Here is a 144179-nt window from a genome sequence, read left to right on the forward strand (position 1 = left end):
GTGGATCCATGTACCAAGTTTGTTGTAAAGCTGAGAAATTTTCAAGGAGTTATGAGTGTTAATTCACGTAAAAAAAGATCACACTTCTGTCACGGCTCCAGGGTAAACCGAGTATAGAAATATCTTGAAAATAGGTGTGTAGATAGGCTGATCATCGTAGCAGTGCCTTTTGATAATTTGAATAGCAATAGAGTTACAGCGACAAAGTTATAAAGCAAAAACAAAGCAAGTGTAAAATCTCAGGATTGAGATACTCTAATAGAGCAGTCACTGTGGGGTAAAAAAGGTGTGCAAAAAATGTCGAAAAAAACTTACCAGATTTCGAACCAGGGATCTCCATACCTAACACCTGCATCCTTAACCACTGAACCATTGTTATCTTGGCTGATCACCACACTTAACTTCTGCTTTATAAATGAAATTTCTAGTTGAAATCTGCTTATAATCAAACGTTTGTAATTTCATAGATCTACCAATAGAAGTACATGTACTAGATTGTTCTAGAACATTCTATGTATGATGTTCTATTAGAAGTCCTCAAAAAAATGTGCACTCTATTAGAGTATTACAATAATATTATCAAATATTGAATTAATTCATGCAATGAAATACATTTATAAGTTTGTCTTCAATAATCATCGTTGTATCTACATAGAAAAGAAGAAATGTGAGTAAAAACAAACCTCAAAGTCAGTCATAGGCTGGTTTTGGGGCCTTATAAAGTACAAAAGAAGTGAAATTCACACAAAAACAGCCAAGCTGTGAAAAAATGGTGCGGCCTTAACAAGCCTGGGTGAAAAAAGTTGTGAAATCAAAGATGGCGGCCAAGTAATGGCTGCAATGATGTTAATGCTAATAAATTTTAACAATGCACATCTGCACCATATTTCACAGCTTGGCTGTTTTTGTGTGGATAAATATTCATGTAAGAAAGAGCTTTATGCATTAGCAAGAGTATTATAATAAAATTACAAGAGCATTTACTCTTGGTATTAGTTAATGCACTGTTGCAACGTCTATATGAAAAATATAACATTAAAAAGAGTGGGCGAGAGACAAATATAGCATGAGGCAAGCAAGCCAAGTAATATATTTTGTCTTGAGATCTTTCAATACTATATTTTTCAAATAGCACACATCCGATTAACGCTCGAACACTTACAGGAGTCTGCCAGGCGGTCAGGATATTTTCTTCTTACTATTTTCATGTATTTGTATCCATAGGAACCCTAGAGAGTGACTTATTATCTCTAAGTACCCCAAGTGGAACCAAATGGACATTGTTTTATTATGATTAAAGTACCTGGTAAAGGCAGAACCTGTATACCAGAAGGTCTTATAAAGACCTAAGATGTTTATATTAACTGCACTAAGTATGTTTGAAAAGTAGGAGAAAGAAGAAAAAATCCATGAAGTAGGAGAAAGAAGAAAAAATATCTTGTATTGCTGTGTAGCTTTTTATTTAAAGTGCATGACCCTTTTAACTATGTATATCGAAACAATGAACATGCAGGGTTAGTTAAACTACAAGCTTACATGATAGGTGGTGTACATATAGCACAGTTTCAGTTTCTACATGACATTTACATACTGTCAACAAAGAGAAATGACCATACCGTCAACAAAGAGAAATGAACTTGTACATAATTTAAAGCCAACACATGTACAATTTACAATTATAGTTACTGCATGGCATGCAAAAGTTCAGAACTTTCAGTTTAATGTTGTACACCTTCTACGCACTGTAGAAAATGAACAGAAGCATGCATAGACTCATGATAATTATTTGAGAGTAGCTGGATGATGAGTGCTTCATTATCAGCACCGATCTTGTCGATTTGTACTGTTAGCGGTGTGACGGTCAGATGGACAGACAGCTTTTCTACTGTATATACATGCTAATATAACTTAGTAATGTTCTACCTGTTTGTATCATCACTGGATCAGAGAATGGTCCATACCCATCAATTTGAGTACCAGCACTAACTGATACATAATATCTGGTAAATATTTCCAAGTCTTCTATCACATAAGAAGTATCACCACCAAGTGATACAGTAGTCCAGTTGAGTGGCTGAGACACTTCAGTATAGTTGAGTTGATGTTTAGTGATGATGCCATTCCTTACTAGTGGATCAGCAAGTTGCCACCTTACAGCAATAGAAGTAGATGTGGGAGATGATAGTGTAACACTTAATGGTGGACCATCAGGAACTATGTATAGGATATTATCAATTTTTACAAAGACTTGATACACACTCACCATCCTCCATTGTCTGCACTACACACTCCATTGGGTTAGAATATGGTCCAATTCCTACTACAGTATGTGCTGCTAGAACAATAGTATAACTGGTAGCTATTCTCAGATCAGTCACAATAGTGTTAGTATCATTGTTACCAATATTAATACTGACATTTCCATCAGTAGAATAGTCAGCAGTGGACAGTGACTGACCAGGAACATAAGACACATTATAGTCAGTAATAATACCATTAGGCATAACAGGAGGTGACCAAGTGATGTCAATAGAAGTAGAACTATTAGCAATGCCTGAACAGTCAAGAGGAGGAGTTTCAGGAGCTATAGGTATAGAATACATACATTTTAAAAGATCATTTACTAACAATATACTAACCTTCTGGTAGAGTACGATTAATTGTTGATGCTCCTGCTTCCTCCAAATCTCCACATCCCAACTCATTACAAGCTACTACAACAAACTGGTACCTCATAAAAGGTAGAATCTGCTCAGTCACATTATAACTGTTAGTAGTAGTAGTGATAAACATGCTAGTTTGATTCTCTCCCATGTTGGACAATAATATTAGGGTTAAATTAGAATCATTTTCCTCTACAAATCTGATGCATATATTGTATCCCATAATATCACTATTTCCATCATATGGGATATCCCATTGTAGGTATACCCATCGACTACCTTGATCCACAATAGTGACATTTTGTATTGGATCAGTCCTCTCTGAAACATACAGGTATATTAGACACAATATCCAGTTATCTTACCTAGTACAGTAACAGGAGTAGGACCACTCACAACTGATATAGTGTCAGTTTCTGGTAGTGTATTAGTAACATTACAAGTGTAACTTCCATTGTCACTACGTTGAAGTGATCTTATCAACAAATTACTGACCACTACAAGTTCAGTTAAGTTAGACATTCCTAACTCTAAGATATCTTGAGGATCAGTGATAGTATTACCATTAGCAAGATCTACTGTTTGAATTTCTGTACAATTACCTAGACCCAAACCTGACCCCACCATTGAGGTAACATTGTATGAATCAAGAACACAGTCTGGATCAATAGGAACATTATTACCATTAAGTTGTCACATGATAGTTGGTAATGGTACTCCAATAGCAGTACATGTTAAGTTAACTTGTGAACTGATGTTGAATCTGTCACCTCCTAATATTGTGAGATTTGTTGGCTTGACTATAATAAAGTGTTGTACATGAAGTAAGTTAACACCATAACTGATCCTTACCATGTACATTCACCATAGCATCAGCACTAACAGCACCATGTTCATTAGCTGCTACACATGTGTATATACCCCTGTCATCATATTGGAGGTTAGTAATAGTTAGTGTACCAAAATTAGTAGAGTTAACAGTATTATTGATCAGATATTTCATGTTAGTATCTGATGATGATGTACTGATAATATCTCTACCAACATCACTTCTCATCCTCTGGTACATCCAGGTGATGTTGTATTGTGGGAGAGCAATAGCAGTACAGATCAATGTGACATCATTATCATCAATTTCTGCTGTGTCCACTGGAGGATCAATAATTTCTGGTGGACCTATTAATAACACAAAACATATGTGACCCAGTCTGGCAAAACCAGTTTTATTGCCTATGTCAGCAGATTCGATTTTTCACCAAGAACACAAGCCTACATGAATAAACTATTTAAGTTCACAATCAAAATCAGCTAGACTTAAGTGGTCTGCCTTTGCTGGTTGCTTTTCCCAAGCCCAGTGGTGATCCATACGTGCATGCGGTGTGGGGCCTTAATGGAGCTCTGGTCAGCCTGGGGATGGCTGTATGTGGCTGTACAGCTCCATGGTATTGAATAAAGAGCTGTGTTGTAAATTTCCTTTCAGCCAGTTTTGAGACCCGAATGGCCCATAACTTGGCCTAATTCATCCCTATGTCTTCCTTTTCAATTTATAAACAGCCTCTTTCCCTCCTTCTGGGCCCCCACCTCCCTCCCCTTTTGGAGCACGCCTGATACAGCCAACCACTGTTTAAAACTATCTAAAATGGCGGGAAACTTAGCTGTTGGCTACTTGCACAGTGGATGCTCTGGAAGGTAAGGAATTGGTGTAAAATATGTGAAAATTTGATACACATAGCTTCAACCATTGGCAAGCTACAACACACTAAATACAGAATTTCTTGATACTTTTGAATAGTCGATAAGACCCCTTTTCCCAGACTGGTCACATATGTAACTGGATTTAGAAGCTCCATTGCATCTATACAATCAATTGCTAATGATAGCATGCAGGTACTGATATGGACATTTGCACACAATATGCAATAGTTTTTCCCCTAAACTTTCTCTGCACTAATATGTAATAGCTGGCTGTTACAATTTCTATTACTTGAACTGGTTTTTACATTGGAGTGTGTAGGATGGGGCATGGAAGAATGATGATGGTATATATCAAGTCAGATTCTTGAAAGCTACCTTAAAAGCATGTCACACATGCCAGAAGAGAGCCTCTTAATCTAGCTTTGTGTGGTGAAATGTTAAGGCTTTAAGTTAACAGTCTGGTGGTGTTAAGTTAAAAATTAATGGTTTGCAAAAATCTGGTCACACATGTGTAGATAGACATGATGAATAGTAAAAGTTGTACACATATAGCCTTTCTGCTACAAGACATGCACTCACTGACATCATTGTCTATAAGTGACTGGCTCTTCAAGAACCCCAAATATTTGTGCAAGCCTAATATATTATTTTGTAGTACAATACTTACATGCTGTAACAAATTCTGTACATTATTTGAGTAGCTGTTTTGCAATGGCACAATCATCAAAACCTCCGTGGCATCATGTTCACCAAAGCAAGTTTCATATCAGCTCTCCCAATATATGAACACTAGTTTACCTTACAAGGGTCACTATTGTCGCAGTTTTTGTGTACCCTCCAGATATAGGAAGGATCTAAAGACACAACTTATCCAGCAAAGTTTTTATGGGTAACATGATGGTGTAAATCTGTATGAAACTGCATTCATACAGTAGTACAGTTAGTAGTAAGGATCTAGAGGTTTGAACTTTCTTGGCCAAGAATATCACCCCAAAAACCCTCATTGCTTCTTCATTACAGTTTAGCAGTATTGGTTAGACATAACCTAGCCCACAAATGTCTTCAAAGTGACCCCAAACCTTCCAAAAGCTTTCTATGAATTTAGCGTAACTTTATTTTTTGCTAACTGACTGACTGTCCGACATACTGATGCCCCCAACCAAGCATAATTGACTATGCATAAGGCTACAGGCTTGATTTCTTCACCCTTTGATGTTACTTTGGCCCATGACATGCCTTTTCACCAACTGCAGCAGCTACAATTCATGCAAACAACTTGAAAATTGGTCTCTGTATAGGCTAGCTCAAACCTTTTGTGTTTTTCTAACACAGCAGTCACAATTTTTATTTGTTAAAAGTTACTGTAGTGTGCAACACAGTACAAGTTCTAAAATTGTTTCTCAAAGTGTTTATAACTTTAAAGTTGTCCTGGACATGCCAAAATTAGTAGTGTCCTTCACTAGTTTGTTTTTACTGTGCATGCAGACCCACAGAATGTCATACATACATGTTGCATGCTTAAAACTTTAAATGGGTAGCCTGCTACTGATACTATGCCAGCATAATCAGTCTATATCAATCAATTCCTACCATATGTTTAAAATGTCAGCTTTAAAGATTTTTTGGTGAAAATTGTTACCAGATTCAGTGTCAGAATTTACAATTTTCAAAAATTTCCTGGGGGAATGTGTCTTTATTATTAAATGCTATCCCACTAGGGACCTGTGAGAAGGCTAAAGCCTGTGAATACAGAGAGTCTGAAACATGTAACTAAAACGTTGAAGAATGCAGAAAACAAAATCCCAGATGTCCCTAGATTTAAGTGTGTATGCTGCAAAAAAAACTTTAGAAACTTGTTACCAAACTTCCTGGAGCTGCCCTTTGGTACAATTATATAAACAACTAGGTAAATGGCAATCAAAAGTTGAAGTTTAAGACCTTAAACTAAGTGCATCTGCAACTAGTATGGAGCAGTATTATCAGGGATCACATGCATGTGCATGTATTGGAACTCTGCACATGCTCACTGTCAACACAAGCCACGCTGTTAAGTGTCAAGAGTTGGTTGACTTGTAGTCTTGCTTGTGACTTACTTTTGATTGTATTGTCATGCCTCCGTGACTGTCGAAACATCAACGTTCTTCCAGCCAAAACCAACCCCCAGCTTTGTCAGGCCGCACGAAGAAACCAAGGAAGAACAGGAACACCACTTCAGCTCAATCCCAGGATGGTAACCCGTTACAGAATAGCGACTTTTCACGGACTGATAATGCTTCACAGAGTGGTGACCCTTTATGGAGTGAAGATTCTCCTCGACCCAGACCCCCTCCCCCAGACTACTTGACGCGGCAGGACATACCTGGAATAGTAAAACAACTTGCTGATGCCTTTTGGAGGCCCTCTCACTCTACAAGCAGACCCACCCAGGCTGTCAGTACTGGACCCACCCCGGCTGTTAGTACTTGACCCACTCCGGCTGTCAGTACTGGACACACTAGCAACTCGCTACAGATTTCCCCACCTGTTACCTCTACCCCTTCTGTGACTGTAAATGCTACTAGTAGTAATGGAGTTCTCTATCTCCCAGGTATGGTTATATACAATATTAGCTGTGTAAGCTTAGTTGCCATGTTGAGTTGTAATTTAATAATGCAAGATATGTGTTGTTATAATTAATTTGCTGATCTTGCAAGCCATACTAGGAGGGGTAAATGCAGATGACAAGTTTTGTTCATTCTTATTATGTGTTAAATGCCTGGTCAAATTTCACCCTCCCCTTCTGGTTTAGCACCAGTATGCTGGCAATTGAGCTATTGCTACATAGATAATTTGCTACAGGGCTGCAGGCAACATATGCATGTACGTATCTATATAATATACATATTATGTGTTGTACTAAGGGTACTGATAGTTGGTACTGTTCTTGTCATAAATTGTCTATGTAGTATGTAATACCTTTAGTTTTGTCATATTAACGTGACATTTGCAAGTCATTATAACCTTACCACTCCATCTTCCTCTGCTCCTTCCTAATAGCACTAAATGTGATTCCTTCTCCACGTGCTCTACAATAAGTTGCAGTAACTGGGCAACTCATGGATCCTACATCTAGCAGTAGACTACCTCTGATACATCCTGCTCTTCCTGGAACCAGTGATATGGACAGTTTTACGGCATTAAGCTTCTCCCTGGTTCCTCCAGTTCCACAAAAGCTCATAGAAAAAATTGAAGCCGGAAACTTTGTTGATATGTCTGAACTATTCAGTGATCATATAGGAATGAAGACAGTCCGAGACAAAGTGACGTAATGCCACCAATATCTTAGAGTGGGCACACTGTTTTGCACTTTACACATCTATCCTAAGCCAGAAGCAACCCCAGTGAGTACCAGACCTGTTAGGATACCAGTTTTTAATACTCCTAGCACGTATGGCATATGAAGGTGATGGTTGGCAAGGGTACGATAGAGTCTTCCGACAGCATGCAGCTGCAAACTTGCTGGGTACATGGGCCACTATAGATGGCTCCTTGTAGTATGTGGCATTTGGTGGAAAGAGAATGGCTCCTCATTTCAAGCACTGTTTCAGCTTCAGTCACTCCTCAACCAACTGTGCTTGGGCTCCTGACTCCGGTTCATCAATCATTCAACCTGCAGATCAAAGCCCACACAATGGCTCTACCACCTACAGTCCTGACTATGGCCAATGTAAAACGCAGAATTTGTCTGGCATGGAACAATTACCAGTATCCTGGTTGTCCTTTCCCCAATTGTTCATTTGAATATTCCTGTGTATATTGCATCCACAATCCTGGTGTCTTAGATAAAGGACATAAAGCCAGTTTCTGTCCATATCAAACCCAAAATCATCGCAACCGTGGACCGGTTAACCGAAGGCTTTATTAGACTCCGTCTACATCGGCATGGTGACTATGACTACATTGTGATTTAAGTTTAGGCATCATTTGTTTCTCTTATTTTTAGCCTATCAATTGTATTTAGACTCTTAACATGTATGTGCTATCTGTACATGGTTGCATTACTGATTATTAACAAATTATGTTAATGAATTACATGTATGTGCTTCCTGTCTAAGTACTGATCACATAATTTGGTACTCTGGGAGAAGAAATACAACAGACATAGATTTACCAATCTCGTTAATTATTTCACTTATAGAAGCTGAGGCTTGACAACTCTCATTGGAGCCAGATATGACAGCTGTTCCCATGTCCACTCTTAATTATCAGGACTGGTTACCCCACTGGCAAAGTCTGACCAAGCATACATCGACTAATATTGTGTTAGTTCCACCAGAAGCCTGCAGAGTAAAAACTCCCCTCAAGGCACCTGCTTGGTCTATCTACCTGAGGACATACCCACATCAAGAGTTAGTTCAATTCTTTTTGAGGGGAATCACAGAAGGTTTCAGAATAGGGTTCAATTACCACACCCAGCAATTGAAGTCAGCACGGAAAAACCTAGAAGGTGCTCTCTCACACCCGGGCATAGTCCAGGAGTACTTGCAGACTGAGATACACATGGGAAGACTGATAGGACCACTTGACAATTCATTTAAGCTGGTAACACAGATAAGTTGTTTTGGAGTAATACCCAAGTCCCACCAACCAGGCAAATGGAGACTCATTGTTGATCTGTCCCACCCAGTGGGATTCAGCATGAATGACAGCATTCCAAAGAATCTTAGTTCCATCAAATATACAATGCTATCCAGGAGATCCTCAGGCTTGGAAAAGGCACTGTGCTAGCTAAAATAGACATCCAGAGTGCATTCAGACTGATACCCGTTCACCCAATGGATCGCCACCTACTAGGCATGTCTTGGACTGATGGTGTTTATATTGATACATGCCTCCCATTTGGCCTGCACTCAGCACCACGGTTATTCAACATTTTGGCTGACCTACTGGCATGGATACTGAAGCAGCAGGGAGTATCTGAGGTCCTCCATTATCTTGATGATTTTCTGACCATGGGTCCCCCGTCTTCAGGAGTGTGTCAACATAATCTAGACATTATTCAGCAAATCTGTACACAGCTGGGAGTTCCCCTTGCAACAGAGAAGGTGGAAGGACCAACAACATCACTGTGCTTCCTTGGGATTAATATCAACACTGAGAAGATGGAGGCCCGTCTCCCAGATGATAAACTTAATAGAATTTGCCACTCGATATACAACTGGCTCCACAAAAGAAAGGCTAGGAAGAAAGAGATTTTATCACTAGTAGGATTACTGCAGCATGCAACCAAGATTGTTAGAAGTGGGAGGACGTTTGTCTCACGCATGTATGCAGCTGCAGCAAAACTCAAAAGGATGCACTACTTTACGCAACTCAACAGGGATTTCCACTCAGATCTGGCATGGTGGCATGTGTTGGAATGGCCTTAGCTTACTCCGCTGTATCTCAGATACATCTCCTGATTTCACTATTTACACTGATGCATCAGGATTGTGGGGTTGCAGTGTATGCTTTAGTACACAATGGCTTCAGTGGCAGTGACCATCAGAATGATTCCCCATCTCAATCATGGCTATGGAACTAGTGCCCATCGTACTCAGCTGTGCAGTGTGGGGTCCACAACTAGCTGGCCACACGGTTTTGTCTCGATGTGACAATAGTAGAGTTGTGGTTAGTGTCAACAAAGGAACAGCAAAGGAAAGCAATGTGATGCACCTCCTTAGATGCTTATGATTTTTTACAGCATACTACGACATATCACTATTGTGTGAGCACATCAGAATGACATTACAGACCATTTATCCCGTGATAACCTGCAGTCTTTCTTTCATCTAAACCCACAAGCCTCTCCAATTGCAACTCCTGTGCTTCCACCACTCCAACAGCTCCTAGCATTACCAGGACTAGACTGGAGATCAACTAACGTTAGAAAGTTGTTTAAGTTTACCATCCGTAGACATTGAACTCAAAACAGCTTATGTGACACCAAACAAAACACAGTAAACTCTTTACCACATATGTAACAGCTATTAATTAACAATCACAACCTTATATGTATGTTTTGATGTATAATCATAATATATGGATTGTAATGCATTTGTTATTATGTCACATCATTCATTAGTACATTCATCATCCGTTTGTACATTTCCTCACTTACCTATCACATTTCCTCCAGCCATGGCAGAAACCCTCCCACATATAGGCAGCACTCTGTCTACACTAGATATCACCAACTTGCAGAATAGCATTCATAGGTACTACTACCAAGGTCTAGCATTGTCAACACAGAGATTGTACAGCACTGGACAGGCACGTTATCATTCATTCTGCCGCCAGCTCCCTGCCATCGACTAAACACATATTATAGTTATTTGTGGTATACCTGGCCAATGAAGGCCTGGCCCATTCCACAATTAAAGTTTATCTGTCAGCTCTCCGTAACCTCCATATGGCCACAGGGCGTCATCAATTTTTCACCAGTCAATTAATGCCAAGATCAGAACAAGTGCTACATGGTATAAAGTGAACTCAAGCAAGCCAATCCCCACCACGTTCGAGGCTGCCAATCACCATCCACATCAATCACCATCTCTGTGTTGACAATGCTTGTCCTTAGGATTGTAATGGTATTTACAATCCTAAGGACAAGTGTGATTCATGAAAATCAAAATTGATTTGAGCTGAGTTGTGAGACCATGCTATGAATTTATAAGTAAACTGTAGTACATACACATGTTAAAAATATAATAATAAAGCACATGTAAGCTACAAATTAACATGTAACAATGGAAACACAGCTAGTAAAAATAAAGTGTTTACTGCATATCATAAATTGAAATATCTTCATCCAACTAAATGACTCATTTAAAAATAGGATTTTCTTTTCAAGTTAGTTTTGATGCCTGCATCATAGTCATGTATAGTTGGTAAGTAAATAGAAAATTTGTTGATAGAGTTCTAAATTACTGTAAAGCCTGCCAGAGAGAACTAGCATAACTAGCTATGTACATCATTATTTTCTACACACAAAATAGCTTTTTGATTACTTGTTCTAAATTGCATTGATGACAGGATGGTTTTTTTTTTTATGACAAGGAGCACATTCTTTTTTAACATGTTAATTAGCACTCACCTTCAACAATAAAGATAATAAAGTCAGTACTAACTCCAGCAGGATTACTCACAGTAAGATTAAACTGTGATGTATAGTTTGGCTGTATATTACTAATATTTAATGTGTACATTTGTGTTGTCATGTTGTATTGAAAGGTCAATATGTTATTATCAACCGTATCATTGTTGGTGATGTCAGTAGTAATCTTTCGTCTAGTCAGTAACCATCTCACATTATCATCAGTGATCAGTGGAAATGAATTGTTAACAATAAAACTCAACACAGCACTCATATTCTCAACTCCAACCACTACTCGGTCCATTGGCATAACAAGTGGAGGAACTGCAGGACAACATGTGATTCACAATTCAAACAGCAGCATATTATTGTGCAAGTTTACCTTGTACAACTAATTCAGCACCCTCAACATTAACAGCACCAACATTATTAGTCACACCATTAGTAGCAGTACAATTGTACACTCCTTGATCACGGAACCTCTCAGTAGAGTTGATGACCAGAGATGATGTAACAGTGTACATGTCACTATCAACCATTGTAGTAACAGTTATTATATCAGTGTTGTCACTGAGGTCATCATCTCCTACTCTACTCCAAACTATTTGAGGAATAGGATTACCAAATGATGTACAATCAAACTGAACTGAGAATGTTTGGTTGACTGTAACATCTACTGGTGGTTGTGTGATGATGTTAGCTGGATCTATAGAGGAGAAGCATTAAAACACATAAATGTATCATGTATATACGCACATAAATGTATGCCAGAAATATTCATTATAGCTATCCCATTATGATACTTATTCTGATAATCATAATTAAACTCAGTATGTTTTTTGCATCACTTATAATTATAAATGGTAGAGACATACTGTAGTGTCATATGGCCTAGGGAAGCCAGTATGGCTAAGAGAAAGGTAAGTCTATATTTATCAGATCTATGTATCATGAACCACAATAGTGGGCTCATAATACATATTTTTGCAAAATTCTAATAGAATGCACACCTAAAATCTGCCTTGAAAGTATCCTTCATCTCAAAACCATACTCTGGTGGTTCTTTGCAATGAGTATAGGTCCACTAGTAAGTATCACCACTGCTTAAAGGTTCTTAGTTTACTAATTTGTTAAGCTGCTTTACTGTAGTTGTACCCAGTTATACTGATAGTAAAATGTCAGTAACTTTAGTATAATTATGGAATATGTTGTTTTGCTAAATTTTAAAGTCTTAGTAAAACATCAGTGAATGTGGCTTTACTGAAAAGCTACTAAAAGAGTAAATTATTAACTGTTTCATATACTGGGGACTAGTAAACTAAGAAAATTCAAGCAGTGTAAGTGAAAAGGAAACAGTAACTATAGCTAAGTGCATTTTGGACAACACTGAACTTTTCCATTTTGTTCATATCATTATACAATCAAGTACTAGCTAAAGATAATAAGAAATGCAGTTACAATTACATCATAATAAAATGCACAATGAATTAATATTATGGAAAATTGCAAGGCCTAGCACTGTACACTAAATAACTGGGATTATGATATATGTTGATCAAAAGATGCAAGCATATAGTAATTATGACTTCATGCTGGTGAGCAAAATGGTACAGTGATTCTATTTAATGCTGATTAAAACAATGTGACCTGCATTCTGCAGTTTGTTCACTGATCAGAGAGTGATGGTGGATCCTAGAGAGATGATGAGGTAGAAAGCAGATGTAGTGTTTAGTCAGGTTAGGCGTGTTTTATCTCAGCTGGTTGTTTACAGGCGACCTAGTTAATACTGGGTTTTGCCAGCTCATCAGCCTATTAGAGAGAGGGTGCTTGCGAGATAAATGCAAGAAGGCTGAAGTAAGTTTTTTGAAACACTGCACAATTGAAATACTCTAATAGAGCAGTCACTATGGAGCAGTTACTTAGCTGTAGTAATGTGCACACTTACTTACCCACACAGTTCTGTCTTTGGTTAGCTACCTTATATTTCATGAAGTTATAGTATTTACAAGAAATTAAAATCATAACTTAGCTAAGCCCTGTGTGTTCATCTTGCAAATGTGCTTAGATTGATGTGTACTCCAGTAGAGCAGTAACTTACACTAATATACCAGTCATCTTCAAACTTTTAATTTTGAACATGAAAACAATGTATGGTACAGGTAGTTTAGTGAATGGGATGCCTTGGCTGCTAGATGTATCACATGATCACCCAATTTGAGTTGAGAGTTAATGGAAATTTCTAAGTATCTGACTACTGACTTCAGTGGAATCTGTTGGCCACCCAGAAAACAACTACACAAGGGGTGAAGATGCTTGTATAAAATTCAAATTCTTTCACACTTGAGAGGATTCAGCTTCAATAGCCATTTCTTGAACAATTCATAAATCTTAGTAAGGTCATCTTGGAGAAGTTTATGATCATCAAGAGACACAATTTCCTTGTAAAGAGTAATATCATCAGCAAAGAGTTTGATGTTGCTATGTTGGACGGCTCATTAACATACAATAAAACAAAAGGAGGCCTAGAAACTGATCTTTTGGGCACCCCAGATCTGACAGGCAGCCATTCAGAAAAGATGCCATTAACCACAACTCACTGATATCGTTTAGTTAAGAAAGAATGAAACCATGATAACAGACTGCCATGAATTCCTAGACTCCCAAGTCGAAGTAACAGTCGCTGATGTGGGATGGAGTCAAAAGCCTTAGCAAGGTCAAGTAAAAGGCTGTGAACAGAGTTACGTCATAATTATCATTATTATTTTTTTTTGTTTCACAGACATAGCATAATTTACAAGGAGAATTCTGGGATAAAAACTACCAAGGGTTGTCTTATGAGTCATTGTGCAATTTCATGACCTATTCTTAATTTTAATTTTGCATGAAAAAAACAGCCCAAACCAGGCTGTTTCTTCTAGTTAAAATGCTATTACGCCATAAAAGATCATGCTCAAAGTTTAGTTTGCTGGTTCACTGCTTGTTACTCACAAAATCTTCCCTTATTAGAACTCAGTATAGGCCAGAAAGCTTACTCTATGCTGAAGACTTTGTTGCAAAGTGGCTTTTTCATGACATGATTATTGTATGTGGGCAGATTTTCCAAGATTGAAATACTCTAATAGAGCAGTCAAATGTATCTGATAACAACAAAGTCTGCATAGCTTCTATTTCTTCTTCATTTCGCACACTTCGCAAAATCCGCCATAAAACACGAATGCGTGCTCAGATCGGGCTGAAATTTGGCACACTTAAAGGGCTCATTAAGGCGGATCTCTGTACCAACATTGGTAGGAATCCGATGAACATTCACGGAGTTATGACCGATTATTTGCGTAAAATAAGGTCGAAGGTCTGTCACGCCTACAGGGTAAACTCCTTTGAGGAATCAGTTGAACATTGCTATGTAGATGGAGTAACCATCGTAGGAGTGCCTTTCTGTGGTTTGAAAGGAATCGGGATAAAGACCATAGAGATATGACACAAAACCCGACCTGTGTCAAAATTACGCGATCGATTTTTATGAATAAAAAAACTATTAGTTTTCACATCTACCAGGCAAACCGCTTATAGCAATGAGCTGAAAATCAGTGTGTAGCTGGAATAATCATCATAGAAAGTCCTTGCAGTAGTACAGAAGAATCAGATTACAAACCACTGAGTCATGATTCGAAAGGCAACTACGTGTAGCAAATGCGAGATCGAGATACTCTAATAGAACAGTCACCCTAATAGAGCATTCAGCTACGTTTATAACTTACTCCATTACAGAATTATATTACATTGCAGGATATTCTGTACGGAATTCAGCTACAAACAGTTAATCTGATAGACAATTCAGCTACATGCAAGTCACCCTGTAGAGAGTTCATCTAGAAACAAGTCACCCTGTATCAGCTAGAAGAAGTTACCTTGTAGAGAGTTCAGCTACAAAGAAACCACCATGTAGAGAGTTAAGCTGCAAACAAATCACCCAGTAGAAAGTTCAGCTATGAACAGATCACCCTGTTGAGAGTTCAGTTAGAAACAAGTCATCCTGTAGAGAGATCAGCTAGAAGTATCACCTTGTAGAAAGTTCAGCTACAAACAAATCACCTGTAGAGAGTTCAGCTACAAACAAATCACCCTGTAGAGAGATCAGCTAGAAGAAGTCACCTTGTAGAGAGTTCAACTATAAAGAAACCACCATGTAGAGAGTTAAGCTGCAAACAAATCACCCAGTAGAAAGTTCAGCTATGAACAGATCACCCTGTTGAGAGTTCAGTTAGAAACAGGTCATCCTGTAGAGAGATCAGCTAGAAGTATCACCTTGTAGAAAGTTCAGCTACAAACAAATCACCTGTAGAGAGTTCAGCTACAAACAAATCACCCTGTAGAGAGATCAGCTAGAAGAAGTCACCTTGTAGAGAGTTCAGCTATAAAGAAACCACCATGTAGAGAGTTGAGCTGCAAATAAATCCCCTGTAGAGAGTTCAGCTAGAAACAAGTCACCCTGTAGAGAGATCAGCTAGAAACAAGTCACCCTGTAGAGAGTTCAGCTAGAAGAAGTCACTTTGTAGAGAGTTCAGCTACAAAGAAACTACCATGTAGAGAGTTCAGCTGCAAACAAATCACCTGTAGAGAACTCAGCTACAAACAAATCGCCCTGTAGAAAGATCAGCTACCTTGTAGGGAGTTCAGCTACGAACAGATCACCCTGTAGAGAGTTCAGCTACAAACAAATCAATCACTTTGTAGAGAGTTTAGCTGCAAATAAATCACCCTGTAGAGAATTCAGCTACAAACAAATCACCCTGTAGAAAGATCAGCTAGAAGAAGTTACCTTGTAGAGAGTTCAGCTACAAAGAAACCACAATGTAGAGAGTTCAGCTGCAAACAAATCACCTGTAGAGAGTTCAGCTAGAAACAAGTCACCCTGTAGAGAGATCAGCTAGAAACAAGTCACCCTGTAGAGAGTTCAGCTAGAAGAAGTCACATTGTAGAGAGTTCAGCTACAAAGAAACTACCATGTAGAGAGTTCAGCTGCAAACAAACACCCTGTAGAGAACTCAGCTACAAACAAATCGCCCTGTGGATAGATCAGCTAGAAGAAGTTACCTTGTAGGGAGTTTAGCTACAAACAAATCACCCTGTAAAGAGTTAAGTTACAAAGAAATCATCATGTAGAGAGTTCAGCTGCAAAAAAATCATCCTGTAGAGAGTTCAGCTATGAAAAGATCACCCTGTAGAGAGTTCAGCTAGAAGAAGCCACCTTTTAGAGAGTCAGCTACAAAGCAACCACCATGTAGAGAGTTCAGCTGCAAAAAAAATTAATCACCCTGTAGAAAGATCAGCTAGAAGAAGTTACCTTGTAGAGAGTTCAGCTACAAAGAAACCACCATGTAGAGAGTTCAGCTGCAAACAAATCACCTGTAGAGAGTTCAGCTACAAAGAAACCACCATGTAGAGAGTTAAGCTGCAAACAAATCACCCAGTAGAAAGTTCAGCTATGAACAGATCACCCTGTTGAGAGTTCAGTTAGAAACAAGTCATCCTGTAGAGAGATCACCTAGAAGTATCACCTTGTAGAGAGTTCAGCTACAAACAAATCACCTGTAGAGAGTTCAACTACAAACAAATCACCCTGTAGAGAGATCAGCTAGAAGAAGTCACCTTGTAGAGAGTTCAGCTATAAAGAAACCACAATGTAGATAATTCAGCTGCAAACACATCACCCTGTAGAGAATTCAGCTAGAAACAAATCGCCCTGTAGAGAGACCAGCTAGAAACAAGTCGCCCTGTAGACAGATCAGCTAGAAGAAGTTACCTTGTAGAGAGTTCAGCTGCAAACAAATCACCCTGTAGAGAATTCAACTACAAACAGATAACCCTGCAGAGAGTTCAGCTAGAGTCAAGTCACCCTGTAGAGAGAATCCTGTAAAGAGTTCATCTACGTACAAGCAGATCATCCTGTAGAGAGTTCAGCTACATTTCAAGTCACCCAGTAGAGAGATCAGCTGCGAATTATCCTGTGGGGATTAATTGACATGTAATAAATATATGCTCTCCAGGGGCGGATCCAGGAGTTGGCAAGGGGAGGGGCACAAACAGACTTAAGTTGTAGGTGGTTGAGGAGAGCAGATTCTCTTGTAATTTTAATTAGCAATGATCACTCCTTAGTAGGCTGATTTTTTTCATTGTGGCCTTTGCAGATGGTTGTGAAGTCTTAAAATAGGCTATGATTAGTATGAAAGTCTTAACACTAGACTAGCAATACGATAATTATTTTAGAGGCGCTTAATAGGTACGAAGGTGCTGGGTGACACTTTGACAGTTATTTTAAATATGGTTTTAGGTGAGTTTGTAATGAATTCAGATAATATGCAGCTTTCATGAGTTATATAAATTGATTTTGGTCTGACAAAGTGTATAGTATTTCTATCAAAAGAAGTAGTGTTCTTCCACAAAGGGAATTAGGGGGGGGGAGCATTTGCCCCAAATGCCCCATCCTGGATCCACCATTGCTCTCTTTTTATATTATGAACTCTTGATATATGCATTATATATATAATTTGTACATTTGCTGATGAAATCAGAATGAGTTAAAGTATTTATAAAATCTGCTTCATCTTTTTCTTTTTCCTGTGGTAAAGAAAAATATATAGGTTAAAAAGCCCCAAAGCTGGCCATAGGCCAGCTTTGGGGTATACAAATACAAAAAGAAGTGAAATCTAATCAAAAACAGCCAAGCTGTAAAAAAAGGAGTGCGGCCCCCAAAAAGGCTATGGTGAAAAAAGATGTGAAATCCAAGGTGGCGGCCAAGAAATGGCTGTGATGGTAGGTTAGTGGTAAAAATTTTAATAACGACAATTCAGGTGAATTTTGTGCCAATTGACCAAGCGGCACCAAATTCACCTGAATTGTCGTTATTAAAATTGCACATTTTCTGTACTAAGGTGTAGTGTGTTCATGTTTTGCTGGATTTTTAATGTGAATTGCTCATTATAATTAAAAATCTTGAAAATTGTCCTATTTTTTTATGGTGGCATAATGCTTGATGCTTTTGTTAGCCTATTATGCTCATAATTATGCCGGTATAAGAGATACAAGCCTAACTGTAGATATCGTACACTTATAGAAACAATAATATGCCGTAATAAAGTTATGAAGCTTCAAAGTTCAAAATATGAGTTAAATTTTGTGTGTGAAAAACAGATACCTTTCCAGCCACAAATGTGACCATATTTCAATCTTCCACATGTATCATAATTACCAATGCAACTTTGATATAATCTATTGACTTGACATTTGGTCAGTAGTATATAGGAAACAACATAATTCAATGGATGGAAAATTTCAATTTGTGAAACATAGGTACAGTCTTTAAATTCACATAATTGGATGTGTGTGGAAGATCACTTTTTGTAGATCTGCTCACAATTGCAAACAATACATAAATGTACTATTTCTATCACGATATCCATTCTGTGAGCCAATCTACTAAAAAGGATTACTAATACTCCACTCCTTTAACTATAGAACTGATAATCAAACTAACAGGCAATTTACATAATATAACTTTCCATACCTTGCAATTCTGAATTCACCATCTACATCTGATTCGTGTATATCTTCAGTATCGTCAGAACCATTGCTACACATCTGTAAACCTTTATATAATGACAGCATATAGTCACTTGAGATGTGTGTTAGACTGTATACTAGAATAATACCACCAACATGCTGGTGAGGCAACTGCTCAAGTAGAATAGGAGTGATGTATGTTAGAAATTGCTGTAGATATACTACCTCGTATCATGACTCATGCACTGTACGGAGACAAAGCATTATTTTTTTACAGTAAGGGATACTTTGAACCACCATGAATTTTACTTACACGCCACTTGACTTTGATCTCTTTAACACAATTACTGTGCACGATTATGTATAACCAAGAGTTCATTATGGCGAAGAAGAAGAATTAGTACGTATTCTTAGTAAAACCTACATGCATGTCTAGATCTCCACTACAGTCTGCAAAATGTAATAATCACATTGCAGTGCAGTTTATAAAAATATACCTGATGTAGTTTCTGTAGATCCTTCACTGTTTTGAAGTACTTCAAGACTCCCCATTCAACATATGCTTAAGTTGTTTATGAGAGTTAATTTGTTCACTGAACTCTTGCATGACACTTGAACTTACTCAGACACTAATGCAGATAGTTGAGCTATTAATGCTTAGTTTTGTGGAATTTCTGGTGTTGTTAAAGTACTCTCCTTGAAGGCTCTGGTGACTGTTATCTATAACAAAGGATTCTGAAATCATTTAATTTGTATGTAGAATCAACCGTCGACACTTCTGGATAACAATGATGGCTGTACTGTGGGTGCTGTACTCCATTAGTTTATCCAGATATACCTGTGAACACATCATCTACTATTGATGCTATGATACAAATAAAAGCACAATTCAGTTAAGACATTTTTACCTGTAACCATCACATAATTATGTACTGTACAGGATTCAGAAGTATCGATGCATTTCTCCAAATAAATATACCACAATACAATGATACATATAATTATATATTATGTAATATGTGATCCAATTAGTAGAAACCCAACTAGTTCGCATTTTCTCAAACTTCAAAAACCAATGGGCTTGTAAAGTTTCAGCTTTTATATCTGGCAATTTATATTATCTTGGATTTGTAGTGATTGGCAACAGGAAGAACAAAATGCATACTAGAGGTTATGTAGGGGAGTGACAACATCAGAAAGTAAATTACATGCACAAATACATGTGTTTACTCAACCATTAGTCACAATTCATGAATTCCTGCCTACTTCAATCACCGAGATGAACTCATTAAATCAAGATACACGATAGTGTGTCGTGCAGCCCAAGAAGCCGGCGAGCCACACCGTGAGTATATTTACAGGAAGAAAGTAAACGCGAGTTGCACACCTTTGTACAGCGGCGGAGGAAGTAGTTGATATGAGGGGGGGCTCCGCTGAGCTGACCCAGACTTATTTCTATAGTTTGGTAAGGTGAGACCAAAAAAAAAAAAGGTCACAACCAACTCACAAGAACTTTCCACCTCACCAGCTACCATTTCTAGCTGATAAACTACATAAAAATCCTTACATAGCTCGCTACACACTGACTACTTTATTAGAGTGACTGCTCTATTAGAGTATCTCGATCTTTATCACGGTTTTCAGCCCCACTCCAAGAAAGATAATTTCGTGTGATATCATTCTGAGGGGGGGCTAAGCCCCCCCTCAGCAGACCTAGGGGGGGCTTTAGCCCCCTAGCCCCCCCCCTTTCCGCCGCCTATGCCTTTGTACCTCCGTGATTCTTTATCCTATTGAAACCAAAGTTACTACAGAAATGCCGGCTAGGTAGGGGAGTCCACATACCAAATGTGAAGACAATCGCTCCAGCCATTTCCGATATACGAGCGGCCAAAGTTTGGGGTTTTTTTCTTGGTTTTTTCTTCTACTTCTTCTTTTCGCACACTTTGCAAAATCCGCAATAAAACACGAATGCGCGCTTGGATCGGGATGAAATTTAGCACACTTAAAGGGCTCATTAAGACGAATCTCAGTACCAAGTTTGGTAGGAATCCGATGAACATTCACGGAGTTATGACCAATTATTTGCGTAAAATAAGGTCGAAGGTCTGTCACGCCCACAGGGTAAACCTCTTGAAGGAATGAGCTGAAAATTGCTGTGTAGATGGAGTAACTATCGTAGGAGTGCCTTTTTGTGGTTTGAAAGGAATCCAGTTAAAGGCCATCGAGATATGACACAAAACCCAACCTATGTCACAATTACGCGATCGACTTTTATGAATAAAAAAACTATTAGTTTTCACGCCTACCAGGCAAACCGCTTAGAACATTGAGCTGAAAATCGGTGTGTAGCTGGAATAATTAGCATAGAAAGTCCTTGCAGTAGTACAGAAGAATCGGATTACAAACCACTGAGTTATGATTCCAAAGCCAACTACGTGTAGCATATGCGAGATCGAGATACTCTAATAGAACAGTCACCCTAATAAAGCATTCAGCTACGTATAACTTACTCCATTATAGAATTATATGGCATTGCAAGTTATTCTGTAAGGAGTTCAGCTACAAACAGTTAATCTTATAGACAATTCAACTACAAGCAAGTCATCCTGTAGAGAGTTCAGCTACAAATATGTTGCTGTAGAGATTCAGAACATTATAAGTCACACTGAAGAGAATTCAACTATAAACAAGTCACCTTGTAGAGAGTTCAGCTACAACAAGTCACTCTGTAGAGAATTCAGCTACAAACAAGTCACTGCGTAAAGGGTTCAGCTACAAAAAAGCTACCTAGTAGAGAGTTCATCTAGATCAGCTACAAACAAGTTACTTTATGCAATGTTCAGCTACAAGTAAGTCACTCTGTAGAGAGTTCAGCCACAAACAAGTCACCGTGGAGAGAGAGTTCAGCAACCAATCAAAAAACCACCATGTAAAAGAGTTCAGCTATACATACAAGATATAACTCTACAGAGAGATCAGGTAGAAACTTAACAGATCACACTGTAGAGAGTTCAGCTAGAAACAAGTCATCCAGACTGAGTAGAGAGATCAACTAGAAAACATCACCTTGTAGAGAGTTCAAATCACCCTGCAGATAGTTCAGCTACAAACAAATCACCCTATAGAGAGATCAGCTAGAAGCAGTCACCTTGTAAAGAGTTTAGCTACAAAGAAACTACCATGTAGAGAATTCAGCTATGAACAGATCATCCTGTCGAGAGTTCAGCTAGAAACAAGTCATTATGTAGAGAGATCAACTAAAAGAAGTTACCTTGTAGAGAGTTCAGCTACAAAGAAACAACCATGTAGAAAGTTCAGCTGCAAACAAATCAAACTATACAGAGTTCAGCTACAAACAAACCATCATGTAGAGAGTTCAGCTGCAAACAAATCACCCTGTATTGAGTTCAGCTATGAAAGGATCACCCTGTAGAGAGTTCAGCTAGAAACAAGTCATCCTGTAGAGAGATCAGCTAGAAGAAGCTACCTTGTAGAGAGTTCAGCTACAAAGAAAGCACCATGTAGAGAGTTCAGCTGCAAACAAATCGAATTGTAGAGAGTTTAGCTACCGAAATCACCCTGTAGAGAGTTCAGCTAGAAACAAGTTATCCTGAAAGAGATCAGCTAGAAGAGATTACCTTGTAGAATGTTCAACTATGAACAAACCATCATGTAGAAAGTTCAGCTGCAAACGAATCACCCTACAGAGAGTTCAGCTACGAGAAGATCACCCTATAGAGAGTTCAGCTAGAAGAAGTCACCTTGTAGAGAATTCAGCTGCAAAGAAACCACCATGTAGATAGTTCAGCTGTAAACAAATCATCCTATAGAGAGAGTTCAGCTATGAACAGATCACTCGGTAGAGTTCAGCTAGAAACAAGTCACCTTACAGAGAGATCAGCTAGAAACAAGTCATCCTGTAGAGAGACCAGCTAGAACAAATCACTTTGTATGTAGAAAGTTCAGCTACAAAAAAAAATCACCCTGTAGAGAGGTCAGCTACAAACAAATCTCCCTGTAGAGAGATCAGCTAGAAGAAGTTACCTTGTGGAGAGTTCAGCTACAAAGAAACCATCATGTAGAGAGTTCAGCTACAAACAAATCTCTCTGTAGAGAGATCAGCTAGAAGAAATTACATTGTAGAGAGTTCAGCTACAAAGAAACCATCATGTAGAGAGTTCAGCTGCAAACAGATCACCTGTAGAGAGTTCAGCTACAAACAAATCTCCCTGTAGAAAGGTCAGCTAGAAGAAGTCACCTTGTAGAGAGTTCAGCTACAAAGAACCATCATGTAGAGAGTTCAGCTGCAAACAAATCTCTCTGTAGAGAGATCAGCTAGAAGAAATTACCTTGTAGAGAGTTCAGCTACAAAGAAACCATCATGTAGAGAGTTCAGCTACAAACAAATCTCTCTGTAGAGAGATCAGCTAGAAGAAATTACCTTGTAGAGAGTTCAGCTACAAAGAAACCATCATGTAGAGAGTTCAGCTGCAAACAGATCACCTGTAGAGAGTTCAGCTACAAACAAATCTCCCTGTAGAAAGGTCAGCTAGAAGAAGTCACCTTGTAGAGAGTTCAGCTACAAAGAACCATCATGTAGAGAGTTCAGCTGCAAACAAATCACCTGTAGAGAGTTCAGCTACAAAGAAATCTCCCTGTAGAGAGATCAGCTAGAAGAAGTTACCTTGTGGAGAGTTCAGCTACAAAGAAACTATCATGTAGAGAGTTCAGCTGCAAAAAAATCACCTGTAGAGAGTTCAGCTACAAACAAATCTCCCTGTAGAGAGATCAGCTAGAAGAAGTTACCTTGTAGAGAGTTCAGCTACAAAGAAACCATCATGTAGAGAGTTCAGCTGCAAACAAATCACCTGTAGAGAGTTCAGCTACAAAGAAGTCTCCCTGTAGAGAGATCAGCTAGAAGAAGTTACCTTGTAGAGAGTTCAGCTACAAAGAAAACATCGTGTAGAGAGTTCAGCTGCAAACAAATCACCTGTAGAGAGTTCAGCTACAAACAAATCTCCCTGTAGAAAGGTCAGCTAGAAGCAGTCACCTTGTAGAGAGTTCAGCTACAAAGAACCATCATGTAGAGAGTTCAGCTGCAAACAAATCACCTGTATAGAGTTCAGCTGCAAATAAATCTACCTGTAGAGAAATCAGCTAGAAGAAGTTTCCTTGTAGAGAGTTCAGCTACAAACAAATCACCCTGTAGAAAGATCAGCTAGAAGAAGTTACTTTGTGGAGAGTTCAGCTACAAAGAAACCATCATGTAGAGAGTTCAGCTGCAAACAAATCACCTGTAGAGAGTTTAGCTACAAACAAATCTTCCTGTAGAGAGATCAGCTAGAAGAAATTACCTTGTACAGAGTTCAGTTACAAAGAAACCACCATGTAGAGAGTTCAGCTGCGAAGAAATCACCCTGTAGAAAATTCAGCCACAAACAAATTACCCTGTAGAAAGATCAGTTAGAAGAAGTTACCTTGTAGAGAGTTCAGCTACAAAGAAACCATTCTGTAAAGAGCTCAGCTGCAAACAAATCACCTGCACAGAATTCAGCTACAAACAAATCACCCTGTAGAGAGATCAGCTAGAAGAACTTACCTTGTAGATTGTTCAGCTACAAACAATTCACTCTGTAGAGAGAGCAGTCACTTTGTAGAGTGTTCAGTTACAAAGAAACCACCATGGAGATTTCTGTAATAAATATATGTATTAGATGTATAATTTGTACATTTACTGATAAAATCAGAAATATTTAAAGTACATCTGCTTCATCTTTTCTTCTTCCTGTAGTAAAGAAAAAAAGACAGGTTTAAGAAGTCCCAAAGCCGACCTATGGCTGGCTTTGGGGTATACAAATACAAAAAGAAGTGAAATCTAACCCAAAACAGCCAATCTGTAAAAAAAGTGTGCGGCCCTCAAAAAGGCTATGGTGAAAAAAGATGTGAAATCCAAGGTGGCGGCCAAGAAATGGCTGTGATGGCAGGTTAATGGTAAAAAATTTAATAATGACAATTCAGGTGAATTTTGTGCCAAGACCAAGCGGCACCAAAATTCACCTGAATTGTCGTTATGAAAATTTTTACCATTAACCTACCATCACAGCCATTCTTGGCCGTCACCTTGGATTTCACATCTTTTTTCACCATAGCCTTTTTGAGGGCCACACACTTTTTTTACAGCTTGGCTGTTTTGGGTTAGATAGCTTTAATCTAGCTTATTTAAGTCATATTTAGTTAATTGTGTGTATATATGTACCTATATTGTTTTGTACGCTTGTTCAGGGCACAGCTGAAATACAGCTTTTGCTGATGCTGTCTCCCTGTTTAAATAACATTAAAAAAATAATAATAATTAAAAGAAAAATTCAACGGACTGTGGAGTTAAGGTTGTCCCAATGTGTCTACTTGGGAATTTCGTCAAGGTGTATTATATATTATAGAGTTTTTGGCTCATATCCACCCATTCCTTCAAGTAAGAAGTTGTTCAAGCTTAAAAATGACAAAGATAACATAAGATTTTTCTGTTACATAAACAAACACACTGCTCACATAATTACTTAGGTGACCTGTTCATAGAGATATGCCAATAATGATCTTTCAGTTGTACCAATTAATATCTTGTCTGTATGATCTGATATATACATCTTTCATATTCTGATACATCTTTCATATTGAAAGCTACCTATACGTGAGATGTAAGTAAGTGTCAACAGCTTTCTTTTTCAGTTACCCATTAGAACATTAATAAAAGGTATATACGTACACTAGTGGTGTGTCAATCAAACTGATTAGTGTGTATATTCTTATGATTGTTCGTATGCATAGACGTAAAAAACAGAAAAAAAACTACTGTTTGTACCTGGTCTCCTTTGCATGGGGTAACGCAGCTAGGCCTTAGTTAAAATTATACGTGTTGCTATTGTTCCATTGTGGTACGTGGCTCCCAGCTACCCAACTCCCTTAGTTAGGGTCCGCAACGTGAAATTTCGACCTCCGAGAATCAACTACCAAACCACCCACAAATGCTAGGCTAGGTACCACTTAGAAAATTCCAGATTGGCGTTATTTTTCATTAACGTCTTGTCGTGCAAATCGGCGAATATGCTTACAAATTACGAGATTTTTTGCTATATCTTCAAGGAAATGTCTTTTAAAGCTACAAAACTCGCTCTCAACCTTTCTTACTAACTGTACTCTAAACTAAAATCATCAGTGGCTGCATTGTCTGGAGCAATTTCCAGCTGCAGCATCGCGAAAATGAAATTTCGGACTCGAAAAAAGTTTCGATGCCACTGGAGCAAACAGTATCGATGCCAAGCTAACCCTCCCAGGTAAAACTGGTCTGGCATGGGTCCAACTACTACCACACGAAATACCATCGAATTCCAAAATTGTTTGCCATCTGGCTGAGCTCGACGGCTGTCAAAAATGCCGATTTTATTCACTGAGGGGAACTTTTGTTAGCCAGATGTGCTAGTTTACTTCTCAAAAGCTTGCTAAACCCATAACCTGGAGCTTTCATTCGTAGGATTGGTCTGACAGCTCTTCAAGCGATCTCAAAAACCACCAAATGCTGATATCCACGAATTTTGTCGATATCCACGAATTTTGTTGATATCGACCAATTTACAATGCGTTAATGAAATTTTGCACCCCAAACGTGATGCTTTGCCTCTCTAAAGTCATGCTGCATCCTTGTTTAGTTATATTCGTCCATAGGGTGGCAATGGCGACTCTCTTATCGAGACCAAAATCCATCAAAATGCCCATCTCACCATTTGTCATCAGTTTTAGGACGTTTTACAAGTCAAACATGCTGGTTTGCCTCTCTACATCTTTACTGTACGTTTCAATCACCTTCGTCTGTGTAGGCACCTTTCTCAGTTCAGTCTCTTGAAAATTCCAGAGCACGCCAATTGGGCCGCTGCGCAACCATCAACACCACTTACTGCTTATTTTGTTTCATTGATTCCACGAAAATCCAGCAGAAATATTACATAGCCCAACTGGAGTTAGTCTAGTTCTAAATATCCACCTTCGGAACTCTACACGAATGGAAATTTTGATTGTGGTTTTTGATAATCGGCATTTGCATTTCGGTAATCATTTGTATAAACATGTAGAGTACAATATTTAGAGCTAAACTAACTCCATTTTCGCTCTATTACATTTCTGCTGGCTTTCCTGTCACTCTTGCGTGAAACCAATGAAACAAAATAGCTAAGCATTAACTGGTGTTGATGGTTACGCCCAATTGGCATTATTATTATTGACATTATTATTGTTAATTAGCAAAGCCCACTAGGGGCGTGCTCTGGCGTTTTCAAGAGACTGAAGAAAGCTGCCTACACAGACGAAGGTGATTGAATGGTCCAGCAAGGATATAGAGAGGTAAACCAACATGTTTAACATGTAAAACTTCCTAACACTGATGACAAATGGTGAGATGGGCATTTTGATGGATTTTGGCCTCGATTAGAGAGTCTCCAGTGCCACCCCATGGACGAATATAACTAAACAAGGATGCAGCATAACTCTAGAGAGGCAAAGCATCACGTTTGGTGTGCAAGATTTCTTTAACGCATTGTAAATTGGTCAACATCAGCAAAATTCGTGGATATCGGAATTTGGTGGTTTTTGAGGTCGCTAGAAGAGCTGCCAGACCAACCCTATGAATAAAAGCTACTGGTTATGGATCTAGTAAGCTTTTGAGAAGTAAACTAGCACATCTGGCTAACAAAAGTTCCCCTCAGTGAATAAAATCGGCATTTTTGACGAATTTTTGACAGCCGTCGAGCTCAGCCAGATGGCAAACAATTTTGGAATTCGATGGTATTTCGTGTGGTAGTAGTTGGACCCATGCCAGACCAGTTTTACCTGGGAGGGTTAGCTTGGCATCGATACTGTTTGCTCCAGTGGCATCGAAACTTTTTTCGAGTCCGAAATTTCATTTTCGCGATGCTGCAGCTGGAAATTGCTCCAGACAATGCAGCCACTGATGGTTTTAGTTTAGAGTACAGTTAGTAAGAAAGGTTGAGAGCGCGTATTGTAGCTTTAAAAGACATTTCCTTGAAGATATAGCAAAAAATCTCGTAATTTGTAAGCATATTCGCCGATTTGCACGACAAGACGTTAATGAAAAATAACGCCAATCTGGCATTTTCTAAGTGGTACCTAGCCTAGCATTTGTGGGTGGTTTGGTAGTTGTTTCTCGGAGGTCAAAATTTCACGTTGCGGACCCTACCTTAGTTTCTACCTTATATGTCTCCGAGTGGAGTAACTTCTATATAGTATATATTGAAGGTGAAGAAGAAACTAAAGCTGAACCCGATCCTAACCCTAACGCTAGAGCTACTTTTGGCGTCCCCTAAAGTTGAATGCTCGGGGAAACCTACTAGACGCGTTCCCTAAAGTAGAATACTAGGGGCAACCTACTAGACGTGTGCCCTAAAGTCGAATACTCGGGGCATAGCAGGGGCGGATCCAGGAGCCAGCAAGGGGAGGGGCACAAACAGGCTAAGTTGTAGGCGGTTGGGGAGATCTAGATTCTCTTGCTAGTTGCTGCATCTTGAAGCAGCAAATAATCACCTCTTAGTAGTGTCTCACTGATGATTTTTGCCATTTTGGCCTTTGAAGATGGTTGTGAAGTCATAAAAACTGTTAAAAGGCTCCAAAAGTCTTAAACAACAGCAGAAACAACAGTAACACGATAATTAATTTTAGAGGCGCTTAGTACACACGAAGGTGCTGGGGAACAATTTAACAGCTAGTTTAACATTCCCAGGCAAAATGATCCTGCAAGAACTTTAAGCAAGATCTTGCAAGAGAATCCGGTCATTTCTTGCAGGATTTTGCAGGAATCCAGCAAAATCCTGCAAGAGCGTTTCAGGATCTTGCAAGACTCTTGCAAGAGAATCTTCTTGCAAGAGAATCCGGTCATTTCTTGCAGGAACTTGCAGGACTCCTGCAGAATCTTGCAGGATCGTTTTTGCTGGGTTGGTTTGTTTCGGCTTCAGGTGAAATTTTAATAAATGCTAGTTAAATGTACATAATTTTATGAGTTGTATAGCTAAACTGATCTTGGCCTGACATAAAGTTTAGTATTTTAATCACAAGTATGGCTGGCCACTCTTCCACAAGGTGAAAGGGGGGGGGGGGGGGGGGGGGGGGACATTTGCCCCAAATGCCCCATCCTGGATCCGCCATTGCATAGCATACAATAGTGTGCTTGATAGTGAGAAATCTAGTGGACTGCCGGAACAATAGCACTGACAAAATATTTCCGGCTGCCGGAACAGTAGCAACTTCGAAAATTATATTATGTCCATATAAGGGTCTTGTTTATACAAGACGACAATAAAATAATTATCATTAATAGTCCTATTCTTTCACGTGCCAATGAATAATCTTAAAATCATTATAGAATATCCTTTTCTGCTTGTAGTATGAATATTGTAGCTATCCAATGACCAAAAATTGCCAATAAATCTACCATACGTTTGGTAAAAATTATTGAAAATAATTTTATGTTTAAAACTATTACAATTCTATGTGGACTATTCTATGATCACACCAATGTTCTCAATTGCAATTGGTCACTGGACAGTAGAGAACTAGTCCTGAAAATTTCATCATGATTGCTTGATGCATGTAGGAGATATAAAGCAATAATTATGTGTAGTGTAAAATGATTGCACAACACTTGGGAGATTAAGGGGTAAAGGTTACTGGTCCTATAAAAATGTATAATGATTGGAAATGAAGCTGTTAGCATTCATCTAAAAGTAAATATTATGGAGCAAAAACTATTGATGGGAAACAAAGGATAAAGGTCAGCAAAAGTCAATCAAAATGGCCTTTGTTATGCAAATAGCTAAAACTATGTACCAAATGTCATGCATTTATCCAAAAACCCAAATAGGCTTGGGCCAACATAATAGGCCAGCAAAAGTTATGTCAGCATAATTGGACAATTTTATATAATTAAAATGCATGTGTCAAAAAAGATTGTAAAATTAAACACAAGTACAGTATCATTATTACTGCATTTTATATCAGAAGTAGTTATATTTAGTTCACTTTTGTAAGCACACTTTACAGAAATAAGCACACCAACCAGAAACACTGATATACTTTAGCCAGCAAAACAGTCAGTGTAGTTGTAGTTTTGAAAGCATGATTACTTTTGAGAGCAATAAGCTTAGTTTTTAAGTGTTGATTAAAAGCATAATAGGTTAAATGTAATTTCAAAGGTTAATTTGGCTCAAGCCTATACTAAAACCATCATGTAGATTTACTGGTGTACACACTCTGGCTTTGTGTATATTTGTGCCAGAATTAATCTGCACAATATTCCTTCGGTTTTGTGCGGTCAGCTATCCATTACTATATAACCTATAGTAGCTCATTTACACAAAACAGAGTAATAATAATAATAATTAGCAATCTACACACAAAAGTTGGTTGTCTGTTTACATACTGTAATTACTGTATGCAAGTCTGCTATAAGAATATTACTAGCACAATCATTAGCAGTCAGTAGCATGTGTTCAATTGACAGGGTCAGAGTGACTTAATACAAACTGGTGTTGAATGACTCCAATTTCCCATTTTGCATTCTATTAGAAAACTTCCTTTCAGATCATAGCCATCATCACATTTAAAGAAAACATACTTTTCGATACCATTTTCAAAAATGACTGATTTTTCTCCATCATCAGGGGCTTCTGGGGAAGGAGGGCAGACTCCTACTTGTGTAAGAATACATTAACAAAAATACACCATACAGTTACAGCTATACCTTCTATTATTATAGTAATATTCACTGCTGTAGTTCCAATTGTGTTATTTGCAATGCAAGTATATGCAGTAGTGTGTGGGAAGTTGGTAGGAATATCTAAGACTTGCTCTTCTATAGAATTAGCAGGTTGGCTACCTTCATACCACTGTAATGTGGGGTTAGGTAATCCAGTGGCTCTACAATACAATGAAAGTTGATCTCCAACTTTCACCCTTAATAATGACTTAGCTGGTAAAATGCTGACCACTGGAGCATCTGCACAACACAAAAGTTTGTACATTTTAAAGTAAAAATAGTACTTACACTCAACTATCAATAGAGTGCTTGCTTCTGTATAGAAGCCAGGATCATTATAAGCCCTACATATGTAGCGTCCGCCATCAGCGTGTGTCACATTTTCAAACAGTAGTACTGACTGTATAATATGATTGGTTTTCATACTGTCAAAAATTGACACACGATCTTTATCTTCCTTTACCAATACATTCTCTTTGTACCAGTTCACTTTTGGATTGACAGCATCAGCATCATTTGTAATGTTACATATCAAACGTACTTTCCTTCCTTCGATAACCATTGTTTGATTGTGGAGACTGCTGTTAGGAAGGCCTAAACAGCACATATCATTAGCAGACATAGTAGTTAATATGCAAAACACAATAATGATTTAATGTACATAGCACCTACTGTAGTACAAGTTACATGTGTAAAAGCTTTGAGAAAAACCTATTATGTTTTTCAGCAATGCTAAAAATCAAACCTATTACACCCAAACTATGCTTTCAAAATAAAGCATGTGCTCAAAATTTGACTGATTTATCAGAGTGCTTGACTGCATTGTTATGATATTATAGACTGATTGATTTATTAGTATTCTCTTGGTATTCGGCATGAGCTGTTCTTCCTTACCAGAGCTAAAACACATACACACAGCACAAACGGATGCAAAACAAAATTACACACACACACACACACACACACACACACACACACACACACACACACACACACACACACACACACACACACACCAATTACTAAAACACATCATTACTTAACCCTTAAACCCGCAAAATCCAGAAAACTGGATTTGATGAAACATGAACGAAAAACGCACAATATTTTAACCATTTTACATGGATGGTTTTAAATAGGCATATCTTGCAAAGCGTTTATCCAATCTCTTAGAAATAGAGGTTTTCTAACTTGGGAAGGTCTACCCTTTGTAACAGTATACAAGCTATTAGCAAACAACAAGGAACTCACGTGCTACGAAGCGATGAATCAGTTTGTTTCATTTCACATCCGTATAGTTAGTGTTGTTGCTGGCCATTGGGTCAATCATGTGATCATTGTGTATATCAATGGAATCACCATCACGAGACGACCACGATGACACCAAGAAAATGTTTCTACGATGAAGTATGGCCGAGTTATGGCGTTTGGTGTATCGATATGCGAAGAAAGAAGATGAAGAGATAGTTCTTTTGTACTTTAAAGGCACAGAGTGAAGTTCTGGGATGAAAGGATGCGAGACCCATTTAAAGCAAAATTTAACGGTGAGTAACATAGTGTTTGTAGTTTTTAGATAGCTTTAACAGTTCTTGATTTGTTTAAAAGGCTTGCGTATAATCCAGTTTTCTGAATTATGCATTTTCAGTGCTTGCGTTTTGTAAAACGGCTGCGGGTTTAAGGGTTAAATACATAGATTTAACACAATCATCAAGTTCAGGATGAGTCATCATGATATTTTTGAAGTAACATTATTCCACCAAGTGCCAGCACCAGATAGAAAATAGATGATAATTAGATAGGTTGGCAAAATGATCACTACAATGTATAGCATACGACACTGGCAGCCAAAGATTATAGGGGGTCTAAGGATAGTGTCTCTTGTTTAGGCTTGCACCTATTATGCTCACAATTTAACCTATTATTCCTTCCAGAATTTCCCAAAAATTTCACCTATTATTCTTTTTTTATTTTTGTGTCTAGCCTATTATTCCAAACTTATTCTCATTTAGTTTCTGTAGCTAGTCATGATCTAACTGCTCTATTAGAGTATTTAAACGTTCTATTACAGTATATCGGTCTTTTAAAGGCTTTCATCTCCTTTTCAGCCAGCACTCATATCAAGACACACGATAGTGTGTCGTGCGGCCCAAGAAGCCGGCGCGCCACACCGTGAGTATATTAAAAAGAAAGAAAATGCAATTTTCACACCTATGTAGCTCTGTGATCCCTTATCCGATTGGAACCAAATTTGCTAGAGACGTGCCGCCCAGTTAGGTGAGTCTACATACCAAATGTGAAGAAAATCGCTCAAGCCATTTCCGAGATACGAGCGAGCAAAGTTTCATTTTAATTTCTTCGTTTTTTTCTTCTTCATCTTCTTCATTTCGCACACTTCGCAAAATTCGCCATAAAACACGAATGCGTGCTTGGATTGGGCTGAAATTTGGCACACTTAAAGGCCTCATTAAGGCGGATCTCCGTACCAACTTTGGTAGGAATCCGATGAACATTCACGGAGTTATGACCGATTATTTGCGTAAAATAAGGTCGAAGGTCTGTCACGCCTACAGGGTAAACCCCTTGGAGGAATCAGTTGAAAAGTGATATGTAGATGGAGCAACCATCGTAGGAGTGCCTTTTATGGTTTGAAAGGAATCGAGATAAAGACCATGGAGATATGACACAAAACCCAACCTGTGTCAAAATACGCGATCGATTTTTATGAATAAAAAAACTATTAGTTTTCGTGTCTATCAGGCAAACCGCTTAGAGCAACAAGCTGAAAATCAGTATGTAGCTGGAATAATCATCATAGAAAGTTCTTGCAGTAGTACAGAAGAATCGGATTACAAGTCACTGAGTTATGATTCGAAAGGCAACTACGTGCAGCAAATGCGAGATCGAGATACTCTAATAGAACAGTCACCCTAATAAAGCATTCAGCTGCATGTATACATTGCAAGTTATTCTGTAGGGAATTCAGCTACAAACATGTCACCCTGTAGTCAGATCAGCTAGAAGAAGGTACCTAATAGAGAGTTCAGCTACAAAGAAGCCATCATGTAGAGAGTTCGGCTCAAATAAATCACTCTGTAGAAAATTCAGCTACAAACAAATTGCCCTGTAGAGAGATCAGCTAGAAGAAGTTACCTTGTAGAGAGTTCAGTTACAAAGAAACAATCATGCAAAGAGTTTAGCTGCAAACAAATCACCCAGTAGAAAGTTCCGCTATGAACAGATCACACTATAGAGAGTTCAGTTAGAAACAAGTCATCCTGTAGAGAGATCAGCTAGAAGAAGTCACATTGTAGAGAGTTCAGTTACAAAGAAACAATCATGCAAAGAGTTTAGCTGCAAACAAATCACCCAGTAGAAAGTTCCGCTATGAACAGATCACACTGTAGAGAGTTCAGTTAGAAACAAGTCATCCTGTAGAGAGATCAGCTAGAAGAAGTTACCTTGTAGAGAGTTCAGTTACAAAGAAACAATCATGCAAAGAGTTTAGCTGCAAACAAATCACCCAGTAGAAAGTTCCGCTATGAACAGATCACACTGTAGAGAGTTCAGTTAGAAACAAGTCATCCTGTAGATAGATCAGCTAGAAGAAGTCACTTTGTAGAGAGTTCAGCTACAAAGAAACCACCATGTAAGAGAGTTCAGCTGCAAACAAACCACTCTGTACAGAGTTCAGCTACGAACAGATCACCCTGTAGAGAGATCAGCTAGAAACAAGTCATCCTGTAGAGAGTTCAGCTAGAAGAAGTTACATTGTAGAGAGTTCAGCTACAAAGAAACCACCATGTAAGAGAGTACAGCTGCAAGCAAATCACCTGTAGAGAGTTCAGCTAGGAACAAATCACCCTGTACAGAGATCAGCTAGAAACAAGTCATCCTGGAGAGAGTTCAGCTAGAAGAAGTTACATTGTAGAGAGTTCAGCTACAAAGAAACTACCATGTAGAGAGTTCAGCTGCAAACAAATCGCCCTGTAGAGAATTCAGCTACAAACAAATCACCCTGTAGAAAGATCAGCTAGAAGAAGTTACCTTGTAGAGAGTTCAGCTACAAACAAATCACCCTGTAGAGAGTTCAGCTAGAAACAAGTCACCCTGTAGAGAGATCAGTTAGAAACAAGTCACCCGTAGAGAGTTCAGCTAGAAGAAGTTACATTGTAGAGAGTTCAGCTACAAAGAAACTACCATGTAGAAAGTTCAGCAGCAAACAAATTGCCCTGTAGAGAATTCAGCTACAGATAAATCACCTTGTAGAAAGATCAGCTAGAAGAAGTTACCTTGTAGAGAGTTCAGCTACAAACAAATCACCCTGTAGAGAGTTCAGCTAGAAACAAGTCACCCTGTAGAGAGTTCAGCTAGAAGAAGTTACATTGTAGAGAGTTCAGCTACAAAGAAATTACCATGTAGAGAGTTCAGCTACAAAGAAATTACCATGTAGAGAGTTCAGCTGCAAACAAATTGCCCTGTAGAGAATTCAGCTACAAACAAATCACCCTATAGAAAGATCAGCTAGAAGAAGTTACCTAGTAGAGAATTCAGCTACAAACAAATCACCCTGTAGAGAGTTCAGCTAGAAACAAGTTACACTGTAGAGAGATCAGCTAGAAACAAGTCACCCTGTAGAGAGTTCAGCTAGAAGAAGTCACATTGTAGAGAGTTCAGCTAAAAGAAACTACCATGTACAGAGCTCAGCTGCAAACAAATTGCCCTGTAGAGAATTCAGCTACAAACAAATCACCCTGTAGAAAGATCAGCTAGAAGAAGTTACCTTGTAGAGAGTTCAGCTACAAACAAATCACCCTGTAGAGAGTTCAGCTAGAAACAAGTCACCCTGTAGAGAGTTCAACTAGAAGAAGTTACATTGTAGAGAGTTCAGCTACAAAGAAACTACCATGTACAGAGCTCAGCTGCAAACAAATTGCCCTGTAGAGAATTCAGCTACAAACAAATCACCCTGTAGAAAGATCAGCTAGAAGAAGTTACCTTGTAGAGAGTTCAGCTAGAAGAAGTTACATTGTAGAGAGTTCAGCTACAAAGAAACCACCATGTAAGAGAGTACAGCTGCAAGCAAATCACCTGTAGAGAGTTCAGCTAGGAACAAATCACCCTGTACAGAGATCAGCTAGAAACAAGTCATCCTGTAGAGAGTTCAGCTAGAAGAAGTTACATTGTAGAGAGTTCAGCTACAAAGAAACTACCATGTAGAGAGTTCAGCTACAAACAAATCACCCTGTAGAGAGTTCAGCTAGAAACAAGCCACCCGTAGAGAGTTCAGCTAGAAGAAGTTACACTGTAGAGAGTTCAGCTACAAAGAAACTACCATGTAGAGAGTTCAGCTGCAAACAAATCGCCCTGTAGAGAATTCAGCTACAAACAAATTACCCTATAGAAAGATCAGCTAGAAGTTACCTTGTAGAGAGTTCAGCTACAAACAAATCACCCTGTAGAGACTTCAGCTACAAACAAGTCACCCTGTAGAGAGATCAGCTAGAAACAAGCCACCTGTAGAGAGTTCAGCTAGAAGAAGTTACACTGTAGAGAGTTCAGCTACAAAGAAACTACCATGTAGAGAGTTCAGCTGCAAACAAATCTCCCTGTAGAGAATTCAGCTACAAACAAATTACCCTGTAGAAAGATCAGCTAGAAGAAGTTACCTTGTAGAGAGTTCAGCTACAAACAAATCACCCTGTAGAGAGTTCAGCAAGATACAAGTCACCCTGCAGAGAGATCAGCTAGAAACAAGCCACCCGTAGAGAGTTCAGCAAGAAGAAGTTACATTGTACGGAGTTCAGCAGTTTAGCTGCAAACAAATCGCCCTGTAGAGAATTCAGCTACAAACAAATCACCCTGTAGAAAGATCAGCTAGAAGAAGTTACCTGGTAGAGAGTTCAGCTACAAACAAATCACCCTGTAGAGAGTTCAGCTGCAAACAAGTCATCCGGTAGAGAGATAAGCTAGAAGGATCACCTTGCAGAGAGGTCAGCTACAAAGAAATCACCCTGCTTCATCTTTTCTTCTTCCTGTAGTAAAGAAAAAATGACAAGTTAAAAAGCCCAAAAGCCGACCATAGGCCGGCTTTGGGGTATACAAATACAAAAAAGAAGTGAAATCTAATCCAAAACAGCCAAGCTGTAAAAAAAGAGTGCGGCCCTGAGAAAGGTTATGGTGAAAAAAGATGTGAAATCCAAGGTGGCGGCCAAGAAATGGCTGTGATGGTAGGTTAATAGTAAAAATTTTAATAACGACAATTCAGGTGAATTTTGTGCCAAGACCAAGCGGCACCAAATTCACTGAATTGTTGTTATTAAAATTTTTACTATTAACCTACCATCACAGCCATTTCTTGGCCGCCACCTTGGATTTCACATCTTTTTTCACCATAACCTTTCTCAGGGCCGCACTCTTTTTTTACAGCTTGGCTGTTTTGGATTAGATAATAATGTCAGCTATATATCACTCTTAGTAGCTTAACTCTTTCTTCTAGCTAATCAAGAATAGACACGCCCCTTAATTCCACAGATTAATCCTGTGGACATCCGATAATCCTAAAATTATTCCTTTAACCATCCTATTCTTCCGGAATTATTCTCATGAAATTGATGACCTGTTATTCTCAAACTTATTCCAGCATAATAGGCGCAAGCCTACCCTTGTTGTTGGTAATAACATGACATAGCAGCTATAGACTGCAATTGCACCATGTGTGAAACAGGTAGCCAGTTTAATTCCCCATGATGTGAAGTCACATGATCAAACTTATGTAATGACTTGGTGATATGGATGGCAGGATGTTGTAGTAATTGCATATGAGCTATCTGATCTTTTCTTAAAGGTGGACCCCACAAAGCATATGTTAAGATCAATGACTTAGATAACAGTGTCAAGATCGAGAATTTTAAAGATTAGTGTACGATTACTGTAAGATATTATTGTAGTAAGTTGCTGTTCTATTACGGTATCTCAATTTTATTTTTGAATGGTGTAAACAAACAGCCAATATTATTATAACAATTGTTACATGTTTTTAACCATGAATTGCAGTAACAGTATATGGTGCGTTCACTATAATTATGTTAAGCTTTCTTTAGGGTGTGCTTATTCAAATTTTAATTTAAAATCTATAGTTCCTAATTCTGCAGGCACAATGCTTTTAATCTATTATGACTTACAATGATGCCAGCATAATTGGAGCAAGCCTATATAAACAGAACCACTGACATATACTCTATCTAATCCAAAACAGCCAAGCTGTAAAAAAAGAGTGCGGCCCTCAAAAAGGTTATGGTGACAAAAGATGTGAAATCCAAGGTGGCGGCCAAGAAATGGCTGTGATGGTAGGCTATGGTAAAAATTTTAATAACGACAATTCAGGTGAATTTTGTGCCAAGACCAAGCGGCACCAAAATTCACCTGAATTGTCGTTATTAAAATTTTTACCATTAGCCTACCATCACAGCCATTTCTTGGCCGCCACATTGGATTTCACGTCTTTTGTCACCATAGCTTTTTTGAGGGCCGCACTCGTTTCGGATTAGATTTCACTTCTTTTTGTATTTGTATACCCCAAAGCCGGCCTATGGCCAGCTTTAGGTTTTTTTGTTTGTAGCTGAACTCTCTACAGGGTGATTTGTTTGCATCTGAACTATCTACAAGGTAACTTCTTCTAGCTGATCTCTCTACAGGGTGATTTGTTTGTAGCTGATCTCTCTACAGGGTGATTTGGTTGCATCTGAACTATCTACAAGGTAACTTCTTCCTGCTGATCTCTCTACAGGGTGATTTGTTTGTAGCTGAATTTTGTACAGGCGATTTGTTTGCAGCTGAGCTCTTTACAGAATGATTTCTTTGTAGCTGAACTCTCTACAAGGTAACTTCTTCTAGCTGATCTCTCTACAGGGTGACTTGCTTGTAGCTGAACTGTCTACAATATTAACTGGTTGCTGCTGGAGTCCCTACAGCATAACTTGCAATGTAATAGAAATCTATAATGGAGTAAGTCATAAATTAGCTGAATGCTCTATTAGGGTGTTCTATTAGAGTATTTCGATCTCGCATTTGCTACACGGAGTTGGCTTTCGAATCATAACTCAGTGGTTTGTAATCCGATTGTTCTGTACTACTGCAAGGACTTTCTACGGTGACCATTCCAACTATATACCCATTTTCAGCTCACTGCTCTAAGCGGTTTGCTTAGTAGACATGAAAATTATTGGTATTTTTATTCACTAATCCTGATCGCGCAATTGTTACACACCTTAGGTTTCATGTCATATCTTCATGATCTTTATTTTGATTGCTTTTAAACCACTAAAAGACACTCCTACAATGGTTGGTCTATCCACAAAACGATTTTCAACTCATTCCATGAAGCGGTTTACCCTGTAGGCGTGACAACAAATCGATCTTGTTTCACGCGAATAATTGGTCATAAATCCTTAACCATTTATCGGATTTGTACCAAATTTGATACTGGAATTCGCCTTGGACTGCCTTTCTGTGTGCCAAATTGCAAGGCGATCGGAGTACGCATTTGCATTTTATAGCAATTCTTGCAAGTGTACGAAAACACAAAGAAAAAAACCAAAACTTTGGCTGCTCGTAACTCGGAAATGGCTTGAGCAATTCTTTCAAATTTGGAATGTGGACTCCCCTAACTGGCGGGCAGCTCTGCAGCAAATTTGGTTCCAATCGGATAAGGTATCACCGAGATACAAAGGTGTGAAAACGACATTTTCTTTCTTCCTGTCAATATACCCACGGTGTGGCACGCCAGCTACTTGGGCCACACGACACACTATCGTGTGTCTTGATCCCACTATAGGATAAGGTCCCTCAGTGAGGCTGAAAGCATTCGTGAAATAACTAACAAACATAATAATCCTAGACCAGGTGGTGACTTAATTCTCAGGTACTTGCATTGTAAGCAAGTATCCGAGGAGCCACATAGTCTGGAATTCTGTTTATAATCCTATCACTGCTGAACAAAAATCATGTACATGTGTTAAATATAAGTTTGGAATCTACCATACTGTATCTTATTCCTGAGGAACACCTGCATGGTATTCAGATAACATTTCAAGTGATTTAGGGACTGTATCCCAGTCCCTTTTGTCTTTTCAAAGTATTGCTAATAACTGCTAAACTTTTGTAAATGTTGCATTTTGATAATTGAAACAACATAATTATTATACTGTGGTAGCTAAATAGCTTTAAAATTATGTTAATATAAAAAGTATACTCACCATACACATTAATAGTAGCATTGTCAGATGATACACTACCATCATCATTGGTAACAACACAGTGATAAATGCCTTCATCTTCTTCTTCGATCACACTAAATATTAGTTTACGTGATGTGACATCCACAGCTCTGCGGGAAGGTCTCATCCAGCTATCACTAGATGGTTGATATTTTTCCCAGTGATACTGAAGAGCACCTACTCCAGTAGCTTTACAACTCATTGCTACTTTGTTCACATCACCTGCTCTAATAGTAACTGACTTTGGATGTTTGGTGAACTTTGGAAGAACTATAGGCATACAAAAAGCATGTAGAAATGAGACAGTTGTAGTTTATTGTGCTACCATTCACTTACTGTTTACATTCAACCAAGCACATTTAGTGATGGTACCACCTTCACTTTGAGCTATACAACAATACTTTCCTTCATTTGATAGCTGAGTGTTTGAGATTGCTAATTTATAAACAGTTGTATTTCTGCCAATAAAGTTGCTGTAAACAAATGACTTAGTTGCAGTGCTAGGAAAGTCTTTTCCGTCTACTTTCTTCCAGTCGTATACTAGAGATCCATAACTTAAAGCTAAGCAGTAAAAAATTGTGGTCCCTCCTGGCAACACAGTAATGTTCCTTGGAAATCCAATTATTTCTGGAACAGGCTCTAGAATACATACCTTAAGTATCACATGCTGATCATGCTGATAAAACCTACGTACCTTGTACATGAAGTTTAGCGTAACGTGAATCAACAGGTCCAGCTTCATTTTTCACAACACAATAATACTGTCCACTGTAGAATCCAGCAGTTCTGGTAATTTTCAATACACTTGAGATCTTGCCTCTTGATTTGGTAGTTTTTATTGTGGCCATCAATGGAAGCATATGATCAACTTTTCTCCATGTAATTGTGATGTGCCCATAGCCTTCAGCTGTACATTTAAACATCACTGATGCAAATATTTTCACTGTTGCTGACTTGGGGTCATTTAAAATAATTGGAAGAGACACTACATAATGGAATACACAAATACTCACTATATTGTATGCACATAAACCATGCATACCTTGAATTGCCACTTTGAAATACTTTGATTTGAGTGTACCAGTAGAGTTACTCATCAAACAGCGGTACTCCCCAGAATCTTCTGGTATAAGATTAGCTACAGTCATATGTGCTGCGTGTACTCCCTCTGCTCTAGAGGGAAGATCACTATCTTTTCTTTCCCATGTGTAGATAAAGTCTCTTTCATTTGGGATGCAGTTCAGTGACAATTTAGTATCATTCATTTTTAAAATCACCAGAGAAGTAGACAACACTGATGGTATAATGGCCACACCTTAAATAAAATGAAACATCACACATGTATTATATGCATATTTGTACATGTACCTTACCAGAATATAGCAAATGCGCAGATCGAGATTGTGATGCCTTCTTATTAGCCCATGCTTCACAGTAGTACATTCCGCTATCCTTAGAGGACACGTTTAGAATGGTCAGAGTACTGTTAGTGACATTGTTTGAAGATGTTACAGTGATAACAGACTTTTTAGGTATAGATTCATATATTTCACTGCCTTTATACCAGATAAGGTTAAGATGACCAAATACGCAAACAGAACATGTGAATACAGCACTAAATGGCGCAGCTACAGTTGTATCAGTAGGATGAGTGATGATATCAGGAGCAGGAACTATATAGTACATTAAAAAACAAACACCAAAAGACTGTATTTTTGTAGCATTCAAGAACCCACCTTTTGCCACCACCAAAACAGTAGCATAATTTGAAGCAACTCTTCCACCGCTGTTACTAACAAAACATTGGTACTGGCCAGAATCAGATGATTTTACATTATTAATAACCAAATTAGTATCATTAATAATACTATAGTGACTGTTAGAAGCAAGAATATTGCCATTGTGCGTCCACTGATACTTCAGATCATTACCATTGGCATCACATACCAGAGACACATCAAAGTGAAACTCCACTAGTTGACTATGAGGGTGCTGCACAATAACTGGAGGAATATCTATAAGGTCACACATACACCATTCAGTTTAGTAGTACACAGTGGAATGGAAAAGTTGTAATTGTACGCATACATTAGATAGTGGCAGTATATAATACATAGTAATAATATTAGCTATATTATAATAGATAGGTAAAACTTGTGGTATTACTGGTTATGTAAGCCATATTGATGATATTGCATTTATTTTAAACACCTATGCTTCCATTAATACAAATTTGGAATTTTCAACTAGAGTAGGGACTATATAAAACTTCTTATTGTTTTACTGTGATTTAATATCGTCCACTACTCCAGCTTGTTTCAGTACTATTTATCAATGCGTACTCTAGTTGAAAATTCCAAATTTTTCTGTGTACTTGTTTGTTAACTTTTTTTGTAAATAAATTATTATGACTGGTGAACCCACGCATACCGCATCTGAAATGGCACCATGTGCCCAAATTATCGTCTGAAAAGTGAAGTATCCATTACGCTTTGTTGTCAACTATGTTCAACCCGTTACACAGCATTTCAAATCAAGAACTGTTCGAAAAGCACCTCTGCTATCAAAATAGCCACTATGACAAATATGGATAGTTTCCATTACAAAGGGAAGCCACCATGTGCTACTGCCAAATCAACACTTTTTGCTGTCAGCAAAGATGAATGGGAAACAAAGGAGGACACTGGTAAGTCCATGAAGAATGCATTGCACGTACTGCAGTATGCCAAAAGGCACCTCTAGGACCAAAGCGATGTCGAACAGTGAAAAAATCAAGCCTGCAGTCTTAGCCATTATCAAATTATGCTTGTCTGGAGGCATCAGTCAGTCAGTCAGCAGAAAATTCTGTTAAATAAAGTATTTTTAAAATTCTGTAGCAACTTCTTGAAAGCGTTTTGGGTCAATCTGAAAGCTTGTTTGGGCTTAATTTTACCTAACCAATACTGCCTCATCATTGTCAAGGAAAAGTGAAGCTGGTTTTTGGGTGATGCTATTTCATGGACCGTGCCTACTCCTTTGTGGTTCCTACTATACACTACTATTGTAGTGTATGATAATTCTCTGTGGTTAGGACATTTTATTATTTTTATAATGCCCTTTAACACACGAGGTAGTGGTACCGCCAGTTTGTTTTATAAAAGCTTAAACTGAAATCAATTATGAAAATAAATTACTGCTCAAGTGACTATTATCACGAGTTGGAGTTTGACCACAAGAAGCACTCAGATGGAGGCATTCCAGCATTCTTACCAAGGTGGGTAACATTAGTTGAAAATTAGAACTAGTTTTATTGCACATGCACAAGCATTTTGGGATGTTTTTGAATTTGGAGGTTAACAGTTTACTATGCTGTACCAACCAGCCTACTTGTCTCTGTCATAGTAAAATAGATCCATAACCTGATTTCCATTTAGTACTTTTACTTGTGGTCTTCATGATCACCTGTACAACCACTTTATATTTTAAGTTAGAATGAACAAGATATCAGTGCTTCTCTTGCATTCATACATTGTAATAGGGATGGAGTCTTTATATATTCTAAACCATGGAAGCATAAGCAAAGTTTGACCACTGATAGCTAAAGTTGATTTTAAAAACAAGGCGCCCAGTAAATACTATCCTTGAAGTTAATTAAGGGTACTCTGTACAGTTGCGCGTATGGCTTCCGGTAAATTATGTTTTCTGCTATAAGGCCCCTATTCGGTGATTATTAGTTTCTCATTCAACCGTTCTAATTATTATGATGCGGGTGGGAGGGTATTACCATTATGCCATTATCTTATAATATTAACACACTGATGTACAGACCTTGTCCAAATTGTCTTTCTTTCTTACTACAAACATTTCCTTCACCAGCTGATTCTAATTTTCGTGATCGCCAACTGTTTTTCGACAGTCAACTGAAAGCCTGCTTTAATGAAGTCGATAGAGCACGGTTGCAACTGGCACTGCAGCAATCTCCTAAGGAAAACACTCCTGGTGATATATAGCGCATTGTAGCGTTCATCAACATAAAATATAACAGTTTGGTATCACGTGTTCTTCTGAGCATGCGCAGAGTAAATAATGGCTTACCATGCGGTAGCTTAAGAAGGATGTGGGCGGTGGATGAGAAACTAATAATCACCAAATAGGGGCCTAACTTACGAACGGATTAAATTATTCTGCTAAACTCTTTTTATTTGCAATAAGCTATCACTACTGCACAGTTTAGTCCAAATCCCATGTCTTAACTCACTGTAGAAGGCGAGTTATAAATTTTCGCTTCAAACTAGAACTAGTCCCACAGTTTATGCCCTAGAGACTTGATTCTTTAAAAATACATTATTGAAAACTGTACAAACAAACATGCATTTCTATTTTTGTTCTATGGCTTCTCAGTCATCAGATACTCTTCTTCCGCTTTTGTGCTGGCACTAATCAGTCTTCTTTACCTCCACGCCATTCCTCGCCAGAAGGAGCTATCAAAAAACGACAAATGCTCTTTTAATGCATAAATATCATGGTTGCCCATCTGAAATTTTCATGCCTATCGGGTCTAAAATGATGAACTAGTTCTAATTTTAGTATCAAGGTGTAGAAACTGAGGCGCCTGCAGCTGTTCTATGGCCACAGTTATTGTTTCTTAATTGCGTAACCAGAAGATAATCGGTAAATTACGGATCGCTATATTCATCAGACCACGATGAAGAAGATACAACACTTACTTCGCTTCCCTCATGTATATTGCTCTTCTTTCTTCGTTTGTGGCAGGTTATTTCATCATTTAATTAGTCTGTGGCGTGCCACACGTTAAACAAGCCACAGACTAATTAGACAATTACTGGTGACCACGGGAATCCATTAGTAAACCCCAGCTGTGCTAACCTCAGAAGCCATATGCGGAACTGTACAGAGCACCCTTAGCATACACAGCATGCTAATAATATATTTTTTACCATTTTGTAACAATGCAGACAATACATTAAAATAAGTTCACAAAAATTAGAATTTTCAACTACAGTAGGGACCATAGCACCAATAAAAAGTACTGAAACAAGCTGGAGCATTGCACGATATTAAAATCACAGTGAAACAATATGTAATAGTTGTAACATGGGCATGAGGGCTTTGCCTGATATGTATGCCCGACTGCCCGAGGGCCGCAGGCCCAAGGGCAGAGGGCATACGTATTAGGCAAAGCCCAAATGCCCCATGTTACAGCTAATATGTAACACGTATTAGGCTGATAGCCTGTACGGGGCGATCAATCACCAAAGCCAATACAAGTGCAGCCACTGGATGCATTATATATGCTTTTCACTTATGGGTCAGCAGCTAGTACGTTCTGGTTATGTTCGGTTATGATAAATGGATATATCCTAGAGATATGACGGAGAATTTCCATTACACGAGATTAACGTTTTAATCAGTGCTATTGAATCATTTATGGGAAAACTACACAGTTCACTAAAGGCCTAGACAGGTAAGCTTGCTTGTAGAGTGGTTACTCCGTGCAGAGTGGTAGGTTCGTGATGGGGATGTGTCCATATTTGAAAACTTGTGGAAACCATCGAATGAATAAGCTATAGCACTAGTTTTCACCTTAGTCCAACGTTTTTCAACTTGTAGGATGACAAGGACAACAAAATGCTCTCCGTCTGTGTGGTTTTCATGGCAAAATCCAAGTTGTAAATCCTAATCCCATGTGGTATTTTGAGTACAGTAGGGATACAACACTTCTTATTGTTTTACTGTTATTTAATATTGTGCACTACTCCAGCTTGTTTCAGTGCTTTATATTTGATGTGCTATGGTTTCAAATTTTGTAAACTTGTTTGCTAACTTATTTGTAAAATAAAATTATTGTCACTGGTGAACCCACACAGGGGCGGATCTAGGATTTTTTGAAAGGGGGGGGGGGCTAAGGGACAAAGGTAACTAGCCAGACATTAGACATTAGAAGATACCCATCCTTCTCACAAAGCCCTAGTTGTAAGATCATGTAGTATCCATGATCAAATTAGCTATTTGGAATAGTGACTACATTAGTGTGCAAAGCATACTAAGCATGCCAACCTAGGGGGTTTAGGGGCATGCCTCCCAGGAACATTTTGAAAATTAGGCCCTCTAAAGGTGAATCTGAGAGTATTTTAAACAATTTTTCAGTGGAAAATAATGGAATTTCAGTTTATTATATATCATTCAAATTTTACTTTTCCATTGAATCAAGACTGATTGCAATATGCAGAATATAGCTATCATGCATGCGCGATAATCGTTTCATTTGTAGCTACCAAGCATTTAGATATAGCTAGGTATATGCCATAATGCATCAGCTTCTCTTCTAATCAGCTAAATCTGTGAGGCAGAAATCTGTGGTGTTGAATGTCACAATTTTTAGTATGCATGCTCTTTAGCCTAGTGACACTTTGTTAGCCATGTGTACTGAAAAGCAGAATGAAGTGAAGGGTACTAATAGCTATTAGCTAGTCCATTGGTAATCCTTAGCAAAGTGCAACTATATTTACATTTATGGGTTTTCTGAATATGTTGTTGTGATAGTCAACTTATTATATCTGCCGGGTTATGAAGACTGAATTATAGGCTAGCTACAAATGCCAGTACCATAACCAACAGCATAGGGTCATATCAGAAGGTAACTGATACAGATTTTACATTCAAAGACAAAAGTGGATGAATATGCTATAGTATAAAACTGCAAATTACCAAAAGACTATACAGTTTGCTAAATGGCTGAGTTGGTAGCTAGCTACATAATATACTGAAGCTGATATATCTAAACTTACCAATTAAACCAACTAACACTTTTGAATCATGTAATTCATTTTAAAATATAAAAACCACACTAATCACCTCTCATAGCCATAGTGGAAAACACTGCTAATCATCTGAATAAAACAAAACCCACAATTAAAACTTTTGTAACTGGAGATGCAACCCACAATCAAAACTTGTTTTTGAAGAACTTTTGAGGAAAAGGAAACTATAATGAACAATAGGTATAGTTACATAGACATTATTTGTGTTGGTAGTGATGCATAGTTCCTGAAATAAGTCTACTTTTGATGCACATAGAAGATTTATGGTTTTAGGCCACTCCAAATAAATTCTCTGTTTCCCGTCCTGGACTCAAGCATATTTGTGGGCGGGCGGTCCATTTCCATTATTCATTATAAGATTAGCAGCTATTAAAGCCATTATTTGCCTGGCACAACCATAAAAAGCTGCATAAAAGCATGCTTAAGCTTATTCCTCCCTTTAAAAAGTAGCACAAACATGAAGTTTGTGCTGACTTGATAGCACTGCTGACACGTGAGCTGACATGGTTTCAGGTGAGCCTGTCAGTATGCAACAATAACCAGGAAATAATGAAAGAATACAGAATAATCGAATATTTAGAGCTGACAGTAACTAGATGCGGGCGGTGGACGGGAAACAGAGAATTTATTCGGAGTGGCCTTATTGGCCAAGCACCAACTTAGAAAGGAAAGGGGGGCTACAGCCCCCTTAGCCCCCCCCCCCCCCCCCCCTAAATCCGCCCCTGCCACATATACCCCATCAAAATGAAGAAAAAAAAGGGCCATGTGCTCCAACTGTCAGTTATCATCTGACAAATGAGATATCCATTACGCCTCGTTGTCAGCTACAGTATGTACAAACCGTTACACAGCACTACAAATTAAGAATTATTCAAAAAGCACCTTTGCAATCAAAGTGGCCACTGTGAAAAATACGAATGATTTTGGGAAGCCATCAATTGCTACTGCCAAATTGACACCTTTCACTGTCAGCAAAGATGAATGGGACACAAAAGTGGTCACTGGTAAGTCAATGAAGAATGCATTGTACTTACTGTGGTATGCCAAAAGACATGTGCCCGGCTGAAGCATGATGTAGCTGTTATCAAATTATGCTTGTCTGAAGGCATCAGTCAGTCAGTCAGTAGAAAATTCCATTTTATAATTTTTTTAAAAGTTTCATAGCAACATGACGAAAGCGTTTTGGGTCGATTTGAAGGTTTGTTAATAAACCATTCCTGCTTCATCATCATCAGGTAAAAATATGGCTGGTTTTGGGTGATGTTTTCATGGGACACGCCCACACTGGTTCTTGTTCACCTGAGCTCTTGTTTCTTGTCAATAACATGAGCCAGCTGCTGAAACAGTTAGCACTGTGAAGCCCTTAAAATGCCAGAACTGTTTAACAAATCAATGGTCCAGGGAATGGAAGAGTTACATTACAGTGTATATACAGTAGATGTATTACTTGTACCAAGAGATTTTTTTATAATATGAACACTTGCTTGTACCTCAATGCGTGATTTATAGTACTGATAAATGATTTTTCAAAGTATTTTGTATTCACGCTTTAAAGATCAGTAAGGCAAATGCACATGAAAGCGTGGTCAACATGTTTACCTCCTGCGTGAGTATGTGCATAAATTTATGATTTGATCTTCAAAGTGGTCATGAGTATAAAGTAATTTAGTAATTAATTCCAAACATTGAGGTGCAAGTATTGCTTGTATATGGTAAAACTCCTCCATTCCTAAGACCATAATAAAGTGCCCATATTACAGAAACCACAGAAGTACGTATCTTGGTCCAAATGTATGTGTACCATTAGCAGGGGTGGATCCTGGGTTTGGCAAGAGGGGTGCACCATGACTAGCATAGTAGGAAGCTATATAAAGCAGAAGCACAGAATCCTGGAAGCTACAGGTGTTTTATCTATATCATGACTGAAAATTTTGATGTAGGGTAGTTTTAAGCACAGATATCTAATAAATCATGCTTTCTAAGTAGTATACATTGATCAAGAGCTTTAGGGATGATGCAGTGACATGCAATCACGAGTTCAGTTACAAACCCAAAGTAAATTGTTGCATAGAATGACATGCAAAGGGCCGAATGTATTTAAATTTCTAGCAAGTTATATAGTTAAGTGCACATATGTCCATGGATTAGTACTACGGATGCAAGTTGCAGTTACTGTGGAGGTTAGAGTAATTCTACTCTTCGGAGTATTTTGATTTTTTATGTGATTTTTTTAGAAGAAAGGAGGGGGGAAAGGGGGCACATGCCTCTGGATTCGCCACTGACTAGAGTGGGAATATAAACAGGCATCTTGCTTATCAAGGTGTCCAGGTACCCCTTCGAGGAATTTTGATGTGCATGTGCACCTATACAACCACATACACAACTTAAATGGGGCTAAGTGCAGTACAATGGGATACATTCAACTTAATAACATTTCTGAAGAGATGGTACAACATTCACATGATATGTTGAAGGACACATAATAGTCAGGTCCTAACGTGTCTAATAAGGACCATTTTTGGATTTGCTAGTAAAGGATTATGCTATACATTAATATCCAATTAAAGAAGTATACAGTAACTGCAACACATAGGTGGTCTTTCAGTACAGGTGGTCACTAGTACATATTACACTGTACCAAGACACCTCCAGTCTGTAAGACAAACATGGCATAGTCTTGTTGCGAATGGTTATTGGAGGTGTACACTCCCATACAGGAATAATATACTGCAAAATTCCACTACATACCACAACATAATTCATTATATCTCTTGAGCCCATTGTGGTCCCACCACAACCATTTTATCAAACGTAGACCATGACCCAATCATTATTCACAAAAAAATTCAAAGAATTAGAAGCAGAATTTTTTAAAATATAAAGGATTATGGAGTACAATACAGTACTTTCGAACCATAATTAAGTAGATATCCCATAATTTAGGGATCACTAGAAAGGTCAATCAACTGTGTCAATCAGTGAGAATTGTGTTTAAAATATTTACACAACGCAAAGTTACAATCGATTTTGTAACTAGAGATGGAGAAAATTTTCATGAACAATTCAAAATATTTGTGGTTACAAATCAGAAACTATGGGGTGTATGGAGCTAAAATTTGTATGAGTGATAAACACTGCAGATACTACAAACACCAAGTTTCATCAAAATCTGAGAAGTGACCTTAAATTCCTGGTTGATTTGATATGGAATGACCGTAATCGTTGTCTAGTCTTATTGTCTCTGCACTAAACATGAATTATTCAAATACAGTCCTATGTACCAGAAAAACGTTCAGAAATGAAAATGGACAAGCCAAGCAATATAATCACTCATTATGTGCAATTGATATCAAAGAGAAACTGTAAATGGCTAGTAAGGAGATGAAGATAGCAGACTGACATACTGTCGTAATACACACAGTGTCTTTTGAGTCTGCTGTTTAATGTCGTCTATACTGTCTTAGGCTCAAGGCGTACATACATGGATAGCTGAATACATACTATTGTAGCAAGAGGCACTTCTATACTGTACATTATTGACTCTTAGGATACTTTGACCAGGTGATGTTAACAACACATCATACTTCACTGTATTAGTCACATCCACTGGAACATCATTAAAGTACCAACTGATGGTAGGAACTGGTCCACCAGTAGAAGAACAAATATAGAAAGCTATGCCTCCTTCTTTTTCAGTATCACCCATTACTTGGCTAATAAATGTTGGAGCATCTATCACATGTAAAATTAGCAATTTAGTGACAGCTTAATGGAATGTACATTGAAGAAATATAATGCAAACTTATGTTGATAAAACACACATTGCATACACGGAATAAAAAAATGATCTAAAATTAGTTTTTAAAGTGCTCAGCTTACAATTTATGGAGGTAGAAAGCCTGACAGATGAAGGGAAGAAAGAATGTAAATAAGTGTTACCTAATCCAAAACAGCCAAGCTGTAAAAAAACAGTGCGGCCCTCAAAAAAGCTATGGTGAAAAAAGATGTGAAATCCAAGGTGGCGGCCAAGAAATGGCTGTGATGGTAGGTTAATGGTAAAAATTTTAATAACAACAATTCAGGTGAATTTGGTGCCGCTTGGTCTTGGCAAAAAATTCACCTAAATTGTCGTTATTAAAATTTTTACCATTAACCTACCATCACAGCCATTTCTTGGCCGCCACCTTGGATTTCACATCTTTTTTCACCATAGCCTTTTTGAGGGCCGCACTGTTTTTTTACAGCTTGGCTGTTTTAGATTAGATTTCATGTCTTTTTGTATTTGTATACCACAAAGCCGGCTTTGGGACTTTTTTAACCTGTCTTTTTTTTCTTTATCACAGGAAGAAGAAAAGATGAAACAGATGTACTTTAAATATTTCTGATTTTATCAGTAAATGTACAAATTATATATATAATGCATATCAAGACACACGATAGTGTGTCGTGCGGCCCAAGAAGCTGGCGTGCCACACCGTGAGTATATTAACAGGAAGAAAGAAAACGCAATTTTCACACCTATGTAGCTCTGTGATCCCTTATCCGATTGGAACCAAATTTGCTAGAGACGTGCCGCCCAGTTAGGGGAGTCTACATACCAAATTTGAAGAAAATCGGTTCAGCCATTTCCGAGATACGAGTGAACAGAATTTCGTTTTAATTTCTTGGTTATTTTCTTCTTCATCTTCTTCATTTCGCACACTTCACAAATTTCGCCATAAAACACGAATGCGTGCTCGGATTGGGCTGAAATTTAGCACATTTAAAGGGCTCATTAAGGCGGATCTCCGTACCAACTTTGGTAGGAATCCGATGAACATCCATGGAGTTATGACTGATTATTTGCGTAAAATAAGGTCGAAGGTCTGTCACGCCTACAAGGTAAACCCCTTGGAGGAATCAGTTGAAAATTGATATGTAGATGGAGCAACCATCATAGGAGTGCCTTTTTGTGGTTTGAAAGGAATCGGGATAAAGACCATGGAGATATGACACAAAACCCAACCTGTGTCAAAATTACGCGATCGATTTTTATGAATAAAAAACTATTAGTTTTCGTGTCTACCAGGCAAATAGTCTCGTGGCGCCGACCCTAAAAAGAGGGTCTGGTGAAACTGTGTACAAAAAGTTTGAGCTCTGGAATGTTTATTGGATGACGTTTTACGTGTTACGTAAGTGCACTGTTTACGTCACAACATCCATTCAACCAGATCCGCTTACAGCATCACCAAACCAATAGCGCTACTTTATTTATTCAACATTAAAACGAACCCAACAGAATTGTATGGCTGTTTTCTCAATGAGTTTAAGCAGCAGAGTCACTGGATGTAATTAACCGTAAGCCGCGAATCTTTTGAAATGTACACATTACATAATCAATTTGAAATGGAGCGATCTGATTGGAGCTTCCAACATTCCGGCAGCGCCAAACTTTTTGTACACAGTTTCACCAGACCCTCTTTTTAGGGTCGGGCGCCGCGAGACTACCAGGCAAACCGCTTAGAGCAACGAGCTAAAAATCAGTATGTAGCTGGAATAATCATCATAGAAAGTTCTTGCAGTAGTACAGAAGAATCGGATTACAAATCACTGAGTTATGATTCGAAAGGCAACTACGTGCAGCAAATGCGAGATCGAGATACTCTAATAGAACAGTCAACCTAATAAAGCATTCAGCTGCATTTATAATTTACTCAGTTATATTACATTGCAAGTTATTCTGTAGGGAATTCAGCTACAAACAAGTCACCCTGTAGTCAGATCAGCTAGAAGAAGATACCTAATTGAGAGTTCAGCTACAAAGAAGCCATAATGTAGAGAGTTCAGCTCAAATAAATCACCCTGTAGAGAATTCAGCTACAAACAAATTGCCCTGTAGAGAGATCAGCTAGAAGAAGCTACCTTGTAGAGAGTTCAGTTACAAAGAAAAAATCGTGCAAAGAGTTTAGCTGCAAACAAATCACCCAGTAGAAAGTTCCGCTATGAACAGATCACACTGTAGAGAGAAACAAGTCATCCTGAAGATAGATCAGCTAGAAGAAGTCACTTTGTAGAGAGTTCAGCTACAAAGAAACTACCATGTAGAGAGTTCAGCTACAAACAAATCACCCTGTAGAAAGATCAGCTGGAAGAAGTTACCTTGTAGAGAGTTCAGCTACAAACAAATCACCCTGTAGAGAGCTCAGCTAGAAACAAGTCACCCTGTAGAGAGATCAGCTAGAAACAAGTCACCTGTAGAGAGTTCAACTAGAAGAAGTTACATTGTAGAGAGTTCAGCTACAAACAAATCACCCTGTAGAAAGATCAGCTAGAAGAAGTTACCTTGTAGAGAGTTCAGCTACAAACATGTCACCCTGCAGAGAGTTCAGCTACAAACAAATCACCCTGTAGAAAGATCAGCTAGAAGAAGTTACCTTGTAGAGAGTTCAGCTACAAACAAGTCACCCTGTAGAGAGATCAGCTACAAACAAATCACCCTGTAGAAAGATCAGCTAGAAGAAGTTACCTTGTAGAGAGTTCAGCTACAAACAAGTCACCCTGCAGAGAGTTCAGCTAGAAGAAGTTACATTGTAGAGAGTTCAGCTACAAAGAAACTACCATGTACAGAATTCAGCAGCAAACAAATTGCACTGTAGAGAATTCAGCTACAGACAAATCACCTTGTAGAAAGATCAGCTAGAAGAAGTTACCTTGTAGAGAATTCAGCTACAAACAAATCACCCTGTAGAGAGTTCAGCTAGAAACAAGTTACACTGTAGAGAGATCAGCTAGAAACAAGTCACCATGTAGAGAGTTCAGCTAGAAGAAGTTACATTGTAGAGAGTTCAGCTACAAAGAAACTATCATGTAGAGAGTTCAGCTGCAAACAAATTGCCCTGTAGAGAATTCAGCTACAAACAAATCACCCTGTAGAAAGATCAGCTAAAAGAAGTAACCTTGTAGAGAATTCAGGTACAAACAAATCACCCTGTAGAGAGTTCAGCTAGAAACAAGTTACACTGTAGAGGGATCAGCTAGAAACAAGTCACCCTGTAGAGAGTTCAGCTAGAAGAAGTTACATTGTAGAGAGTTCAGCTACAAAGAAACTACCATGTAGAGAGTTCAGCTGCAAACAAATTGCCCTGTAGAGAATTCAGCTACAATCAAATCACTCTGTAGAAAGATCAGCTAGAAGAAGTTACCTTGTAGAGAATTCAGCTACAAACAAATCACCTTGTAGAGAGTTCAGCTAGAAAAAGTTACACTGTAGAGAGATCAGCTAGAAACAAGTCACCCTGTAGAGAGTTCAGCTAGAAGAAGTCACATTGTAGAGAGTTCAGCTACAAAGAAACTACCATGTAGAGAGTCCAGCTGCAAATAAATTTCCCTGTAGAGAATTCAGCTACAAACAAATCACCCTGTAGAGAGTTCAGCTAGAAACAAGTTACACTGTAGAGAGATCAGCTAGAAGAAGTTACATTGTAGAGAGTTCAGCTACAAAGAAACTACCATGTATAGAGAGTTCAGCTGCAAACAAATTGCCCTGTAGAGAATTCAGCTACAAACAAATCACCCTGTAGAAAGATCAGCTGGAAGAAGTTACCTTGTAGATAGTTCAGCTAGAAACAGGTCGCCCTGTAGAGAGATCAGCTAGAAACAAGCCACCCGTAGAGAGTTCAGCTAGAAGAAGTTACATTGTAGAGAGTTCAGCAGTTTAGCTGCAAACAAATCGCCCTGTAGAGAATTCAGCTACAAACAAATCACCCTGCAGAAAGATCAACTAGAAGAAGTTACCTTGTAGAGAGTTTGGCTACAAACAATTCACCCTGTAGAGAGTTCAGCTACAAACAAGTTATGCGGTAGAGAGATCAGCTAGAAGGATAACCTTGCAGAGAGGTCAGCTACAAAGAAATCACCCTGCTTCATCTTTTCTTCTTCCTGTAGTAAAGAAAAAATGACAGGTTAAAAAGCCCTAAAGCCAGCCATAGGCCGGCTTTGGGGTATACAAATACAAAAAGAAGTGAAATCTAATCCAAAACAGCCAAGCTGTAAAAAAAGAGTGCGGCCCTCAGAAAGGCTATGGTGAAAAAAGATGTGAAATCCAAGGTGGCGGCCAAGAAATGGCTGTGATGGTAGGTTAATGGTAAAAATTTTAATAATGACAATTCAGGTAAATTTTATGAAGCGGCACAAAAATTCACCTGAATTGTCGTTATTAAAATTTTTACCCATTAACCTACCATCACAGCCATTTCTTGGCCGCCACCTTGGATTTCACATCTTTTTTCACCATAGCCTTTCTCAGGGCCGCACACTTTTTTTACAGCTTGGCTGTTTTGGATTAGATATTTATTACAGAACTCTCCATGGTGGTTTCTTTGTAACTGAACACTCTACAAGGTGACTTCTTCTTGCTGCCCTCTCTACAGGGTGAATTGTTAGTAGCTGAATAATCTACATGGTAACTTCTTCTAGCTGATCTCTCTACAGGGTGGTTTCTTTGTAGCTGAACTCTCTACAAGGTAACTTCTTCTAGCTGATCTGTCTACAGGGTGATTTGTTTGTAGCTGAATTCTGTGCAGGTGATTTAGTTGCAGCTGAGCTCTTTACAGAATGGTTTCTTTGTAGCTGAATTCTCTACAAGGTAACTTCTTCTAACTGATCTTTCTACAGCGCAATTTGTTTGTGGCTGAATTTTCTACAGGGTGATTTCTTTGAAGCTGAACTCTCTATATGGTGGTTTCTTTGTAACTGAACTCTCTACAAGGTAATTTCTTCTAGCTGATCTCTCTACAGGGTGATTTCTTTGTAGCTGAACTCTCTACAGGTGATTTCTTTGCAGGTGAACTGTCTACATGATGGTTTCTTTGTAGCTGAACTCTCCAAAAGGTAACTTCTTCTAGCTGATCTCTCTACAGGGAGATTTGTTTGTAGCTTAACTCTCTACAGGTGATTTGTTTGCAGCTGAACTCTCTACATGATGGTTCTTTGTAGCTGAATTCTCTACAAGGTAACTTCTTCTAGCTGATCTTTCTACAGGGAGATTTGTTTGTAGCTGAACTCTCTACATGATGATTCTTTGTAGCTGAACTCTCTACAAGGTGACTTCTTCTAGCTGATCTTTCTACAGAGTGATTTGTTTGTAGCTGAATTCTCTACAAGGAAACTTCTTCTAGCTGATCTGTCGACAGGAAGATTTGTTTGTAGCTGAACTCTCTACAGGTGATTTGTTTGCAGCTGAACTCTCTACATGATGGTTTCTTTGTAACTGAACTCTCTACAAGATGACTCCTTCTAGTTGATCTTTCTACAGGGTGATTTGTTTGTAGCTGAACCCTCTACAAGGAAACTTCTTCTAGCTGATCTCTCTACAGGGAGATTTGTTTGTAGCTGAACTCTCTACAAGGAAACTTCTTCTAGCTGATCTCTCCACAGGGAGATTTGTTTGTAACTGAACTCTCTACAGGTGATTTGTTTGCAGCTGAACTCTCTACATGATGGTTTCTTTGTAGCTGAACTCTCTACAAGGTAACTTCTACTAGCTGATCTCTCTACAGGGAAATTTGTTTGTAGCTGAACTCTCTACAGGTGATTTGTTTGCAGCTGAACTCTCTACATGATGGTTTCTTTGTAACTGAACTCTCCACAAGGCAACTTCTTCTAGCTGATCTTTCTACAGGGTGATTTGTTTGTAGCTGAACTCTGTACAAGGAAACTTCTTCTAGCTAATCTCTCTAAAGGGAGATTTGTTTGTAGCTGAACTCTCTACAGGTGATTTGTTTGCAGCTGAACTCTCTACATGATAGTTTCTTTGTAACTGAACTCTCTACAAGGTGACTTCGTCTAGCTGATCTTTCTACAGGGAGATTTGTTTGTAGCTGAACTCTCTACAGGTGATTTGTTTGCAGCTGAACTCTCTACATGATGGTTTATTTGTAGCAGAACTCTCTACAAGGTAACTGATGTCTCTACAAGGTCACTAGTTTGTAGCTGAACTCTCTATGTGGTGGTTTCTTTGTAACTAAACTCTCTACAATGTGACTTCTTCTAGCTGATCTTTCTACAGGGTGATTTGTTTGTAGCTGAACTCTCTACAAGAAAACTTCTTCTAGCTGATCTCTCTACAGGGAGATTTGTAACTAAACTCTCTACAGGTGATTTGTTTGCAGCTGAACTCTCTACATGATGGTTTCTTTGAAGCTAAATTCTCCACAAGGTAACTTCTTCTAGCTGATCTCTCTACAGGGAGATTTGTTTGTAGCTGAACTCTCTACAGGTGATTTGTTTGTAGCTGAACTCTCTACAAGGAAACTTCTTCTACTTGATCTCTCTACAGGGAGATCTGTTTGTAACTGAACTGTCTGCAGGTGATTTGTTTGCAGCTGAACTCTCTACATGATGGTTTCTTTGAAGCTGAACTCTCCACAAGGTAACTTCTTCTAGCTGATCTCTCTACAGGGAGATTTGTTTGTAACTGAACTCTCTACAGGTGATTTGTTTGCAGCTGAACTCTCTACATGATGGTTTATTAGCAGCAGAACTCTCTACAAGGTAACTGATGTCTCTACAAGGTCACTAGTTTGTAGCTGAACTTTCTATGTGGTTGTTTCTTTGTAACTAAACTCTCTACATGGTGACTTCTTCTAGCTGATCTTTCTACAGGGTGATTTGTTTGTAGCTGAACTCTCTACAAGGAAACTTCTTCTAGCTGATCTCTCTACAGGGAGATTTGTTTGTAACTGAACTCTCTACAGGTGATTTGTTTGCAGCTGAACTCTCTACATGATGGTTTCTTTGAAGCTGAACTCTCCACAAGGTGACTTCTTCTAGCCGATCTCTCTACAGGGAGATTTGTCTGTAGCTGAACTCTCTACAGGTGATTTGTTTGCAGCTGAACTCTCTACATGATGGTTCATTTGTAGCAGAACTCTCTACAAGGTAACTGATGTCTCTACAAGGTAACTTCTTCTATTGATCTCTCTACAGGACGATTTATTTGTAGTTGAACTCTCTACATGGTAGTTTCTTTGTAGCTGAACTCTACAAGGTGATTTCTTCTAGCTGAACTATCTCTTTCCATAGTTGCATGAACTCCCTATAAGGTAAATTTTTCTAGCTGATCTCTCTACAGGGTGAATTGTTTCTAGCTGATCTCTATACAGGTTACTTGTTTCTAGCTGATCTCTTGAATTCTCTTCAGGGTGACTGCTCTATTAGGATGACTGCTCTATTAGAGTATCTCGATCTCGCACTTGCTGCACCAAGTTGGATTTCGTATTATACCTCCGTGGCTTTAAGTCTGATTCTTCTACACCATTGAAGAGCCTTTCTAAGATGATTACTCCTTCTATACAGCGATTTTCAAAGCATTCGCCCTAGCGGTTTATCTGGTAGGCGTGGCAAGTGGTCGTTCTTTTAAAGCTAATTTCGATTGAGTAATTGTTACACACTGTTGGTTTTTTCATTGTATCTTCCTGGTTTTTAGCTCGATTTCTTTCAAACCACAAAGGGTTTGAGGTTCAATAGTTAACCTATTCACCCACCGATTTTCAGCTTCTTCCCATGCGCGGTTTACCCTGTAGTCGTGACAACATATTGGTGTTATTTTTCGTGAATAATCGATCATAACTCTTTTCCTGTTTATCGTATCCTAGCCAAAGTTGGTACAGAGATGCGCCTTTATACCCCCTTCTGTGTGCCAAATTTCAAGGCAATCGGATATAGCGTTCGCGTTTTATGGCAGTTTTTGTAAGTGTGTGAAAAGAGGAAGAAAAATAAGAAGAAAAAAAAAATGAAGAAACTAAGCCAATTTTTGAAGTCGCATATCTCGGGAAGGTTTGAAGCGATTTCGCTCTAATTTGGAATGTGGAGTGCTGAAGGTGGAGGCAGTGTCCACAGCAAACTTCGTCTTGTTTCATCAAAGCAGCACAGAGCTATGGAGGTGTGAAAATTGCGTTTTCTTTCTTCCTGTCAATATACTCACGGGTGTTACGCGCCGGCTTCTTGGGCCGCACAACACACTACCGTGTGTCTTGATATCTTGATGCCAGTAAGATAAATGTGAAGTTATGACCTCACATGCATTGACAAGAGTACTCAGATATTACTAACTGCCCCAATAAAGGAGAATGATGCATTATGCCTCTAGAGTTTAATAAGTGTACAGTGTATATATAATTTAAAAAATTATAGCTTCTTTTGACTTGAATGTTTCGTCATGTGGTTGTGGATTGACATGTATACTTCAAACATGTAGTTCACAATATCAGGAGTTCAGGGTACATTACAGCTAGCCTGATGCTAGTCTCACAAGTTGCTATTGTGAACAACTTTTTTAGAACTTGATAGTACGTATTTTTGGCTAGTACTTCAGATGCAAACATGTTAAACTTCATCATAATGAAGCTTAAGCATCTATCCTTGTCCCTTCGCCAATGTGAGTGGAGCACAACACGGTCATAAGTGTCTGAGTCTATGCACTCGTTTACGCATGCAAGTGTGCAATGCTGTGTGACTGCATACTGTATGTACGTATATGTGTGTTTAACTAACAGTTTTGTTGTTCTAAAGTTAACTTCTAAGGTACTGTGATTGTGGTAACAGTCATTCACAGCATACCATTATGTGAGCACCAATTGCTGTTGTTAATTGCAATTAGTTTTATATAAACATTTATTCTTGGCTGATTCAGTTGCCAGTTACTTATACTCTAACGGGTGCACCCGTTTTACAGCCAAGGTGTTCTTGCATGGATTAAAACACAGAAAGATTCGTTCTTGGCTGCTTCACATATCAGTTCTTCAAGTTATCAGCTATTTTGCTTTCATGAGGTCTTTCTCTACAACTGAGCTTTTTTAAACCAGGCACTCGCCCACAGCCAGCCAAAGGATGGCTGTGGGTGCTCATCTGGTGTACTGAAATTGTTTTCGTGAAAGTGTGTGCATGTGTGTGTGTGTGTGTGTGTGTGTGTGTGTGTGTGTGTGTGTGTGTGTGTGTGTGTGTACCTATCTACTTATCTATCTACCTATCTATGTTTGTCTGTACACACCCACATCAATAAATGGTAAAAACAGCTTTTACGTGTAAGAAGTAAAAGTGAAATGAAGTCCGTATTAACTTACACACTGGTGAACTTTGCTCTGAGGCGGTTTCTTTTTGGCGGTCTGAGCGATTCTCCTCAGACTTTGTGAATTACTTTCCCTTTGGGTTGTACAGGCGTTTAACAATTGAAAAACAACAGTGCAGGCCTCATAGACTACCAGGAATAGCCTATCCCTTCAGTTGGAAAGGGGGCGTATCTGCGAATGAAAATGAAGAGTAGCTTTGAGATTTTGTTGAGAGAATTTGTGGGAAAAAGCAAAGTATAAAACAGTTTAGAAGATACTTCTGTGCATAATATGTTGTTAAAAGTAGCTTGTTTAACAAGCTCTTCCTTAGCAGTGCATAGCAACGTAATTGAAGAATTATGAAAATTTCATGAAATCCAAAATCCGAGAATTACAATAAATTAAATATGCATTATTGCATAACATATTTATATGGTTGGTTAAGTTAGCTAGCTGCATGGCACCTGGCTTTTAGAAGTAGCACAACATCAACTTGTTATTACACCGGGTTACAGGTAGGTACTTATCTTATCATTGTGCAGAACATTAATTTGATGTTGAGATTCTGATTCTTAGTAGAGCCATAAATTTCCCAGGCCTCATGGTACCATGGAATATAAATTTATACCGAGCAGATCAACACACATGGTATCGTGTCGTGTGGCCCAAGAAGCAGGCATGCGGAACTGTGAGTATATTGAAAGGAAGAAAGAAAATGCAATTTTCATGCATTTGTAGCTCTGTGCTGCTTTATTGAATAAAACAATTTTTTGCTATGGACACACTCTCCACTGTCATTAGTCCACAAACCAAATTTGAGCAAAATTGCTTCAAGCATTCTCGAGATATGAGGCTTGAAAATAATGGCTTAGTTTCTTCATTTTTTTCCTTTTTTTCTTATTGTTTGCATGTTTGCAAAAACTACCATAAAAGATGAAATTTGGCACACAGAAGGGGGATATAAAGGTGAATCTTGGTACCGAGTTTGGCCAGAATATGAGAAACAGTCAATGAGTTAATAGTAACTATTCACAAAAAATAACACCAATATGGATTTATCGGTATGTGAATAGGTTTTGTGGTTAGAAAGAAATCAAGCTAAAGACCCATACAATGAAAAACCAACAGCATGTAACAGTTATGAAGTTAAGATTAGTACATTAAAAAAAACCCAAACAATTACTTGCCACTTGCTCTATTAGATTATCTCAATCTCACAATTGCTACATCAAGTTGGATTTCTCGTTATAACTCTGTAACTTTAAGACTGATTCTTCTGAAGGGCCTTTCTAAGATTATTACTCCATCTGTAGACCAATTGTCAAATCATTTCCCTAAGTGGTTTTCTGGTAGGAGTCAGCTAAGAAGTAAATCACTCTATTAAAGCGTTTAACTATATCAAGACACACGGTAGTGTGTCGTGCGGCCCAAGAAGCCGGCGCGCAACTCCGTGAGTATATTGACAGGAAGAAAGAAAACGCAATTTTCGCACCTCCGTAGCTCTGTGCTGCCTTGATGAAACAAGACAAATTTTGCTGTGTACATTCCCTCCAACTTCAGTACTCCACATTCCAAATTTGAGCGAAATCGCTTCAAGCATTCCTGAGATATGTGACTTCAAAAATTGGCTTAGTTTCTTCGTTTTTTTTTCTTCTTATTTTTCTTCCTCTTTTCGCACACTTACAAAAACTGCTATAAAACGCGAACGCGTTATCCGATTGCCTTGAAATTTGGCACACAGAAGCGGGGTATAAAGGCGCATCTCGGTACCAACTTTGGCTGGAATACCATAAACAGGTAAAGCGTTATGAGTGATTATGCACGAATAATAACACCAATATGTTGTCACGCCTACAGGGCAAACCGCGTATGGGAAGCAGCTGAAAATCGGTGGGTGAATAGGTTAACTATTGAATCTCAAACCTTTTGTGGTTTGAAAGAAATCGAGCTAAAAACCAGGAAGATACAGCGAACAAAAATCAACAGTGTGTAACAATTATGCAATCGAGATTAGCTAATTTTTTATTTTTTTATTTTATTATTATTATTATTATTATGCTTGCCACGCCTACCAGATAAACCACTTGGGGTAATGCTTTGAAAATCGCTGTACAGATGGAGTCATCATCTTAGAAAGGCTCTTCAATGGTATAGAAGAATCAGACTTAAAGCCACGAAGTTATAACACGAAATCCAACTTGGTGTAGCAAGTGCGAGATCGAGATACTCTAATAGAGCAGTCATCCTAATAGAGCAGTCACCCTGAACAGAATTCAAGAGATCAGTTAGAAATAAGTAACCTGTATAGAGATCAGCTACAAACAAATCACCCTGTAGAGAGTTCAGCTACAAACAATTCACCCTGTTCAGACATCAGTTAGAAGAAGTTTTCTTGTAGAGAGTTCAGTTACAAACAAATCACCCTGTTGAAAGATCAGCTAGAAGATGTCACATTGTAGATAGTTCAGTTACAAAGAAACCACCATGTAGAGAATTCAGCTACAAACTAGTGACCCTGTAGATACATCAGCTAGAAGAAGTTACCTTGTAGAGAGTTCAGCTACAAAGAAACCATTCTGTAAAGAGCTCAGCTGCAAACAAATCACCTATACAGAATTCAGCTACAAACAAATCACCCTGTAGAGAGATCAGCTAGAAGAAGTTACCTTGTAGATAGTTCAGCTACAAACAAATCATCCTGTAGAGAGATCAGCTAGAAGAAGTTACCTTGTAGATAGTTCAGCTACAAACAATTCACCCTGTACAGAGCTCAGTTAAAAGAGGTTTTCTTGTAGAGAGTTCAGCTACAGACAAATCACCCTGTAGAGAGATCAGTTAGAAGAAGTTACCTTGTAGATAGTTCAGCTACAAACAAATCATCCTGTAGAGAGATCAGCTAGAAGAAGTTACCTTGTAGATAGTTCAGCTACAAACAATTCACCCTGTACAGAGCTCAGTTAAAAGAGGTTTCCTTGTAGAGAGTTCAGCTACAGACAAATCACCCTGTAGAGAGATCAGTTAGAAGAAGTTACCTTGTAGATCGTTCAGCTACAAACCATTCACCCTGTAAAGAGATCAGCTAGAAGAAGTTACCTTGTAGAGAGTTCAGCTACAAAGAAACCATCACGTAGAGAATTCAGCCGCAAACAAATCATGTACAGAGAGTTCAGCTACAAACAAATCTCCCTGTAGAGAAATCAGCTAGAAGAAGTTTCCTTGTAGAGAGTTCTGCTACAAACAAATCACCCTGTAGAAAGATCAGCTAGAAGAAATCACCTTGTAGAGAGTTCAGCTTCAAAGAAACAATCATGTGAGAGTTCAGGTACAAACAAATTGTCCTGTAGAGAGATCAGCTAGAAGAAGTTACCTTGTAGAGAGTTCAGCTACAAAGAAACCATCATGTAGAGAGTTCAGCTACAAACAAGTCGGCCTGTAGAGAGATCAGCTAGAAGAAATTACCTTGTAGAGAGTTCAGCTACAAAGAAACCATCATGTAGAGAGTTCAGCTGCAAACAAATCACCTGCAGAGAGTTAAGCTACAAACAAATCTCCCTGTAGAGAGATTAGCTAGAAGAAGTCACCTTGCAGGGAGTTCAGTTACAAAGAAATAAACCATGTAGAGAGTTCAGCTGCAAACAAATCACCTGTAGAGAGTTCAGCTAGAAACAAGTCACCCTGTAGAGAGATCAGCTAGAAACAAGTCACCTTGTAGAGAGTTCAGCTAGAAGAAGTCACATTGTAGAGCTACAAAGAAACTACCATGTAGAGTTCAGCTGCAAACAAATCACCTTGTAGAGAACTCAGCTACAAACAAATCGCCCTGTAGAAAGATTAGCTAGAAGAAGTTATCTTATAGGGAGTTCAGCTATGAACAGATCACCCTGTAGAGAGTTCAGCTACAAACAAATCACCCTGTAGAGAGTTCAGTTACAAAGAAACCACCATGTAGAGAGTTCAGCTGCAAAAAAAATCAATCACGCTGTAGAGAGTTCAGCTAGAAGAAGTCACCTTGTAGAGAGTTAAGCTGCAAATAAATCACCCTGTAGAGAATTCAGCTACAAACAAATCACCCTGTAGAAAGATCAGCTAGAAGAAGTTACCTTGTAGAGAGTTCAGCTACAAAGAAACCACCATGTAGAGAGTTCAGCAAGAAACAAGTCACCCTGTAGAGAGATCAGCTAAAAACAAGTCACCCTTGTAGAGAGTTCAGCTAGAAGAAGTCACATTGTAGAGAGTTCAGCTACAATGAAACTCCCATGTAGAGAGTTCAGCTAGAAACAAGTCACCCTGTAGAGAACTCAGCTACAAACAAATATGCAGTGTAAAAAGATCAGCTAGAAGTTACCTTGTAGAGAGTTCAGCTATAACGAAACCACCATGTAGAGAGTTCAGCTACAAACAAATCACCTGTAGAAAGTTCAGCTAGAAACAAGTCACCCTGTAGAGAGATCAGCTAGAAACAAGTCACCTTGTAGAGAGTTCAGCTAGAAGAAGTCACATTGTAGAGAGTTCAGCTACAAAGAAACCACCATTTAGAGAGTTCAGCTGCAAACAAATCACCCAGTAGAAAGTTCAGCTATGAACAGATCACTCTGTTGAGAGTTCAGTTAGAAACAAGGAATCCTGTAGAGAGATCACCTTGAAGTATCGCCTTGTAGAGAGTTCAGCTACAAACAAATCACCTGTAGAGAGTTCTGCTACAAACAAATCACCCTCTAGAGAGATCAGCTAGAAGAAGTCACCTTGTAGAGAGTTCAGCTATAAAGAAACCACCATGTAGAGAATTCAGCTGCAAACAAACACCCTGTAGAGAACTCAGCTACAAACAAATCGCCCTGTAGAAAGATCAGCTAGAAGAAGTTACCTTGTAGGGATTTCAGCTACAAACAAATCACCCTGTAGAGAGTTCAGCTACAAAGAAACCATTCTGTAAAGAGCTCAGCTGCAAACAAATCACTTGTACAGAATTCAGCTACAAACAAATCACCCTGTAGAGAGATCAGCTAGAAGAAATTACCTTGTAGATAGTTCAGCTACAAACAAATCACCCTGTAGAAAGATCAGTTAGAAGAAGTTACCTTGGAGAAAGTTCAGCTACAAAGAAACCATTTTGTAAAGAGCTCAGCTGCAAACAAATCACCTGTACAGAATTCAACTACGAACAAATCATCCTGTAGAGAGATCAGCTATAAGAAGTTACCTTGTAGATAGTTCAGCTACAAACAAATCTCCCTGTAGAGAGATCAGCTAGAAGAAATTACCTTGTAGAGAGTTCAGCTACAAAGAAACCACCATGTAGAGAGTTCAGCTGCAAAGAAATCACCCTGTAGAAAATTCTGCCAGAAACAAATTGCCCTGTAGAAAGATCAGTTAGAAGAAGTTACCTTTTAGAGAGTTCAGCTACAAAGAAACCATTCTGTAAAGAGCTCAGCTGCAAACGAATCACCTATACAGAATTCAGCTACAAACACATCACCCTGTAGAGAGATCAGCTAGAAGAAGTCACCTTGTAGATCGTTCAGCTACAAACAATTCACCCTGTAGGGAGAGCAATTAGAAGAAGTCACCTTGTAGAGTGTTCAGTTACAAAGAAACACCATGGAGATTTCTGTAATCAATATATGTGACGGATTTGCGAATAGGGGTCTTCCACACACATCCAATTCCGTAAACGTTGGAGACCATAACTCAGTGTTCAAGTAACATATTAACCTGAAAATTTCACCATGTATGCAGCGATAGTGGTGCTCACCACTACCCAAATTTTAAGGCAATAGCTCTTTCCAATCTGAAGTTATCAATTGTCAAAGTTGGCAAATTGGATGTGTGTGGAAGACCCCTTTTCGCAAATCCGGTCACATACATATAATTTGTACATTTACTGATAAAATATTTAAAGTAGATCTACTTCATCTTTTCTTCTTCCTGTAGTAAAGAAAAAAAACATAGGTTAAAAAAGTCCCAAAGCTGGCCATAGGCCGGCTTTGGGGTATACAAATACAAAAAGAAATGAAATCTAATCCAAAACAGCCAAGCTGTAAAAAAAGTGTGCGGCCCTCAAAAAGGCTATAGTGAAAAAAGATGTGAAATCCAAGGTGGCGGCCAAGAAATGGCTGTGATGGTAGGTTAATGGTAAAAATTTTAATAACGACAATTCAGGTGAATTTTTGTGCCACTTCATAAAATTTACCTGAATTGTCATTATTAAAATTTTTACCATTAACCTACCATCACAGCCATTTCTTGGCCGCCACCTTGGATTTCACATCTTTTTTCACCATAGCCTTTCTGAGGGCCGCACACTTTTTTTACAGCTTGGCTGTTTTGGATTAGATATATGTTTTGTAGAGAATCTAATTTTGTTATAAGTCACTCTGTATAGAGTTCAACTACAAAAAGTCACCCCGTAGAAAGATCAGCTAGAAACCAGTCACCCTTTAGAGTATTTAGCTAGACTAAGTCAACGTGTAGATAAATAAGCTAGAAACAAGTCACGCTGTATCAACTTGAAACAAGTTATCCTGTAGAAAGATCAGCTAGAAATCAGTCACTTTAAAGAGAGTTCAATTACACTATATTTCAAGTCATTCTGTAGAGAGTTCAGCTGGAAACTGGTTACCCAGTTGTGCATCTATGATATACTATATTGTATGTAATTTATTGCAACACAATAAATTGAAGTTAACATGCCTTGGTGTGGGCGTAGAATGGATACAATGCAAATCTACGTACCATACCACAGTAAATGAAGCCAGCATCCTTTAGTGATAAACTAGCCTTTCGAGTAAAGTAATTAAATTCACAAACACAGAATCCTTGAGTTGACTGTAAGGTCCATTAGAGAGGCATTGTATATTAGCAGTGCTAGCACCACAAACTGAAATCAACACTTTTGTTTCAGGTAAAAGTTGAACCAATCTTGTAGGATACATGAGACGTAATGATGTCACAATGATTCATTATAATAAACTGGTTTGACAGGTTTGAGATCTCGAGCACATGCCATAGTGCATGGCATGTTTGTGGACAGAAAAACTTTTTCCCTCCCTCCCACCCAAAACCATGCATTAAGTATATGTGCCAGTGCATATGTTGCTGTATACGCTTTGTACGGTTGTATGTATCACTTAGTTGTTTGCTTGGTTGTTGATCATCCAATTACTGATATTGAACTTAGATACACATATATTGTTAAATGGCAACTGAGGACTAAGGGCAGGTGGATGAAGTGCTAATTATCTGTGCATGGCCAAAACCAAACCAATTATGCTAAATTTAACTTATATGATTATTCATTGATTGCTGCTATCATGTTGTGTTGTTATGCATATATGATGCATTGCTGCAATCTTGTACTAATTGGAACACATATTTGCTTCGTGGTCAACTGTAAATCCAGTTATGCCATATCCACAATGCTTGTCTGCATGGCTTGTGCAAAAGTTATTACACCCTACTCCAACAATTTCCTCAGTTGCCCTTTCCCCAAAGTACTTGTGTACAGATATCTGTATGAATGTTATTTGTGTTTTGTGTTGTTATGTATATCTAATCAAAAACAGCCAAGCTGTAAAAAAAAGTGCGGCCCCCAAAAAGGCCATGGTGATAAAAGATGTGAAATCCAAGGTGGCGGTCAAGAAATGGCTGTGATGGTAGGTTAATGGTAAAAATTTTAATAACGACAATTCAGGTGAATTTTGTGCCAAGACCAAGTGGCACCAAAATTCACCTGAATTTTCGTTATTAAAATTTAACCATTGACCTACCATCACAGCCATTTCTTGGCCGCCACCTTGGATTTCACACCTTTTTTCACCATGGCCTTTTTGGGGGCCGCACCTTTTTTTACAGCTTGGCTGTTTTTGATTAGATATCACTTCTTTTTGTATTTGTATACTGCAAAGCCGGCCTATGGCTGGTTTTGGGACTTTTTTAACCCATGTGTTTTTTTCTTTACCACAGGAAGAAGAAAAGAACTTAAAGAAGATTTTTAATACTTCAATTATTTTTGATTTTATTAATAATTATACAAATTATATACATATATTTATTACATGCTCATTAATCCCCGCAGGATATTTTTTTGCAGCTGATCTCTCTACTGGGTGACTTGAAATGTAGCTGAACTATATACAGGATGGTTTCTTTGTAGCTGAACTCTCTACAAGGTGACCTCTTCTAGCTGGTCTCTCTACAGGGTGATTTGTTTCTAGCTGAACTCTCTACAGGTGATTTATTTGCAGCTAAACTCTCTACATGGTGGTTTCTTTGTAGCTGAATTCTCTACATGATGGTTTTTTTGTAGCTGAACTCTCTATAAGGTGACTTCGTCTAGCTGAACTCTCTACAGGGTGATTTGTTTGTAGCTGAACTCCCTATAGGGTGATTTGTTTGCAGCTAAACTCTCTACATGGTGGTTTCTTTGTAGCTGAACTCTCTACAAGGTAACTTCTTCTCTACAGGGTGATTTGTTGTTGTAGTTGAATTCTCTACAGAGTGGTTTGTTTGAGGCTGAACTCTCTACATGGCGGTTTCTTTGCAGCTGAACTTTCTACAGAGTGATTTGTTTGCAGCTGAACTCTCTACATGATGGTTTCTTTGTAACTGAACACTCTACAAGGTGACTTCTTCTAGCTGATCTTTCTACAGGGTGAATTGTTTGTAGCTGAACTATATACAAGGTTACTTCTTCTAGCTGATCTGTCTACAGGGTGATTTGTTTGTAGCTGAACTCTCTACAGGGTGGTTTCTTTGTTGCTGAACTCTCTACAAGGTGGCTTCTTCTAGCTGATCCCTCTACAGGGGGATTTGTTTGTAGCTGAACTCTCTACAAGTGATATATTTGCAGCTGAACTCTTTATGTGGCGGTTTCTTTGTAGCTAAACTCTCTACAAGATGATCTCTTCTAGCTGATCTCTCTACAGGGTGATTTGTTTCTAGCTGAACTCTCTACAGGTGATTTTTTGCAGCTAAACACTCTACATGGTGGTTTCTTTGTAGCTGAACTCTCTACATGATGGTTTCTTTGTAGCTGAACTCTTTACAAGGTGACTTCTTCTAGCTAAACTCTCTACGGGGTAATTTCTTTGTAGCTGAACTCTCTACATGATGGTTTCTGTGTAGCTGAACTCTCTACAAGGTAACGTCTTCTAGCTGAACTTTCTACTGGGTGATTTGTTTGTAACTGAATTTTCTACAGGGTGATTTGTTTGCAGCTGAACTCTCTACGTGGTGGTTTCTTTGTTGCTGAACTCTCTACAATGTGAATTCTTCTACCTGATCTCTCTACAGGGTAATTTGTTTGTAACTGAACTCTGTACAAGGTGCGTTTTTGTAGGTGATCTCACTGCAGGTTGATTTGTTTGTAGCTGAACTCACTAAAGGGAGATTTGCTTATAGCTGAACTCCTTACATTGTGTCTAGTTTCTAGCTGATCTCTCTACAGGGTGATTTGTTTGTAGCTGATCTTTCTACAAGTTGATTTGTGTGTAGCTGATCTCTCTGCAAGTTGATTTATTTGTAGCTGATCTCTCTACAGGGTAATTTGTTTGTAGCTGAACTATAAGGTGATATGTTTGTAGCTGATCTCTCTGCAGGTTGATTTGTTTTAGCTGAACTCTCTACAGGGTGATTTACTTGTAGCTGAACTCCTTACATTGTGTCTAGTTTCTAGCTGATCTCTCTACAGGGTGATTTGTTTGTAGCTGATCTCTCTATAAGGTGATTCGTTTGTAGCTGATCTCTCTGCAGGTTGATTTGTTTTAGCTGAACTCTCTACAGGGTGATATGCTTGTAGCTGAACTCCTTACATTGTGTCTAGTTTCTAGCTGATGTTTCAACAGGGTGATTTTTTTTGTAGCTGAACTCTCTACAGGGTTATTTATTTCTAGCTTATCTCTCTACAGGTTGATTTGTGTGTAACTGATCTCTCTACAAGCAGATTGGACTCCCGTTCTGTGTGCCACATTTCAAGGCGATCGGACTATGCGTTTTTGTTTTATAGCAATTTTTGCAAGTGTGCGAAAAGACGAAGAAAAAATCGAACGTTTGGCAGCTCGTATCTCGGAAATGGCTGGAGCGATTTCCTTCACATTTGGAATGTAGACTCCCCTGGCTGGCGGGCAACTCTGTAGCAAATGTGGTTTCAATCGGATAAGGGATCACCGAGATACAAAGGTGTGAAAATGGCATTTTCTTTCTTCCTGTAAATATACTCACAGTGTGGCGCGCCGGCTTCTTCGGCCGCACGACACAGTATCGCGTGTCTTGATTTATGGCAATGGTGCAATGTTATGTGGTAGATATTTGCATGAGTGTGTTTGTTTGGTATTGTTGTGTACACTTTATGGCTTTGTGAAAAATGCTATTGTGGTTAGAACTAGGAAAAAGTAGGCAATAGAGCTAGGTGTGGTGGAAGGGTGGTGTGTATAGCTAGGAAAACATTATATTGTTGTGTCTATTTTGTATGCACACATACTAAATACATGGTAAGTGGTGATTGCACCCTGGGGGTGTGCACTGCTCGAATATGCCGGGGGTGTGCACTGCTCGAATATGCCGATTGCACACTGCTCCAGGGTGTTTCCACACCAATCAGCATGTCAACAGGTGTATATACAGTAGTGATATCAGCTAGAAACAACTCACCTTATAGAAAGATCAGCTACAATTGAGTCACCCTGTAGAGAGTTCAGCTACAAACAAATTACAAGATTCAGCGACAAACAAATCACCCGGTAGATAGATCAGCTAGACACAAGTTACCCTGTAGAGAGATTAACTATGCATATATTTACCCTGCAAGCAGAGAGATCAGCTGGAAACAAGTCACCCTGTAGAGAATCTAGTTAAAAACAAGTTATTTTGTAGAGATTCAGGTACAAAAAAGAGAGATCAACTACAACAAATCACACTTTCCATGATGTGTGCGTTGTATGCACTGCAGTAAGCCAATAGACACGTGTCGGAATGAACGATGTCGAACAGTCACTCCTTAGCATTAGCTGTTATTGAGTTATGCTTGCCTAAAGGCATCAGGTAGGCAGGCAGGCAGGCAAGTGGGCGGGCGGGCAGGCAGAAAAACAGGCAGTAGAAAATTTCATTGAACAAGTACACCAAAAAATTTGGAATTTTCAACTAGAGTAGGGACTAAAGCACATCAATAAAAAGTACTGAAACAAGCTGGAGTACTGCATAATAAAATATCACAGTACAACAATAAGATTATATTCCTACCGTGCTCAAGATACCATAATGGAAATGCACAGTAGGATATAACACTTCTTATTGTTTTACTGTGATTTAATATCATGCACTACTCCAACTTGTTTCAGTACTTTTTATCGATCTGCTTTGGTTCCTACTCTAAGTGAAAAAATTCCAATTTTTTTACGTACTTGTTTGTTAACTTTATAAATAATAATTATGACTGATGAACCCATACATATCGCATCAAAAAAAGAAATGACGCTGTAATAATTTCATCTGAAAAGTGAAGTATACATGTAATAGTTGTAACACGGGCATGAGGGCTTTACCTGATATTTATGCCTGACTGCCTGAGGGCTGCAGGCCCAAGGGCAGAGGGCATACATATCAGCCAAAGCCTGAATGCCCCATGTTAACAGCTAATATGTAACATTTTTTAGGCTGATAGCCTGTACAGGGCAATCAATCACCCAAGCCAATACGAGTGCAACCACTGGATGTATTATATATGCATACCTAAATTTTCTGATTATGGGTCAGCAATTGGTACGTTCTGGTTATGTTCAGCTATGATGAACGGACATATCCTAGAGATATCACAGAGAATTTCATTTACACAAGTTTAATGTTTTAATCAATGCTATTGAGTCATTTATGGAATAATGAAGGAGTTTACTAAAGGACTAGATAGGTAAACTTGCTTGTACAGTGGTTACTTGGTTACTCTGTGTAGGTTGGCAGCTTCGTGATGGAGACGTGTCCGCATTTGAAAACATGTGGAAACGATTGGTGAATAAGCTACAGCAGCTAATTCTCACCAACTGAATTGGTCTTGCTGATGACACTTGAACAACATTACAAGCACCTTTCAGAGCATCAATTTGAATCAATGAGACTGATGACCCAGAGTCCAGCATTAAGTCTACTGATGCACCTCCCAGCTTTCCCTTGATAAGTGTTGCTGTGGACTTAACTGCTGCTACTGTGATGATTGTGTTTTCATTGTGCATGAATAAGTCACTTGCAGGGCTTGCAATTATGTTGACGTCGTTGCCGTCGGCAATCACGTTGAAGATGTCCCACTTGATTGCAATTGAAGCTTCGAGGGTGACTTCTGGGTGGCTGATTTACTTTTGTTGCCAAAGCGGCCACTTGCTCTGTCAAAACTGTTATTTGCTCTCTCAGAAGCTGGGTTTCATTAGGTTTCTCTGCAAGGAAGCTTGGAGTCTTATCTGCAATAGTTGCCACAGGCTCAGAGTCAATTGTTATCTGTAATCTTGCACGTGTCATCGCCTTATCTAATGTGGTTACTTCGCCTAATGATCTTAGCTGTCTTGCAATAGCTTCAGGAATTCCTGCCAAACCCTTTTGTAAGAGCAGTGGTTCCTTCGCATCATTCGCTACTTCTGGAAGGGTACGAGAGAGAAGCTTTCTTAAATCATGGACGTAAACTGATATCGCTTCGCCAGGGCGGAGCTTCCTGTGGTGAAAGTCGTCCAGTGAAACGAAATTTATGGGTAGCATCGCCTTTTCCATAGCCTTCTTTGTTACCGCGTAGTCATCTTGCTGTTCTTGTGTCAGTTCCAACCAAACCACCAAGGCCTCTCCTTCAAGCAGCGTAGGTAGCTTCTTCGCCTTTGTCCCCGCCTCCTATCCATTCGTTCAAGCACAAATATCGAAGCGATGAAACCAGTCTTCCACGTCCCCACTTGAAAATGGCTTGGGTAGACTTACATGACATTCGGCCATCTTCTGCTACCAGTGTAATAATAGATTTGAAAACTCAATAATCGACACGTGTTACAACCAAACTCCAATTACAACACACTCACTCTAATAAAGGCACACAATCAAATTACTGGTATATGTTACAACAACAATAATCACACATACATTTACAAGATCATGTTACAATAATAATAAGAATAGTTCCAGTTCACAATGTTACAGCAGCAATATATTTTCATGCTGAGCACAGAACTGGAGAAGAGCAACTGCAAACGAGGGGTCACCAACTGACTCGAAATCTCGTACGCCTTCTATGAAATCCTGCCTGAAATATGAAATCTTATGTTCTTATCGTGATTCTGATTATATACTCGTTCTGGTACCGTTGCTTACACTCAACTGCTCCTGCACAAAAGTAAGAATGAAATCCGATGTTCCGCTCGGCTTCGGATTTGTATTAAGCGTATTGTGGAAGCCGCACAAAATCTGGAGCTGTGGGAAAGAAGCCAAACAAAACCAGGATATAATTGCAAACTGCTCAAAAGTAAGAATGGAATCCGATGTTCCGCTCTGCTTTGGATTTGTATTAAGCGAGTTGTGGAAGCCAAACAAAACCAGGAGCTGTGGGAAAGAAGCCATACAAAACCAGGAACTGCTCAAAAGTAAGAATGGAATCCAATGTTCCGCTCCGCTTCGGATTTGTATTAAGCGAGTTGTGGAAGCCAAACAAAACCAGGAGCTGTGGGAAAGAAGCCATACAAAACCAGGATATAATTGCAAACTGCTCAAAAGTAAGAATGGAATCCAATGTTCCGCTCCGCTTCGGATTTGTATTAAGCGAGTTGTGGAAGCCAAACAAAACCAGGAGATAATCCTTGCTGAGTAAGAATGGAATCCGATGTTCCATTCCGCTTAGGATTTGTATTAAACGAGTTGTGGAAGCCAAACAAAACCAGGAGCTGTAGGAAAGAAACCGCACAAAACCAGGAGAGAATCCATGCTAACTGCTTAAAGGTTGAAATCCGATGTTCCGCTCCTACTTCGGATTTGTATTAAGTGAGTTGTGGAAGCCAAACAAAACCAGGAGCTGTGGGAAGGAAGCCATACAAAACCAGGAGATAATCCATGCTGAGTAAGAATGGAATCCGATGTTCCGTTCCGTTTCGGATTTACTTAGCAAACTACAAAAACTTGGCAACACAAACTTAGCAAAACTTCATAAACTTAGCAACACACAAACTATAAAAGTAACTTAAGCATACAGTTGCTCCTGGTTTTGTGGAGCTTCACACCAGATAGGGCTTCGACAGTTGCTCCTGGTTTGAGGGATTAATCACAGGATTTCCTCTGAATGATTGGCCTTGTTTCCCGAGGGCTTCAGCTGCAAGTCACTCCTGGTTTTGTATGGTTTCCTTTAATAGTTATGTCTTCGCTTTACTCCTGGTTTTATATGGCTTTGCAATCCTTCTCAATTTCATGAGGCTTTGCTCCTGCATGGCTTTCTCCTACTATTTTTTGGCGTTTCAGAACTTGTCACTACGCCAACCTGTAAATTAAAATCAGATTTTGCAGCTCTCGTTCGATTTTGTGAAATCCTTTGAAATATGTGAAATCTTGAGAAATTTGTTCAAGATTTTGAAATCCGTACCCCTTTTTTGTGAGTTAGTGACCCCTCGACTGCAAAACTTACCATGCACCAGGAGATGCTGATCCTTTGATTATTCAGAAGGCTGTTCAATCTGCTACCACCAGTATTACTGTGCTATTTGGTGAATACGCTGACCTCAGTGTTCTGCTCTGCTACCATGCAAGTCTTGACTCCCATGGCCTCTTCTTCCATCCTGAGCCAAAGAAAAGCTTTACATCCAGAACATTAGGCCACAAAAGAAACGACATCTGCAACAACATCCTCTTCATGCATGCTATTCTTGGGTGTGATGAAATAACATCGTGTCTCTATGGAACAGGAAAGGGGACATCCCTTAGCAAGTTCAAAGCAAGCAGTATATTCCGTGAGCAGGCAAAGGTGTTCCATTTTGATTCAGCCTCCACACATGATATGATAGATGCAGGAGAAAAGCTCTAGAGCTAGTCTACAATGGAATGTTAACTGACACACTAGATTCCCTTTGACATAAATGGTTTTGTGAAAGGTGGCTTCAAAAACATCCCACATAAACCACTATTCTTACCACTAACTTCAGTAGTAGCAAAGTACATACCATATCCTTTGTGTGTACATTCATGTTCAAGTATGGAAAGGATCAGCTTCAGAACTTCATCCCAGAGACTGGGGATGGCAGGATTGTGAAGAGAGGGGTTTGTGCCACTTCAAACATCTCTACCTCTTGCTCCTGAATATCTGCTACAGGTGATCAGATGCATTTGCCAGAACAATAAGATGCTTATGCAAGAAGCACAACATTGAGTGCACTTCCACTTGTGGTAACTGCAAGGGAACTGGATGCACAAACATATCTCATGAAAATGATATCATACAAGGGCATTTGCTACAGTCTCTTTAATATCACCTGAATAATGAATATAAATCATTAACACATTTTCCCTTAGGTGATAATTTTAGTACCAAAAGATTCATCTTTGCGAGAGCCTTTAATGATATAATAAGTTTAATATAAGTAGTGTCCTAGCTGAGATACAACTACAAATACTGTGAAAACATCAAACCATTAAGGAGCAAAAGAAGTGGATTTTCATTATAGTGATTTTCACACTGTTCCTCCACGAGGATTCCTTAGGACTTTTTCTGTCATAGAGGACATAATAAGGAAACAAATGCTGTTGCCTTTGTTGCAATTAGTGTGAGGTTGACTCTGTACTAATTTCCTGGTTTTCAATTGCTTACTGGACATGTTGTACATTTGCAAACTGATACTACATTGTGTAGGTGTGTATACATAAAACAGGTAGTCATTTAACTTACACTGTACACTGATGGTAATATTCCTAGTAGTACTACTAACAATATTACTAGCTGAACATGTGTACATTCCAGTGTCTACTCTCATAGCTCCTGTCACCATCAGTTCTACACTTACATTAGTCACATTACCAACACCTGTTGGTACCATAATTGGATCACCAGACATCAGTCTGTCATTGCTATCAATACTCAGCCACACAACTGTTGGTGGAGGATAACCTGTAGCTGTACATGTGATTGATCCATTACTTCCTTCAGTGATAGTAAACTCTTGTCCTTCCACTGGTACAACAATGTTTGGTGATACTATAAAACACAAAATGATGTACACATCACATTTTAGATAATAAAATAATCCTCACCATTAACAGTCAGTACTCCAGAACTAGTGTCACTAGATACTACATTAGTAGCATTACATGTGTAGGCACCCACATCAGATGACTGTACACTCATTATTGTTAGTGTACTACTGTTAGTAGTGACATTTAATGATGTCACTGATATAGTATATTTTGTAGTATTAGTCACATCTACTGGAACATCATTAAAGTACCAACTGATAGTAGGAACTGGTTCACCAGTAGCTTGACAAGTGACAGAAGCTGTGTCTGTCTCAATTTGGTCCATCACTTCAGGGCTTATAGCTGAAGGAACTACAGGGTAGAAAATCAGTTTGTATTCAAGGTGGCTAAACAATTGTAATACACTACCAGGCCATTTTTAGCTAATCATAAAGTTGCATACATACAGTGGCTTTAATGCATGAAATGTTCTACATTTAGAAACACTGCTCAAACAAAATGGCATTTTGATATGATTGCACCCATTAACCATGAGCATATTATGTAACTAAAGCATTGTGAATTAGCTTTGCAGGTAAACCTGAGTCAAATATGCTAAAAACTTTGTCCAAAATGCTTTCAGAAATTTCCCCAAATTTTCACGTATTATGCTTTTCAGTGTTCCTATTATGCTTGAATTATTCTTCTAGGTTAGCAACACTTCTTATAATTATCTTGGAATATTTTAATCAGTGAATGCTGTATTAAAGTATTTCACTACACAGTGACAGTTCTATTATAAAGAACATCGATATATGGAAAGACGTACTCTATTTCAGTTTCCAGTTTATACTGACTGCAGGTGAAAGCTGGGGTTTAACCTAGGTTAATTGATGGGTGGCTCTGGCTCACTACTGGAGTACTGGAATGGAGATACAGCTCCTCGGCTTAGTGAGAATATAGAAGCCATCTCACATGATACAGGTGGCAGTGGCGGTTACCTAACCGTCACGTGAATTAACTACGCATGCTTTAGCAATGAGCACCATAGCTAAAACCTTAGCAATGAACTAAGAAGTTTCCTCAAGGATTTCTTCTCCTCGCAGCATTTTGTAGAGAATTGTGCCATGGCTGACCAGGACAATAAAAAACCAAGGTCTAAGATACCCAGGGTGGATGACATGGAGAAAGGAAACAGAGTGGTACAGCTTGAAGAACTCGAAGCGTTTCTCTCAATGGCGGTAGAAATGTTTCCAAGGATAACGGTGGTAAGCAGTGTTGTCAGACAACCAGGGCCTTTGGCCCGTACTACTCACTGTAATTAGTCATGTAATAATGGTATTGTATACACTCGATCGTATTTTCACGACTACATATGGGCTGGTGCCTGCCCCTCCCCATGGTGTTCAAGGGTTGAAACATGACATGTTGTTAAAGACTTTCGAAACTCCTCATGGCTGGTTCTTTTGCGGGTTCTTTTCAAACTTGCATTCTAGCTAACTAAAATAATTTGTCCCGGTTTTTTCATGTGCTCTGGTGCTCATGCTCTGTATTACGTGAACTTAATTTAAAACAGAAGAAACTAAAAAACTTTCACTGTTGTGAACCACTGTCATGAAGCTGTTTGCGTTTGCTAGCAATCCTCCTAACACCTATACAAGGGCCCTAATCCAGTCATAAATTGTGGGTACCCAGAACAGCTCAGTCTTACTTATGTTTCCATCCCTCCCAATAGGCATTATTCCCTCAGAAGTGTCCTTAAGGAATGTGCCTGAAGTCAGTAGTGGGGCCGACAATCTGCAGTTGGAACCCTGTGACTCTCTACCACCCCGAGTTCGCTCACCACTGAGAGATGGCAATGACTCTCCTAACAATAATATCTGCAGCCAGTGGCTGGCTAAAACATTGCCAGGTAGTACTCAATCTAACTGCAGGAAGAATACTACTACAATTGGAAAGGGGGTTTATGTTGGGGTAGGATTCACCCTTATTCCAGCAAACCTGGCTTGCAGAATCCATCAGGGTGATTTCGTAGACATGAGGGAACTACTCTTGGATTCATGGCCACTGTGAATGGACAACAAAGAGACAGGCAAGCCCAAGCATTGTCATCCACAAGCCATCACAGACATCTTTACATGGCTTCAATGCTTTGTATCCTGTGTCAGTGTATGTGGTTCAGAGAAGCCTGACCTAATTCCAGAGCTGATGGCATGCATGACAATCATACTCCATGTGAGCCATGAATTCACTGGTTTGGGATGGGTTCTTTCAACGTAGAGGTTACTGCTACAGTGGTAGGAGCAGAAGTACATGTGACTCTGGGTATATGTGTTGCTTTAGGTCCATACAGATACACGGAGAATTTACCCAAACTGGATGCAAGCAGGCTCAGGACCTCCACCACAGCTTGCAACTATTTCAACCTCTTCTACAGTGGCAGGAATGGGACTGAAGTATGGCCACCCATCCGGATCAGTGTTTCAGATCCTACATAGTCAATGGAATCAGACATTGTTTCAAAGTGGGTTTTAACTATGATTACACCTGCACTAGAACATGCAATCAGCAGGGGAGTAACCTTAAGTGATTCGTGAATAGTTGGCCAAGGAGTGCAGTGAGGGTAATGTTCTGGGCCCGCTGGATCCCATCAGGTTCCCATCTACTCAAGTTAGCCATCTGGGTGTCATGCCCAACCACACACCGGGACAGTGGCAATGGTTGTGGATATGTCCTCTCTGGAGGGATCCAGTGTCAATGATGGTATACCAGAATCCTTATGCTCCCTCACCTATGTCACAATTCATGATGCAGTGCATGGTGTGTTAAGCATGGGCCAGGGGCCCCGATGTTTTGTTACGGTGGACATAGGAAGTGTCTACAGAACTGTTCCAGTCCATCCTGATGATTGGCAACTAATGGGTATGTTTTGGGAACAATCCTTGTTTGTCGACACTGCTCTACCCTTTGGGTTAAGGTCAGCCCCAAGATATTCACTGCCATCGCAGATGCAGCTGAATGGATTGTGAAGCAAGCTGGTGTAGAGTTTTGGGTTTACTATTTAGATGACCTCTTGGTGATTGAGGCACCTGGCTCTTCTCAACACACATCAGCTCTCCACATATTAACCTCCACCTTCCACCGTTTGGGTCTTCCAATTGCAGAAGAGAAACTATAGGGCCCGTCTAGCTGTTTAACATTATTAGGGTTTGAGATGAATTCACAATCCTTGGTTATCTGAACTGCAGCAGATGATCCTCCACTGGCTAGTCAGAGGTGTACTAGGAAGGAACTAGAATTATTAATCGGTTATTTGGATTATGCAAGCCATGTGGTTCAACCTGGGAAGACTTTCATGAGATGGCTGTTTAAAAGCTTCCCAGTCTTAAGATTCGCAAGCTCAAGCCACATCACAAGTCTCAGATTGGTGAAACCACCCGCTTAGATATCCTATGGTGGGAAACATTCATCAGGACATGGAATGGAGCCACCTTCATGCCTCACAGCAATGGCGCTCACCATCTTTAGTCTGATGCCTCAGGCTCATTAGCAGTCTACCCGTTGCTCCAGGAATGGTTCCAGCTTCCATGGTCCATTCATTGTAATCAGATATGGCCAAGGCTACACGAGTCTGGTATAGCATTAAAAGAACTACTTCAAATCGTCTTAGCCTGTGCAATTTGGGGAAGGGATTGGCAATGTTCCCCCATTATTACCCACTGTGACAGCAAGACCGTTGTATCAATAGTCAATTCTGGGTACAGCTGGGTACCACACATCATGCACCTTCTATGATGCTTGTTCTTCATCCGGGCATGCTTCCAGTTTTCCCTGTGAGCCACTCATGTGCAGGGCACTGCAAACTACTGGGCTGTTGACATTTCCCGAAATAACCTTTCCTTTTTCTCACAGGTTCCGGCCACACCAGGACATCAAAAAGCAATCCCCAAGCCTCTGCTAGAGCTACTTGTCATACAAACACCAAATTGGACATCTCAAACCTGGATGAAACTGTTCTTGAACTGTTTCTTGCAGGGCTAGCAGACTCCATGAAACAGACTTATAAATCTGGAGCTTGTTGGTATTTAGAATTCTGTAACCAATTTTCAGCAGTGACCCCTTTCCTTGTATCCGAAGATCTTTTACGTAACACATTTATTTTACTGCATATTTATTCAAAGAGGGCCTCACAGGAGGTATGATCAAGAGCTACTTAGCAGTTGTAAGATATGCACAGATCTCATTGGGCCTAGAAGACCCCTGGATGGTAGGCTAGAGTATGTGATGAAGGGAATTGAGAGGTCTACAGCACATCCAACCTCAAAATGTCTCCCAATTACACCAGATATTCTTCTGAAGCTGAACCAAGTCTGGCAACCATCCCCAGACTCTCATGATAGCTCTATGTTATGGACCGCAGCCTGTATGTGTTTATTTGGCTTCCTACAGGTCGGCGAAGAGGTAGTCCCATGCATCTCCAAGTGTAAGAGCTCTATTAACCTATGCTTTGGTGATGTCAGAGTAAACAGCCGTGTCAACCCTCAATACCTGGAAGTCCATATCAAGGCCTCAAAGACTGATCCTTTTAGACAAGGTGTTTCAATATATCTAGGGGCCACTCACTCACCCCTGTGCTCAGCAGCAGCAATTCACCACTATATGGCCATTCACGGCCTAAATCCTCGTCCTTCTTTATTTTCTCTGATGGGACCTACATACTTAACTAGGTAGCAGTTTGTTGAAGCAATGCGAAAAACTTTGGATGTTGCGTAAATAGATTTGTCCAGCTATGCAGGCCACAGTTTCAGGATAGGCGCAGTGACCACAGCAGCTAAGCAAGGCATCCAAGATTCCTTGATCAAAACACTGGGATGCTGGCAGAGCTCAGCCTACTCCCTATACATTAGTACTCCAAGGGAATTTCTTTGTTCAGCAACAAGGACTCTAATAGGAGCCTCATGATGTCACCAGCTGCATGGCTACAGACCCTTATCATAAATAATTATGTTAGTGTATTGCAGCACTGGAACATTCATTTATTTAGTTTGGTTTTATTATATTCTATGTGTTCATATTAATGTTCATGAGCTGAGGACTTATGTTTAGCACTTGTGTATCTTCATTTGGTACTACAATAATAGCTATAGGTGCTGAAACAACTGCAGTTCACCTGCAAGCTTCTTGGTACACTAAAATACATGGAGGCTTGGGTTAGGGGTGTTCCAATCCTTGTCCCATCCCCTGGGCTCACTGAGAATTTCCATCCTCAGATGTCTCATCCAAGCTCAGTCCCAGGAATCACGTGACTAAGAGAACACCTCACTTAAAACATGAAAGGTGAGGTAAGACTAAAAAAAAATGCTGCACGGTGTTTCCAGCACCAATGGGCAACACTGTAATAATTATAGTATATGTTTGGGTAGTGTCAGTTGCATCACATGCACCTACCTAACTTTGCAGTGGAGAAAGCTATTCACTTCAAATAAATGTCATATCGTTTCTTAGAACCACACCTTTAATTTGAAATCATGGTTTAACAGTGTAAAATAATGCCTCAGGGAGACAAAGACAACGATGATGAATTTTCAATGCGAAAACAACTGTAAAGGTAGCCAAAGGTATAATCTGCAGTGGCACTACTTCAAAAAATAAATGTTATAAATGGAGTGCTATTTGTGTGAAAAGTTTCATAAAATGTACAAAATACCCATTTTTGCATTGATCCACTCTAAAGTCAAGACACACGGTAGGGTGTCGTGCGGCCCAAGAAGCCGGCATGCCACACAATGAGTATATTAACAGGAAGGAAGAAAACATAATTTTCACACCTATGGAGCTCTTGATCCATACTCCGATTGGAAATAAATTTGCTAGAGAAGTGCCGGCCAGTTAGGGGAGTCTACATATCAAATTTGAAGACAATCGCTCCAGCCATTTCCGAGATACAAGCGAACAAAATCTGGTTCAATTTCTTCATTTTTTTTCTTCTACACTGTACTTCTTCATTTCGCACATTTCGCAAAATCCACCATAAAACACGAATGCGTATTCCCATTGGGCTAAAATTTGGCACAACTGACGGGCTCATAAAGGCGGATCTCAGTACCAACTTTTGGTAGGAATCCGACAAAGATTCACAGAGTTATGATCGATTATTCTTGTAAAATAAGATCGAAGGTTTGTCACGCCCACAGAGTAAACGCGTTGAAGGAACGAGCTGAAAATCGTTATGTAGATGGAGTAACCATTGTAGGAGTGCCTTTTTGTATTTTGAAAAGAATTGAGATAAAGACCATGGAGATATGATACAAAATCCAACCTGTGTCACAATTATGCATTCGATTTTTAAGAATAAAAAAAAACTATTAGTTTTCACGCCTACCAGGAAAATCGTTTAGAGCAATGAGCTGCAAATCGGTGTGTAGCTGGAATAATCTTCATAGAAAGTCCTTGCAGTAGTACAGAAGAATTAGATTACAAACCACTCAGTTATGATTCGAAAGCCAACTACGTGTTGCAAATGCGAGATCGAGATACTCTAATGGAATAATCGTCTTAATAGAGCATTCGGCTATGTTTATAACTTACTCCATTCAAGAATTATCTGTAGGAAGTTCAGCTACAAACAGTTACTCTTATAGACAATTCAGCTAGAAACAAGTCACCCTGTAGAGATCAGCTACAAAGAACTACCATGTACAGAGTTCAGCTACAAACAAATCACCCTATAGAGAGATCAGCTAGAAATAAAGAATTTACCTTGCATAGAGTTCGGCTACAAATGTAGAGAGTTCAGCTGCAAACAAATCACCCTGTAGAGAGTTTGGCTACGAAAAGATCACCTTGTAGAGTTAACAGTTAAGCTAGAAGAAGTCACCCTGTACAGAGTTCAGCTACAAAGAATCCACTACGTAGAGAGTTCAGCTGCAAACAAATCATCCTGTAGAGAAATCAGCTAGAAACAAATCACCCTGTAGAGAGATCAGCTAGAAACAAATCACCCTGTAGAGAGATCAGCTAGAAACAAGTCACCCTGTAGAGACATCAGCTAAACGAAGTCACCTTGTAAAGAGTTCAGCTACAAAGAACCACCCTGTAGAGAGTTCAGCTGCAAACAAATCACTCTGTAGAGAGTTCAGTTACGAACAGATCACCCTGCAGAGAGTTCAGCTACAAACAATTCACCCTGTAGAGAGATCAGCTAGAAAAAGGATCTACCTTAGAGTTCAGCTACAAATATAGAGAGTTCAGCTGCAAACAAATCACCCTGTAGAGAGTTCAGCTACGAAAAGATCACCCTGTAGAGAGTTCAGCTAGAAGAGGTCACCTTGTAGAGAGTTCAGCTACAAAGAAACCACCATGTAGAGAGTTCAGCTGCATGCAAACAAATAATTCTGTAGAGAGTTCAGCTAGAAACAAATCACCCTGTAGACAGATCAGTTAGAAGAAGTTACCTTGTAGAGAGTCCAGCTATAAAGAAACCATCATATAGAGAGTTCAGCTGCAAACAAATCACCCTGTAGAGAGTTTAGCTATGAACAGATCACACTGTAGAGAGTTCAGGTAGAATCAAGTCACCCTGTACAGAGATCAGCTAGAAGAAGTCACCTTGTAGAGAATTCAGCTACAAAATAACCACCATGTACAGAGTTCACCTGTAAACAAATCACCTTGTAGAGAGTTCAGCCGCAAAGAAACCACCATGTAGAAAGTACAGCTGCAAGCAAATCACCCCTGTATAAAGTTCAGCTAAAAACAAATAACCCATCAGATAGAAACAAGTCACCCTGTAGAGAGATCAGCTAGAAGAAGTTACCTTGTACAGCGTTCAGCTATCATGTAGAGAGTTCAGCTGCAAATAAATCACCCTTTAGAGAGTTCAGCTAGAAACAAGTCATCCTGTAGAGAGATCAGCTAGAAGGATCACCTTGTAGAGAATTCAGCTACAAAGAAACCATCATGTAGAGTGTTCAGCTGCAAACAAATCACCCTGTAGACAGGTCAGCTACGAACAGATCACCCTGTAGAGAGTTCAGATACAAACAATCCACACAAAAACAGCCAAGCTGTGAAAAAATGGTGCGGCCTTAAAAAGCCTGGGTGAAAAAAGTTGTGAAATCAAAGGCGGCGGCCAAGAAATGGCTGCAATGATGTTAATGCTAATAAATTGTTCAGCTACAAACAGATCATTTTGTAGAGAGTTCAGCTATGAATAGATCACCCCATAGAGAGTTTAGCTACAAGCAAACCACCCTGTAGAAAGTTCAGCTACAAAGAAACCATCATGTAGAGAATCCAAGGTGGTGGCTAAGAAATGGTCGTGCTTGTAGGTTAATGGTAAATATTTTAATAACAACAATTCAGGTGAATTTTGTGCCAAGATCAAGCGGCACCAAATTCACCCGAATTGTCGTTATTAAATTTTTTTACCATTAACCTACCATCACAGCCATTAATTTTCTTGGCTGCCACCTTGGATTTCACATCACTATAGCCTCTTCAAGGGCCGCACTCCTTTTTTTTACAGCATGGCTGTTTTTGATTAGATATAATAATCCCTCAAAATATTATGGTAAGAAATGATTGATTTTCAGGTTAAGTGGTATTCTGACAAGCTGTTAAGACACTATGTTTATTTGCTTCAAAGAATGTTACACTATAGTGACAAACCATACAATTTACATGCTATACCACTATACAGACATTTATTTCACTACTAGATCATTCGTGAAATGACAGAACATAAGCTTAGCTGTAAAACAAGCTTAAGGTAGACAATCTGTATCATTGATTTAACAGTCTGCTCTAGAAATATAACAGATAGTCTGCAAGCAAATCATTTCTCATTGTGTTTAACCCTTAAACGTGCATGAAACTTTTGGGGAATGCATGTTTACACATTTCACGCATTCATGGCGACATTAGGTGGGATAGCTCAACTCCTTTAGTCTAAAATTATACACTAATCAAAATTCTATTCACTGGGCTACATGGGGAAGGTTTAATAAACACTGAAACAGGGAGATTTACTTGCTATGAAGCAAAGAACGATGGTGATCAGTGTTATCCACCAATCAAGCTTCTCACCATGCGTTTAACTTTGATTGTGGGTTTAATCACATGAACTTTGTATGACCTCATGCAAAATTTAATGCTGAAGTGAACAAACCTTATTGGAAGATGATTGGAACAACCACCATCAAGTTATGGATCATTTTATAAAGGTATGTACAACTTTTGCGTGTTTATTTAATGAAAAGTTGATTACATGGCGAGTTCTGGCATTGTGCTTTAGCACAAAGGGGAAAGCTCTAGGTATCATTGTAATGCTTATTAAATTACGACTAGAATGAAGGAAATTGCTTAGCCATAGGAGGTATGCTTCGAAAGTTATAGCACATTGTTTACAGCCATGCGTATTTGCCTATATAATATAGACTTATGTGTGTTTAAGGGTTAAATGTCAGTCTTGTAGCATAATTTATTAATTACCAACTTGCAAGCATTTTAGGACCCACATGAACTTTTACTCATGTGGGTATGTGGGTATGGAAAGAAAAACAAATTATAAAAACATAATGCATAATACATATATGTGTATATATATACAAACACACACACATTTTTTTTGGAAAAATGTAGGAAACAGTGCACGGGCCTGGTTTAAAATATAGCTAGTGCAACAAGAGATGAATGATGGTTGTGAGAAATCCCTACATTGACATGTTATAATTTTTATTCTATTAAAAAGTAGCCACTAAGTTATGCTGTGATACCATCATTCATCTATTGTTTCACTACTTTTCATTGCTTGTATCCCTACTTCATTTTGAAATTAATATCAAATACACTAGTTTTTCTTTATTCTTTTTATGTTTTAGCATACAGCTATTATGTGACTGAATTTTAGAAACTCATTCTTATGGGTGCATTTGACACATTAAATATTTAGTTCTAAAACACAGCATTATAAGTTAAATTCCTACCCATTTAAGGGCAGATCAAATCATTGAATTACAAAAAAAGTTAGAGATATTTGAAACGTATTTTCTGCTATCAACGGTACTATGCTAGTTTCAATGTTTCAGGCATGAAAATAAGAGCAATTCTGTCACATATACATTACTTTTGTGTGGCCATACCACTTTTTCTCTGTCAAGGTGCTTATTGATTACATACATGTGTGACTGTTCTATTAGGGAGACTGCTGTATTAGAATATCAGACAGCCTCTCGTAATCCAAGAAACGTGGTCATTATTCCTTATTATTATTTTTCACATAACTATCATTATATACACAGCTAGGCCAACATGGGGTGAGGTCATTGTGCTTGAGTAAATTGATTGTTAAGAGATGTGATCTCCTCACTCTATTATTATAAGATCATTAATGGAAGTGCTCTTGAAACTACCATGAAGTTACAGGAATCTACTGTGCATTCAATACCTTTTACAGTGCCAAAAGTGCTGTAAATAATTTAGTGGTATTTAAATTATACTGCTCAAAAAAGTGTTAATACAGAAAATTAACACCTGGATATGGTTTGAACATCAAACAGTACAGTACCGTTTAAGTAGGGAATTGCCCTGAAAATTTTGTGCGCTGCCCAAAATTCTGCCTTTAGAAAATAAACTGGAGACAGCTTACACAATGAAAATCACCTTTATAGAATAGCACTAGTTCATATAATAAATAATTTTCATATAATCAAGACGTACAATAGTGTGTTGAGCAGCCAGGTACAGCCAGTGTGAGGGCGTGACAGACAAGTGTGTATTTTACAGGAACCAAGAAAACTCCGTTTCATGCATCCATAGCTTGATAATGGCTGGATGGAAATTAACCATTTTTTGCTGTGGACATGTCGTCAGGTAGGGTACCTCCCATTCCAAATTTGAGGTGAATCTATCCATCCATCCATCACTGAGATACGTGCCTTCAAAGTTCATCTTATTTTCTTCATATTTTTCTTCTTAGTCTTCTTCGTCTTCGTCTAGCACACTTTAGAAAATTGTAATAACTTGCGCATGCTTTGGTCGATTTACTTAAACTTTGGAGGGCTGTAAGAATGTAATACTGCACATTTAATTTTGGTACAGATCTGACAAAGAACAAGTGAGTTATGCATGATTTTTCAAAAATTCAATGGCAATTTGTTGTCATACCTCCAGGGTGAACTGCTTGAACAGAATAACTTGAAAATCGGCCTGTGCATGGAGTAACTATCATAGTGCAAACCTTTTGTGGTTTGAAAGAAATCAAATTAACAGTCATGGAGTTACAACAAAAATACCAACCATGTGAACAATGCTAATAAAAAGAGTTACTTACCATGCCTACCAGGCAAATTAGCTAATGGAATCAGCTGAAAATACGTAGAGAGGTAGAATAATTATTTTAGAAAGATCTTACAGTAGTTTACAAGGAAATAGATTAAAACCATTGAGTTACACTACGAAAGTCCACTAGGTGTATCAAGTGCGCAATCGAGATACTCTAATAGTGCAGTCACCCTGATAGAACATTCAGCTACATAATAAGTCACTGTATTAGAACATTCAGCTTAGTGTTGTTCCAGTTCTTAGCACTGTAACTAACCAGTTCCAACCCTTTTTATTCCAGTTCCAGTTCTAGAACTAGAACTGGAACTGGAACAATAATTTTGCTTTCCTTAAGACTGGAAATGGAACTAGAACTATAATTTTGTTCTCAAAACTGGAACTAGAACTAAGAAATTTCATCAAGTGAAATCAAAGGTGGCAGCCAAGAAATGAATGTGATGGTAGGTTAATAGCAAAATTTTAATAGCAACAATTCAGGGAAATTTGGTGCTGAATCCTTGATGAATTTTTGGTATTAAATTTTTGCCTTTAACCTACCATTACAGTCATTTCTTATAGTATGTTCACGTTGAGCTGAATCCTGAAAAACAGCTAAAAATTAAAAGTGGATTTTTTCTCAACAGAGTTAACATTTCAGCCAACCAGATGATTATTGGTAACAGCAAAGGTGTCAACAACAGACACGTACGGTTTGGCTCCATTACAAGTTCGGGAAAGGGCTGTAATGGACACTGTACTTATATGGCTTCCCCATAGGAGATGTATCGCAAAAATTTTGATTGGCCATAAATATTATGTCAAACATTTGAACAACAAGATTTTGAAATATTTTTAGCGGGTCAAGCAGTACTACAAATGAGCCAAATTTCAAGATTGTGTGTAATTGCATCCAAGAGTTATCAAATGTTTTTGAGGATTCAGCTCAACGTGAACATACTATAGCCGCCACCTTTAATTTCACACATCTCCCCCTCCTGGCTTTTTGGGGACCGCATCCTTTATAACAGCTTGGTTGTTTTTGTGTAGATATACAATAGAGCAATATTATAACAAAAGGCTTACAGGTGGCCAGATATAGAATTTTTTTAAATGCCAAAAACTTGAATTGTAGTCTCACTGCCTCATTTGACTGACCACAGTCGCAAAGCTAGAGTCTAAACGAAGCAGCGTATGGTCCACATTTTACGCCACAACAACAAAATCACCAGTGGGATGTGCCTTTTGGGGTTCCGATGAGTGTAGGCCTTCTGCACCTTATCTTTTCTTTTATCTCCAATCAGGCTACTTGTCTTCTTCATTCAATGAAACCATATTGAGGCATTAATATTCTGTATCAACACTTTCTTTCAGCAACAAAATAATATTTAAAGGCCACAGAATTATTTCAGAGCTGGATTTCAGAAGCACTTTAGTCCTGGCACCACTATAAGAGGTATACTAGCTATATGTAGATATCTGCAATTTCACGATTGGGATCCCATTCACGCTTAGTCTGGCGGCACCATGTAAAATAGCTGGTGCCACCAGACTAGTTTGCAATAGGTTTGTGACCACACCAATTACAGTATGCGTAAATAAAATCTAGGTTGACTAATAGTGATAGAGTATGGAGCTATTTGCCATCTAGCTATTTACTCAGAAAACAAAACCTTACTGGTCTAGCTAGCTTCACACGCCTTGTCTGACTAGAGATACTCTAACACAATTGTCATGCATGCATGACATTCTAATATAACAGTCACAAGTTTAGCTGTGCTACTACAAAAAAACTAAAGAACTAATATCAAAAAAAAAGTTAATTTAAAATATGTGACCGGGCCTGCAAAAATAGGGCATGTGGGCACATGATTTTGCCTACCTTTTCAAACTTTCATCACTCATAACTTTTTGTACCTTTATACTATGACAATACAATTTTCAGCTCTTAGTAACTATGTAATTGGCTTTATGATGCAAGTTACAGAATACAAATATTCTGTTCCAATACTAAGATATGACCCTAGAGTGACAGGATGTAGTATGTGCCCACATGCCCTGTTTTTGCAGGCCCGGTCACAAATTGTTAATTAAAAAAATGAAGTAAAATCTATGCAATGAAACAAGAGATGTTTTTTGACTTAGTTTCCCGTATGCTTATGATGTAGATGTGTGTTTATATGTTTGTGTTATTCATATTACATATTATTGTGAAACAAGAGATGAATGACGGTACAGCATAGCTCAGTGGGAAAGTCCCTACTTTGGCACATTAGCTATAACAGTTATTTTATTAAGTAATAGTTAGACTTCAGACCACAGGGGTCTAAGTCAGGCCTGCCAACCTGGAAAGTAAAAAAATCTTGAGATTTCTGTACCTTTATTGTAGTATTGCAGTGTGTAGTAAAAAAAAACTGGTAGATGCTATGCTGAGACCAAAAAAAAAAAAAAAAAAAAAAAAAAAGGTCTCGACTTTTCTCAAAAACCGTGAGATTCGATCTGCTGCCCTTGAGCAGGGTAGTGAAACCGTGAGACTCACAGTAAACCCGTGAGAGTTGGCAGGCCTGCTAAGTAATTTAGTAACCCGATGGCCCTGTGTCGTGGCGCCTGAGCGAAGCGAAGGCGCTACTACAGGGCCTGAGGGTTACTAAATTACTTAGACCCCTGTGGTCTGAAGTCTAAGTTATTTAGACCCTTTATGTAGTTGTTGTACCTTAACATTGTTGACAGCTGCTTGTAACAGAGAAATGTAGCGTTCATTAGTAGAAACAAGCCATTATTCCACCCGTAACAACAGTTACGGGTTTAAAATTAATTTTCAGGTGGCGATGCGTTGCCAACGCTACCAGTCCGGGTGCGCGTAATAAACATGAAAAGGGTCTAAGTAAACATGAAAGGGTCTAAGTAAACATGAAAAGGGTCTAAGTAACTTAGACACCTCCAAAATTCACCAAATTCACCACCAAAAGGGTCTAATTGCCAAAGTAGGGACGTTCCCACTGAGCTATGCTGTAATACCACCATTCATCTCTTGTTTCATTACTTTTTATTGCATAGATCTCTACTTCAATTTAAAAATTAACAATTAAAAAAAAATACTATGATGACCAGCCTGATCAAAAAGATAAAAGGAAAGACAAGGTGCAGAGGGCACACACAAGTCAGAACACCAATAGGCAAATGCCCTTGGTGAATTTGCTTTGTGGTGTAAACTGATGGCTGTGCATTGCTTTGTTTGGTCTCCAGCCTTGTGACTGTGGTCAGGCAGACCAAATATAATTTTGAGTTCTGGCAATTTAAAAATTTTATATTTGGTCGCTTGTAAGTGTTTTATAGTTTTCATGCTGCTTTTAATGCCATTTAAGATGGACCAATATTCATGATTATGTTGTAAAAGATGTCACTAGGATGATTTTCAAAGATGGAATTTTAGATGGTGCAATCATTTTAGGAGTGATCCCTACTCAAGCAGTATGGTAGTACTATTAATGTAGGGATTGTATTGGATTGATGTTGCTTGACCACTACATCATCAAAGATCATTCACTCTTAGTATTGTGCATGTGCAAATAAGAACCATTATTTTAAATTGAACGTCACTACAATGTACTATAAGTAACTTGATACTCACATTGTATGGTGATAATCACCGTAACATCTGTATCATTATAACGGACAATATTACTAGCTGAACATGTGTACATTCCAGTGTCTACTCTCATAGCTCCTGTCACCATCAGTTCTACACTTACACTAGTTACATTACCAATACCAGTAGATGACATCACTTCACTACCAGATACTAGTCTCATATTACTTAGACTACTCCCATCACTGCTCTGCCATACAACTGTTGGGGGAGGATAACCTGTAGCTGTACATGTGATTGATCCACTACTTCCTTCAGTGATAGTAAACTCTTGTCCTTCCACTGGTATGGTAATGTTTGGTGGTACTGTGTACAAAATAAACCACCAATGTAAATTACAGACAGATGTTATTAGGCATCAACACTGCCTTAACAATATCCTGCTATAGTAGTCTATATCACTTTTGAAGTAATTTCTGCATCCCACATGTACAGTGGAACCTCGATTATCCAAACCAATTGGGGGGAAGGGTGTTCGGATAATTGAAAGTACGTACAATCAAAAATCCACACATTTAGATACTGAGCTTTTCTCAACTCACATATACTCAAGTACCGACTTTGGCATAATTTTTACAAGCAATCGTTTACAATAAATTATTAGCTCTCACTATAGTGCTCACCATGGCTTGTATATTCACTTAAGATTAGGTTAAAACAATCTAGTAGCAAATCTGGGATAATTATTCCTAACAAGTCATGATAATATGAATTAATTGTCAAAATTCTGTATAGGGAATGTATTGCAGGTAATTGTGATCTTGTAGTTGAATGATGAGTGGATTATTCAGTGCACATAAAAATTTCATATACAGTAAGATGATACAGAATTGCAGTACAGCGGAACCTCGATTATTTGAACACTGATTAACTGAACTCTTGATTACCTGAACACCAAATCGACTGCTCAATTAGGGTATTTTGTCAAAAAGTGTATGCTCTATTAGAGTTGATTCTGAGTATAATAAATAGTGTTTTGATATGGACTCCATCTGGCTTGGTTTGATAAATGAGTTTTAAGCATAACTCTCAGAATAAATAGTAGAGCGGCTAAGCAATAAAATTGTTCGCCTTTTGATAAATACAAAAATTCATAAAATAAATTATTTTTAATTCATACCATTTTATATTAGATAAGGTACCATTAATCATGTCACACACAGTAAGCCCAAACAATGCTAAATGTATTGGGAAAGCCATAAATGCTTAAAATTTAATAATACCGAACTTCAAATTATATTGGATATGCACATCCAAATGTTAATCAAAGGAGGTGTCCATCCAGGCCATCAGGTTGCAATCTTAGAGGTGTGGAGGGTTATACTATATGAAGCCATAGATGTGCAAACATTTAGGACAGTAACTAAAGTAGCTCTTTTTACCACATTTTAAAAGAGTTTCTGATTGGATCTGCAATATTGAAATAAATTAAGGTACGTAAACCAAAAATCCTAATTAAAATGTACTCGTGTAGCTTCCTGACTAATTACAAATGGTTTTATAATCTAGTCTAAAAGTTTTCAGATGTATTCTCATGCTATGTTATTCAATGTCCATAGAAAATTTGGTGCTTTTATCACAAAGTGATTTTTTTTGGAGAATTAGTCGATAAGCCGCTCTACTACAGTACATATAATTCACAACTTTGTTAAAGAAAAATAGCATGTATGTGTACAGAAGTTCAAATGATCTAACACATCTGTTAGGAGCAGCATAGCCAGGCTATGATTCATTTTATGTGATTCATTTTAGCAGAAATGTCTCAAAATCTAGAAGTCAACAATAATTGTGACAATCTGGGAAAACTGGTCTTATCGCCTATTTAAAAGTACTGAGAAATGCCGGTTTCAAGTATTTAGTGTGTTGTAAAGTTCGCCAATAGTTGAAGCTATGTGTACCAAATTATCACACATTTTACACCAATACCTTACTTTCCAGAGCATCCACTCCTGACCCTAGTCCACCTCATACTCCAACAAACTAGTACTGCTGTTGCCGCTGTCTGTGGTGGGATAGTTTTGTACGAACATAGTTAAGATAAGAAGAACGAATTGTTTCCATGATGTGTCCACATTTGCAAGCATGCATCCAGGAGGACGAAGGTTAATACTAATGCCCGGTGTGTGTAGGAACCTTTGCTTCAGGGTATCAGCTTCAAAAGCATCTAAATGATAAAGCCAGATGCCTAAAAGACATCTAATCCAAAACAGCCAAGCTGTAAAAAAAGAGTGCGGCCCTGAGAAAGGCTATGGTGAAAAAAGATGTGAAATCCAAGGTGGCAGCCAAGAAATGGTTGTGATGGTAGATTAATGGTAAAAATTTTAATAACAACAATTCAGGTGAATTAGGTGCCGCTTGGTCTTGGCACAAAATTCACCTGAATTGTCGTTATTAAAATTTTTAACATTAACCTACCATCACAGCCATTTCTTGGCCGCCATCTTGGATTTCACATCATTTTTCACCATAGCCTTTCTCAGGACCGCACTCTTTTTATACAGCTTGGCTGTTTTGGATTAGATTTCACTTCTTTTTGTATTTGTATACTCCAAAGCCGGCTTTAGGGCTTTTTAACCTATCATTTTTTTCTTTACTACAGGAAGAAGAAAGATGAAGCAGGGTGATTTCTTTGTAGCTGATCTCTCTGCAAGGTGATCCTTCTAGCTGATCTCTCTACCGGATGACTTGTTTGTAGCTGAACTCTCTACAGGGTGATTTGTTTGTAGTTGAACTCTCTACAAGGTAACTTCTTCTAGCTGATCTTTCTACAGGGTGATTTGTTTGTAGCTGAACTCTCTTCTTCTAGCTGATCTTTCTACAGGGTGATTTGTTTGTAGCTGAACTCTCTTCTTCTAGCTGATCTTTCTACAGGGTGATTTGTTTGTAGCTGAATTCTCTACAGGGCGATTTGTTTGCAGTTGATCTCTCTACATGGTAGTTTCTTTGTAGCTGAACTCTCTACAATGTAACTTCTTCTAGCTAAACTCTCTATAGGCCAGCTGAACTCTCTACAGGGTGATTTGTTTGTAGCTGAACTCTCTACAAGGTAACTTCTTCTAGTTGATCTTTCTACAGGGTGATTTGTTTGTAGCTGAATCCTCTACAGGGCAATTTGTTTGCAGTTGATCTCTCTACATGGTAGTTTCTTTGTAGCTGAACTCTCTACAATATAACTTCTTCTAGCTGAACGCTCTACGGGTGGCTTGTTTCTAGCTGATCTCTCTACAGGGTGACTTGTTTCTAGCTGAAATCTCTACAGGGTGATTTGTTTGTAGCTGAACTCTCTACAAGGTAACTTCTTCTAGCTGATCTTTCTACAGGGTAATTTGTTTGTAGCTGAATTCTCTACAGGGCGATTTGTTTGCAGCCGAACTATCTACATGGTAGTTTCTTTGTAGTTGAACTCTCTACAATGTAACTTCTTCTAGCTGAACTCTCTACAGGGTGATTTGTTTGTAGCTGAACTCTCTACAAGGTAACTTCTTCTAGCTGATCTTTCTACTGGGTGATTTGTTTGTAACTGAATTCTCTACACGGTGATTTGTTTGCAGCTGAACTCTCTACATGGTAGTTTCTTTGTAGCTGAACTCTCTACAATGTAACTTCTTCTAGTTGAACTCTCTACAGGATGACTTGTTTCTAGCTGATCTCTGTACAGGGTGACTTGTTCCTAGCTGAACTCTCTACAGGTGATTTGTTTGCAGCTGAACTCTCTTACATGGTGGTTTCTTTGTAGCCGAACTCTCTACAAAGTGACTTCTTCTAGCTGATCTATCTTCAGGATGACTTGTTTCTAACTGAACTCTCTACAGTGTGATCTGTTCATAGCGGAACTTTCTACTGGGTGATTTGTTTGCAGCTAAACTCTTTGCATGATTGTTTTTTTGTAACTGAACTCTCTACAAGGTGACTTCTTCTAGCTGATTTCTCTACAGGATGACTTGTTTCTAACTGAACTCCCTACAGTGTGATCTGTTCACAGCGGAACTTTCTACTGGGTGATTTGTTTGCAGCTAAACTCTTTGCATGATTGCTTTTTTGTAACTGAACTCTCTACAAGGTAACTTCTTCTAGCTGATCTCTCTACAGGGCAATTTGTTTGTAGCTGAATTCTCTACAGGGTGATTTATTTGAGCTGAACTATCTACATGATGGCTTCTTTGTAGCTGAACTCTCTATTAGGTACCTTCTTCTAGCTGATCTGACTACAGGGTGACTTGTTTGTAGCTGAATTCCCTACAAAATAACTTGTATAACTGAGTAAATTATCAATGCAGCTGAATGCTTTATTAGGGTGACTGTTCTATTAGAGTATCTCGATCTCGCATTTGCTGCACGTAGTTGCCTTTCGAATCATAACTCAGTGATTTGTAATCCGATTCTTCTGTACTACTGCTAGGACTTTCTATGATGATTATTCCAGCTACATACTGATTTTCAGCTCGTTGCTCTAAGCGGTTTGCCTGGTAGACACGAAAACTTATAGTTTTTTTATTCATAAAAATCGATCACGTAATTTTGACACAGGTTGGGTTTTGTGTCATATCTCCATGGTCTTTACCCCGATTCTTTTCAAACCACACAAAGGCACTCCTACAATGGTTGCTCCATCTACATATCAATTTTCAACTGATTCCTCCAAGGGGTTTACCTTGTAGGCGTGACAGACCTTCGACCTTATTTTACGCAAATAATCAGTCATAACTCCGTGAATATTCATCGGATTTCTACCAAAGTTGGTATGGAGATCCGCCTTAATGAACCCTTTAAGTGAGCCAAATTTCAGCCCAATTCGAGCACGCATTTGTGTTTTATGGCGAATTTTGCGAAGTGTGCAAAATGAAGAAGATAAAGAAGAAAAAAACGAAGAAATTAAAATGAAATTTTGTTCGCTCGTATCTCCGAAATGGCTGGAGCGATTTTCTTCAAATTTGGTACGTAGACTTCCCTAACTGGGCGGCACATCTCTAGCAAATTTGGTTCCAATCGGATAAGAGATCACAGAGCTACATAGGTGTGAAAATTGCATTTTCTTTCTTCCTGTTAATATACTCACGGTGTGGCGCGCCGACTTCTTGGGCCACACAACACACTACCGTGTGTCTTGATACCAAACATCATAACATGTATTTTGCAATATTAAAAGTATCTGTGTATTTGTTTTGCTATATAATACATCAATATATGTATCAACGTTTATAAAGTATGCTTTGGGCTAGACGGAGAGGTCAGAAAAAAAATCTTTGTACACTCACAAAAAGGCTGAAAATTGTGGATGGCCCCTTAATTAGTACCTCAAATTCCTTTTTGAGCCAAATGTCCTGACAAAATCTATATCATGCATGAAAATTATATCCGTTTAAGAACCAAATTGCTTTTAAAGTATTGAGGCTTCGCATTCTAAGGGAACACTAGTCTTATATCAAACAAAGATTGATTATACAATTAAAATTACATACTTATTTTAAAACCATAGATAGAAAGCATAAATATGGATTTGCAAAAGTGATGTCATTCCCAAAGGAAGTAATAATTTTATGTACGGGCATTCCTCGTTACGGGTTTGAGACTTTACGTCGCATATCTCGCTAAATCTACTTTGGTTCTTCATGAATTTACCTTGATAGTTTCCTCTTCAGTATTACATCAGGTGAGTGTTATCAATCACAGTAGTATGGAACCTGAACTTCATTGTTATGGTTGCCCAGGCATGGCACCAATATTTTTGTGGGGCTGTTACTAAGAACTATGACAAGGTCTGAGAATTTTTTCAATTGTTGAAGTTTGTATGAAGGATATATTTAATGAAATGAGGCTGATTCTGTCGACGACTGAACTCGTAACCAAGACAAGTCAAACCTGTAATAAGGAATGTCTGTAGTAACCTCACCATTGTGAACCCCTTTTTACTATATATAAAAGTACAAAAATATGTGATCTAATCTTAGAAAACCGTCAATCTACGCATAATAGTACTTTTGTATTAAAATGCATTTTAAACAATGGGTAAAAACACAGAAGCTTCAAAAAAAAAATTATGCAAGTTTTATCACCTTGCTGGTCAGTGAATTGACACTCCAATGGATAAATCCTAGACATCATCCTGTTCCCCTATTCATAGGGAGTTCAAAAACCCTTGTTTCATCTTCGTGCACAGGTGGGTTGCTGATTTACAGACGTTTGTTTATGTTGCGGTGACGAAAGTATTTACGACAATCTTTCTTCAATGAATTTGCCTTCCTTCTGGATCACAGAAGAATACCTTTGGCAAAAACTATATCTTGGTAGATTCACAAATTCATGGCAAATACAATGAGCAAAGATTCAACTCTGTACACCGTAGTATCGGTAAGCTATGATAGTTATGTAAGCGCCTGTAGATTATTTTCTTGATGTCCTCTGTACATAATTGATAGATCCATTAACTCGTCTGGCTGTCTACTGCTGTATTTCCCACACTGCTTAACTCATGAAGCTGAAACTTAACCAGTCCATTCCTCTATCGCTGTAGACAACAAAGAACCAATAAAACAAATTTTGATAATTGTGCGTATATCAACAGTTTTATAAAATTAGGTCATGTATTATCTATGTTAAAACCCTCTCACTATACAAAATATGTAGAGGATCCAATCTACTGCTTTTACACTGCTATAACTTATAAACCATACAAATATAACATCTTATAAAACTATGTGACAAATTACTTACTATAGAACAAGAAATTCTATTTTCTATTTGTTGGTTACACAATGGTAACGACCATTACATAACTTCAATATGCAAAAATCGGCTTACGTGAAAACACACATAAAATATCACAACTTAACTGTCTAGTACAGGTTATAATACATCACTCATCTGTTGATAGTAGAAGTGATTTTCAGGCGTTGGAACAAGAGTGTATGAGCATAATTATATGCATGAGGCCACTGATTCAAGATAATTATACTTAAAGTATAAACTTGCCATTCTAACCTATATAATCTGTCTCCTTACTGTTTCTTTTCGTTAGTAGTGCTTATGCTTATTAGTGTGTGATGGTGTCATCTTACCCATGATAGTGAGTGAGGGATCATTTTCCCTACTCCTATTGTGGCCATTACAGGTAAGTGTAGGGGCTACAAAAACTTACAGAGTGCTTAGGAAGTATTGTTGTACCGATATTCAAATTAGCCGATTATTCCGATAACCGATATTAAGCAACAGAGTTAGCCGATACCGATAACTGATCTGATATACACTAACACTCATCCTCATTGATACTAAATGACTCATATTAGTGACATAACCATTTATATACAGCTCATTCTAGGCTAAAATGTAAAGTTAGATGTATACCACAAGTAAAAGTTACTCATGGTAAACAGGTTTTAAGTACATTTTACTACTGCCTATACAGTTGAGACAAGTGGCTGGTACTACATAGAAACCTAAAACCTCAGTTTACTGTTGGGAATGGCCTAAAATCTGACAGTTTATTGTGGGAATGGCTTGCAATTGTTAGAGATTAACAGTCTCAGTAACAAGCACTTGAACTATTATTATATCTTGTTATTATAATTAGTATTTGTAATTGACACAATTATCACAATTATATTTAGGCAGGTATGTGTGTTAATTTTTTTCTTTTTGTAAATCATGTGATTGCATGATTGTATGCCGAGGTTTCAAGCGTTTTCGAGCGTTAGTTGATTAGTTGTGTGATCTGTGCAGTAAGCCAATTCTAACAGGTTATGGGCCCAGTCTGAAACTTAACAATCCGATATGCTCGTTGTGTTATGATATGGCAGAATCTAGGACAGTGACAGTTGTGCTGTTAAGCAGTACTAATTATGCCACGTGGAAGGTCCAGTGCAAAATGGTGTTGATCAAAGAAGGACTCTGGAGTATCGTCAACGGGACCGAAACTGAACCTGAAGGCAATGCGAACCGAAAGGCAAAGTTCGTAGCAAGGCGTGATAAGGCCCTTGTGATTATTGTATTAGTGATAGAGCCAAGTTTACTGTACTTAGTTGGGCAGGATTTGACCGATCCAGTAGCTGTATGGAAGCTCCTCGCAGATCAGTTTCAACGTAAGACCCAGGCTAACAAACTAGAACTAAAGTGGAACCTGTTTTCTCTACAGCTAGCAGAAGGTGGTTCAGCACATTAAGTTCATGAGTGAAATAAGTGATGAGCTGTCAGCAATTGGTGAGAATATCAGTGAGAAAGACAGGGTTGTTTACCTTTTGCTAGTTTACCTGAGAGTTACAGCACACTTGTAACTGCATTGGAAGCAAGTGCTGAAGTGCCTTCATTGGCTGTTGTGAGAGAGAGGTTGATACATGAAGAGACGAAAGCAAGAGTAGATCGAGTCAGCAGTCAGGAAGAAGCACTCACAACTAGTTTCAAAAGAAAGTTGAGGTACCATTTTTGCAATCAGCCTGGACACTTCAAGAAAGACTGTGAGGAACTTGCAAAGTTGAAGGGTCAGACCTGATCAGTGCAGGTCAAGAAAAAGACCAAGATGGGAGCTTTTAAGGTAACTATAACCGAAGATGATAACAGTACTGACAGTGAGAGCACTGGTCTGGTAGTGCAACATGCCCTGTCATCTGAGTGTAATGCTCATGATCAATGGATCATAGACTTAGGAGCCACAGGCCACATGTGCAACCAGAAGATGTTATTTTGTTGCTATCAAGCACTGAAAGCACCACTAAATGTTGTGCTTGGGGATGGTTGAAGTTTGCAGGCAACAAGACAAGGAAGTGTCATGTTGAAAATGAAACTACCCAATGGCAAAACAAAAGCATGTACACTTCATGATGTACTTCTGGTACTTGATCTGGCATACAACCTGTTTAGTGTGACTCCAGCATCCAAGAAAGGGAAAGTGACCACGTTCTCAAAACTGAAATGTGAAATCAGGGATGCCAAGTCTAATCTTTTGGCTGTTGGGTGCAGAGAAGGAAGTTTGTACTACCTTGATTATGATGACTTGGTACAACAGGCTTACCCAGCTCCAAGCAGATTGGTTGTAAGGCAAGAGTCTGGCATAGCAGATTTGGCCACTTGTGGGCTCAAGGAATGCAAGAATTGGCAAGAAATGAAATGGTGGAAGTAAGATTTTGATGAGAAGCTAGAGTTTGGGTTTTGTGAATGTTGCATTGAAGGAAAAAGCCATTGTCTGCCATTTCAGCCTTCCACAGCGAAGAGGGCCAACCATCCATTGGAGTCAGTGCACAATGATGTATGCAGCAAAATAGGAACCAAATCCCTGAAAGGGGGGTGCTTACTTTGTGACATTTGTTGATGATTAACACGGCATGTATGGGTGTATGTTTTGAAACACAAAAGTGAAGTGTTTCAGTGGTTTAGAGAATGGAAAGCCCTTGTTGAGAAATCAACTGGAAGGAAGGTAAAGGTCCTAAGTTGTGATAATGCAGGTGAATTTGCTGCTTACCTTATCCAAGAAGGGATCAAACAAGAGCTGACAACACATCACACACCCCAGTTGAATGGTACAACTGAGAAGCTTAATCGGATGCTGATTAAGGGTGTACGTATCATGCTAGCAGACTTGAAGTTGCCTTACAGGTTCTGGGCAGAGGCACTGTCAATGTGTGTTTATCTATGAAATCGTAGTCCACCAAAATTTTTAAGCAGAACTACTCCTTATGAAGCATGGTATGGTACCAAACCAAAAGTCAGTTCCCTTCGCATTTGAGGATTCCATGCCTGGAATTCAGAAGGAGTCCCCTAGTAAGTGTGTTGAACTCAAAGTTGATGAAGGGGCAGATTTTGAACAGGCTGATGTTCAAAATTCCTTAAACAAGGAAACTGACAGTGTAGCTGAAACTGAGCATACAAGTTAAGAGCAGTTAAGTAGTACTCCAAGTGATCAAGAACCTCCTCGACGCTTCATGCTAGACAGGAAAAAGCTTGACAGGTATGGTCATGTTTTGGCAACTGTTTCTGATTAACAAAAGGATCCCATTTCAGTAGCTGAGGTCAAATCATCACCTGACAAGTTGAAAAGGGAGAAGGCTATGGAATCTGAAATGAAGTCACTGCGTTTGAATGGGGTCTGGGAACTAGTAGAGCCTCCACTAAACTAAAGAATTGTTGGCAGTAAGTGGATTTTCAAGTGAAAGGTAGATGCTAATGGAAGCTTAGAACGTTACAAAGCCAGACTGGTTGCCCAAGGTTATACCCAGAAGTTTGGGTTAGACTATGAAGAGACCTTTAGTACAGTGGTCTGGTTTGAGTCTGTTAGCTGCTTGTTAGCTGGGTCCTCAACACAAATTACACTTGCATCAGATGGATGTATCCACCGCCTTCCTCTATGGAGAATTGAGTGAAGAGGTGTACATGAGACAGCCAGAGGGGTTTGTGGAGTCAGGCCAAGAAAACCTTGTGTGCCGTTTGAAGCACAGTATATATGGGCTAAAGCAATCACCCCAATGCTGGAACCATGCATTAGATAAGCAAATGAAGGGAATGGGGTTTAAGCAGACAGCCAGTGATCCTTTTTGTACTAGATGAATAAAAAATTGGAAATTTTAAAATGGGAATAGGGATCACTGAAAAAAGCCACGAAACAAGAAGGGATTGCTGGGGTGGTAATGAAACCACACATCCCTATTTTGACTCTCTGTCATAAATCTTTAGTTATGCTCTGTCATTTTGAAGTGAGTCAAAATAGGGATTTGTGGTTTACATTACCACACCCCAGCGATCCCTTCTTGTTTTGTGGCTTTTTTCAGTGATACCTATTCCTATTTTAAAATTTCCAATTTTTTATTTATCTAGTTTGTGTACTTTTTATTAATCCAATAATGGATTATGAAGAAGACTGTTGTGAATAATGAAATTTTGCATTCTGCATAGTAACATTGCCAACATTTCAGTACACACATGAAACTGATCAAATTGCAATGTGCATACAGACTGAGAGTCTCCTAATATGAGCTACATTTTACATTGCTGGTGCTTCTAATAGCTGTCAAATTCAGTGCAAGGATTGTTGTTATACACTTGACTGCATTATACATCAGGGTGAACTCCCTTCAAACTGGAAGAGGGCATATGTAACACCAGTATACAAAAAAGCTAATCCATTGAACTATAGACCTATACTATATCATTGACTAGTATTTACTGCAAGTTGTTGGAACATATCATCTCTTCTCATGCTATTGACTACAATATCATGTGTACAAATTAACATGGATTTTTTTGATTGATAATGAAGATTGTGGTGAATAGTGTAATTTTGCATTCTGCATAGTAACGCTGTCAACATTTCAGTACAAACATGAAACTGATCAAATTGCAATGTGCTGAGAGTCTCCCAATATGAGCTACAATTTACATTGCTGGTGCCTTTAATAGCTGTCAAATTCAGTACAAGGATTGTTGTTATACACTTGACTGCATTATTAGAGTATTTACATGACTGCTCTATTAGAGTATTTAATCTGGATAACCTGCCCACATACAATAATCACGGAGCAAAAAAAAAAAAAAAAACACCTTTCAACAAAGTCATCAGCCCAGATTAAGCTTCCTGGCCTATACTGAGTTTAATAAAGACAGATTCTATTAGCCACAAGCAGCGCACACCAAAAACCTTAACTTTGAGTACAATCTTGTATGGCTTCTTTAGCATAATGGTGATTCACGGGGTCTTGCTAGTAGCTAAGCACCCTTAGGGCACCTGTAGCCCACTTCTAAATGCAAAAGACGAACAGTGGAATATGCTACTATCAAGTTATACAGCACTTATTCCTTACCCTGGTGTGTAGTAACACTGCAAACAGTGCAGGGAATGTGACAGCAATAGTTAGCTAGTGATCAACTTGCCAGCAGACAATATCCTTCGAGATATCCTTAGCAAGCTTGAGGAGCAAGCTAGTCTTGCATGGCCAGACTTCTAGTTCAGTGCAGGAGCTTACAGACGGGCGCTTATAATCTTTAAGTGATAAGCTCCTGCACTGAAACAGAAGTAGGAAGACTAGCTTGCTCCTCACACTTGCTCTAAGGATATCTTGAAGGATATATTGTCTACTACCAAGGTGATCGCTGATTAACTATTGCTGTCATATTCCCTGCACTGCCTGCATTATTACTACACACCAGGGAAAGGAATAAGTGCTGTATAGTGGCATAATCAACGACAGTAAATTACAGTTTTCGCATATTCCACTGCTAGCATTTAGAAGTAGGCTGCAGGTGCCCTAAGGGTGCTTACTAGCAAGATTCCATAAATTTAACCATAGAATGTGCAAAAACACACACAAAAATATGTCAGTCCAGTAGTCCAGTCCACTGAATAGTAACCCCCTTGTCACATGTCTGGTTACCTTCTATATATGGGGTGAAACAAGCCCACAGGAAGGCCATAGTACCCAGATGGTATGGCGGTATTAAAAAAAAAATCAGGCAGTATCAAAACCGGTATGACTTTAATATCAAAGATTACTAACAATACCAGTATATCGCCCCGGCTCTACTTGTGACATGAAAAGATAAAAAAGCAATCTCATCTTTACCAAACTTTGTCAGAAATTTTCATGTATTAGGTGGCAATTTTGTGATCATTAATGCAATACAGCAATCTAATTGTCATTATGTGCTGAGTCTAATGGTCTTGGTGATGAAGTGCATTGTAGATATGGCTGACCATAGGCACATTTTGCCAGAATAATTTTGGGAATAATAGTTGGCAAAAAGAATCAGGAAAAATGCTTAAATAATAGGATGACCTTTAGGAACAATTAATTAGAAAATTCATGTATTTTTCTTGTATAGTATAGCAGAGAACTTCGTAAAAGCACATCCTCAAACATTACTGGAACAAAGTCGTGAAACAATTGAGATACTCTAATAGAGCAGTCACTTACCCTAATAAAACAGTCATCCAGATTTTATGTGAGTACCCTGTTAGGGTATTTCAATTTTTATACATTCTTTTTATGCATGCCAGTGATTTTATTTTCAGCTGCAGTACAAAATCCACATGACTTCTACTGTTCCATGAAGTATTTAAGAACAATTTTGTGAATAATAGGTAAATAAAAAACGAATTTCCAGAAAGAGTAATAGGTAATTTATAAAGCATAATGTACTCAAGCCTACTGATCAAACCACTGGGTATAATGGTGGGCTATTGATGAAGAGCTTTTTCAGGCAGCCTGGCAGTAGAGATATTCATTGAACTATGTAGGTCCTGGTACAAAAAATGATGTGGAATATTGTGACAGCAATATCAAAGATATACGTAAACTGTCAAAGAGTTGAGTAACTTAATTTGCACTTAATACATTAAAACATTTAAATTCCATGATTAAATTAAACGGATGTATAACTGTAAGTATAGATAATTGGATTCAAATTAGTGCAAACTCACCATTAACAGTTAGTACTCCAGAACTAGTGTCACTAGATACTACATTAGTAGCATTACATGTGTAGGTACCCACATCAGATGACTGTACATTATTGATTCTTAAGGAACTTTGACCAAATCTTGTAGATACCACATCATACTTCACTGTATTAGTCACAACCACTGGAACATAATTAAAGTACCAACTGATGGTAGGAACTGGTTCACCAGTAGCTTGACAAGTGAAGGAAGCTATGCCTCCTTCATTTTCTGTATCATCCATTACTTGTACGATAAATGTTGGAGTATCTAGCACATGTAAAATTAACAATTTAGTGACAGCTTAATGGAATGTACATTGAAGAAATGTAATGCAATATCACTCGCGTTGATAAAATACACGTTGCATACACGGAATAAAATGATCATCTAACTTAGTTTTTCAAGTGCTCTGCTTACAACTTATTGAGGTACAATATTTGATAGTTGAAGGGAAGAAAGAGTGTACATAAGTGTTAGATCTTGATGTCACTGAGATAAATTTGAAGTTATGACCTCACATGCATTGGCATTAGTACTCAGATCTTACTAACTGCTCCAACAAAGGGAGGAGGACGCATTATGTGAAGTCTTGTACAACAACAGCAATGTCAATACAACAACAAGAGTGGTATAACAGGAGTATATCAGTCAAAATTATAATGAAGAGGAACACGAAGGTAGGATGAGGGAGAGGGAAAGTTGCAAACCACTTGCATCAGTAATATTTTTGTGGAGCAATGACTCAAGGAATAATCACTACAAAAACGTGTGCATAGTGTCACATCATTTGTGCATATGTATGATAGAGAAAAGTCACAGTGGTCAGATTTTAGGACACTTGTCTATAGCATGTTCCATCTACAGTGATGCCAAGTTGATGTACCCTAACTATTGTGAAAAGTAACTATTGTGAAAAATAGCAAAGAAGGGTCCATTTTCACATAAGCCCATAGTCAGACAATAGCAACTGACCCAGCAAAATCGCTGCATGCTATCAAGTCAGTTTTCTCTTTTGACTGTACATCTTATTTTTTAAAACTAACCACATGCAGTTTCATGACTTCTATAGTATGACTTCTATAGTATTCAGAAAGACAAGCATGATGTATAGGTTGTTTAGATACATCTACACAATAAAATTAATCCCTATAAAATAATTATCCAATTAATATCAAGGAAAAAAGAGGATTAGGAATTCAAAGAAAAAGTTTTGAAACAAGGGAGTAAGTAAAAAAAAGTGGTGAAACAAGGAAGGTTGCCCATACTTGCAGATAATTTTACTAGTGGACATTAAATCCCTAAACTTCAGTCTACAACCATAGGAATTAAAAATGTCCACTAGTAATATCTGCAGGTACATGCAACCTTGTTTCACCACTTTTTAGCTATTCCCTAGTCTTGAAACTTTTTTCTTTGCTCCCTAAAATTCTGTTTGTTTACTTTTAAAAACATAGATATGACAAATGAACCTGCGCATAATGTATTAAAAGAAAGAATGGCACCAGGAATGCCATACAAGTAATTTTGTGTCGGAATACATGCCCCAATAAGCAATTACGTAACAGAAAGTGAGGAGGACATTACACTTTGTCACATGTTACACAGTATTACAAAGAACAATATGAGAAGCATCTTTGCAATCAATCCAGTTGCTATGGAAACTATGGGTGATAAGCATAATAGTCAACACAGTGCCACATCATACTATCATAAATCAACTCCTTGCGTTCTCAGCATAAATATCTGGGGCACTAAGAAGGACAAAGGCAAGTCAATGATGCATGTATTATATGTACTGCAGTTGGTGAAAAGGTGCAAGCGACATTGAACAGTAAAGAAATCAAGCTCGTATCTTATCCATTGTCACATTATGGTTGGCTGGAGGCATCAGTTAGTTTGTCAGTCAGTCAGTATAAAATACTGAATAAAAAAATCATATAAACTTTTTGGAAGGGTTTGGCATTGGTCCCAAGACACTTTCATTTTTGGGCTTAGCTGTGCCTAAACAATACTACCAAGCTGTCATGAAGGGAAATTGAGGCTGGTTTAAGTGTGATAATTTTAGCTAGAAAAGCCCAGTTCTTCATGATCCCTAATATACAGTACTAAAAAGGGTAGGTAAATTTTTCACTAGAGTTAACCTTTAATAAAAGGAGAGAATTGCATTGTTGTCTGAACACAAAGTTATGATCTCCCAAGTTCATAGAATTGGATGTCCCTTTTCACAAATCCTATCACATATCAATCTGGAGGACTTGTTTTGGATTAATGATACCCCAAACTGTTCTTTGATACTTAGCAATGACTGCAGTGCCATAATTGAATGCTTATAATTCCCTACCAGCTTATGAGCTTTCGCTGTGAGATCAAACACTACTTGGTGAGCTAACATCCTTAGCCACTAAATCCAGAGTATGGATAAATACCCAAAGCTACATGGCTGCATTTCTTAGCTCAGCTATGAATTGTCCAATACTACAACATGTACTTTGTCACTTATGAAATCTAAGCACTAGGTATATGTTCACCAGTATGATTATCACTGAGAACAGCTGTGTGTGAGCAAACTATTTGCAATGCAGTTAAATGTTGAACTAATGTATGAATCCTGTGTAATTGTGTCTGTTATTGCACTATTAAGGGATACAGAAGAAAATGCATTCCTTGTGATTTATTTCTGGCATCAATCTTTTGAAGCAGAAGGAAGCTTGTAACAAGGCTCTAAAAACTTAAACAACTGGCTAAAACCAGCATGACTAACTATAGAAAATCATTCATTATCAAGCACTATAATCTCACCTACTCTTCTCTAAGCTCTTTTGGTTGTCAAACGCTAAAGCTATATAGGATTTGGTGAATGATTTGATGATTGATGGCTGATCACTACTCCCACTGTTACTTGAGCTACTACACTTGCCTTGTTCTTTATATTCACTGTGAGAGATCATCAGGATGTTTAGTTCCAAGATGGCAATGCAAATTACTAGCATTAAAATGCTTAACATCTTTCTGACTCTGAGCTCAATTATTATCATCATTTAGACTATATCATATGTGACGGGATCTGTGAAACCCGACACAATCATGCATTTTTCAAATTCCTGTTTATGAAACATTTATAATCTACTTAGCCAAGTGTACCCTCTGGCAAAGTTTCAGCCTCGTATGCCAATAACTTTAGGAGTTACAGCCCTGCAAAGTAGCAACAACAGAAAAATTGATTTGTACAGCAAGTATAGGGAAGATAAATTACAAACACTTACAAAAACAGTTGTAACATACCAACGAATTGAGGTACAGAGCTGAAATTTTTGCCATCGTGTTCACCATGAACAGGGGAATCAATTAGTGGGTAAGTTTTCTTTTACTCACCCTTCTTCACTGCATACAAAGGCACAATTCGTGAAGAAAAATCTATTGCGTACAATCGCTTCAATGTGACGTACACAAATGCTCATAACTTATGTATCCTTGGGCCTACTGCAACGAAACAAAGATTTTCAAACGCCTCTTGAGCAGGCGAATAAGATGATATCCAGGGTTTTATTGTTAGTTCCTTTCTTTACTAAGAATGAGCCGTTCAAAACATTTATGGAATTTTTTCAATAATACGCAAGTATTTCACTCATTGTATTCAATGCTTTATACTGCTAATTTAGGCTTGTGCAATTGTGTCGGGTTTTTGCAGATCCGGTCACATAGTGCAAGAATACGTAGTGATACTGCTGATCAATAATAATTCTTGCTGTCTACTCGTTTGTATATGTGACCCAGTCTGGGAAAACCAGTCTTATCACCCATGTCAGCAGATTCGATTTTTTACCCAGAACACAAAGCTACATGAATAAACTATCTAATTTTACAATCAAAATCAGCTAGACTTGAGTGGTCTGGTTTTGCTGGCTGCTTTTCCCAAGCCCAGTGGCGATCCGTATATGCAGTGTGGAGCCTTACTGGAGCTCTGGTCAGCCTGAGAATGACTGTATGTGGCTGTACAGCTCAATGATGTTGTATAAATACATCTGCTGTGAATTTCCTTTTATTTTAGCCAGTTTTGAGACCTGAATAGCCCATAACTTGGCCTAATTGATCCCAAAATATTCCTCTTCAATTTTTAAACAGCATTTTTCCCGCCTTCCAGGACCCCTTTTGGAGCTCGCCCGATACAGCCAACCTCGGTTACAAAACTATCTAAACTGGTGGGAAACTTAGCTTTTGATTACTTCTTCAGTGGATGATCTGGAAGGTAATAAATTGTTGTAAAACGTGTGAAAATTTGGTGCACATAGTTACCACCATTAGCAAGCTACAACATTCTGAATATTTAAAACCGGCATTTCTCAATACTATCAGATGGGCAGTAAAAACGGTTTTCCCAGACTGGATCATATATGTAATAGGATGGATGGCTGTGGTATTCAGGATTAATAGTTCTCACAGGAAGGAAATAGTGCTCGGCTTTGCCTCGTACTATTTTACTCCTTCCTGTTTACAATGCTCGCACTATTAATCGCGAATACCACAGCCATCCATCCTTAATCGACAACCATAGCAACTGTTGCTAGGCAATGGCAATTCAAAAATAACTACTTCAAAAGACCAATCACATTTAGCAACCATTTCCTAGCAACCGTTCCTATGAAATGCTATGCAACTGTTGGCCTAGCAACCATTGCTACGGTCTCAAAATGATGCTTACCTTAGCAATGGTTACCTAGCAATGGTTACCTAGTAACTGTTGCTAAGCAGCCATATTGTTGCTATGCCATGGGGCATCTATCACTATTGTAACACTAGTTGTCAAGTTGGACATTTACTTCTAATAGAAACACACCACACTATTTTAGCCAATCAAATTAGTATTACAGACTTTTGTCAAGGGACCTTGACATATTTCAATATTAATCCAACAACTGAATATGTTACAATATAATACTATCAATAGCAGCTTGACGTATTATTGAAATATGTCAAGTGATTAGCCAATAGAATTAGTATTACATTTATTTGATAAAAATCTGTAATACTAATTTGATTGGCTAAAATAGTGTGGTGTGATCCTATTAGAAGTAAAAGTCCGACTTGACAACTATTGTTACCATAGTGATAGATGCCCCATGGCATAGAAACAATATGGTTGCTAGGTAACCATGGTAAATGTTCTTAAGGTAAATGTCATTTTTGAGATGTTGAATTGCTAGGAAACGGTTGCTAAGTTTGAATTTATGTTGCCTAGTAACAGTTGTTATGGTTGTCAGATTAATTTGCAATAGGATGGATGGCTGTGGTATTCAGGATTAATAGTTCTCGCATTGCAAATAGTGCTCGGCTTCGCCTCACACTATTTTACTCCTTCCTGTTTACAATACTCGCACTATTAATCCTGAATACCATAGCAATCCACTCTATTACATATACATATCAAGACACTCGATAGTGTGTTGTGCGGCCTAAGAAGCGGGCGCGCCGCACCATGGGTATATTGACAGGAAGAAAGAAAACATCATTTTCACACCTTTGGATCTCGGTGATACCTTATCTAATTGGAGCCAAAATTGCTGCAGAGTTGCCCGCCAGCTAGGGGAGTCCACATTCCAAATTTGAAGGAAACCGCTCAAGCCATTTCCAAGTTACGAGAAGCTAAAATTTTGGTTTTTTTCTTCACATTTTTTCTTCTTATTCTTCTTTTTCTTCTATATGCACACTTACAAAAATTGCTATAAAATGTAGATGCGTACTCCGATCGCCTTGAACTTTGGCACACAGGAAGAAAATCCAAAGGCGAATCCTAGTATCAAATGTGGTGAAAATCTGATGAACAGTTAAAGATTTATGACCAATTATTCGTGTAAAACAAGATCAATTTGTTGTCACTCCTACAGGGTAAATTGCTTCATGGAATGAGTTGAAAATCATTTTGTGGATAGATCAACCACTGTAGGAGTGCCATTTGGTGGTTTGAAAGCAACCGATATAATGATCATGGAGATATGACACGAAATCAAAGGTGTATAACAATTGTGTGATCAAGATTCGTGACTAAAATACCAATAATTTTCATACCTACCAGGCAAACTGCTTAGAACAGTGAGCTGAAAATTGGTATGTAGCTGGAATAGTCATCATACAAAGTACTTGCAGTAGTACAGAACAATTGGATTACAAACACTGAGTCCAAAGCCAACTCCGTGTAGCAAATGGAAGATCAAGATACTCTAATAGAACAGTCACCCTAATAGAGCATTCAGCTAGTTCACGACTTACTCAATTATACATTTCTATTACATTGCAAGTTATGCTGTAGGGAATTCAGCAGCAACTAGTTAATATTGTAGACAGTTAAGCTACAAACAAGTCACGTGCAGAGAGTTCAGATACAAATATATCGCTTACAAGTCACACTGAAGAGAGTTCAGCTATCAACAAGTCATACACCATGAAGAGACTTCAGCTACAAACAATTCACTCTGTAGAGAATTATGCTACAAACAAGTCTTCATGCAGAGAGTTTAACAACCAAAATCCACCCTGTAAAGAGTTGAGCTTTACTAACAAGATACTCTATAGAGAGATCAGCTAGAAAATGTCATCTTGTAGAGAGTTCAGCTACAAACAAATCACCTGCAGAGAGTTCAGCTACGAACAAATCACACTGTAGAGAGATCAGCTAGAAGAAGCTACCTTGTAGAGGGTTCAGCTGTTAACTGATCATCCTGTAGAGAATTCAGCTGCAAACAAATCACCCCGGATAGATTTTGGCTGCAAAAAAAATCACCCTATAGACTATTCGGCTACAAACAAATCACCTTGTAGGGAGTTCAACTAGACACAAGTCATCCTGTAGAGAGTTCAGCTACCACCAGATCACCCTGTAGGGAGTTCAACTAGAAACAAGTCACCCTGTAGAGAGTTCAGCTACAACCAAATCACCCTGTAGAGAGTTCAGCTAGAAACAAGTCAAACTGTAGAGAGACTAGCTAGAAGAAATCACCTTGCAGTGAGTTCAGCTACAAAGAAACCATCCTGTTGAGAGTTCAGTTACAAACAAATCACCTACTAGAGAGATCATCCAGAAACAAGTTGCCCTGTAGAGAGACTAGCTAGAAGAAATCACCTTGCAGTGCAAAGAAACCATCCTGTAGAGAGTTCAGCTACAAACAAATCACTGTGTACAGGGTACAACTACAAACAAATCACCCTGCAGAGAGTTCAGCTACAAACAAATCACTGTGTAGAGGGTACAACTACAAACAAATCACCCTGCAGAGAGTTCAGCTACAAAAAAATCACCCTGTAGAGAGATCAGCTAGAAACAAATCACTTTGTAGAGAATTAAGCTACAAACAAATCACCCTGTAGAGAGTTCAGCTGCAAACAAATCTTCCTGCAGAGAGTTCAGCTAGACACAAGTCACCCTGTATAGAGTTCAGCTACCAACAGATCACCCCTGTAAGGATTATAGCTAGAAAGAAGTCACACTGTAGAGAGATAAACTACAAACAAATCATCCTGTAGAGAGTTCGGCTATGAACAAATCACCCTAGAAGGAGTTCAGCTTGAAACAAGTCACCTAGTAGAGAGATCAGCTAGAAAAAGTCACCCTTTAGAGCCATCAGCTAGAATAAATCGCCTTGTAGAGAGTTTAGCTACAAATAAACCATCCTGTTGAGACTTCAGCTACAAACAAGTCACCAACTAGAGAGATAAGCTAGAAACAAGTCACCCAGTAGAGAGATCAGCTACTATGCAGGGAGTTCAGCTACAAAGAAACCATCTTGTAGAGAGTTCAGCTTCAAACAAACCATCCGTAGAGAGTTCAGCTACAAACACATCACCCTGCAGAGAGTTCAGCTAGAAACAAATCACTTCGTAGAGAATTGAACTACAAACAAAACACCCTGTAGAGAGTTCAGCTAGACACAAGTCACCCAGTAGAGAGATCAGCTAGAAGAAGTCACATTGTAGAGAGATCAGCTAGAAAAAATCACCTTGCAGAGAGGTCAGCTACAAAGAAACCATCTGTAGAGAGTTCAGCTACAAACAAATCACCCTGTAGATAGTTCAGCTACAAACAAATCACCCTGTAGAGAGTTCAGCTACAAGGAGTCACCTCGTAGAGAGTTCAGCTACAAAGTACCACCATGTAGAGTGTTCAGTTGCAACCAAATCACCCTGCAGAGAATTCAGCTACAAACAAATCGCCTTGTAGAGAGATCAGCTAGAAGAAATTACCTTGTAGAGAGTTCAGCTACAAAAAAAACCATCATGTAGAGAGTTCAGTTGCAAACAAATCATTCAGTAGAAAGCTCAGCTACGAATAAATCACCCTGTAGAAAGTTCAGTTAGAGACAAATCATCCTGTAGAGAGATCAGCTAGAAGGATCACCTTGTAGAGAGTTCAGCTACAAACAAATCACCCTGCAGATAGTTCAGCTAGAAACAAGTCACCCTATAGAAAGATCAGCTAGAAGAAGTTACCTAGTAGATAGTTCAGCTATAAAGAAACCACCATGTAAAGAGTTCAGCTGCAAACAAATCGCCTGTAGAGAGTTCAGCTAGAAACAAATCACCCTTTACAGAGATCAGCTAGAAGAGGTCACCTTGTAGAGAATTCAGCCAATGCTAATGTTGGTGGTCATCTGATACGAGTGGATCACTTAAAAGAATAGTGCAATAAAAGTTTTTAATTTAGAAATGAATGTAGTGAAATAAAATGTGACTGGGCCTGCGAAAATAGGGTATGTTGGCACATGATTTTTGATGTAGTTTGTTGCCTCAGCAATAAACAAAAGTTAACAGGCTAGCTTCCTGGAGTGGTGGGTCAGGAGCAGAAATCAACTTTTAGCACCATCTGTCATCTGGTTGCATAAGTGCATATCATAATTAAATTCCACATTCCTTTATAGTAGTGGAATTGAGTTGTATCTGCCACAATTGTCTAATTGTGTCATCTGTGCATTTGGTGCCCGGTTTTAGTTTCTCAGCAATTAGAGGTCGAACTAGAGAAGTTGGAGGTCTAACTAGAGAAGTTTAACAGGATAAACCGTCGTCGGTCATTCTGAGCTGCTGCTGCTGCTGCTAGAGAAGTCATAAGCTGCTTGACTGAGATCGCTAAGCTACGCCAGTGAAATCCCTCACCACCAGCTTGCAACCTCCTAGCTACTCCGCTACAAAACCAGCTAAGTCACACTGCATGTGTATAACTGTCTTAATTTAAATATAGCTATTGCATTATTCAACTATCAACTGAGCGCGTGACGTAAAATAGTGGGTTTACCGGCTCACGCGGGCTTGTTTTCAATAGCGATAGCGATAGCTATCACCTAACCAGCAACGCGTTCCGATAGTGCTGTGAGGGGTTGCTCAGACAACCACTGATCGTGCGGAGGGGCTCGTCGAGGCGCTGGACCTGGCTCTCGGGCGGTCCTTCGCTCCGCCGGATTGGCTGTCATAGCTTGGACCCCTTGGCGGAGCGGAAGTCCAGAAACCTGCGTCATGCCGAGGATGAACTCCATGACTCTTTGAAGCTGCAGGCTGACGCAACAACACATACACGCTGACGAAACTCCACCTGTCACTGGTCAGGCTTCCTATGCGACTCCCACAGTGTCATCTCAACATACCAACGCAACCGCCAGTCACAGTGACGCCGCAACTACAATGAACAACGAGTCACTGCGTCTACTTTTGTCACAATACAGCTTGCAAACCTGTTGCACCCAAATACCTGTCACAGGTCACCGTTGCTATTCCCAGTCCACAGGCTTCCCTGGCACAACTCGTGCTTCCTACTTCTGGAACAACAGTGACCCCTACCTCTCAACCAGCAGTCAACCCGAACATATTTCCTCAGCTGCAGTCTACAGCTAGCAACCAAAGCTCCTCAATCAACAGCAACTTACACTTCAGGCCATGTCCCGCTGTTCTGGCCATCTTTGGGTAGCCTCAACCAGCTACAACTGCATACCCAAGAACTAGCCATTCTTGGTACTACTCATCCTCCTCCACTAATAGCTCCACTACCGGCACGTTTGCGCACTGGAATCCTTGTGGAGTAGTACATAGAATTCAATAGCTCGTTCGCCCATGCCATATGCTCTGTACCCGACACACCCACCTCTCAACAGCATATATGCAAATGTTTTTCATGCGGAAAATATCATCTCAGAGTGATGCGCTTCAACTTGCCCCATTCCCCACCCACTCCAAAAATCAACTCCTTTGCCTCATGGATGGTGGCCTGGAACATGTATGTCTCTACCATTCTTCTAGCTAAACTATCCCGAGTGCTAGAAATGTTCAGCTACCAGTGCATTATACTCCTTAAACTATTGTTGCACCGATACACATTTTTCACATTAATTTTACCAATATCAATATTTTCCTATTCTTGTAAAGGTTATGCTGATGTTCAGTCCTTCAGAAGAAGGAAGGGGGAGCAGGATATCACCTAAATTAAATTGCAAATGTAATGATAATGTAATCAATGTAGTTAATTGAGTGTGCATACGATTTTACAATGTTGTTGAAGTATTGCCACTAACCCCTTCATGGAAAAGAAGCCAAGTGGTTATAAAATAGCTAAGCCAGCTTATCAAACAGTGTTTCTGGTGGGATTCGAGACCATTTGCGAAAAGTGATTGACTCATTATGTGGGGTGCCAATAAATATCCACAGCCTACTATAGCCTGGCAGCCATACTTGCAAAAAAAAGCCTACATAGTTATAAACAGTTAAGTGTTGTATGCTGCATTTCACAGCTTTACTTTCACCTGTTCATTACCGTCATCAATGATTGATTGTGGGTTTTAGTTAATCAACGAAATATCTCCACTTTGTAACTGATACTGCTACTTGTAAAATTAGCTAATATCGGCTTTTACTGATAATTCAACCCAATTATTAGTGCAACGCAACTTTAAACTTCCAACCTGTCCCCTAGCAGTCCATCCTACCTTCCCACCACAATCACTCGTGTAAATCTGCTGTGATTTGACCAACCTAATAACTTGCCAACATGCCAATTGTCAATACCTCAACATTTGTAACAATGCAAAGGTGCTCACCCAGTTACAAAGCACACTTGCCCCACCTTATTTGCGGGGATTCCCCTACCCAGCATACGTAAGTAGGGTGCATGCACCCCACTACTACAGTACCACTCACTCTTGAGTGTGAATTATGCAATCACCGTGACAAGGCTTTTGTACAGCTGTTCTTATCAAACATTTGACAGGGGTGTAACTTCGGTTACACAGCCCCACACCAATTGCGTAACTAAACCCGGGCCTGGGTGTCAGCGATCAAGTCACGCCCACGGAATTAGTAATAGAGTAGTAGAAAAAACTAATTTACCGAATAATCGATCGAGACCTTGCACACATTTTTGGCTGCAAAACAGCTATATTACCTTTCGTTATTGTGAAATCACTTCAAACTGCCAAGTTATTGGTATAAGCGCCTCTAGAAATAATTATCACTTCCATAATTTAGCTACTCAAATAGCTTCACTTGTGAATACGATTTCAACTTATTGCACTGGGCCCTGGTGTCGGTACAAGTCTGGTTACGCCACTGCCCCACACTCCATGGACACAGCGCACAACTTACAATCTGCGTTTGTGAACCCATCTGTTTTGGGCGATCCTCTTGCTCAGAACGCATTCAAACTAGAACCTTTCATTGCCCTCACCTGTATGCACCTGTGGGTTTCAGCAGTAACAATTTTATAGATCCCTCTGCATGTGTTCTTAATTACTATGCAGTAGATATGCTCCATAGTTAACAAGGTTGGAACCCTGATAATCACTAATAATCCTTATTACATTTGAACACTTCACGAAGATCCCTGATATTTTATTCAACTCAAACTCTTCATTCTGTGCATTATCCCAACATGTCACCAGGATACATTAACAAATGTACTAGAGTTATGCGTCATATTTAATTTGTAGCACTTGTTACCATCATGCATATTCATGTGTAGGTTCACATTACCCTGCATAACTTGGGTTTGTGTGCATAGTGATACGGCCGCTGAAGCTAGTCATGTAGTTTCATCGAAAATATATGGGTACATAGAATATCACCAGAGGATACATTGTATTCACATAAAACATGTCACAGATTTATGGTTATGCACATCCCATAGCCATGGTAAGTAGAATAATATTTGTCATCAAATCTTACGGTCAGTACATAAGAAGCTATTCAAAGGGGGGCAGCAGCACAACTTGATGGCTTGTCCCAGTAGTGGTAGACACCATTTATGGTTTCAACACGACCACTGTGATAATAATATACAGATACATATTGATTATATACTACTACTACTATATACATTACATCATTCATAGATTCTGATGTCATTAAGGGTTAATTACCATCACATGTGGCAGTATTACATAGTCATAATGTAACAGTAACGAATGGTATGGTAAATCAGAGTTACAGTCAATAGAATTATTGGATTTTGTCACTCATGATGTTGTATTCATTGTGAGCTTTGATATAGTATGTGTACGTTAATAGTACTGGGACATTAATTCAAGTATGACAAATAGACACAAGTTCTGCAGAAATATACATCATCATGTGTTATGTTTTATATCACTGTTAACAACTATTTTGGGGGAAATTGGGCGCAAATTGCTGAACTTAGTTAAAAGTAATTCAGTCCAAAGATGCGTGTGTTATCACTAACGCGACATAACAATAAATGCTATGTTCAAACTGGTTACGTTTGTTGCGACTAAATGTGCCTATGTTTGTTGCGGAGAAATGTGGTTATATGTTCTGATTATATGTGCTTATGTGTTGCGATTATATGTGCGATATTTGTTGCGACTAAATGTGGTTATGTGTTGCAATTACATGTGGTTATTTGTTGCGATGTGCGTAATGTTTGTTGCGACTGAATGTTTGTAATGTTTGTTGCGACTGAATGTTCGTAATGTTTGTTGCGACTAAATGTTGTAATGTTTGTAATGTTTGTTGCGACTAGATGTTTGTAATGTGGGCTGTCACTTAATGTTGGTAATGCTAGAGTGTTGTAATGTAATGTTGGGTATAGGTACTGTGGGCCGTGAGTACTGTTGGGTATAGGCACTATTGGGTAAAGTTACAATTGGGCATAAGTACTGTTGGGCGTAAGTACTGTTGGGCGTAAGCACTGTTGGGTGTATGTACTGTTGGGCGTTATTAATGTCTTGTAAGTTACATCATCAATGGTAGCATTAAGCGTGGCACAACTGGGACAGTGATAACACACGATTCCCTTTCAAGCAAATGCGCCTCACCTCAGTTTCCCTACCTCCCCCAAAGAGTTGTATGTACGTATGTGTGTACATGTATGTGATGTGATGTTTCTATGTAGTTATCATGTGAAGTAATGTGTTAGAGCTCGGTGAGGTGGAAGGGTGGTTTGTGTAGGGCATGCTGTAACGTGCCGTGATGTGTCATGAAGGTAGCATGTTAAACAACCTTTTCAAACTTCAATTACTCATAACATTTTATACTATAATGTGACCATGCAATTTTCAGATCTTAGTAAGCATTTAATTGGCATCATGCTGCAAGTTACAGAATGCAAATATTCTGTTCCAATACTGAGCTATGACCTGTAGTGTGACAGGGTGTAGTTAGTGCCCACATGCCCTGTTTTCGCAGGCCTGGTCACAAATATGATGGTAGCTATAAAGGGAAAACCGTACTTGGCATATCCATACTGTATGACATATGCAGCTAAAATTCTCTGTTTTTAATTAATGTGACAGGATCTGCGAAAACCCGACAGAATAGCACAAGCCTAACTTTCCAGCATAAAGCATTGAAAACATTGAGTGAAATATTTGCGTATTATTGAAAAAAATCTGTAAATTTTTTGAACGCCTCTTTCTTAGTGAAGGAAGGGACTAGCAATAAAAACCTGTATATCATGTTATTTGCTTATTCATGAGGAGTTGGAAAATCTTTGTTTCATTGCAGTAGACGCAAGGATTCGCAAGTTATGAGTGTTTGTTTACATCACGTTGAAGCGATAGTATGCAATCAATTTTTCTTGATGAATTTCGCTTTTATATGCAGTGAAGAAAGGCGATAGAAGGACAAACATACCCAGTATATGATTCTCCTATCCATGGCGAACATGATGGTGAAAAGTTTAGCCCAGTACATCAATCTGTTTGTAAGTTACAACCGTTTTAGTAAGCACCAGTAATTTATTTTCTCTATATTTGCTGTACAAATCAAATTTTCTATTGCTGCTACTTTGTAGGGCTGTAACTCCTAAAGTTATTGGCATATGAGGCTAAAACTTTGCCAGATGATACACTTGGCTAAGTAGATTACAAATATTTAATAAACAGAATTTGAAAAAAGCACTATTGTATCAGGTTTTTGCAGATCGGGTCACTAATAATAAGAGTCAGAGTAAATTATTAACTAAACCAAAACAGCGAAGCTGTAAAAACAGTGACGCCCCCAAAAAGGCCAGGGTGAAAAAAGATGTAGTGGATTTGGCACCAAATTCACCTGAATTGTTGTAATTAATTTTTTTGCCATTAAAGGTCATCTCCAATGGAAAATTTGTTTTTGCTTAAAACACTCCTTATTGATAATAATGAAGAGTGGTGTGTATTGTTTTAACATAACATGCATTATATAGCTAGCAGCTCACAATCTATGAAGTTGCGGTTTTATTCCGGAAGTAGCATCACTATACGTCACATCGTGATCTAAATCACGGGTGTACAACGCTTTATAATAATGTTCTCTTTACCTATGGTAAAGTATTCTTTGTTTCGATTCTTAGATATACATCTGTTCTCCAGTAATGCCAAGAAAGTGTGTAGCTGCTGATTGCAACACGGTCAGCAGAATGGGGTATAGCCTTCATGGTTGGCCCTGTGACGAAGGCGTTCGATCTAAATGGACTAGGGCCGTGAAACGCCAGCGAAAGGATTGGGATGGCCCGACACCCACCTCACTGCTCTGTTCTAAGCATTTCGAGCCTGAATGCTTTGCTATCGAAGGTTCACGGTATCACGAAGAAATGGGATTGCCAATAAAAAAGCGATTAAAACTTGATGCTGTCCCAACAATATTTCCACGACCTGTGCACGGAAGTTTCTGCTATTCCAGTACTCCACCACCCAGACCAACTGCTGAAAAGCGTCAGCGAAAAGCGGTAAGCAAATAATGTAGTAATTTATACACACCATGTCAATTTAATTTTAACGTCATAAAATATAGCTAGTTTATGAAGCTATGTCAACAACTCCAACAACAGAAGAAAACTGGAAGCAAGTCTAGGTGCACAACCTTCATTGACCCAGTTGTCAAGTGTACAGTCTTCATCGACTCAGTTGTTAAGTGTAGATGCACAGTCTTCATCGATCCAGCTGTCCTCAACACCTGAGCCATCTGCTCACAAAAGTAATGATGTAAAATATAACAGCAAACCTAACCACATCAATCTTAGGTCCTGTGACTGTTACACACCTGCCTGGCGTGGATTCTATAGGGGTACAATGTAACCTCTTGGCTGCTCCACCACTGAAGAAACTTTCAAAGGTACCAAATGCCCTTGAGGAGTCATTTACCACTGATCCAGAAGACACTGACATGGGTGATCATGAGGAAACTGATCTAGACTCATCATTTCAGACCACACAGGATGATACCACAACAGAGTAAGCAAACAGTAGTCTCACATCTTTAGTAATTACATCCACACCTTAGTGATGAAATTGAGCAGCAAATGGATCCAGGATCAACACTAGATGAGATAAAGTACATAGTCTTTAAGTCATCACTATTGGAACTATTCACATCATGTACATCATGCCACAACATATGCAATGGTACCATCTCACAACCCAAGGGAACATTTATCTGTGTAAAACAGCTCTGTTCCCATTGTGGCCACAAAAGGATATGGATGAGTCAACCAATGATCAAGGATACACCAGCTGGAAATATGATGCTTTCTGCTGCCATTCTCTTCAGTGGTAGTACTCCTGGAAAAATATTGCGGCTAATGAATGAGATGCGAATAGCATGTATTTGTGATAGTACCTTCTACAACCACCAGACAGCTTACCTCTATCCTGCAGTGGTTTCAGTATGGGAAAGCCATCAAACAAAGCTGTTGGCAGAGTGCAGAAGTCGTGGTACTGCCCTGTCTATAGGAAGTGATGGGAGAGCTGACAGCCCTGGACACTCAGCAAAGTACGGCTCTTACAGTCTTATTGATTTTGATAGCAACAAAATTATTCACATGGAACTAGTCCAGGTAAAATTTGCACACTGTTTTTATATCATATGTGATTGGATATGTTCCCAGAGTAATCAAGTAATGTCTAGCAATCACATGGAGAAAGAGGGACTATCCAGGGCTCTTAAATTCTTAGATGCTAAGTCTTTGCAAGTGGGCACATTGGTTACTGATAGGCATAAGCAAATTGACAAGTTTATCGGTAAGCAGTACCCAGACATTGAACATTGCTATGATGTGTGGCATGTGTCAAAAGGTAAGGTAGTTGCTCTAAAGAATTGTATGTAATTTATTATGTATAGGGGTAAAGAAGAAATTAAACAAGGCAGCAATATACAAGGACTGCGAACTTATTAATGAATGGATAAAAAGTATTACCAATCATATGTACAAATACAGTAAGTTGGTCAAAGTATTCATCTTGTTTGTTACATAATCAATACAGACTATGCAAATGAATTGATGGTGAAAGCAATACAACTATGTTTAACAAATGCAGAGGAAGATAAAGGGTCGCACAGAAAGCCACCTCAGTTACCTAAAGCCCCTCCTCATTTAGCAAGCCAGTATATGCATCCAGACAAAGACACACTACCTGAAGTTTCACGATATAATGACTGATATATTTAGACTCAATGGAAATCTCTTACATTTTTTCTCTAAGTTACATTTGCAATTGGGTGTTTTTTTTCGTAAGGCACTGCTGGCCATATATTGCCTGAATCGATACTAGAACAACTGATAACAAATGTACCGGTAGCTACACTTATAAAGTACATGTACTGTATATGGCTTACCAGTACATATTCTTAATTCGTCCGTGTCTATACTCCGCCATAGGAGCAATGCCACTGCCTTTGCAACTCTTCACAGTAATCACAAAGTCCCTTTCTATGCTCTAGACTGGGAAGATTCCTTACGGAAAGTGGGAGCGGTGACCATCATTTTCACTGACACTCGATCACTACCTGTACAATTCGCACACTTGAATCACGCTTCACGGAGGAGAAAAATTTGTAAGTGGGTAAGCAACGCCACATCCTATTCTTACCGTCTACGGTTCTAATCAGAGGACGAATCACAGCGCTTATTTACTCATAGTTATGGTCACAGACCTTACTCTTCAACCCAACTCGCGTCACAACAATTCTTACGGATCACGTTGTTACGTCACGAGTTCTGTGGTTACAACTTCGGAAGTGACTTTTTGTAACTTTGTGGCTTATTATCTCGCTGAATAACAACAATGTTAATATTAAAAATGTTTTTTTGTGCATTGTACGGTTATACAAACATATCAAAACAATAAAACTGATAGGTAAAATTTCCACTGGAGATGACTTTTAACCTACCATCACAGCCATTTCTTGGCAGGCACCTTGGATTTCAATTTTTTTCACCCTGGGGTGGCACTTCTTTTACAGCTTGGCTGTTTCAGTTTAGGTATCACTTCTTTTTGTATTGCAAGCCACAAAGCCAGCCAATAGACTGGCTTTGGTGCTTACTTTTAACTTGTTTTTTTTTTTTTGTTTTTTTTACTGTAGGAATTATGAAATAAAAGAAGTAATTGTGTGTATAGCTTTTGTCTGACAAAATATTTGTATATTTAACACTGAATGATTATCACATACTGTAGTTAATAAGGTGACCTTTTGAACTGTAGCTGAAACTCATTGTTTGTAGCTGATCTCTTTTCAGGGTTACATGTTTCTAGCTGCACTCTCTACATGGTGATATGTTCCAACACATATTTCTACAGGGTGATTTGTTTGTAGCTGATCTCTTTACAGGGTAACTTGTTTCTAGCTGAACTATCTACTAGGTGACTTGTTCCTAACTGATCTCTCTACATGGTGATTTGTTTCCAGCACATATTTCTACAGGGTGATTTGTTTGTAGCTGATCTCCATAGGGTAACTTGTATCCAGCTGATCTCTCTACAGGGTGACTTGTTTGTAGCTGATATCTCTACAGGATGACTTGTTTGTAGCTGGTCTCTCTACATGGTGATTTGTTTCTAGCACATATAGCTACTGGGTAAAGCTGATCTCTATAGGGTAACTTGTATCTAGCCAAGTTGTGAAAAAACAGCGTGGCCTTAAAAAGCTTTTGTGAAATCAAAGGTGGCGGCCAAGAAATGGCTGCAATGATGTTAATGCTAATAAATTTTAACAATGCACACAGTCATTATTAAATTTTTTTAGCATTAACATCATTGCAACAATTTCTTGGCTACCACCTTTGGTTTCACAACTTTTTTCACCCAAGCTTTTTAAGGCCGCACCATTTTTTCACAGTTTGGCTGTTTTTGTGTGAATTTTATTTCTTTTTGGACTTTATAAGGCCCCAAAACCAGCTTATATTTGAGGTTTGTTTTTACTCACATTTCTTCTTTTCTATGTAGATACAATGATGATTATTGAAGACAAACTTATAAATTTATTTCATTGCATGATTTAATTCAATATTTGATAATATTATTGTAATACTCTAATAGAGTACACATTTTTTGAGGACTCTCTAATAGAACATACATAGAATGTTCTAGAACAATCTAGTACTTCCATTGGTAGATCTATGAAATAACAAACATATGCAAATAGCTAAGCAGATTTCAACTAGAAATCTCATTTATAAAGCAAACATTAAGTGAGGTGATCAGCTAAGGTAGCAGTGGTTCAGTGGTTAAGGATGAAGGTGTTAGGTATGGAGGTCCCTGGTTTGAACTCTGGTAAGTTTATTTTCGACATTTTTTTGCACACCTTTTTTACCCCGCAGTGACTGCTCTATTAGAGTATCTCGATCCCATAATTTTACACTTGCTTTATAACTTTGTCACTGTACTGTATTGCTATTCGAACTATCAAAAGGCACTGCTACAATGATCAGCCTATCTACACACCAATATTCAAGCTATTTCTATACTCAGTTTACCCTGTAGCCGTGACAGAAGTTTGATATTTGTTTACGTGAATAAACTCTCATAACTCCTTGAATATTCCTCAGATTTACAACAAACTTAGTACATGAATTCACCATTACATGCTTTTCATTTGTGCCACAGATTGAGGTAATCGAGTTACATGTTTGCATTTTATAGCAATTTTTGCAAAGTGTACATAAAGAAATTGAAGCCCCGTACAACATAAGAATAGGGTACGCCACACAACAAATTTGATTAAATTCGCAACAGCCATTTGCAAGATATGGGCATTCAAAGAATCGTTTTAATTTCTTCGTTTTTTCTACCTGGGAGACAGCTATAATGCAAAAATGGCGTGCTTTGGAGAAGGGGCCATGGAGCTATGCATGCATGAAAAAGCTGTTTTCTTTCTTCCTCACCGGCTTCCTTGGCTGCACGACACACTACCGTGTGTCTTGATTTAGCTGATCTCTCTACATGGTGATTTGTTTCCAATACATATTTCTACAGGGTGATTTGTTTGCATCTGATCTCTACAGGGTAACTTTTATCTAGCTGATATCTCTACAGGATAACTTGTTTGTAGCTGATCTCTCTACATGATGATTTGTTTCCAGCACATATAGCTACTGGGTAAAACTGATCTCTATAGGGTAACTTGTATTTAGTTGATGTCTCTACAGGATGACTTGTTTCTACCTGATCGGTGATTTGTTTCTAGCTGATCTCTATATGGGTTACTTGTTTCTAGTTGATTTCTCTTCAGAATGACTGCTCTATTGGGATGAATGCTCTATTAGAGTATCTCGATCTTGCACTTGCTGGATTTCGTGTTATAACTGTGTGGCTTTAAGTACGATTCTTCTACACCATTGAAGAGCCTTTCTAAGATGATTACTCCACCTGTACAGCGATTTTCAAAGCATTACTCCAAGTGGTTTATCTGGTAGGCGTGGCAAGTAGTCATTTTTTATTAGCTAATCTCTATTGCATAATTGTTACACACTGTTGGTTTTTTTCATTGCATATTTGTGGTGTTTAGCTCAATTTCTTTCAAACCACAAAAGGTTTGAGGTTCAATAGCTACCCTATTCACCCACCGATTTTCAGCTTCTTCCCATAAGTGGTTTTCCCTGTAGGCGTGACTACATATTGGTGTTAATTTTGTGAATAATTGCTATTAACTCTTCCACTGATTATCATATTTCAGTCAAACTTGGTCCTAAGATGCGCCTTTATAGCCTCCTTCTGTATGCCAAATATCAAGGCAATCAGATATGGCATTCACATTTTATGGCAGGTTTTGTAAGTGTGCTAAAAGAGGAAGAAAAACAAGAAAAAACAAACAAAGAAACTAAGTCAATTTTTGTCTTGTTTCATAAAGGCAGCACAGGTGCAAAAATCACATTTTCTTTCTTGCTGTCAATATACTCACAAATTTGCACGCTGGCTTCTTGGGCCGCACGACACACTACCGTGTGTCTTGATTTAAAAAATTAAAAATATGGAAATAGAGATTGCTGAAAAAAGTAAAGAAACAAGAATCAAACAAGCCAGCATGTTAAACACACAGAGATCTCTATATTAGGACTCAAATAAACATTTATACAGAAGGATTCTTAGTACTTATCTGCCCCTGATTTATGGAGAAACTATTGTTTTTTCCATAGTTTCTACCATATCCATTGAGTCCAAATAGCGATCTCTGTGTGTTTAACATGCTGGCTTGTTTAACTCTTGTTTCTTTACTTTTTTCAGCAATCTCTATTCCCATGTTTTAATTTTTAAAACTATTTTTACTCTAGCTTTATAATATGAAGTAATCGTTTATAGAGGTTTTGCAGCGAGCATTCACCAATCATGTTCTAAGACAGAATATGGCAAAATACCGATACCAGTAATGATGTGCGATATGTGATATATATCGGTATGTTGCGATAAAAAATTTTATATCGTGATATAATATAAAATCTTTGTATCATATCATGATACAAAAATTTCAAAGTGAATCTAGACAGACTACCGTGTGTCTAGATTTTATTTGATAGAAGTCCATTGATGCTACCTACATACAAATGGTCTACTGTATATATGATCATGCATAACATCTGAGATCAGTTTTGCGATGGGTCACATTTTACATGCAAGCAAAGAAAATGTACTCCTTGTACTAATTAAGTTTCTCTTTATATCACAATGTAGCCAAATACGGTAACTTCAGAATCTGTCAAGGAAATTTCAGTCAATTCATCTGATGATTAGAAAGTCATCAGGCTTCAAGGTTAAAAATTAGTCAAACATTGTGTGTGAAAAGTACAATCCAGTCACATTTGGAGTCTTATGACAGTTGTTTTTAACCTTTTAGCTACTGTACTGTAGTTCACAGACATACACAATCATGCTAATGTACATCACTTACACATCACAGTGAGGGTAGTATTACTCTGTACACTATTCACCACATTAGTTACCACACAATAGTACACTCCAGTGTCTCCTTGTACAACACTCATTACAGTAAGATCACTAGTAACCTGGAACACTTCATTACTACCATCAGTTACCATCACAGGTAAGCTGGTGTCACTGATAGTATATTTGCTATCATTCATAATACTACCATCTGGTCCAGTCCAACTAACTGTTGGTACTGGTACACCAGTTGCTGTACAAGTGATAGTTGTACTAGTGTCTCCTTCTGTAGCACTGGCCATGTCTGGGGTATTAGCAGCAGGTTGAACTGTATGACAACAAGTACATTATAATAATACATGCGGTGTTGGCTAGTGAAGATTATATAATACACAAATAACACTGAATGGGTTTTCCCTTATATTCACCTGAATTGTTGTTATTACCATTAATCTACCATCACAGTCATTTCTTGGCCGCCACCTTGGATTTCACATCTTTTTTCACCATAGCCTTTTTGAGGGCCGCACTCTATTTTTACAACTTGGCTATTTTGGATTAGATTTCACTTCTTTTTGTACTTGTATACTCCAAAGCTGGCCTATAGCCGGATTTGGGGCTTTTTTCAGATATCTTTTTTTACCACAGGAAGAAAAAGATGAAGCAGATTTTAAATACTTTAACTATCTGATTTTATCAGTAAATGTACAAATTATATGTACTAGATAAAGCACTGCCGCGAGTACTATACGGGAAATATAGCACGAAAAGAGTGGGCGAGAGACAAATATAGCACGAGGCGAAGCCAAGTGCTATATTTCGTCTCAAGACCACTCTTTGAGTGCTATATTTCCTGTATAGCACGAGCGAAAGGCAGTACTTTATCTGGTATAGAGAACTGTCAACTTGAGGTACACACAAGACACATGAAACAATTAGAAACTCACGGAGGAGTGTTATCATCAGTAGAATAGGTATTGCGCCTGTGTTTCGCCTGCGTTGCACTGTGCTACGCCTTCATTAGTCATTTTATGAGTCTAGTCCGTCTTCTCAATACGTAAAGTTTGTGATTGTGGTATATTAATAAGCATATTTCCGTGATATTCCTAGGACTTGTCCGTTTATGTGAGCAAAACGTACTAAGAACGTTCACTGCTGCTGACCACAAGAAACCATCATCGAAATCTTCAAGTGCGTCTATAAATATAATCCAGTGGTTTGGCTCTTACTGGTTGGGTTGACTGGTCAGCCAGCACAGTTAGGCTATCAGCCTACACTGGCTTGGTTGATCGGTTGTACTGACCAGAATGAGTAAGTAGGCTATCAGCCTACACAAATAGACCTGGCAGTTCTATAACTACCTGATATAGAACTGTGGTCTATTAAAGTGTTCTATAACTGCCCAATATAGAACACTTGCTCCTTTATGGCGAATATAGAACACTTTTTTGCTTTGATACTCCCACGCAAAGTTCTTTATATATATATATATATATTAGAGTTGTACCGATAATCGGATCGGTAATCGGTAATCGGTAGAAGCCGATAATTAGCTGTTTTCACCATAATCGGAAATCGGTTGTAATGGGCTGTGGCCAGCAGATTATTAGTCTATTCAGCTTCAGCAGCTGCAGTACCACTGGAGGGCTAGTGTCAAAGGCTCTGGTATGTACTTGGGTAATTTGTTTATGTTTTGTGGTAACCACAAAGATAAACAGTGATGGTTCAGGCCCTAGCCCACTTGTCTGACTAGCAACTTTGAGTGTATAATTTCACAGAATTAGCTTTACTAGCTATACTTTTAATGGAATGAGCACAAGTATAATTGTAGAGACCTACAATCGGGTATCGGTTAACTATCGGTAAAACAGGGTAAAAATATATCGGATATCGGTTTTCCCTAAAAAGTGGGAATCGGTACAACTCTAATATATATATATAATACGTATATGTATTATATGTCAATTATTCCCTACAGATAACTTGTTTGCAGCTGATTTCTCTACTGGGTGACTTGAAATGTAACTGAAGTCTCTACAGGTGATTTGCTTGTAGATGAACTCTGTACAGGAATCTCTCTACAGTAAGGCTCAAACGATTAGCCGAATATTTGGATTAATATTCGTTTGCTTTGTATCCGAATAATAAAATTAACCGGCAAACGATTATTCGCACGTGATCATTTAATATGGTGACATGTAATTAGCTGTCAGTAATTAACGAAGTGGAAGACGATGCTATTGAAAGTAACAAAAAGGAAAGGACTATGAGGATAAAGTGAAGAGTAGTAATAGAATTAGGCAGCCACTAATTGGTGAAGATGTACTAATTTCATGGTGAATCGACTTAAGCGCAAGACTTTGTACGGATCTGTGGCTTACTCCAGCGGTACTTCTACTTTGTTACAATCACTTTCTATCAGAGTATCGCTGTGATAATCCTTTCAGAAAGGGATTTATGGCATCTCTTTCTTAGTAAAGTTATTCATACAAAGCCACAAAGCTGTCTGTGAGCTTCTTGGTAGTGGCCGCCTTAATTACTGAATTGCAATGAAACCTTACACTGATTATTCGACTAATTTCGTTAGGGCTGAGCGAATATTCGAATACAGTAAACCACTATTCGTTTGAGCCTTACTCTACAGGGTAACTTGTTTCTAGCTGAACTCTCTGCAGGGTTATCTGTTTGTAGTTGAACTCTCTACAGGGTGGCTGATTTGTTTGTAGCTGAACTCTCTAGAAGGTGATTTATTTCTAGCTGATCTCTCTACAGGGTGACCTGTTTCTAGCTGATATCTCCTTTTTCTAGCCGATATTTCTACAGGACAACTTGTTCACACAGTAGTTGAACTCTCTATAGGGTGGTTTCTTTGAAGCTGAACTCTCCACAGGGTAATTTGTTTCTATCTGATCTCTCTACAGCATTACTTTGTCTGGCTTATCTCTAAAGAGTAATTTGTTTTGTAGCTGAACTCTCTACAGGTCACTGGCTTCTAGCTGATCTCTCTACAGGATGATTTGTTTGTAGCTGAGCTATCTGCAGGGTGATTTGTTCGTAGCTGAACTCTTTATATGGTGATCCTTCTAGCTGATCTCTCTACAGGATGACTTGTTTCTAGCTGAAATATCTACAGGGTGATTTGTTTGTAGCTGAACTCTCTACAAGGTGATCCTTCTAGTTGATCTCTCTACAGGATGACTTGTTTCTAGCTGAACTCTCTACAGGGTGATTTTTTGTAGCTGAACTGTGAATTGTTTATAGCTGATCTCTCATTTTTTCTAGCCGATTTCTCTACAGGGTAACTTCTTTACACAGTAGCTGAACTCTCTACAGGGTGGTTTCTTTATAGCTGAACTCTCTACAGGGTGATTTTTTTGTAGCTGAATTCTTCAAAGGGTGCACTGTTAAAACTCAGGTGGTCATAGCACACTTAACCAGCAGCACACCCTTGGGGTGCAGTCACACTTTCAGGATATGGTGTGTAAAGCACATAAGACAAGCAGTGTGACTGTAAATTGGTGTGTATGACACCTATATTTTATGCATGAAAAGCCATTCTCTGCCATTTAGATAATTCTAGTATTTAAAAGAGGTATTTTGTGGCATCTTTTATCATTGAGGGGTTGGAAGAAGATCAAAAAGTATCAATTTCATTGAATTTATGTGTTTAAAATATAATCGTGACAATAAGTTCATTTTGTGCTAAGCCATTACACACAGACAGTTCAGATCAATGCACAAACCTGGTATATATGTTTATATCAACAAAATTAATTTCCATTAGCTCATAGCTAAATAAAATCTAATCCAAAACAGCCAAGCTGTAAAAAAAGTGTGCGGCCCTCAGAAAGGCTATGGTGAAAAAAGATGTGAAATCCAAGGTGGCGGCCAAGAAATGGCTGTGATGGTAGGTTAATGGTAAAAATTTTAATAATGACAATTCAGGTAAATTTTGTGAAGCGGCACAAAAATTCACCTGAATTGTCGTTATTAAAATTTTTACCATTAACCTACCATCACAGCCATTTCTTGGCCGCCACCTTGGATTTCACATCTTTTTTCACCATAGCCTTTCTGAGGGCCGCACACTTTTTTTACAGCTTGGCTGTTTTGGATTAGATTTCATTTCTTTTTGTATTTGTATACCCCAAATAGGCCAGCTTTGGGACTTTTTTAATCTATGTTTTTTTTCTTTACTACAGGAAGAAGTAAGGATGAAGTAGATATACTTTAAATATTTTATCAGTAAATGTACAAATTATATATATAATACATATGTGACCGGATTTGCAAAAAGGGGCCTTCCACACACATCCAATTTGCCAACTTTGACAATTGATAACTTCAGATTGGAAAGAGCTATTGCCTTGAAATTTGGGCAGTGGTGATTTCTTTGCAGCTGAACTCTCCACATGATGGTTTCTTTGTAGCTGAACTCTCTACAAGGCAATTTCTTCTAGCTGATTTCTCTACAGGGAGATTTGTTTGTAGCTGAACTATCTACAAGGTAACTTCTTCTAGCTGATCTCTCTACAGGTTGATTTGTTCGTAGCTGAATTCTGTACAGGTGATTTATTTGCAGCTGAGCTCTTTACAAAATGGTTTCTTTGTAGCTGAACTCTCTACAAAGTAACTTCTTCTAACTGATCTTTCTACAAGGTGATTTGTTTGTAGCTGAACTATCTACAAGGTAATATCTTCTAGCTGATCTCTCTACAGGGTGATTTGTTTGTAGCTGAATTCTGTACAGGTGATTTGTTTGCAGCTGAGCTCTTTACAGAATGGTTTCTTTGTAGCTGAACTCTCTACAAGGTAATTTCTTCTAGCTGATCTCTCTACAGGGAGATTTGTTTGTAGCTGAACTATCTACAAGGTAACTTCTTCTAGCTGATCTCTCTACAGGGTGATTTGTTCGTAGCTGAATTCTGTACAGGTGATTTGTTTGCAGCTGAGCTCTTTACATAATGGTTTCTTTGTAGCTGAACTCTCTACAAAGTAACTTCTTCTAACTGATCTTTCTACAGGGTGATTTGTTTGTAGCTGAACTATCTACAAGGTAATTTCTTCTAGCTGATCTCTCTACAGGGTGATTTGTTTGTAGCTGAATTCTGTACAGGTGATTTGTTTGCAGCTGAGCTCTTTACAGAATGGTTTCTTTGTAGCTGAACTCTCTACAAGGTAACTTCTTCTAACTGATCTTTCTACAGGGCAATTTGTTCGTGGCAGAATTTTATACAGGGTGATTTCTTTGCAGCTGAACTCTCTACATGGTGGTTTCTTTGTAGCTGAACTCTCTACAAGGTAACTTCTTCTAGCTGATCTCTCTACAGGGTGATTTGTTTGTAGCTGAACGATCTACAAGGTAACTTCTTCTAGCTGATCTCTCTACAGGGAGATTTGTTTGTAGCTGAACTCTCTACAGGTGATTTGTTTGAAGCTGAACTCTCTAAATGATGGTTTCTTTGTAGCTGAACTCTCTACAAGCTATCTTCTTCTAGCTGATCTCTCTACATGGTGATTTGTTTGTAGCTGAATTCTGTATAGGTGATTTGTTTGCAGCTGAGCTCTTTAAATAATGGTTTCTTTGTAGCTGAACTCTCTCAAGGGTCACTAGTTTGTAGCTGAATTCTCTACATGGTGGTTTCTTTGTAACTGAACTCTCTACAAGGTAACTTTTTCTAGCTCATCTTTCTACAGGGTGATTTATTTGTAGCTGAATTCTTTACAGGTGATTTATTTGCAGCTGAGCTCTTTAAAGAATGGTTTCTTTGTAGCTGAACTCTCTACAAGGTACCGTCTTCTAGCTGATGTCTCTACAAGGTCACTAGTTTGTAGCTGAGCTCTCTACATGGTGGTTTTTTTGTAACTGAACTCTCTACAAGGTGACCTCTTCTAGCTGATCTTTCTACAGTGTGATTTGTTTGAAGCCGAACTCTCTACAAGGTAACTTCTTCTAGCTGATCTCTCTACAGGGAGATTTGTTTGTAGCTGAACTCTCTACATGATGGTTTCTTTGTAGCTGAACTCTCTACAAGGTAACTTCTTCTAGCTAATCTCTCTACAGGGAGATTTGTTTGTAGCTGAACTCTCTACATGATGGTTTCTTTGTAGCTGAACTCTTTGCAAGGTAACTTCTTCTATTGATCTCTCCACAGGGCGATTTGTTTGTAGCTGAACTCTCTACATGGTGGTTTCTTTGTAGCTGAACTCTACAAGGTGATTTTTTCTAGCTGAACTATCTCTTTCCATAGTTGCATGAACTCCCTACAAGGTAACTTCTTCTAGCTGATCTCTCTACAGGGTGACTTGTGTGTAGCTGATCTCTATACAGGTTTCTTATTTCTAGCTGATCTCTTGAATTCTGTTCAGGGTGACTGCTCTATTAGGATGACTGCTCTATTAGACTATCTCGATCTCGCACTTGCCACACCAAGTTGGATTTCGTGTTATAACTCCGTGGCTTTAAGTCTGATTCTTCTACACCATTGATGAGCCTTTCTAAGATGATTATTCCATCTGTACAACGATTTTTAAAGCATTACCCTAAGCGGTTTATCTGGTAGGCGTGGCAAGCAGTCGTATTTTTATTAGCTGATCTCGATTGCGTAATTGTTACACACTGTTGGTTTTTTCGTTGTATCTTCCTGGTTTTTATCTCAATTTCTTTCAAACCACAAAAGGTTTGAGGTTCAATAGTTAACCTATTCACCCACCGATTTTCAGCTTCTTCCCATACGCGGTTTACCCTGTAGGTGTGACAACATATTGGTGTTATTTTTCGTGAATAATCGCTCATAACTCTTTGCCTGTTTATCGTATTCCAGCCAAAGTTGGTACCGAGATGCGCCTTTATATCCCCCTTCTGTGTGCCAAATTTCAAGGCAATCGGATATGGCGTTTGAGTTTTATAGCAGTTTTTGTAAGTGTGCGACAAGAAAAAGAAATATAAGAAGAAAAAAAAAACGAAGAAACTGAGCCAATTTTTGAAGTCGCATATCTCGGGAACGCGCGAAGCGATTTCGCTCAAATTTGGAATGTGGAGTACTGCAGTTGGGAGGAATGTCCACAGCAAAAATCGTCTTGTTTCATAAAGGAAGCACAGAGCTACGGAGGTGCGAAAATTGCGTTTTCTTTCTTCCTGTCAATATACTCACGGGTGTTACGCGCCGGCTTCTTGGGCCGCACGACACACTACCGTGTGTCTTGATACATTCAATTATGTCATCAGACATCAGAAGGTAAACAACAGTAAAGGGATAATAATACTGTGCACTATATGATCAGTGGTGCCAGTACATATCGTACTGTAGAACATGTAAGCCTTGGTTGAATGAAATTAAAAACCACAATCAAATTCCATACTTGATGATATAGGTTTTAAATACATTTTGAAAACAATGTTTAAGTAGAGATGTTAGAGTTGGTAAGTTCCTGACTGACACATAGTGTTGTGCACTGTTCGTAGATTGTTGACATTCCAAGGATTGTAACACCAATTGCCAAAGTGTAGATGATGCAGCATTTCATAAATACTGACATTAGTGGTTGACTTTGATAATAGCATGTCATGACATGCTTCCCACTCCTAAATGCATGAACTGCTTTTTATCAGTTGTAAACTTATGGTCACACTCTTATTAGTGTGATTGATGTGGTGTGCATACTACACTTGTAAAGATGTGCTAGTTTGGACAGCAATATCACACCTGTGCTGGTGTGTTATGACCACTTCTATATTAACAGTGTGGTTTCTTTGTAGCTGAACTCTCTACAAGGTGACTTCTTCTAGCTGAACTCTCTACAGGGTGATATTTTCGTAGCAGAACTCACGGTGATTTGTTTGCAACTGAACTCTCTACATGATTATTTCTTTGTAGCTGAACTCTTTACAAGGTAATATACCACTTTGACACCTCAGATCAAAGGAAACCACAGGGTTATATATTGCATATTGCCCTGACCACAGGGTGATATCATTGTTTAAAATATAATTGGCGATATCATGATATAGCCCTGACCACAACTGCCTTTGATGCTGAGGCAGCTACAAAGCATCAGTTCCCTTTGATTATTTATATAGAGATGCTTAAAGTTTTGCATTGTGGGTTTGAATTAGAGCTGCTTAAAGTTTTGCATTGTTGGTTTGAGTTAAACATGTTGATTTAGTTAGGGGTATTGCTGTGAGGTAAAAAGAATTGAGTGAGTCAGCATTGTATAGTTCAGTTACTAAGCATCACTAAATAACCATTTTTGCAATGTGGGGATTGTTTTTCTACAGAGTACATTTCAACTGCATGAAAAGATGCCTCAAACATTCATAAACTATATGTCTAAGTGTTTATTTTAGCACTTTAGGTAACTTTATTCATCCACAAAGTGGTTATTTGGTTTAAAATGGTATCACTACAACCAGTGAAACCCACAATCATTTCTTTTTTGTGCCCACAATTTAAACCCACAATCAATTTTTGCAAACCTCTGTATAAAACTAATGTGGTGAATGCAGGTTTGTCTTCCTTCACCTATTAGGTGAGCATACCAGAGTGGTATATATTACTTACACCATGGCCACTCGGGCAGACATGGGGTCAAGTACATGGGTACTTATACTTAAGTACAAGTTTGAAAGTACTTGTACTTTACTTAAATACTTTCTTAATTACTGCAACGTACTTGTACTTATACTCAAGTATTTTGCCAAGTACTTGTATGTACTTGAGTACTTAAAGTACTGCAAACATTGTAGTTTGTACACAGTGAGTGTCGATGAATTTGATGAAGTTGTAGTTTCCAGCTTCTATAGTACTTTTTACAACCTTACTAATGTTACTATGTATCATGTAGCCACAAGCAGCTATTTAATTGGAATTCTGATGAAAGCAATGCTGTCATTTAAATTGGGAGTTGAAGAGAATGGTTGACAAAAACCTGAAAGTATACCTGTTATCCTGAAGTTTGAAACTGCAAGGCTAAATGTAATTGCTGTAATGAGGGTTTTGGTGGTATGAAAATATTATTTATATATAGTACATGCATCCTTTTATGTCAGACACCACAACTTGTGAAGAAGACAACTCAACTATGGTAACTGATTGAAATTACTTTAATTACTTTACATGCAGAACTTGACGACTACTTAATTGGAAACCCCATGTGTACTGAAAAAACCAGCGTACCCTGCAAACTTTTTGGAAGGATAATCGCAAAGCATATCCTTACCTTTTTATTGTTCTTTCAGTACCTGTATCATTTACCGCAATTAAGTGGTTTATTATAAAGCATCGCAGGAAAAGAATTTAAACATGAGCATAGTAGCCTGAGACTTATACTTATTTGTGCGATGTAATGATTCTGTGAATATAAAAACTTTACCTTGCATGTTTGTACCTTAAGCTTAAGTTATTATGTACGGCTGCATAAATTTTGCTATAGGAAAATGTACTGTACTTGTACTTTACTTGTACTTTACTTATGTACTTCTGGTATGTACTTGTACTTTACTTAAGTATTCTTGTGATTTCAGTTGGAGTACTTGTACTTATACTTTGAAAGCTCAAAAGTACTTGTACTTTACTTAAGTACTTTTAAATGTACTTGGCCCCATGTCTGCACTCGGGATTTGCCTGATATATATGCCCTCGCCCTTGGGCCTGCGGCCCTCGGGCTTGGGCATATATATCAGGCAAATCCCTTGTGGCCATGGTATAACTATTAAATATCTTCTAGCTGATCTCTCTACAGGGTGACTTGTTTGTAGCTGAACTCTCTACATTATGGTTTCTTTGTAGCTGAACTCTCTACAAGGTAATAATTATCTCCTAGCTGATCTCTCTACAGGGCGATTTGTTTGTAGCTAAATTCTCTACAGGGTGATTTGTTTGCAGCTGAACTCTCTACATGATGGTTTCTTTGTAGCCGAACTCTCTACAAGGTGACTTCTTCTAGCTGAACTCTCTACAGGGTAATTTGTTTGCAGCTGAACTCTCTACATGATAGTTTCTTTGTAGCTGAACTCTCTACATGATAGTTTCTTTGTAGCTGAACTCTCTACAAGGTACCTTCTTCTAGCTGATCTCTTTACAGTGCAATCTTTTCGTAGCTGAACTCTCTACAAGGTAACTTCTTTTAGCTGATCTCTCTACAGGGTGAATTGTTTGTAGCTGAATTCTCTGCAGGGTGATTTGTTTGTAGCTGATCTCTATGCAGGGTAATTTGTTTGTAGCTGATCTCTGTAAGGGTTACTTGTTTCTAGCTGATTACTTGAATTCTCTTCAGGGTGACTGCTCTATTAGGTTGACTGCCCTATTAGAGTATCTCAATCTCGCACTTGCTACACCAAGTTGGATTTCGTGTTATAACTCTGTGGCTTTAAGTCTGATTCTTCTACAACATTGAAGAGTCTTTCTAAGATGACTACTCCATCTGTACAGTGATTTTCAAAGCATTACTCCAAGCGGTTTTCCTGGTAGGCGTGGCAAGTAGTTGTCTTTTATTAGCTAATCTCGATTACATAATTGTTACACTGTTGGTTTTTTGTTGTATCTTCCTGGTTTTTAGCTCAATTTATTTCAAACCACAAAAGGTTTGAGGTTCAGTAGTGAACCTATTCACCCACCGATTTTCAGCTTCTTCCTGTAAGCAGTTTACCCTGTAGGCGTGACGACATATTGGTGTTATATTTCATGAATAATTGCTAATAACTCTTTGCCTGTTTATTATATTCCAGCCAAACTTGGTACCAAGATGTGCCTTTATACCTCCCTTCCCCCCTTCTGTGTGCCAAATTTCAAGGCAATCGGATGCGTTTTATAGCAGTTTTTGTAAGTTTACAAAAAGACGAAGAAAAGAAGACTGAACTTCTGGGCTACCGAAACACCTCAAGCAACAATTCCAATATCAATAGTAACAATACCCTACTGACCAAACATTGTTATAGTCAATTCTCAAGTTTCATCAATAGCTTTGTTAGAATTAACATGCCCTCTGGACTCTGTACACCATATAAAATCAGCTCATTCCCGGAAACAGTCCAAAGTAGAATACCTACAATTGCTTGCAGAGTCTGATCGTTTAAAAATACCAAGTTACTATGAGACAGTTGAAATTACAGTGCTCGGTCACTACCAGCCAGCTTCTGTGAACAATCTGTTGAATTTAATTAATTTTTCTTGCCCTAGCACAACTGCCTCCAAGTCGCTTGTCAGGAAGATGCTGCCTGTAAAAGTATTTCTTCCTCTCAGAGAAATTTCTTAGCAAGAACATGCAAAGAGTGGGAGGACTCAGCCAACCTTAATAATTATTAATTAACTGTATTTTATAGATAGTTTATTTTTGTACAGTAAGTACACCTTCCTTACCATGCCCATGCAAGTTCCTTTTGTGGTCCTGTTTGGTTACATGCATCCAAGAATTTACCTGCCTTTATTTATTTTTGTTTTGCACACTTTCTGCATCATTTAATAATGATGGTTCCTTCATAAAGAGACAAAAAAAACTAAGAAACTATGCCAAATTTTGAAGTTGAATATTTCATGAATGCTTGAAGCAATTTTGTGCAAAGTTGGTGTGTGGAATACTGAAGTAAGCTGGTGTGTCCAAAGCAAAAATCGTCTTGTTTCATTAAGGTAACACAGAGCTACGGAGGTGCGAAAATTGTGTTTTCTTTCTTCCTGTCAATATTAAGCGCTGGCTTCTTGGGCTGCACGACACACCACCGTGTGTCTTGATCATGAAATGTTTTGGGTTTATACACATAGCTATTACCTTATATAAAACTGTTTTCTAGATTTTTGTGAATTAAAAAAAAGTGAAAATCTTATTTTACAGTTTAGCAAAAGTTTCATTCCTTGAAAATTTCCCATTATATGGTACAATACTGTCAAATGTAAATACAAAGCTAGATATAAATGTCAAAATAAATAACTGTCCTTCACACTCCTCCTTTCTCTTCAAATGACAAATGTCTTTTGTCACAGTGGCCAACCTGCGACAAAGCATCCGCATTGCTATTTTGTGATCCAGGCTTATGCTTCACTGTGTACTGGTACGGCAAACTCCAACGTGTCAGTTTTTGGTTATTATCCTTCACTTGGTCTAGCAACTCTAATGCTCAGTGATCGGTGTCAATAACAAATTGTCTTCCCAAAAGATAAGTCCGGAAATCTTGGACTCCTAATTTGACTCCAAGACACTCCTTCTCTATAGTAGAGTACTCCTCTCTAGGAAGCAACTTTCGTCTAAAGTAAGCAACAGGATAGAGCTGTCCATGCAGCTGTCTGAGCTTTTGACGGATGGAAATTCAGTTGATTAGCCTCAATCCTTGCAAGCTCAACCTCAAACCTTACGAACTCTAATATGTGCTATGGAGAAGGAATCTATGAATACACTCTTTACCATAACTGAAGCTACAATAATGATTTCCATGATCATTAGCAGGTCATTCAGTTAAAGCTGCTATGCAACTAGCTATGTTACCAGACTGCCTTTTTTCCCAACCAAATGACAAAATAAAAAAATACAGTCTGTGTTGATGAGACTAACAGATTAATGGAATGGCGAAGAGCCAGAAATTGTTCACTTAGTGATAAAATCACCAGATTTCCAGTGGAAATTGAGTACAGTGCACTAACTGATTTAAAATACTGTGCCACATCAAAACTGTTGTCTTAGGAAACTTCTAAAACCAATTCTAGCTGGATATCAAGCCAAAGAAATGTATTATAAACATCTTAAGTTTACAGAGAATAGTCTATTTCAATATTACAGGAAATCTTTCAAAATTTGGTACAATAAACTGTTTTAGCTGCTCCTCTGAAGGTGTCCGTATAATTATTTTAGTGCAAAAGAAAAACAGTATGTAAAGACACAAGACAATAGAAATAATAATAATTATTATTTTACACATCTATGGCTTCACACCACATAGCTATCCCCTGTTCTTTTTAAAATCAGAACCTACTCAACTAGATGGACACCTCCCTTGATTAGCTTTTGGTGCTGACCATCCTTTGCTTGCCTATAGTATGTATGTGTTGAGCTGGATCCTCAAAAATATTTAATAACTCAAGGATGCAATTGCACACGGTCTTGAAATTTGGCTCATTTGTATAGTATGTTCACGTTGAGCTGAACCCTGAAAAACAGCTAAAAATTAAAAGTGGATTTTTTCTCAACAGAGTTAACATTTCATCCAACCAGATGATTATTGGTAACAGCAAAGGTGTCAACAACAGACACATACGGTTTGGCTCCATTACAAGTTCGGGAAAGGCGGTAATGAACACTGTGCTTATATATGACTTCCCCATAGGAAATGTATTGTGGAAATTTTGATTGGCCGTAAATATTATGTCAAACACTTGAACACAAAGATTTTGAAATATTTTTAGCGGGTCAAGCAGTACTACAAATGAGCCAAATTTCAAGATTGTGTGCAATTGCATCCATGAGTTATTAAATGTTTTTAAGAATTCAGCTCAACGTGAACATACTATAGTACTGCTTGACCCAAAATCTTTTTGTTCAAATGTAAGACGTAATATTTACGGACAATCAAAATGTTCACAATACATTTCCTATGGGGAGGCCATAAAAGTACAGTGTCCATTACAGCCCTTTCTTGAACTTGTAATGGAGCCAAACCGTATGTGTCTGTTGTTGACACCTTTGCTGTTACCACTTGACTGAAATGGTAACTCTCTTTAAAAAAATCCACTTAAAATTTTTAGCTGTTTTTAGGATCCAGTTGTTTTTCAGGATCCAGCTGTTTCTATTTGTTGGGCATTTTGTTGTTGATACTTTCCTGTAATTTAATAGCCCATAATTATATAACCAAGTACTAATAATAATACAAATGTGATATCATAATTAATTAATTCACAGACAAAACTACAAGGTATAGAACAGAAGACTAACCGGTATTGGGTGAAGCGACATCCGAACGTCAAATAAAACGACGGGTTTGTTTCTGCGACTCTTAATAACCAAGTACGGCTGTATAAAATAATGCCGTCCTAGCAACATCAGTTCAGTTCCTGGCAACCAATTCAAACGTATCTCACGTTACTAAGCACCCACCTGTGTAACCTGTTTGAGCGTCCAGCAACTCAGTTTATTAACCGTGATTTTTCATACATAGCAACCAGTTTATATGTGCTGCGCATTAAACTAGGTGTTAGATATGTTGAACTTACGCACCTCTATAATCGACGGTGGTCAAGGCCGCATGTTTTTCACAGCAGGGGCAGATCCAGGGGGGGGGGGGGGGGGGGCTTTGGGGGCTGAAGCCCCCCCCCCCTTCATATTTAGGCTTTACTTGATCAATATGCTGAGTATTATAATGAAATTTTGTCTTAGCATAATTATATGATCACTAATAATACAAATACTCATAAAACCATCTTATAAATATCTTTCCAATGTACTATCAGTGGATTTATGCTAAAGTTTATGCAACAAGGACCCGGATCAACATTGGAGGTGTACAAGATCAAGATACTCTAATAGAGCAGTCAGCTAACTACTCTAATAGAACATTCATTGGAAACATGTAGTTGGTTCTGTTATGGAATATTTCCAAATCTGCCTGCACTTATACATACAATGAAGTGCATTAGTCTGTTTATATGGCTTCATTCATGCATCTACTTGTGTAGTTTGGCAATACTTAATTCAGGTACACAATCTCCATTGAAAATGCTCTCAGATTCAATCTCGTATTGCTCAAATTTCAAAATTTTCCACTTTCAAAATTATTATTCTAACAAGCACCTATTCAGTGTTGTGCAATTGTGAGAGGGGTGCATCATGTACTTGGTTGTCTGTACCTACCCAAACTTTTCCATTAGCAAAATGCTTCAGAGAGCCATACCTATAATCTAAAGGCAGTATATAAAATATCTACAGGTATGAATTTTATGTGGAAATGTCTCCAAATTGCAGAATTTTAACATCTATTTTTCAAAATTTTCCTGGGGGGCATACCCCCAGACCCCCCTAGTTTTTCACACACCTCTACCCAAGAATATTAGTACCTTGAGTTAGCCCCCCCCCTCCCTTTTATAAATCCTAGATCCACCCCTGCACAGCTTGGCTGTTTTATGCAGATACGTATATTATACAAGTAGGTTTCTCTATTTATGTATATACTTGTTAAATGACCTGTTAGATATCTGGAAGGGGCATACTTGATAAACTTTAGTGATTACTCTGAGTTCAATAGATTGTGTACAGGGTTGCACTCCCTTACTTTTAAACTGTGTTCTTCTACTATCAACATTTTTTGCTACTCCTTTCTCTTTGTATCTGTAGCATTTTTGTGGAACACTATTCCAGTAGATATTTTAGCACAAAGTCGGGTAAAATATTTCAGAGCAAAACTGAAACAGTTTCTAAAGTATTGTGATTGTTTTGTTTTGTTTTGATTTTGTAAGTGTATCATGTATGTTTTATTTTTGTAATTGTTGTTTGTACCTGTATGAATTGTATGTAAGGGTATCACCTTGTACAGGAATCTGCCTTTTGTGTATCCCTTTGAACAATTTCATAACTACAATGTAATGACATAGGATGTAGCCATGAAAAGTCAATGGCATTGTATTATTCACCATAAAAAGTGAATTACTTCTATGACATATGTACTTGGTTATGTGACCCGATCCTAGTAATAATAATATATTAAAAATTATAAATTTAATAATTAAGTAGGGTTTCAAGCTATAAAAAGTAGTGAAACAAGAGATGAACAATGGCAGCTATTACAACATAGCTCAGTGTTAAATCCCTACTTTGGCATGGTATAACAATTATTTTGTGTTCAATGCCAAAGTAGGGATTTCCCACTGAGCTATGTTGTAATAGCTACCATTGTTCATCTCTTGTTTCACTACTTTTTATAGCTTGAAAACCTACTTAATTTTTAAATTTACAATTTTTAATATACTAGTTTTTTTTGTTAAAGCATACAGCAAGCTATAAACATGTGACTGTTTTATTAGGGTGACTGCTGTATTAGAGTATCTCTAGTTAGCTGTATTTGCCCCGAAAAGGGTGTGGTCATCGTGGTTTCGACCGATTAGACTAGAGTATCTCGCATCAGCCTACCAACTTGAGGGTGTGTGGTCACAACAGCTAGCGTAAAAGGGGGCGTGGTCTCGATCGGTAATACGTAGAATAAAGAATGGGCGTGACCTTGTTACCTATCGTGGAGTACTGGTACCTCCGTACAGTCGGGGGCCGTACAGTAGCGTAGTCTAAGCACCTTAAATAATGTTGTGGCGTCTATTATGCTGCTTAAAGAAAGTGTTGATATGGAAAATTAACCCCTCAGTATGGTTTCGTTGGATGAAGAAGACAAGCAGCCTGATTGAAGATAAAAGAAAAGACAAGGCGCACAGGGCGCACACTCGTCGGAACCCCAAAAGGCACATCCCACCGGTGAGTTTGTTGTTGTGGTGTAAAATGGTGACCACGCGCTGCTTCGTTTGGGCTCTAGGCTTGCGACTGTGGTCAGTGAGTGAGTGAGTGAGATGAAATTTCGAGTTTTGACGATTTTTTAAAACTTCTATATCTGGCCGCCAGTAAGTGTTTTCTTGTTTTTAACGCTACATTTGATGTTGGATGGACTTTTTTTTGTTTTTTTTTTGAGATAAAACAGTACATAATAAACAAAAACAAATTATCTTAAATATGGGCCTCAGCGACTTGCACAGCAATCGGTGCCTCAGCAATGGGACAGCGCAAACTGGACCTGGCACCACGAATGCACATAATTGCAGACCTCAACAAAGAGAAGCTCAATTTACATCTCAGCCATCCCATCACTATTCCATAGGAAAGACTGTGCTTCGCACTCAAAAGGTTGGCCAATCTCTTATAAAACTGAGTAGCAGCATCACCCATTCCACCAGTAGTAGTAAAAAATTAAGGGGGTAAATGAGGCATTCTCTACTTCATGAACCCGTTGTTGGTATTGACGTCTCTTTTCCTTGTCATGACGTCGGTATGCAGAGTGTAGGGGTTGATTTGAGGGTGCACTAGGGTTAAAAATTCTGACATCAAAGTATGACCTCTCAAATCGTCCTCCCCAAAAACCATTAGCTGCAATGTCAAGCCTTGCGTTATCATCATGATTAGCTGTTTTGTATTGAAGGGTCTCACCAGAAAGAGGCTGAAGGTGGGGTTCAGTGACAACATTGTTACAGACCTCGAAAAGTAAATTGGCAGTTAGATCACGCACTTCATTATGTCTCAGAGAAGGAAACCCGCCCTTTGGGCAAGACAGAGCATGTTCTATGGTAAAAGAGTGACCACAGGCACAGGAAGTAGGGCAGGCAGATGGTAGCCAATGATAGCGAAGCGCAATTACATCACGAAAAGCAGTTTTATGAAGCACAAAATTATGCGACTTCAATGGAAGACAAGAGAGCCAATTCGATGCACCCTTCTCCTGAGCCAACATGACTGAGGAACGCATGCTAGGAGGAAGTTCATTGAACAAGTGATTGGCAGATTGAAGTTGCTCTTGATGGCTCCTAGAGTGATACTTGGATCGCAACTGAACCTGTGCATCAAGACAGTCACCTAGTTGATGTACCTGAGAGATAATCAAGCCAACGAGACCAGCATTTACTTCTACAGAGCAGGAACGCTGCTGTGACACAACAATCGAAGGATCAAACACACCAAGGCCTCCTAGCCGCACAGGCAAGGCAAATAGCTTTCTCTCAACATCACCGGGGACAGTTCGACCCAATAGACTAGGAAGGAAAACAGATTTAACAAAATGTTCAAGAGGAAGGAAAGGATCAGTAGAACAAGAAGAAACACGAAAAAAATAGTTCCATCGGAAAGAGAGACCATGACAAAAAGCAGCATAGGAAGCATGAGGTTGTGTTTCGGCAAAGAGGCTCAAGGTCTTAAGATCATCAATCCAGCCATCCACTTTACGTCTCAAAAATAGCTGTTCAAAGGCAGGAGTGCCAATTACACCTC

General features: G+C 38.6%; 2 protein-coding genes across 2 annotated transcripts; one reads left to right on the forward strand and one right to left on the reverse strand.

Moving 5' to 3' along the window:
• Window positions 1-3225: 3225 nt before the first annotated feature.
• LOC136255279 (hemicentin-1-like) lies at window positions 3226-72246 on the reverse strand. The gene is made up of 17 exons (XM_066048005.1): window positions 71961-72246; window positions 50496-50675; window positions 41859-42137; window positions 41496-41795; window positions 41165-41437; window positions 40817-41107; window positions 40459-40761; window positions 40102-40392; window positions 31136-31441; window positions 30833-31087; window positions 30707-30779; window positions 13813-13950; window positions 13682-13764; window positions 11855-12178; window positions 11473-11796; window positions 3516-3839; window positions 3226-3463 (listed from the first exon to the last, which is right to left on the reverse strand). Exons 1-17 carry the CDS (start codon window positions 72244-72246, stop codon window positions 3357-3359), a joined length of 4137 nt encoding a protein of 1378 aa, XP_065904077.1. The 3' UTR covers window positions 3226-3356.
• Window positions 72247-119629: 47383 nt separating this feature from the next.
• LOC136255280 (uncharacterized) lies at window positions 119630-121474 on the forward strand. Its single transcript, XM_066048006.1, has 7 exons — window positions 119630-119764; window positions 119843-119951; window positions 120035-120269; window positions 120319-120871; window positions 120923-121109; window positions 121156-121251; window positions 121299-121474. Exons 1-7 carry the CDS (start codon window positions 119630-119632, stop codon window positions 121472-121474), a joined length of 1491 nt encoding a protein of 496 aa, XP_065904078.1.
• Window positions 121475-144179: the final 22705 nt, after the last annotated feature.

Source organism: Dysidea avara, chromosome 5, assembly GCF_963678975.1.
Source record: "Dysidea avara chromosome 5, odDysAvar1.4, whole genome shotgun sequence".
Classification (NCBI taxonomy): Eukaryota; Metazoa; Porifera; class Demospongiae; order Dictyoceratida; family Dysideidae; genus Dysidea; species Dysidea avara.

Coding starts and splice junctions, on each gene's coding strand:
- LOC136255279 (XM_066048005.1), bottom strand. CDS start 72,246: ATGCACAATGAAAACACAATCATCACAGTAGCAGCAGTTAAGTCCACA. Junction 31,088..31,135: donor CACTCTATTGATAGTTGAGT/GTAAGTACTATT, acceptor TGTGTTGTGCAG/ATGCTCCAGTGGTCAGCATT. Junction 3,464..3,515: donor TGCTATGGTGAATGTACATG/GTAAGGATCAGT, acceptor ACTTTATTATAG/TCAAGCCAACAAATCTCACA.
- LOC136255280 (XM_066048006.1), top strand. CDS start 119,630: ATGGGATTGCCAATAAAAAAGCGATTAAAACTTGATGCTGTCCCAACA. Junction 120,270..120,318: donor CAGGATGATACCACAACAGA/GTAAGCAAACAG, acceptor TCCACACCTTAG/TGATGAAATTGAGCAGCAAA. Junction 120,872..120,922: donor TTCACATGGAACTAGTCCAG/GTAAAATTTGCA, acceptor ATATGTTCCCAG/AGTAATCAAGTAATGTCTAG.